The sequence below is a fragment of the Erythrolamprus reginae genome, chromosome 2 (genome assembly GCF_031021105.1).
Source record: "Erythrolamprus reginae isolate rEryReg1 chromosome 2, rEryReg1.hap1, whole genome shotgun sequence".
Taxonomy (NCBI): Eukaryota; Metazoa; Chordata; class Lepidosauria; order Squamata; family Dipsadidae; genus Erythrolamprus; species Erythrolamprus reginae.
Genome location: NC_091951.1, coordinates 217,696,202 through 217,840,380, shown reverse-complemented (window position 1 = coordinate 217,840,380; position 144,179 = coordinate 217,696,202). Strand labels below are relative to the sequence as shown.

The following is a 144,179-nucleotide window of genomic DNA, read 5'->3' as shown; positions in this document are numbered from 1 at the left end:
CTCTCTTCTTGCTTCCGTTCTTGCCCGGGTAACTGGTCCATGCCTAATTGATTCGTCATTCTGGTTTTGGGGTTCTTGGTCCTTGTTTGGTAAGTTGTCGTCAGAAGTGCTTTCTTCGTTTGGAAGAGTATCTCTGGTATCAAATTCTTTCAGGGCAGACTGGTCCATTTTCAAAATGTGGGCATAGAAATCTCTTGCGTCCTCAGGTGAAGAGATTTTGTATTTTTTGTCCAGAAGTGTAATTGTCATACCTTCTGGTATCATCCACCTAAATTGTATGCCTTCTTTATTTAACTTGGTAGCTAATGTTTGGTATGGTTTGCGCTTCTCCCTTACCCGTCTTGGAATTTGACGAAGAATTACAATGTCCCAGCCTTGATGAGTGACTGGATTGTCTTTGGAGGCGTTGTAGATTTCATCTCTCATTTTCCTTTTAAGGAAACGTAAATGCACCTCTCGGGGGAGCCTATTTCGTCTGGCATATGAGGTGGAGAGTCGATACACCTCGTCCATTTGCGCAAGGATTTCATCAGTAGGTTTGCCAGTGATTTTGGCTATTATTGTTGCTACTGTAGCGGGGAGGTCTTGTTGGTCAGTTTCGGTAATGTTTTGGAAGCGTAAAAAGAAGGCTGATTTTTCAAGTTCCAAGTTTATGAGGGACTCTTCCAGGGATTTGTTAATATGTTCTGCTTTAGCTTCTGAGAATTGAAATCTAGTGTCCATCCTGTTAGTTAGATCTTAAAGGGTGGTTATTTTTTCTGTATTTTTCGTGACTGTTTCGTAGATGACTTCCATTTGATCTTCTAGTTTGGTTGTAGGTTCTTCAAGATGACCCGCATGGTCTTGGATTTTCTTAATGTCCTCCTTCATTTCTCCCATCATTCCTTTTAAAGATTCAAAGTTGGTGTCTAATGTGTCTTGCATCTTATTCATCTTCTCAAATAAGGCATTTAATGTTATAATTGGAATCTCCTGTGATGATTGCTGGAGAGATGTTTTGTCTAACAGTTCTGAAGGGCGCTGTTGAGTTGAAATTGGAGTTGCAGGTTAATTGGCATTTTTCTTCCATGATTTCATTAAAGTCGGTTGGTTTGAAGCAGACATTTTTGTGTTAGGCAGAAATCGTTACGACAGTTGTATAAAGTATATGAGTAGTAAAGTATATATATGGTGTAGTAAAGGGATGTATATGGTGTAAAGGGGTGTATGTGGTGTAATCAAAAGTATTTGATTTAGGGTAATTCAGGTAGAATTGAAAATTATAGTATATATATTAAAGTTTTAAGAGTAAAATTAATAGAGTATTATTAAGAAAATATCAAAATTTGTTACACTTAAGGGATAGAAAGAGAGAGAAAATTTATATTGAAGTTTCAAACAATCAAAAGATTGGTAGTTAATTTAGTGTAACCCAAATAGTGATGTCTCAATGTACGAAAAAGGGAAAAGAAAAGAAACAAGAAAAAGTAATAATTCAATAATGCAATTATTCAATATAAGAGACAAACAATCAATCAGTTAATCGATTAGACCTTTTGAATCAATTAAATCAATTAAATCAATTAAACCAATTAAATCCTAGGACATTAAGTTACTATCTGTCACAGTTTATAGAATCAGTTAAATAAGTCTAGGCGCTATTTGAAATTAATTAAAGATAGTTAATAATAAAGTCTAGAGTCTAATGTTAATGTAGAATAAACCTATCAAATCACAATATAGTCTATCTAAGTAATTCAGTAGTTACGGTAAATATTAGAATGTCTTATGTATTACACAATTAGGTAAATAGGTTTTATCAGTATATATAGTTAGTAATATATTAAGGTAAAAAGGAACCAAGAGTCAGAATCAGAATCAGGAGTTCAAAACTCAAAAGTACAATTCAAGGATTCAATTCATTAATCCCAAAAATCAGTAGAGGTTAGGGCAGTAGTTCTATGGAGGATCAGGTACGGTGAATAGTATTGATTCAGTTCAGTTCAGTTCAGTTCTAGTAAGTCTTTAGTGGAGAGATATAAAGTCAAGGAGGTGGGGTCAAACCTTAGTCTTGATGGAATAGAAATTGTAGTTGTTACAAAGTTCCAATATGAAGGAGAAGAAAAAGAGAAAGAGTAAGGAAATTAGCAAATTGTTCAAAGGTTTTAATATAGAAATGTCCAGAAATATCCAAATATCAAAATATCCAATATCCAAATATCCAAGTGTCCAATTTCCAAAGTCCAAAAATGTCCAAAAATAGGTGAAGAAAAAATGGGAGAAAATTAATCCACAAGTATAAAATTGATGAAAAAGAAAAATTAATCCACAGGTAAGAGCAAAAAAGAAAACAGAATATGTATATATATATAAAAGTAAAAAATAAATAAACTTTATTTATTTAGTATGGGGAAAAGGAAATAGGGGGGGGGGAAATTGGCAAAAAAAGAAGAGGAAAAAGGTATGGAAAAGGAGGATAAATGGTAAATGGGGAAATGGGATTGGGGTATTCCGGATGTTCTTTCAGTTCTCAACTGCTTTACTTCTTTCCAAATAGTCAGGGTGTTATTTTAAAGACAAATAAAAGCGGTGTTTATTCTTTTGAGGGGTTTAAACTTTCTCCTACCTTCAAACACGTTACTTTAACCTTCTCCCTTGCAAGTTTCAAAGTGTGTCAATAAAGCTGGGGTGAATCGGAGTCACAAACAAGCTAAGCGGAAAAATCGTTCTAGAAACCCTCAAGTGATTTCCGCAAAGTCATCGCCGCCATCATCGCCAGCTGTTAGTATAATCACAAATCGAAGTCGCCGCCTCTTGATGTATTTCAGACTCGAGACGAGTCGGGATGGCGATCTTCGCAAGGGGAATTCCAACACATAAACCTCAAGATCCAAAAACCGTCCTTAATCCTTCTGCAGCAAGCAACAGTACCCCCAAAGATATTTGTCGTTTCCGCGGCTTCCAAAGTAAAGCAGAGCGTGGCGCTTCCGGATCAGCAAAAAAAAGCTGATCTCTTCGGTTGACGATTTGGAGGATATCCCGCTCCCAGGGGGGGTCCGCCGAACACCCCCGGGTGCACAAGAACTTCCCCTCAAAGACCTTGGGCTCTACGGGTCCACGGTCGCCCGACAGGGCAATCGATCAACACAAAAAGCCAGATGTAACCCGGAGAACCGGGGAACACACAGCAACAGCACCGCACCACAACTTTCTTTCTTTCTTGCTCTTTCATTCTTTTTTTCTTTCTCTTGCTTTCTTTCTTTCTCTTTCTTTCTCTCCTTCCTTCCCCCTTCCATTTCTTTCATTCCCGCTCTCTATTTTTATTTCTCTTTCATTCATTCATTCTTTCTTTTCTCTTTCCTTCTTTCTTTCCTTCTTTCTTTCCTTCCTTCTTTCTTTCGTTTCTTTTTCTTTCTTTCTCTCTTTCTTGCTCTTTCATTCTTTTTTCTTTCTCTTGCTTTCTTTCTTTCTTTCTCTTTCTTTCTCTCCTTCCTTCCCTCCTTCCATTTCTTTCATTCCCCCTGTCTATTTTTATTTCTCTTTCATTCTCTTTCTTTCTTTTCTCTTTCCTTCCTTCTTTCTTTCCTTCTTTCTTTTGTTTCTTTTTCTTTCTTTCTCTCTTTCTTGCTCTTTCATTCTTTCTTTCTTTCTTTCTTTCTCTCCTTCCTTCCCTCCTTCCATTTCTTTCATTCCCCCTCTCTTTTTTATTTCTCTTTCATTCTCTTTCTTTCTTTTCTCTTTCTTTCTTTCTTTCTTTCCTTCTTTCTTTCTTTCCTTCTTTCTTTCATTTCTTTTTCTTTCTTTCTCTCTTTCTCTCTTTCTCTCTTGCTCTTTCATTCTTTTTTCTTTCTCTTGCTTTCTTTCTTTCTCTTGCTTTCTCTCCTTCCTTCCCTCCTTCCATTTCTTTCATTCCCCCCTCTCTTTTTATTTCTCTTTCATTATTTCTTTCTTGCTTTCTTTCTTGCTCTTTTTCTTTCTCTCTTTTACCTCCCCTTCCTCTATTTGCTGGCTGGGGAATTCTGGGAGTTGAAGTCCAGATATCTTCAAGTTGCCAAGGTTGGGAAACACTGGCCTATGGGACCGCCTCACTTGGCGTGAAGCGGGAAATGATCCCCGGGGGATGGAGTGGCTTGGCGACTTAAAATAGTTTTAAAATGGCAGGGGGGGACAGACACTTAGGCTGTATGGGGCCTGAAAATTCCTGATGGCGGCCCTGGCCATTATCACTAACAATGGTATTAGGGAGGCCATGAGTTGCAAATATTATTTGCAACAATCGAATTAAGGACTCTGTTGTGATGGAATTCATTGTATCAATCTTTACCCAGCCTGAGAACACATCTACTAGGACCATGAAGTAGCGCCCATGACAAGGGCCTGTGAAATCTACATGCAATCTAGCCCATGACCCTCTTGGCAGTTCCCAGACTCTAGGGGTAACAGAAGGTGGAGCCGGTCTTGAATCCTGGCACGCTGAACATGTAGCAACTCAGGATTCAATAGCCTGATCCATTCCTGGCCATCAAACATAAGTGCGACCTAGCGCTTTCATTCTAACAATACCCAGGTGGCCATTATGTAATTGGTGAAGAACTGCTGTTCTCAAATCTGGGGGTATAACTACCCTATTACCCCATAACACATAGCCTTTTTGAGTAGACAACTGCTGTGCCTTAAACGCAGCAAATTTTGGATCTATGCCTGCAACCGAACAACCCCTTTTTACCCAGTCTAATATTTGGGATATAACCAGGTATTTAGAAGAACTCTGAGCTATTGTGATAGCAGAAAGTAAAGGTTCCCACTCCTCCACCAATAAAACGTTGGTGGTAGGGGAGGGGTCACTAACAGTAATGGGCAAAGGGCATCGGCTTAATGCATCAGCATCGGGTAAAAATTTATCAGGGCGATAATTTAAGGTATAAGAATAACCAGAGAGAAATTCAGCCCATCTAGCCATACATGAGGAAATAAGGTGTGGGGTTTGTTTGTTGCCTGACAGAATTCCTAGAAGTAGCCTATGCTCAGTAAAAATGGTAAATGGACGACCATAAACATAGTCATGGAATTTCTTCACAGCAGCAACCATAGCCAAAGCCTCCTTATCAGTTTGGCTATAGTTGCACTCTGCAAGTGGCAACATACAAGAAAAGAAGGTGATAGGTGCCTCGGACCCATTGGCTAAAAAGTGGATTAAAACCACACCAATTCCATACTGTGATGCATCGGTAGCTAAGGTCAGAGGAATCCTCTGATCGTACTGCCTAGAAAAGCCTGCAACTCTCCCCTTGTATTAGGTGGTGGCGACTCTTAATAGTGGACACCTTTGAAGGAGAGGGATGGATGCCCGAGGAATCCACCACATAACCCAAAAACTCTATCCTGGGTACCCCTATCCAGCATTTGCTTCTTTTCAATTTTAGACCTGCCTGGCGGAATTTCAATAGAACAACTTTGAGACGCGATAATAATTAAGAATTAGAAGAGGCTGAAATTAGAATGTCATCAAAATATTGGATGACTTCAGGCAATCCTGTGAGCAATTGCTCCATGATGTTCTGAAATAGGCCTGGGGCCATGCTTACGCCAAACTGCAGGCGACGGCAATGGAATGCCTCATGGTGGGTGAACAAGGTTGGAGCTTCAGCAGTAGTGTCATCCACTGGCAACTGCTGATAAGCCTGTGCCATATCCAGCTTGGCGAAGACCTGGCCCCGACCTAAAGAATGAAGCAGTTGTTGCACAAAGGGCACTGGATAGAGGTGTGATTGCAAGGCCCTGTTCACCGTACATTTAAAATCCCCACAGATTCTAATAGAACCATCAGGCCATATCACTATGGGGGTCTCCCAGAGAGAATGCTCAGTAGCTTCCAATATACCTTGCAAAATGAACTTATCCAACTCTTCCTTAACCAAGGGCCTTAAGCCAAAAGGAACCCTTCTAGGTTTAAGATGAATTGGGGCAACCCCTGGGTCCAGATTCAATGAAATATGTCTATTCTTATAATGCCCCAACCCTTCTGAAAACACATCTGCAAATTCTGTGAATATACATTCAAAGTCGCTAGTGATCATATAAATACCCATTACACTTAGGCCTAGCACCCCAAACTAATCAAGGCCTAGTACTGTAATGAAGGGAGGGGCTTAGCAACTACTACCAAGGGCAACAACCCAGCAAATGATCCCCTAGTCACAAAAAGTTCAACTTGTCCCAGTATAGCTATGGAATTGCCCTGATAGTCACATAAAAGTACATTAGAGGGTCTGAGTCTAGATTTTTGAAAAGAGGGCAATAATGTCGACCAAGACACAAGGCTCTTAGATGAGCCAGTGTCAACCTGGCTGATGCTGATTTTCTTGTGCCCACCGTTAGCAGCAGCTAAAAACATCTCCTCCTCATCCAAAGGCTCCCCTTGCGATTGAATCTGATAGCTATCCTTGCAAAATCCAGATTGTCCAGAAGCAGCCCTCCAGGAGGAAGGCATTGAAATAGACATACGTGGGAGAGATGGCCCAATTTCCCACAATGATGACAAGTGGAGTTCTGAAAGCAACAGGAGCTGCGAGGATGAAAATCTCCACAACTGAGACAGGGGTTGAACTGGGTATGGCATTGCCTGGCAGATCTATTTCGATTGTGCTGAGGTGCAGGTAGCAGAGGAAACTGTGATCTGGTAGACAGCCCTGGGTGTGAAGACACCTGTAGCTGAGCAATGCTAGCATCAAGAGGCTCTAGAACATCTTGTTCTGCATCCTCATGATGTATGGAAACAGTGCGTTGGCCAGCAGATCCCGGAAGAAAATGATTGATTTCAGCAGCTGACTGAGATAACATCTCAGATGCCAAGGCCTCATCCATAGCGACGGCCAACAAATGCTGGGAGCCTCCCTAAGTGAGGTGATGTACATATTAATATTTTGCCCTTCACCCTGCAGCTGCTGGCAAAATGCAAATCGACGGGCATAATGGAAGGTGCTAGCACATAATAGGCATGAAGTTAAGCCTGCAATTCTGTCCATGGAATTTCATAGACTACTGAAGGGGCCACAAGCACACGAACTGTTAAAAACATGGCATGGCCACAGCATTCAAAAAACAAGCACTCTTTCTGTCTGGTGGTAATCCAGTCAAATCATTTACTTGAAGATAAACCTCAAAGCACTGTAGATAAGCGTCCCAGCTCTCCTCACCTGAAGCGAATGGTTCAAAAATAAAAGGGCCAGCGTTATAACGAGACATGTTGTTGGCTACCAGGTGGCAGAGTAGAACAGAATTAAGTCCAAGTCCAATTAGGAAGAAGCAGAGAAAGCTAGCTACTTACAGGAAGGCAAACAGCAACTTAAACAGCCAGCTGTAAACTAACTAGGTTATGGCTCAATTGAGCGAAACATCCTCTAAAGCTGACAGTCAATGTTCCCTCTAGTGTGCACAGGCGCACGGGTGCTCAGGAAAAACCAAACGCCGCATGGGGTTTTTCCACCCCTGTGCAGTGGAGCCGGTGGCATTTCTTCCCACCCAACAGCTGATCTGCCCCTCCCAAGCTGTCGGCCGGGGAGAAACCCCCATGGGCTCTACTTCTGCGCCCCGCCATGTGTGTGGGGGGGAGGATGCTGAGCACTCTGTCGTGAGCTTTAAAGAGAAAGGCAGAGGGAATGCGAGGCAAGAGCTCCAGTTTGGGCAGCGCCACAGGAGTGTGTGTCTGTGTGTACCCTGTGGGGGAAAAGGAGCAGTTACTCTCGTTGCTCGGGTGATGGAGCTGCCCAAACCAAAGCTCTTGCCTTGCCCTCTCTCTGCCTTTCTTTTTAAAGCTCACCCTCAGCATCCCCCCTAGAGGCACATGGCCCCTCCCCTGAAGAAAACAGCTCTTTGCCTGCCAGGGAGGTGAGCTCTGCTGCTGCCATCGCAAAGAGCCTGCCTACAAGAAGAGAGCCTGTCTCTTTCCGCGCCTCCCCCCATGTCCTCAAGGGGATGAGGGCATGAGTGACTGTGAGCAATGACTCCCGGTCCAAATAGGGCCGCAACTGGTGCACCAGGCAAACCTGAGCAAACGCCCCCCTCGCCACAGCTGAAAGATGGTTCTCTAATGTTAGCTGTGGATCGAGCAGGATGCCCAAGTTGTGGACCCTCTCTGAGGGTGTCAACATGGGGTGGAGATGTACAGCTGGGTATCATCAGCATACTCACCCCATGCCCTTGGATGATCTCACCAAGCGGTTTCATGTAGATATTAAATAGAAGAGGGGAGAGGACCGACCCCTGAGGCACCCCACAAGGGAGAGACCTAGAGGTTGCAGAGTAGTGCCAAGGGCTTTAACATGTTTTTCGCTGATAAAATCACTCGGATGCGAGCAGACCTCGACTCCAATTGGATAACAGAGTCGACTGACAATGAGTCAGTTGAGGTGACTGGGGCCCGTACTTGTCCATCTGTCTGGGAAGAGGTTGATCTGGTGACACCTGATGAAGTGGACAAGGCCATTGGAGCTGTGAGTTCTGCCACCTGTTTGCTGGATCCGTGTCCCTCCTGGTTGGTCTCGGCCAGCAAGGAGGTGACATGGAGCTGGGTCCAGGAGATTGTCAACGCTTCTTTGGGAAGGGGGTCCTTTCCGGATCCCTACAAGGAGGCACTTGTGCACCCCCTCCTCAAGAAGCCTTCCCTTGACCCAGCCATTCTCAACAACTATTCTCCAGTCTCCAACCCTCCCTTTATGGGGAAGGTTGTTGAGAAAGTGGTGGCGCTCCAGCTCCAGCAGTCCTTGGAAGAAGCCGATTATCTAGGCCCTCAGCAGTCAGGATTCAGGTCCGGCTACAGCATGGAAACTGCTTTGGTCGCGTTGATGGATGATTTCTGGCGGGCCCGGGACAGGGGTTTATCCTCTGTCCTGGTGCTTCTTGACCTCTCAGCGGCTTTTGATACCATTGACCATGGTATCCTTCTGCGCCGGCTGGAGGGGTTGGGAGTGGGAGGCACTGTTCTTCAGTGGTTCTCCTCCTACCTCTCCGGTCGGTCGCAGTCAGTGTTAGTGGGGGGTCAGAGGCCAACCTCTAGGTTGCTCCCTTGTGGGGTGCCTCAGGGGTCGGTCCTTTCACCCCTGATATTTAATGTCTACATGAAACCGCTGGGTGAGATCATCCAAGAGCATGGGGTGAGGTATCATCAGTACACAGATGATACCCAGCTTTATGTATCCACCCTATGTCCAGTCAGCGAAGCAGTGGAAGTGAGGTGCTGGTGCCTGGAGGCTGTTGGGGTCTGGATTGGTGTCAACAGACTCAAACTCAACCCTGATAAGATGGAGTGGCTGTGGGTTTTGCCTCCCAAGGACAATTCCATCTGTCCGGCCATTACCCTGGGGGGGATCACTAACCCCCTCAGAGAGGGTCCACAACTTCTTACTTTAATAAAAGTAAGAATCTTTTAAGCAATCTAATTACTACCAATCCAATAAAAATGATAGGGAAAATATATAAATTTCTCATCGCTCATAAAAATATAGAGTTGACTTTAAAAGATACTATGATAAGATGGTGTAGAAATATTGGCAAGGAAATAGACATAGATCCATGGGAGAAAGTTTGGATTAATAACTGGAAAATGACCAAATCAGTTTCATTAAAAGAAAATCAAATCAAAATGTTCTATAGATGGCATCTCCCACCAAATAGGATAGCAAAAATGTTTCCCAAAACATCCCCATTATGCTGGAAATGTAAGAAGGATATAGGAACCTATTACCATCAATGGTGGACATGTGGTAAAGCTAAAATATATTGGAAGATGATCGAGAAAATATTAAAAGAAATAATAAAGCAAGATATAGATAATACCCCGGAATTTTACTTATTAGGAGTTACCAATCAGACTTACAAGAAAGAAATTCTTTACTTAATTATACACATATTAACTGCGGCTAGAATAATATATGCACAAAATTGGAAAGGGGAGGAAATCCCCAAGGAAGAAGTTATAGCTAAAATACTAGACTGCGCTGAAATGGACATGATGACAAGAAGATTAAATGACCAAGAAGATACTAAACTTTATGAAACATGGAACAATGTTTATAAATGGATAGATAAGAAAAAATAAGATATACACATTTATTTCTAGTTAATTTTTTGTATTTGTTTTTACCTAGGTGATAACAATATTAATACTAGTTTAAATGCATTTTTTGATGATTATGACATAGTAGTTTAGGTATAAGTATAAGTATAAGTAACATATTAAGAATTTTGGTCTATATATGTATAATAGTTGAAATTAGTTTAAATGTTTTGTTTGATGAATATGGCATTTTACTATAGTAATTAAGATTACATTAAAGGTATTTTTTGATGACTATGTAATACTAATTTTACCTAATATTTATATTGTATTCAAGATTTGTAAAACCTTAACTCAAATTTACTAAACCTTTTAACATTTAATATATATTCAATTATGTATTCTTTTTCTGTACTTGAATGTATACTTTCAAAAGAAGCGGGGGAAATACACCCCCACTTTATGTTTAGTGTTTGTATGTGTGTCTGTTTATTTTATGAAAATTAATTAAAAAATTGAAGAAAAAAAAAGAGAGGGTCCACAACTTGGGCGTTCTCCTCAATCTTTTAGCTGTGGCGAGGGGGGTGTTTGCCCATGTTTGCCTGGTGCACCAGTTGTGGCTCTATTTGGACCGGGAGTCACTGCTCACAGTTACTCATGCCCTCATCACCTTGAGGCGCGACTACTGTAATGCTCTCTACATGGGGCTACCTCTGAAAAGTGTTTGGAAACTCCAGATGGTGCCGAATGCAGCTGCAAGAGCAATCATGGGCTTCCCTAAGTATGCCCATGTTACACCAACTCTCCGCAGTCTGCATTGGTTGCCGATCAGTTTCTGGTCCCAATTCAAAGTGTTGGTAATGACCTATAAAGCCCTTCATGGCATCGGACCAGAATATCTCCGGGACCGCCTTCTGCTGCACGAATCCCAACGACCAGTTAGGTCCCACAGAGTTGGCCTTCTCTGGGTCCCGTCGACTAAACAATGTCGTTTGGCGGGACCCAGGGGAAGAGCCTTCTCTGTGGCGGCCCTGACCCTCTGGAATCAACTCCCCCCCAGAGATCAGAATTGCCCCCCCCCTCCTCGCCTTTCATAAGCTTCTTAAAACCCACCTCTGTCGTCAGGCATGGAGGAATTGAGATATTCCCTTCCCCCTAGGCCTATACAATTTATGCATGGTATGTTTGTGTTTATGTTCGGTTTTTTAAATAAGTGTCTTTTAATTATTTTAAATATTAGATTTGTTATATGTTGTTTCATTATTGTTGTTAGCCGCCCCGAGTCTATGGAGAGGGGCGGCATACAAATCTAATAAATAAATAAAATAAAATAACTAAGAAATGACTAAAATGACTCTTGAATTGCAAGAAAAAACGAATCCAATTTTTACAGCACCTGGGAAAATTGGTATAAATGGTTGGATCAGAAAAAATATCTACAAAACCTAAAAGATGCAAAATAAATAGCACCCCAGTGCAGAAAATATATGAAACAAAAAGACCATGCTTCTAACCAATAGAATTAAAACTTACCCCAAATACAACCTCCACAGAAACTAAGAAATACTAAATTAATAATCAGTAGATCACACATCAACATACATCACCTCTACATATACTTATATGTACATATCATTTCAAACAAATCCTTAATCCATAACTATGCACCTGGAAGTTAAGAATTCACTAATTACATGAATATATTCATAAACAGTTTGTTTAAATACATGAGCCAACGGAAATAGTTGACCACTAGTATTTCTTTTTCTTTTTTTCTCTTTTCTTACTTTTCTTTTTTCTTTTTCTTTCTTTTTTCTTTTTTTCTTTCTTCTCTATTGACTACTAAATTGATTTAAAATGTAAATAGAAAGCAAGAGAACGATAACTGCTGAAATGTAAATCAAAGACACTCAACCAATGTTAAGCATGTTTGTCAATTTTGTTTATTTTAATTGTTTAGATAAAGTCTTTTTTTTAAATTAAAAGGAAAATAAAAGTCTTTAATTTCTCAATATATGGACAGATTTAACCATAATTTGGAAAAACAGTGATCACCTTAGAACAGTCAAATCCAAAAATGCTAGAGAATTTCTTTCTCATTTATATTCTATTTCTCTATGTGTGTGTATGTGTGTGCACACACGCATGCATGTGTTCATGTGTACATGCATATATATGCAAATGAACAGCATTGGCAATCTGCTGCTTCCTCCAGATTTACCCACAATCATTTCAGGGAATGTCAATCAAATTCCTCCACTAAAATAAGGTAGGAGATGACCAGGCTGTGCCCAAGGGAGAGCATGTTTTGTTGTTGTGAGCTGCTCCAAGTCTCCAGAGAGGGGCGGCATACAAATATTATTATTATTGTTGTTGTTGTTGTTGATGATGATGATGATGATGATGTCATCAGTTAGAGTCCTTTGCATCCACAAAATATCTAAATCAAGCTCTTCTTGAATTCTGTCGACACTTATCTGCCACCATTTTGTCTTGATCATTAGTAGTTCAGATTCTTGTTTAGAGTTAGATGCCATGGAATAAAATTGTACTTGTTTGAACACTCCTGGATTTTGATTTCTTATGCCTAATAAATAAAATACTAACAGCTAGGCATTTGTGTGGATTTTGAATTTAGCTTTTCTTTTAAAGCAGCAACTTACTTATTCATTCAGGATTGTTTTAAGCTCTAGGAAATTGAGGAATATTGAGAAATTCCATGGTATCAAACAGCAACTGTCCTTTCTTCTTTGAACCACAAATATTCTCCAGCAATAATAATAATCTGAAAAATAAATATCTGGTTAACTATACAAATTTCAGTTCAGATTTATGTGCTTGATTTCTGCTCTAAAGCTATGAAAAGTATTTATTTTAATAGGGATGTTTAGATTAGAGCTTCAGCGTGTTTATTAGCAAACCTTCCCACATTCATGCTACATATATTCACCTAAGCATATAAAGGAGGTAGGCTGTTACAACAAAGATTTGTATGATTTTAGGTATGTTGTTTTATTGCTTTAAATGGGCAATAGTTTTTAGGAAATCCGTCAGCGATGACACAAAGGAAGAGATATACACTAATTGAACTTACTAGTTCAAGTAGTTAATTGTAACAAGTCATTAAAACACACTAATCTACAACATGAAAATATCTATACAAGCTTCTTTCTGTTGTCCATAGGCATCTATTATTTGCAATTGACATGGTTGTCCTGCAAATGACGTAAGTGGTGTACTTTCATAATCCACATGTTATTTTATGATGCACAATCAAAAAGCTTTCCAAGTTTTTGAAAATCATTTCATTAATAAGATTATTAATATTTAGCAAGGCAGGGGTCCCCAACCCCTGGGCAGGGTGCATGTGAATGCCGAGTGTGTGGCCCATTACCCATGTGGCTTGGTTTGCCTCTGAAGAGTCCAGAGGCAGCAGGGTTAACTGACGGTTCCTTTATTTCAGCTCTTTAGTGAAAGTGACTTCAGCTGGAACGCGTCTGAGTTTACAGCGAAAAGACGCTCCTTATATACATTTCAGGCTCCCGCCAAAACCGAGCTGTCAGCGCCTTAGCCAATCAGGCGCAGCTTCTATTTTTACACATTTTCCCTTAGAGACAACTATTTACATAGGGATTCAACAGCCTCTTATTCCTCAGCTGGGCCGTCAGGCCACAAAGGTTGGGAACCACTATTGCAGTGTTTTTCAACCTTTTTTCTTCAGGGGAAACTGTGTTGTCAGATTTCTGGCGGAACCTGTACTGTGTACCAGTATTGTTTATGTCCCTTCAAGGCGAGCCTTGAACATTAAGGGGGGAATTTAATTAAAAGAAAATGTATGTAACTGGATGACAAAATTAGAAAAAAAAATTGCAACTTTTTTGATGATTGATATTAGTTTAAAGTGACCAGACCTCCTGTCTTCAAGCGGGACAGTCCTGCTTTGAAATAATTTTCCCCGCGTCCCACGGTGGTTCAAAAATGTACCGATTTTGGAGCTGGTTCTCCCCCCCCCCCCAGTCCCGAAGCCTGGCAAAGTTTGCAAAATGTTTGGAGCAAATGTGCGCACAGCCCTTCCTGGGAGGTGCTGAGCTTCCGCCCTTTGGCTATGGAGGCGGCCTCTCCTGCAGCTGCAACACCCCGCCTGGCTGGAGGTTCCTTGGTGGTGGCGGCAGGTGAGCTTTGGGACCCGGCAGTGGCAGGTGAGCTTTGTAGCTCTTGGGCAGCAGGAAGGCTTGGGCAGCTCTGGCGGATGCGGGGCAGCGGGACAAGCAGCGAAGGCAGCGCCGCCAAGCAGGGGTCAAAGTAGGAGCAGGAGGGCACCGGTAGCAGCGTCACCACGCAGTAGCCACAAGGTGACAACGGGGCGATCCGCTGCGAGCGGGAGCTCCAGGGCAGAGGCACCAACGGCCGCAGCTGGACGTGTTGCTGGACTCCATACATGCTGGCGCTGCGCTAGCCATGGGGCTGGCACCTCTGTTCCAGCCCAGTCAGTGGGCCAGTGCCAGCCCCACGCCCATGCCCAGCGCAGCACCAGCATGTATGCCATCACCGTCGGTGCCTCTGCCCTGGAGCTCCCGCTCGCAGCTGACTGCCCCACTGCCACCCCACGGCTACTGCCCGGTGCCGCTGCTGTCGGTGCCCTCCCACTCGTACTTTGACCCCTGTACGTGGTATACGAGAGAGAAAGAGAGAGAATATAAATAACATAACACATTGAAGCACACTAAAGTAATAAAATAGCAAACAGAATTGAAAACTTCTACAACTCACCCATTGGGGACTCAGCTTATCCCAGGGAAATGGTGTGGGGTTGTAGCATAAACTTAGAGTCTTTATGTAAATAAATTTGGAGTAATAACATTAACTTACCATAATGACTCATAATGAATATCTGGACTCCAAAATTGACTAGGTTCCTGAGGCCTTTCCTGTTACGTTCATGATCAGGCCTGAACAACTGTGCTACTTTTATCTCCAAAGTTACATTAGGATGCCTCTCCAAGAATTCAATGATAGAGTGACTACATAGACCACAAGGGCTCCAACTTAGAAACCAAATGATGTGGCATCTTGTTTTTGTTCTCTGCTTCAGGCTTTCTTCATGTATTTCCAAAGCTTTGATTTCTGCATGTTGGGAAAGGTCATTGGTACACCAGTTCCTCCATCTTTTGTGACTTCTTCCCCACCGAATTTCATACAGAATATAGGTTGTTTCTGGACGTACTTCAGGTGCATAATTCTTGAAAAATTTCTCTGATTCTATTTGCCACCCTAAGAGCAAATGTGAGATTGAAATTATTACATATTTTTGTTGCAAGTTGTACAAATAAAAATAAACTATATCCAAAGTGTTTTCTTCCTTCATTTAGATCCAGACTACAAAACTAGGAAAAGTCTCATCCTATTCCTGTCCTTCCTTGCAGAGGGAAGATTTAGGGGATCTCTTATTGTTTGTCCCTCTAAGGCTCATTCAAATCCAAAGCTTTTGATCATAAAACACTACAATAAAAATACATACTCCTATAATGATTAGTAAAAATGAAAAGTAGACATATAATTGAATTACTTAAAATAAATTAACACAGTAACAATATTCCAGGTAACAGTTTCAATCACCAAAATTTGTACTAAACTTCAGTTGCAGGTAGGGCAGATTTCCTGTAGGGTTCGGTGCTTCTTTCAAAGAGTATACATGGTCAGCTGCAGCAAAGTCCCGTCCAGTCCTCAGCTGGCAGAAAAGTATGTCAGCCAGTAGTGATCCCTTTTTTTACACAATAGAAATAAGGCTGGAAGCAATGCTGTGCTTACATAGAAATTGTGGTATTTTAAGGAACGGGATGGATTGATTCCACTGACTTTGTTTTCCTTCCAGCAAACAGCACTAGCCAGTGAAAAGCAGCCTCTAATCTTCCTTCTTAACATGGGTGATCAGATGAGTGCTGGTAGTTGCCTAGATTGATTGACAGAGCCCCTATTAAGATATTAAACTAACAGACTGAAGATGTGGAAAGGTTCCACTTGTCATCTGCCAACCAAGCTGCTTCACATCATAGAGCCCTTAAAGGACCTACAGAGGACTTTCTTTTACCTTTTCTTGCTGGCCTCTCTGGCTCCATCTGTAGCAACAATTCACAATGGTGATATATATGTAAAAAGAAGCTGTTTCGGTTTCTATTCCTTGGAATTAGAAACTGTTTCGCCAGCTTTGTAACTTAATTTCACATCACACCCATATATGACAAGACCTTTGTCTGCAGAAAAGGGCGACATAGAAATCCAAATAAATAAGTGAGTGAGTGAGTAAGTAAGTAAGTAAGTAAGTAAGTAAGTAAGTAAGTAAGTAAGTAAGTAAGTAAGTAAGTAAGTGAATAAATAAATAAGTCAGAATTCTTTGCTGATAAGTAACTTAGTACAATGGCTATTATTACTACTATTTTGTTCACATGTACAATATATTAATGTATTAAGAAATCTTAAGCTGGAGTTACTTATCAGAAAAGAATTCTGACTTGTCATATATGGGTATGATGTAAAATTAAGTTGCAATGCTGGAAAATTAATTATTGATATTTTGTTCACATGTACAATATATTTATATATTTAAAAACTCCATCTTAAGATTTTTTTAATGTATACGTATATTTTACATGTGAACAAAATAATAGCAATAACAACTATTGTACTAAGTTACTTACTTTTCTGCTCAGGACCTACTTGAATCGGAATAAAGGAGAATCCACTCGCAGAGATTTCAAATCAAATATATCTATTGTATTTTTCTGAGTATAAGACACACCTTAGTTTTGGGGGAGGAAAATAGGGAAAAGAATCTGCTTACCAGTCAGTTTCAGCACATTATTTTATCTCCTGGTTAGAGCTTTTAAAAAACCTTATTCGGAGAAAGTAACAATGAAAGAGCTTGCAAGCCAGTAAGATTTGGGAACATCATTAGCACCTGGAAAGAAACATTCAGAGCAAGTAGAACAATGAAAAAAACCCCCTGCAAAGACTTATAACAGAGCAATCAAAGTGAGAGAGCACCAAGAACTACTCAGAGTTGCTCTTATCTTAAATCAGTCATTGTTTTCCTAATATGCCATGCAGGAAAAGGAGTCAATGATTAATACACTTGAAAAAGTTCCCTGTTCCTAACTTCTGTCTTTTCCTAGGACAGTGATGTAAACCTATGGCAATCTGCTGCTTCTTCCAAATTTATCCACAAGCATTTTAGGGAATATCACCCAAATTTCTCCACTAAAATAAGGTATGGGATGACCAGGTTGTGCGCAAGGAAGGAGTTAAGCATGTTAGGTTTAAAGTCCTTTGCATCCACAACAGATCTAAATCAAACCCTTCTTGAATTCTGTTGACTCTTATTTATCACCATTTTGCCTTGATCATTAGTAGTTCATATTCTTGTTTAGAGATACCATGGAATAAAGTTGGATTCTGATTTCTTATGCCTAATAAATAAAGTACTAACAGCTAGGCACTCATGTGGATTTTGAATTTAGTTTTTCTTTCAAAGTAGAAATTTACCCATTCATTTAGGATTGTGTTAAGATCTAGGAAATTGTGCAATATTGAGAAATTCCATCATATCAAGTAGCAATTGCCCATTCTTCTTTGAGCCACAACAACAATAATAATCTGAAAAATACAAATACAATAATACAAATTTCAGTTCAGATTTATGTGCTTAATTTCTGCTTCTAAAGCTATGAAAAGTATTAATTTTAATACAGTACTTACAACAAGTCAGAATTCCTTGCTGGTTGTTATTGCTATTATTTTGTTCACATGTAAAATATATTTATATATTTATATATTAAAAAGTATTAAGCGGAAATTTTTAAATATATAAATATATTTTGTACATGAACAAAATAGTAGCAATAACAACCATTGTACTAAGTAACGTATCAGCAAGGAATTATGACTTGTTATATGTTCTGCCGGGCTCTCTGGTATGAGCCTCCCAAAAATTCAAGGGTACAAATTTCAGACACATACACGTTTGAAAATTCAAAACAATGTTCTTTATCACAAAATTCAAAATAAACTAAGCACTCTTTTTGTATTGCAAAAAGCACTCGTCCCAAAACCACCTGGTAGTCTGTACAATTCCCTTAATCAGTCCTTAAGTACTTAGCTTGCAGCTGTGAAGAAACGTCACAGCCCTTCTTCTTCCACGAAGTGAAACACATACATACACTTTGCTCTGCTTTGGTTTCAAAGTAGTGAAAAATTAACAAAGTCCGGAAACAGCAAGGCAGTCCTGAAGAACAACGATCAGATAATCTTCCACAACGGCCAAACCCACACGCTGCTATTTATATCAGCAGCACTAATTACTGGAGCCCCACCCAAACACAGGTGGCCTCTCTTATCTCCTGTAATATATCCTCAATTGGTCTCTTCTATGCATAACTCTGCACCTATGTGGGTCCAAGACTTCTGCATCCGAATCGACCGAAGATAATGGAGATTGATTTCCTGGGCTGTGTGCCAAGCCCCCCTCTTCCAAGTCACTCCCATCTTCTTCTTCGTCCAAGGAAACTGAACTACCTGACTCTGTCGGCAATAAAACAGGCCTATGACATGTTGAAGTTTCCCCTGCACCCACCTCCACATTCCATGGGGCAGGAGCTGGGCCAGAGCCAACCACAACAATTATATATGGGTGTAATGTGAAATTAAGTTGAAATGCTGGTGAAACAGTTTCTAATTCTGAGGAATAGAAACTGAAACTCCTATGAGGTTCCAGATAGCCATGAAGAAAGAAAAGCTCAACAATGCTTGAAAGCTGTTAGAGTACTTTAATTCTCCACCTCCCAGCACTACTCACTATTGCCCAGTGTATGTACAAAGTTAAATCTTGTCAGTGTCAAATCTTCAATGCACTCACCACCATTTTAAAGCTACCGCAGTCCCCACTCCACAACTTCACCCCTCCACCCACCTGACCAGTGAAGGGCTACCAAAATTTTTATTACCATACTGTCATTGCAAATTGGGTACTCTGGGGTGGAGCTCCATTTTTGCTACCCCACTGCATCCCCCCCCCAATCCGGGCAGCAGCCCACCCCTGCACCTGACTGATAAACAAACCCCGTTCCAGCCAGCATAGTTTGGTTCTGCACATGCTCAATAGCTCCATGCATATCCCAATGCTCTGAACTGCATCTCCAGCAGACTACCTGGCTGCCTATCGGCTGGGCAGCAGCTACATTATCAGGAGACTCCCACAGCATTGGAGAGCTCCCTGGACATGACAGCAGAATCAGAACTCTTCAGATGAGCTCTCTGGACATGGCAGCATGTTTCCCTGACAGCAGGCTCCAGATGAGCTCTCTGTGCATGGTGGCATGTTTCCAAGCTGCAGGCATTCTCAACCCTCTATCAGAATGGCAGCCCTGACAGGACTGACTTGTGTCTCCCCCTACCATAAAGCCATCTGGAAGAGAAAGGAATAGGTAATAAAGGAACCGATCACTGGAACTGCATGTGCCCTTTGCCCAATTTTCCCAGGTGTTTTCAATAGAACTTGGTAATTAGATGTTTGGTGAATATATCCTGAGAGGGAACCCAAATTGCCTCCGATAATGGGGACCTTTCTGCAAGAGTAGATATTGTAGAAACCTCTATGCTTTCAGGTGTCTAAAATCTCTTCAACCTCATACTGCTGTTCCCCACCCATATCTATGGGCCCAGGTGGATGGATTGGAGGGCCCAGTAAAGATGACATTTGAACAGGACATAAAAGGCTACTATGAAAAATGTGGTGTGTTTTTCCCAGTAGAGGGGGGAGCTGTAACTGCACGGTAACTGGATTTATAACCCTAACAATTGGAAAAGGTCCAATGTACTTCGGGGCAAGTTTCCTACACCATACTTTTAAAGTTAGATATTTGGTAGACAGGTAAACCCATTGTCCTATGTAGAAGGGGGCTTGTGGCCTCCTCCTTTTATCAGCTTAGGTCTTATACCTTTCCCTAGCTGTTTCTAGAGCCTTCCTAACTGTTCCAAACTTTTTTCATTTTTGTGATCCATTCCTGTACTCTAATATTATCAAATGTCACCAGTGGGCATTCTGGTATAGGGTTGATCTTGACCCCAGTAGCAATGAGGAATGAAGCATGTCCAGTACTACTATGGACTGTGTTATTATAAGCTATCACTGTGAAAGGTATCTGGTCCACCCAATCATATTGTTGATGTTTGACGTATTACTGGATACATTGTTCCACCATCACATTGGTCCCCTAAACTGTGCCATTGATGGAAGGATAGAATACTGAACTCAATTTTTGGGAAAACTCTATCATGGTTAAGAATTTCTGCCAGAACATCCATCCATCATGGCACTCTGTAGAGGTGATATACATATTCTATAAACATTTTGGCCAACTTCCTTACAGATGATAGTCCTGGGAAAGCCGTGAAATGGTTTTGCTTTGAAAACAAGTTTATAACTGTCTATATTACCTTGCTCTGAGATAGGTCTATGATAAAGTCTATGGCAATCTCTTCCCTAGGTCTTACTGAAGATGCCTGGACTGTAGGAGACCAGGCTGCTTTTTCATCATTGTACATGATGGAAATATCATTCCTGTTGAGTGAAAGTCTACATGGGGTCAGAAAGGCTTCCACATTTTTATGGTTGGTCCAGACCTTGAATGATAACCTTTCCCTTTCTAGCAGATGTCTTCGTGATAGCAAAGCCCACTGAACCGCAAAGGCCTCCTCCCAGATAGCCCATTTGTGTTCAGTGTAATTTAGCATTGTGTACATGTAGGCACATGGTTGTAACCTCCCCTGCACATGTTGGGTTCCCTGTCAGGATATAATGGCCAACCATTTAATTATCAAGTTCCACCAAAAATACCCTGAAAAACTGGGAGGAGGGAACAGGCAGATCTGGTGATCAGTTCCTTTATTATCTATTCCTTCCAGATGGCTTCATAGTAGGAAGGCTGCATGTCAGTCCCGACCTGTCAGGGCTACCATTCCAGCAGGAAGTGTAGAATGCCTGCCACTTGGGAAACATGCCACCATGCTCAGAGGACTTGACTGCTTGGGAAACATACTGCTATGTCCAGAGAGCTCATCTGCCGCCATGCCCAGGGAGCTCCGTGACACTGTTGGGAGCCTGCCTATAATACTGCCACTGCCCAGCTGATAGGCAGCCCTGGACTCCATTGCAGATGCAATTTGGAGCATTGGGACATGCATGAAGCTATTGAGAATGTTCAGAACGAAACTATGGTGGCTGGAAAAGGCTTTGTTTGTTAGTCACATGGGTGGAGTGTGGAGTTGTGGAATGTGGGTGCAGTAGCTTTAAATGGTAGTGGGTGCACCGAAGGTTTGACATTGACAAGATTTCATTTTGTACATACGTTGAATGATAGTGAGTAGTGTCGGAGGCTGAAAAATTTTATTTATTTATTATTAGAGTTGAAAGGGACTTTGCAGATCATCTAGTCCAACCAGTGTTCCCTCTAATTTTTTTGGGGTGTGGGCAGAAAAGTATAGTGTCTGAGCAGTAGTCCCTTCGGGACTGGGCGGCAAATAAATAAATAAATAAATAAATAAATAAATAAATAAATAAATAAATAAATAAATAAATAAATAAATAAATAAATAAATGGATGGATGGATGGATGGATGGACGGACGGACGGACGGACGGACGGACGGACGGACTAACAAACAAACAAACAACCAAACAAATAAAAAACTCACCCTGTTTTGCCTCAGAGAATTTCAAAATAAAATACTGTACTGTGTGTCTATAACAGTGAGCTCATAATAGGGCAACTCTATCAATATCAAAATGCCACTTAAATAGTTGAGCTAGTTTCAAACTACCGTAGATTTTGATTTTCTTTCTCTCTTCCTTACTCCCATTCTTTTTCTTTCTCTTTTCCTTCCTCTCTTTTTTCTATCTGTTTCTCTCTCTTCCTCTCTCTCTCCTTCCCTCTCACTCTTTCCCTCTCAGCTTCTGGGCAGGTTTGGAAAACTCTGAGTTGATGATGATTTTTAAGTGAGCGATTGCTCACTGCTCAGCTTAGAGGGAACTATGAGTCCAACCCCCTGCTCAAGCAGGAGACCCTAGATCACCCCAGTCAGACAGCACTCCAGTCTTTTTTTGAATGTGTCTAATGTCGAATTAAAGTACTCTAACAACTTTCCAGCATTGTTGAGCTTTACTTTCTTTGTGGTTATCGGGAACATGACAGCAGTTTCAGTTTCTATTCCTCAGAATTAGAAACTGTTTCACCAGCATTGCAAATTAATTTGACATCACACCCATATATGACAAGTCAGAATTCCTTGCTGATAAGTAGCTTAGTATAATTGTTATTATTGCTATTATTTTGTTCAGATGTAAAATATATTTATATATTTAAAAACTCCAGCTTAAGATTTGTTAAAATATATAAATATATTTTACATGTGAATAAAATAATAACAACCAATGTACTAAATTACTTACCAGCAAGGAATTCTGACTTGTAACTAATAAAATAAATACCATTTATTCACCAGAACAGAACAGAATAGGCTGGAAGGGACCTTGGAAGTCTTCTAGTCCAGCCCCTGGCTTAAGCAGGAGAACTTATGCCATTTCAGATAAGTCACTATCTAGGGGTCTGTAACCTTAAACATTCAAAGAACCATTTGAACCCCTTTCCCACATGAAAAAACCCACTGGGAGCCCCAATCCCTCCTCCTCTCTCTCTTTCTCCCACTGCCTCTTTCTCTTTCTCCCCCTCTCTATATCTATGTCTCTCTCCCTCTCTCCCCTCTGTATTTCCCCCTCTCCCTTTCTCCCTCTCTATCTCCCCCTCTCTGTATCTCTCTCTTCTCCTCTCTCCCCCTCTCTGTATCTTACTGCCTCTCTTCCCCTCTCCCCCTTTCTGTGTCTCTGTGTATCTTTCGGTGTGTCTTTTTATGTTGCTCTCCCCCTCTGTATCTCTGTCTCTCTCTTCCTTTTTCTGTATCACTTCCCCTCCCCCTCTCCCTTTCTCTAAATCTATGGCTCTCCCCCTACTCTCTGAATGTCTGCCCCTCTCTTTCTTCTCCTCCCTTTTTCTTCTGTTCTCTCCCCCTCTCTGTGTATCTTTCTCTCCCCTCCTGTATCTCTCTTTCCCCATCTCCAGCTCTAAGATACCGGTTTGGGACAGTGTCTCTGGGTGGAGAGCAGGTTGCACAACTCCCCAAGTGACCCAGGCACACCTAGCATCAACAAGGGCAGGAAGAAGCTCCAGCAAGAGTTAGGCACTGGAGAATTAGCCCCATCTGCTAATTCTCCACTTGCTCTCCAGTACCTGGGGTGCATGGAGAGAAACTCAGGCCACCATGGCAGAGGGCATATCTCTGAAGAAAGCATGCTCCTGGCAACCCAGACGGAAGCATATCCTACCCTCCTCCACAGAACTTCAGGAGACAGCAGCCCAATTGGAAACCAAGTGCAGCCGTTTCTGACCTGGAAACTCAGACATCCGTGATGCTCCCCTTTTCGACTGAAGCAAAAAGGGATGTATTAGTGGAAAAAAGTCCCTAAAGAGGCCAAATTCCCCTACCCTAACTTTTGTTATTTGGGGCAACCCATAAGCAAGCTAGAAAGAATGAAGAGGTCACAACCCCCAAATCCCTACTTAGAACCTTAATTGAATCTTTGGAGCAATTGAGGGAGTAATTCGACCAAGACACTCTTTGCAATGAGAGGCCATTGTGCTGTCCAAAAGAAAGGAAAAGTGATGGGCAGGTGCAATCAAACTCCAGGAAGTGAGAAGAAGACTAATCCAACCCACCAACCTCCATTTAGCCAGCCCTAAGTTTGAGCTTAACCTAACCTCAGAGAACTTCTGGGATGCCCTCGTGTACCCACCTGCCCCAAAATGGAGAGGCAGATGAAAATGCAGACCCCTTTCTCCACCCACCAGAAGGAGACTGAACCGAAGGCTGCCACCAGCTCCAAAGATTCAATTAAGGTTCCAAGTAGGGATTTGAGGGTTCTGACCTCTTCCCACTCCTTCATCAACTCCAATCTTTCTAGCTTGATTATGGGTTTCTCCAAATGACAGGAGCTAGGGTAGGGGAATTCGACCTCAACTGCTTTAGGGACTTTTTTCCACTAATACTCATCCCTTTTTGCTTCAGTCGCCAAGGTGAGCATCACAGATGTCTTGAACTACATGCAAACCTCCCAGGTGAGGCAGATCTCCCCCCCATGTGAGCTAGAGTTTTAAAGCAGAGAGGGCGACCTATTAGAGAAAACATCCGTAACTTCAGAAAGGTCATGGGAAAGCTACTGCCCTGGTCAGAGGAGTTATTAATCAATTTCTTCAGAGAAAGTCTAGACAAGCAAATTAGTCAAGCCACTATTTATCGGGACATTCTCAACTGACACTGACTGGTTTCAAGTGAACTGGCCATTTTTATATCAACAAATCTATCCAGTGAAGGGCTACCAAAAAGTTTATAACCACACTGTGGGCTTGGCTTATGCAGGATGCCCTGCATTTTCTTTCAACATCTTTCATTGCAAATTGAATGCTCTGGGGTGGAGCTCCATTTTTGCTACCCCACTGTGTTCCCACCCACCCCGTCCGGGCAGCAGCACACCTCTGAATCTATCTAATCGATAAAGCCCAAAATCAAACATTCATTTTTCTCAGCCCAAGCACAAAGTCCAAAAACAGTTTCCAAGTAGAAATGAAAGTACAGTATACATGTTTTGTCCTTTTATCAAATAAAAGTTTCTGGTTTTATCTTTATATTCACTTTGAGATATGAATCCTACTCTAATAGTTCTTCGCTTTATCACATGTCCACAAGAAGTGTTAAAAAGTCCCTTCTTTATATTTGCATTTTCAACATTCATTTAAAGTAACCTTATCTGATGTTAAATGCCAATGATATGTCATGTTGTACAAGTTTTATTTTAAATTATAATTTAGTGTCAATTTTAAACCTTCCATCCACATATTCTCCTATTATTCAAGCTTTGCATTATATCCAAAGTTCCATGCCCACTATGTATATTTTACACATTCATTTTCCAAATCCAATTTCATTAACCTTTTATAAACATTAGCAATAATATACTACCAAAAAGTAGGATTTCCAATTCATTTTAATGAAGTCAAATTAATAATTTTTGTCTAATTTCAATCTTTCTTTCAGTTTCAGTTGTAAATATGTAAATTAATGGCAGGTATGTCCTACTTATTTATATTATTTATAACACAAGCAGTTCTCTTTTTAAACATTTTTATAGTTTTTTAGTTTTATAGTTTTTTATATAATATAGTGGAGATTTTATTAATTGAACTTATATGCCACCCCTCTCAGCTCAACGTATTTTGTTTGGTATGGCTTATGAATTGTATAACTTCAGTAATTATTTGTCCATTTATTGAGATTAACTTTTTTTATAATGCACTTTTGCTTTAAATAAGAATAATTACATCATCATGTTTTAGCGCTCCTTTTAGCGTCTCACTTAAGTCACCGGGAAGGTTGAGGTCTGCTGTCTTCTGGATTCTGGTGACCACCAGTGCAGCCAGTTGCTTGAAGGAGATAACTGGGTGGATTACTTCTGGCCAAACATTATTGTACTGGGGCAATCTAGATAAAGCATCCACATGAAGTTCTTCCACCCAGGAAAGTAGCGCAAGAAAAAAATAAAATTATTAAAGTGTTGTGCCCAATGAATTTGCTTGGTTTAAGGCTTCTAGGTTTTTATGGTCAGTCCATACCTTAAAAGCATGTTTTGCCCCTTCAAGGAAATGCTTCCAAGTTAATAGGGCTCATTAGACAGCAAATGCTTCCTTCTCCCAAATAGCCCATTTTCTTTCAGTTTCAGTTAATTTCCTGGAGGTGTAAGTGCAAGATTGTAAGGTTCCAGTGGCATTTGCTTGTAATAACACGACCCACACAGTCACATCACAGGCATCAACCTGAACTACAAAGGGCACATCCGTATCAGAATGTTTAAGGACATTTGGCTGCAAACAGCCACTTAAGTTTGTCAAATGCTGCTTGGCATTCCATTGTCCACTTGAGGGAATGGCTAGACTTTGGCTTAACTTCTCCATTTGTCTTTAGAAGGCTGGTAAGGGGCAACATAATTTTAACAAAGGATAAAATTGCAGTATTGCAGTTAATAATTGCAGAGATGGCAGCCATGGGACACCCAGTCCCAAGCTTGCTGTGTACTGCACCCCCAAAATAAAAATAAAAAAACCCAATAATAAGGCCAAGGTCAACTTTTGGGTTTCAAAAAATATAAGGCTGTCTTATTTTTGGGGAAACATGTTAGTAGCCCATACCTGGGGACTGGGACCCTTTGTTGTCAGCCCCAAGACTGAGACAAGAATAAAATAGCCATTCTGCTTTCCAGCCCTGAACTCCTGTGGTGAAATCAAAATCCCCATCAGAAGGTTAAATAATGGCAACTGGGCCAAAATTGATTAAACTGAGATGTTTTATTACTCGTCTGTTGTGGTTAGCTCTGGCCCAGCTCCTGCCCCAAGGAATGTGCAGGTGGATGTGGGGGAAACATCCACATGCCGCAGGCCTGTTTTGCTCCCGATGGAATCTGCCGACGAAGCCTCCTCTGACCAAGGAAGTGTGAGTGACAGGGAAGAGGGGAGTTTGGCAGACAGCCCAGGAGGAGATCAATCACCTGTATCATCCTTGGATTCTGAACAAGAATTAATGACACATCCACACATGCGTAGAGTGATGCATAGGAGACAACAACTGAAGGATTACTACAAGAGAAAATGAGGCCACCTGTGGTTGGGTGGGGCTGCTGTAATTAGTGCTACAGATAAAAGTGCAACCTGCTGTTTTAGCCTCATGGCAGTTTATCTGATTCATTGTTTCGTCAAGATCGTGGTTTTTGTGCTGTTCAAGATTTTGTGTGGACTCTCTGGACTTTAGAATTGGACTCAATTTCCCAGTTATTGGGTGAGCAATTGGATTGCATTTAACCTGTGCCTTGTGGTGTACCAGAAAATCCCTTTGACATTTAAAAAGGGAGCTGTTTTTGTTTTTCTGTATATAAAAACTTTTGGGTTTTCCTTTTATCGTGTGGTGTGTGTCTTCCTGGACTATTTACCCTGTAATTACGGGCGGTTGAAACACGCCGGCAGAACACTCGTCCAAGTAATATCTTCAATCAAAATGAAAATTATGGATAGGCAGAGAGTCAGAGTCTCATTGGAACGAACCAATTCTTGCCATACAGACCTACATGGGTTTTCTCCCCAAAATGAAAACATGTGAATGAAGACGTTACCTGGATGACTAATTAAATGTCTCAGTTTTAATAAACTTTAGTCTCGTTGGTGGCTCAGGGGGGAGGACAGGCTGGGGCCTTTACATGTGCATGTGCATCTGTGAACAGAGCTGCGAGCAAGCACACATGATGCAAAGGGGTGGTAACGATAGCACACAGGTGGGACTCCTGGCTGTGGTAGTGCTCAAGTGGGGCTTGTGCAGTTGGGGACCACTGATTTAACCTTTCTAGATACTTTTGGCCTGGATGATTTAGTCTTCATTTACATCCTCATCAAAATGAAACAAGACAAGAACCACCGTTTTCAGAAATTTTAATGTTCACAATTCATATATGAAAATAAAGATTTCAGTTGATGTATTTTTTCTATTTTTCTGTAAAAAGAAACAGAAATGTAAGATTACATACATTTCCATGATTGGGGGGGGGATGGGAAAGACAAGGACTATTTTCAGAAAGATGGTTCCTAGCACTTACAAAATCAACACTTTCATTGAGAGCTTTATTCCTTTTTTCCTTTATTCATTGAGAGCTTTATTCCTTGTCTATCCTCACATTTTAATGTACATTTTGCTTTAGAGAAGAAAAAGTTTGTCTATTCCATTTTATTCCTTCTTTCATTTATGATCAGTATAAAGTTATTATTTTGTTAAAAAGCAAATTGCTTTCCTCCATTTTTTTCTATTCTGTATGTTTTAATATTTTAACTCACTACCATCAAGAGATTCTTGGGATTACCATCTCAACAATAAAATAATCACAGTATTAAGAATGTTACATAGGTTAAATAGTAATTGGCTAAAATAACAAAACAATTAATTAATGGAATAAAAACAACTACCTTTCTTTCTTTGTTTCTTTGTTTCTTTCTTTCTTTCTTTCTTTCTTTCTTTCTTTCTTTCTTTCTTTCTTTCTTTCTACCACAGGAATGGTAATCTCTTAAAATTACCATTGCTGTGATAGTTTCTTTGATGTCTTTTTAAATATTCCAGCATTAATTGCACTAACTACAATTTTCTTTCACTCACTTGCTTTTTCTCTTAAGGCTGATCCACGCAACCAGTATATGCTAGCATATGTATTTATCTATAACCAGTGCACTGGAGAGACAATATTCTTTGTGATTTAGGTCAGCTTGGTTCACTGTTCAGACAGTGCTGCACATTTCTCTTGCTGTACTTCATTTCATTGTAGGCAAAGGCTTCCATTCTAAATGTTTGGTGTACCCCCACCCCTTTGATCCCTTGTTGCGGCCTTCATGGACTTTTCATCTAGGGGTGCTGATCTGGGGATTGGCTGGACTTTCTTATTTTAATAGATTCACTATTTTTTTACTAGTGCATTTTTATTTAATAGAGCACATAAAGTAAAATGTGGCATTTTCTATCTTTTCTTTTGCTGTTTGGTTTCCTAGCATGGATGGTATGAGTAAAGAAGCAGTGGAATATTTCAATCTTTGCACAAAGAATTCCAACCTACCACAATGGCTAGAGTTTAAGTACAAGTAGAAACTCGGCAAGGAATTTGTTTTTTCCCCCACCAGGTTTATGCCCTGGAGACAAACAGCTCAAAACTACTGCACAAAACCACCCTTCCTTTTCCTGAATCAGAATTATGTAACATTATGTAATCAGAATTATGTAACATGTATACAGGTAGTCTTCAACGTATGACCACAATCAAGCTTAACTTTTCTGTTGCTAAGCAAAATGGTTGTTAAATGCATTTTCCTCCATTTTACAAACTTTCTTGCTGCAGTTGTTAAGTAAATCACTGTTGTTGTTAAGTTAGTAACACAGTTGTAATGAATCCGACTTCCCCTTTGACTTTAATTGTCAGAAGGTTGCAAAAGGGGACCATATGACCTGGGACATTGCAACCATCATAAATGTAAGCCAGTTGCCAAGTGTCTGAATTATGATGACATGACCATGGGAATGCTGTAATGGCCATAAGTGTGAAAAGTGGTCTTAAGTGCTTTTTTAATGCTATTGTAAATTTGAATAGTCACTAAATAAACTGTAAGATGAGAACTACCTGTAATTAAAAGTATAAGCTTTAAAAAGAACCAACAATAACCACTACAGAACTGCAGGAAGTGAATTCTGTAATATTTAAAGCAATGCTTTTTTAAAAAAGCAAATATATGTCGATTAACAACTTGCAACTATATTTAGGAAGAAAAAGAGAGGAGGAATTTTACTGGTCCTCCACCTATGATTGTATCCTATCTACAGGTACTGTATAGGCAAAATAGGATGAAGCCACCCCCCAAATTCTGAAAACCTGGTAATGCCTAGAGTCTAATCGTGTCTGCTTGAAAACTGTTATCAGGAGAGCAATTATGTCTGTAAAACAGATTGCAAAATAAACGCTGAGTGTGTAATAGAAGTAGCCTGGAATACTGCAAACCTTTAAGGTCACTGGATGAAGAGTCCAGTGGGCATGCCTTGGTGGGCATGGTGTGGCTTAGTGGCCATGACAGGGGAAGGATACCGTAAAATCTCCATTCCCTACACATTCCAAGGGAAGGTTACTACAAAATTCCCATTTCCTCCTGATCAGCTGGGACTTGGAAGGCAGAGAATAGGTGGAGGCAGGGCTAGTCAGAGGTGGTATTTAACTTCAAATTGTTCAAAATTTTAGCTACCAGTTCTCCAGAATTGGTCAGAACCTGTTGAATACCACCTCTGCTCCTAACCTTTTCTCAAAGGAGTGCAGTCCACAATTACACAATTAAATTTTGTTATCCTAAAAGAACTTTTCCACAACAGATTATGAATTGGATCATAATCTGAGAAAGAAGTCAGTAAGGAAATCAATAATAGATAAAAATTTATAAAAGCATTACTACATCATTTTTACCTTCACTGCAAGGAGCATTATATTCAACAACAGTATTGTCATCTGAATAATAAAAAAAAGAAGAGGGTGAGGTCTTTATGTTTTCTACAACAAAAAAAGCACCCAAGGTTATTTACAGGAGAAGTAAAGCAAGTATACATTTTAAATAAATCATATCATTTACAAGAATATTTTTTTTCCTAAAAGCATAACACACTTTCTCTCATATTACATCGTGCAAAAAATTATTCAACTTGAGAAGGAGCTGCAGTTTTAATCAGCCAGTCTCCAAGACTAGTACTTGTTATAGGTAATCAAGAACCTTCACTCAGATCAGGTGTGTCAAACTCAATTTCGTTGAGGGCCACATCAGGGCTGTGGTTGAGATTGGGGGCTTGGTGGATGTGTCCGACTGGGTGAGTGTAGCCAATTGGGTGGGGGGTGCCCCTATTGACTCCACTCCCCAATCTGCTGGCATATTTCCTCTTTGCATTGAGTAGACTAGGCTGAAGTGACACGGGTAGACTGGGCTGAAGCAACATGGGTAGACTGAGCCAAAGAGACGCAGTCTGGTCCCTTACATTTTCCAGGACAGCCCCATGGGTTGGATCCAACCACATTGCGGGCCACATCTGGCCTATGGGCCTTGAGTTTGACACCCTGGCCCTGATTCAGATTATCCTTGTGGAAACAACTGTTATTTCAAAAGTAATGATCAAGCAGATTTCTGTATACAATCGTAGTAACATGGGCTGATCTAATAGGGAATTTAGGAATATTAGAACAAATATATCATGCAATATCATTATCATCTTTGTGATCTTAATATCCATAGAATATATGAGTATCCACATCACTTCATATATTGGTAGAAAAACAATCACATGTATAATGAAAAATATGGACTTAGATGGGATCTGCTTACCCATGCGAGCACACACATTTTTCAATACTAGTGGTTGACCTATATTTTCAACTGAACAATCTAATTAAGCTCCCTTGCCCATTCTCCAGCTTTATCTCATGTTAAGTAGAGTAACCAAAGGATGTTCTTCCACCAACTAGTGATTTTAGTGAGAGGGGACAGCAAAGAATCCCTGTCTTTTGTATATCAGGTACATAATAAATAAGAACAACATCTGTGGCAGGATAGAAATCACCAGTATGAACAGCAATTTTTCTGCCAACATAATTTTTAACCAATTCAATAGTCATTGAATTGGTTAAAAATTATGTTGGCAGAAAAATGCTATTCACTATTTCAGCCCAGAATTAAAGATGCCAGCTGCTAATTTTGGCCCAGTGTTGAATGGAAACAAGATTGAAATGTTTAGAAAGGATGGTGAAAAACCTTAGCACAGTTCTTTGGACTAAAAAAAGAGGAGAACTGGAAGCAACTTGGGCTAGGCTTACCTGGATGGTAATAATCATAAACTTTAATTATTGCAGGCTTAAGATCTGTTACTTCATGTTCTTGTACCACACTAAAATAGTATTCTTGAACTGTATTATCCAGCTGAAGAAAGACAAAGGTAGAAAAAAGTTTTGTTCTGAAGTCCAGTCTTATGTACACAGAAATTGGTCTTAATATTAATTCCATGTTTTCATTTTTCCAGAATATGAATTGTCGTCAGGAATGAATTTTCACATCACCTTTACCCCCTTTAAACCAGCTTCATATCAAATTGACAAGGCTATTAAGAGGTCTTACCTGATCAAGATACACAGTGATTTTGTCTACATCAAGTTCAACTTTCTTTACATGGTCTTTGTCTTCCAGCTATTAAAATATAGAACAATAAAGGCAATAGTATGACTGATCATATGAGGCATGCACTACATGTAGACCTATGCAAAACACAAAATTATGTGTGACGTGTAGGTTAAGGATCTTTATATTAATGACAGCTTGTGGGTTGCATTTCACTCAATCATAGGTTTTGCCTCTCTTTCTTTGTCACCCGTTGGAGTGCCTTTTTAAAACTGCTAAAATGCCAAGAATAGGTTTTCATAGGCCTGTGAGATGTTACGAGTACCATATTTTTCGGAGTGTAAGACACACCTACTTACCCCCCAAATGAGGGTGAAAACTTGGGTAGCCCCACCCAGCACCCACACCCTTTGGCTTCTGCCTCCCAGCAATTTTCCTCCTTGCAGCACACAGCCTGATTACAAGCAATTGATTTTCAACCTCCTGACCCACAGCTGATTCAGGGAGCTGCAGGCAGGTCATGTGCTAAAACTGAAAGTGAAACTAGCTTCAAGGAGGCAAATTATTGGGTGGGAGATGCAGAGGTTTATTTTTTTCTGCTGAAACTGAATGCAAGAAAGTAAGTCAATAACTATAAATGTCTGTAGAATGTTCAAATTATAACAAATATAACTTAACAAAATGAAGAAGCTTTTTATCTTTTAAATAGCAGAGAATAATGTATGCTTCCAGAAAGCCACATCATTTTTAAAGATCTGTATATAATCAGGGTTGGGCAGCAAGGGGGACGGTGTGGAGCAGTGTTCCACCAGCGGAAAAGAAACTGTATGTGCAGCTTCGTCACTGCCGGCAGTGCATGTTCATGCACACAAGATTCGGCTTCTGTGCATGTGCAGCAGTCAAATCTCACCACCCCACCCAGGAAGGAGAGAAGCTCATCGGGGAGACAACGTCGCTCCTGCTTTGCCCGCTTGCCAGAGTCTCCTCAATGAGCTGCTGTCCCTCCCAGCAAGTGGGTAAAGCGGGACCCACATCATTTCCCCAACAAGCTGCTCTCCTTTCTGCAGGATTTCTTCCCACTGGTGGCTCCTGGGCGGGATTAATTGGGGCATCTCTGCTGCTGCTCCCGATGCAGCCAGTTGACAGCCCTTCCCGAGTGTTCCAGTAGGGCCGTGAATGGCATCTGTACAAGTATAATCTAAAATGTAACAGGTTCCTGTTTTAGTGTTAAGATAAGGAAGCTGAATTAAACCCTGACTTAGTCATGTTTGCAATAGATTGATTTAAATAATTGAGAGGTGTTAGTGAGACTACATTTAAGAAAAATTTCTGGCATCAATATACTGCCATAATATACATTCCCCCAATACTTTGCTATTGCTATGGGTCAGACACACATGCACAGAAATACACAGCAAACAGTGTATGTCATCTGTGCTATTTGCTGGGAGGCAAATTGCTGGGAGGCAGATTTCCCCCCCTTGTTTTCTCCCGCAAAACTAAGGTGCATCTTATACTCTGGTGTACAGCATTCCCTCGATTTTTGCAGGTTCGAACTTCGCAAAAAGCCTATACCATGGTTTTTCAAAAATATTAATTAAAAAATACTTTGCATTTCCCCCCCCCCATACCATGGTTTTTCCTGCCCGATCCTGACAATCTCCTGGACCCAGCTCTGTGTCACCTCCCTGCTGGCCAAAACCAGCCAGGAGGGACACGGATCCAGTAAGAAGGTGGCGGAACTCACAGCTCCAATGTCCTTGTCCACTTCATCAGGTGTCACCAGATCAACCTCTTCCCAGACAGATGGACAAGTACGGGTTTCAGACCATTACTCAGTTGCTCAGAGAGGAATACCATGTCAGGTGCGTGCCCCCCCTCATGAGTCGGACCCTATACTACTTGGATCAGGTCCATGGTTGCCATGGTGGCAACCTGTGCCAGTCCAGAGGTTTCGCCGAGCGACGGCAGGTTAAAGTCCCCCAAGACAATAAGTCTGGGGAATCCCACCGCCAACCCGGCCACCTGCTCGAGTAGCACAGGCAGGGCTTGTGACACACAGCTGGGAGGCAGGTACGTGAGAAACAAGCCCACCTGAACCCCTAAGTCCAACTTCACCAGGAGGGACTCTTATACAGTGGTACCTTATTTTTCACACTATAAAATGCTCTGGACCATAAGATACACCTAGCTGTTTGGGAGGGAAATAAGAAAAAAAATCTGCCTCTGACTCCCAGCATTTTGCCTCCTTGCAAGCAGAAAAAAGTCTGGTCAGATTCAGCCTATTTTAGCACAAGCAGCTGATTGGCAGTTGGATTGGCCTCCTGGAATATACCAATCAGCTGTTCCAGGCTGTGAGGATTGCTGCCAACCAATGCTGCTGTCACCGTCCATTCCTACCGCCGCTATTGCTGCCTCCATACGCTCCATTTTCAGCCTTCACGCCCCCCATTCTTGACCTCCACATGTCTTGTTTTCAGCACTTTGCAGGTGGCAGGGACCATTTGGCAGTGATAGGCAGTGGTGATGGTAGGTGGTAATGGTGATAGGTGGTGGTAGTGATAGGTGATGTGGTGATAGGCAATAGTGGTGATCCCTGTCACTTGAAACGGGCCCAAAATGGAGTGCATGTAGGCCAAAAATGGGGTATGCGGAGGCAGCGATAGATGGCAGCGGTGATGGATGGTGGCAATACGTGCAGCCTGGAACAACTGATCAGCCGTATTCCTGGAGGCCAATCCCACCACCAGTCAGCTGCTTGTGCTAAATGAGTCTGTGCTGAAATTTGATGTTTGATGTTTGCTGCAAGGAGGCAAATTGCTGCAGGGCGGAGCCTGACGGATGAGGGCCAGCGGTGATTGGGATTTGGCAACATTTGCTCTATCCAGGGCCGCCGATAGACGGGTACTACAGGGAGCCCCGTACCGGGCCCGGTGATTACAGGGGCCCCGCATTAACGGCGTCAATCAGAGTTTCCCTTCGGTAAAAGAAAAATAACCCAGATGAATGGATGTGAGGGAAACTCGAGTCGCCTTCCCAAAGCAAAAGAAGGGAGGTTTGTTGTCGTCGTGTGGGGCTGGTCTTCAGAACCCGGTTGTAACATACCAGCATTTCCCAACCGGAAGGAAGGCAGGAAGAAGGAGAGCTTCATTCTTCGCGCCTTTTTCCCGCCTTCCTTCTTTGGGGCCCAGCAGGAGAGCGCCAAAAACCGCAGCATCGAGCTCGAGCAGAAGCCGGGGGACAGCTGCGAGCGGGAGCCCCAGGACAGAAGTACCGGCAGCGCCCCGCCCAGCTGGAACTTTCCTGGCGTCGGCGGCAAGTGTCCTTTGTGGCCCGGTGGGAGGGCATTGGCGGTAGGAGGGGGGGTGGCTGCAGCGGCCGCAGGCAGTCGCGAGGAGATGGCGGCGGCGAGAGAGAGCTCCAGGCGGCCCGCTGCAGATCCGAAGCAAGGCATCCGAAGAGGGCCTCGGCTTAAGGCAACGTACGTATTTTAGGCTGGGGGGGGTTAGCCGACTCGCTTTCCCGCTTGCGTTTTGGACTCTTTCGGGGCAACCCTGGCTTGATTATTGAGCGCTCTCTCTCGCTCTCTCAGCTGACTGCAAGCGGGAGCCCTGACGTGCGGTTGGACGTGCTGTTGGACGTCGTACATGCTGGCGCTGCGGGCCTGGCATATACGGTGTCCAGCAGCACGTCCAGCTGCCGCCGTCAGGGCTCCCGCTTGCAGTCAGCTGAGAGAGAGAGAGAAAGAAAGAGAAACATAGCAAGAGAGGCAGAGAAAGAGAGACAGAACAAGAAAGAAAGACAGCAAGAGAGGCAGAGAAAGAGAGAGAGAAAGAGAGACATAGCAAGAGAGGCAGAGAGAGAGAGAGAAAAAGAGAGACATAGCAAGAGAAAAAGAGAGACTTAGCAAAGAGAGGCAGAGAGAGAGAGACATAGCAAGAGAGGCAGAGAGAGAGAAAAAGAAAGAGAGACTTAGCAAGAGAGGCAGAGAGAGAGAGATAGAGATAGAGAAAGAGAAAGAGAGACATAGCAAGAGAGGCAGAGAGAGAGAAAAAGAAAGAGAGACATAGCAAGAGAAAAAGAGAGACTTAGCAAAGAGAGGCAGAGAGAGAGAGAGAGAGAGAGACATAGCAAGAGAGGCAGAGAGAAAAAGAAAGAGAGACTTAGCAAGAGAGGCAGAGAGAGAGAGATAGAGAAAGAGAGAGAGAAAGAGAGACATAGCAAGAGAGGCAGAGAGAGAGAAAAAGAAAGAGAGACACAGCAAGAGAAAAAGAGAGACATATAAGAGAGGCAGAGAGAGAGAGAAAGAGAGACATAGCAAGAGAGGCAGAGAAAGAGAGACAGAGCAAGAAAGAAAGACAGCAAGAGAGGCAGAGAAAGAGAGAGAGAGAAAGAGAGAGAAAGAGAGACATAGCAAGAGAGGCAGAGAGAGAGAAAAAGAAAGAGAGACATAGCAAGAGAAGCAGAGAGAGACAGCAAGAAAGAAAGACAGCAAGAGAGGCAGAGAAAGAGAGAAAGAGAGACATAGCAAGAGAGGCAGAGAGAGAGAAAAAGAAAGAGAGACATAGCAAGAGAAAAAGAGAGACTTAGCAAGAGAGGCAGAGAGAGAGAAAGAGAGACAGAGAGAAAGAGAAAGAAAGAAAGAGAGATAGCAAGAGAGGCAAAGAGAAAGAAAGAGACATATAGCAAGACAGTGAAAGAGAGAGAGAAAAAAGCAAGAAAGAGATAGCAAGGGAGACAGACAGAGAGAGAGAGAGAGCAAGGGAGAGAGAAAGACAGAGGAAGGGAAGGAGGGAGAGAGAAAGAGAGCAAAAAAGAGAGGAAGAAAGAAAGAGGGATGGAGAGAGAGAAAGAAGGGAAGGAAGGAAAAGAGAGAAAGAGGGAGAAATAGAGCGAAAGGGAGGAAGAGAGAGGGGTTTTTTGTCCAAACTTTTCTTTAGGCCCCCCCCCCCCCTTTCAATGTTCCCCAGGATTTTGAAAATATGAATAATGTGCCGCGGCTCAAAAAAGGTTGGGAAACACTGACTTATACAACGATAGAATCCCTGTATTATCAGAGGGTGTCCAACCTTGGCGACTTTAAGACTTGCGGACTTCAACTCCCAGAGTTCCCCAGGCAGCTTCGCTGGCTGAGGAACTCTAGGAGTTGAAGTCCGTAAGTCTTAAATTCGCCAAGATTGGAGACCTCCTGCTCTATCTACACTGCTCAAAAAAATAAAGGAAACACTTAAACAACACAATATAACTCCAAGTAAATCAAACTTCTGTGAAATCAAACTGTCCACTTAGGAAGCAACACTGATTGACAACTTGGAGTTTATATTGTGTTGTTTAAGTGTTCCTTTCACTTTTTTTTGAGCAGTGTACTTTGAAATTAACTTGGATACCACGGGCTCGTTCAGACCTGCGTTCACCGATGGGCGTAAAAACTAGATCGAAAAGGATATGGAGATGTGAAGCAATATGAAATTGTATTTGGGTTTTTTTTTAACAGCTCCTATTTTAATACCACTGATAACTACACAACCCCCTGGATAATTAGAATAGAATAACAGTGGGAAGGCACCTTGGAGGTCTTCTAGTCTAACCCCCTGGTTAGACAGGAATCCTACACTACTTCAGACAGATGATTTTTTTTTAAGAAAGTAGTTATTATGTAAACATTAAAAAAATAAGATAGTACATAATCTATCATTTTACAATATACTTATTTGTTTGTTTAAATTTTGTATTTGCATTTTATAAGACAAGCAACAAAACAACACAACATAACAAACACACACCCCCGTCCCTTTTGAACTGTTATCCTCACAGTTCCTTCTTTATATAGTTATACGGCCTGTAACATCAGCCGTTATTATATGATTATTCTATAGTTCCAGTAAAACTGAGGTCAAGTTGTTGCTATCATAATCTTATGAATAAAGTTAATTCTGGGAACATTGGGTTTTATTTACAGCTATTTTCAGATGATTATCTAACATCTTCTTAAAAACTTTTAAAAAAGTAGTTTTAAAATGGCGGGGGGGGGGCAGACACTTAGGCTGTATGGGGCCCCAAAATTCCTGATGGCAGCCCTGGCTCTATCAGATGCGCAGACATTCCTACCCACCTTTTTTGGAAGGGAAGTACATCATACAGACCAAAAACACAGTAATTGCCATTAGAAGCTTTTGATACTGTCTTTGGTTTAAACACTATAGCAGTGATGGCGTACCTATTGCATGTGTGCACAAGTGGCTTGTGGAGCCATATCTGAGGTCATGCGAAGCATTGCCCTATGTCAGCTCCAGCTGGCCAGCTGATTTTTGGCCTTCCTTTTGGCCATTTTCATTCTCCCTAGCTTTAGGAAAGCCTCCTGAACCCTAGGAATGGCAAAACAATGGACCAACAGGCCAAATGGAAGTTCATTTCTGAAGTTCTGGTTAGCTCGTTGTGCTGTTTTTTGCAACCCCCAGGCTTCAGGAGGCTTACCTAAATCCTGGGGATGGTGAAAAATGGCCCAACAGGCCAAATGGAAGTTCGTTTTTGAACCTTCAGTTGACCTGTTTGCTCATTTTTTGCCATCCTCAGACTTCAGGAGTCTGGAGGCTTCAGTGAAGCCGGTGCTCATGCACGGGGGGAGGGGCAGTGCAGGGGTTGTGTCCATCTGCGCAGTGGGAAGGCATGGCATTATGGGTGTTGACATGTGCACACACACTAGCACATGTGCACACATTCTTTTGACACCTGAGCCAAAAAAGTTCACCATCACTGCTCTATAGCCACAATACATGCAATTTGTAACTTTGAAAATTGGGTTGGTAGGCATATAAATTTGATTAATAAATAAATAAAATAAATTAACTTCTGATCTGATAAGTATCTCTGCATCCCACAGCATTTTCCCACAGCATCCTCCCCCTAGGCTTATAAAATTTATGTATGGTATGCTAGTATGTATGGTTGGTTTCTAAACTGGGTTTTTTTAAATTAACTTAAATATTAGATTTGTTTACATTGTATTATTATTGCTGTGAGCCGCCCCGAGTCTGCGGAGAGGGGCGGCATACAAATCTGATTAAATAAATAAAAAATAATAGATTAAATAATAAATTTTAAACAATAACTAATATAGGTGGTCCTTGTAATGATCACTCATTCAGCAACTGTTCAAAATTATGATGGCACTCCAAGTGCTAGTTATAACTAGACCTTATATTTACAGTAGTCACAACATGTCTGTAGTAATGTGATCATGTTTGTTTGTTTGTTTATTTGTTTGAGTTGAAAGGGACCGTCAGGTCATCAAGTCCAACCCCCTGTCTGAGCAGGAAATCCTACAGCACCCCAGCCAAAAGGCTGTCCAATCTCCTCTTGAAAATGTCCAGAGTTGGGGAGTTGAAAACCTCCGCAGGCAGGCCGTTCCACTGGTTGATCGCTCTGACCATCAGGAATTTCTTCCTTATTTTGCATTGTATCCCGCTGACTTCCAACAAGCCAAATCAATGGGGAAGCCAGCAGGAAGTCAGAAGTCACAATCAGTGGTGGGATTCATTCAGTTCACACAGATTCAGAACTGGTAGCATTTTTCTGCAGTTCGGCCAACTGGCTGAATAGCCTTCCTCCCCCGCCCCATCTCTCCCCATTTCCCACCCCCAAATTGTATTGAATAAAGGGGGAACAGGTGGCTAAGTGGGGAGCAGGAAGCCTTCCTGTGCCTGGTGAGATTGGGAGAAGGGATGGCCCCAGTGAAAGTCTCTCTCTCTCTCTCCTCTCTCTCGTGCTCTCTATCTCTTTCCCTCCCTCCCTTCCCCCTCTCTCCCCCCCCTACTTCCCCAGCCCCTCCTCTGCTGCGGCGGTGATTTCAGTCGGGTTTAGCTGGAAGGGAAGTGTCGGGGGGAGGGAAGGGAGCAGTGGTGGGATTCAAATAATTAAATAACTGGTTCTCTGACCTTGTCCTCCTTCTTCTCCCTGCTCCTCCTCCTTCCCTCATGCTGGCTCTTCCATTTCTCCATTGCAGTGCAGCCACCATGCCACGGAGCTTGCCCCACCCACCACTGCCCTGTTCCACCTGCTTCCCCCAAACATTTTCTTGCTAACCTGATTTCCAGCTCTGATGCTTTTCTCCACCATGTTTCTTCCCATTGTGTGCAGGAAAAACAAAAGTTTGTGGGACCCAAAAAAAAGTTCAATCAATCAATTCCAACTTCTTGTGGAAAAACAAAAAATCTTGCGAAATTGGAATTGATTCATTATTTTTCAGTCCCACAAATTTTAGTTTGCCTGCACACAGTGGTGAGAAATGCGATGGAGAAACATGATGGTGCTGGAAATCAGGTTAGCAAGGAAATACTTGGTGGAAGCGAGGGCATCTGGGGATTGGTGAGTGGGGCAAGGTCTATGGCACCGTTGCTGCGCTGCAATGGAGAAACAGAAACAGAGTGGCCAGTATGAGGGTAGGAGGAGCAGGGAGAAGAAAGAAGGAAAGGTCAGAGAACCAGTTGTTAAATTATTTGAATCCCACCACTGGGCTTGCCCTAATGCCTCAGGTTTGACATGCCTCTTTCCATGGCACCCTTACTGTGCCCAGACCCCTTACCAGGGTTGGGGGGCGGGGGGCGGGGAGAGAAGCAAGCCAAGGCTGGGGTGATTTGCTCCTTTGCCAATAGCAGTTGGAATTACTGTTGATTAGTAGTGTGGTTACGTTGTTTTTTGACTTATGGTCACATTGCTTAACAATGGAGTTTCTGGTCCCAATTAACATTGTTAAACCCGGAGGGAGTTGGGAACATGCAGCTCTAGAGTGTTCTCCTGCGGCTCCCTGTCAGATGATCCCACCACTGGGTGGCCCCTCCCCCTCCCTCCTCACCCGCCCTGAGGAAAGAAGGGCGACTGTGGCAGATGGAGATTTGCTTTGTATTCCAGAGTGGGAGCGAAACACCCTTCTACTTGCCTCTTTTTCTAGCCCTTGTTGGTGCTGTGTGCACCTTGTCCACTGGGGGAGACACGCGACTTTTGTCCATGCTGAGATACTGGCTGCAAACAATGCTCTGCATCGTAATGGGCTCCAAGAGAAGGAGGAAGACACACCATCTCCCCCATTGTGCTGTGCATTAAGTTTAAGTGCAAGAGCAGCAACCAGCCATGGAGGCAGTGAGAGGAATACAGGGAGGCACGCCCCAGCCGGTGTCTCAGGGCGGAGACAGTCATGCATCTCCCCATGTGTGAGGTGTTCGCTTCCGCTCTAGAATACGGAATAAGTTTCTATGTGCCGCCGTTGTCCTTCTCTTCTCAGGGCAGGTGAGAAGGGAGGGTAGGGGAGGGTGGGAGCAGTGGGGCAGCCAGCTGACAGGGAGCCACAGTAGTGGGACAAAAGTGCTTCATTTATCTGGGAACCTGAAATGACTCTTGATTGAAATTATGGTAAAAAGGACCCAAAGAAGAAAGAACAACATCAGCAAAACAACCCCCCCCAACCCTTAACTATTTTTGGAAATGGTTCACAAGGAAACATGCATGCATGCCTGCACATGTGCACACATACACACACACATGAGAGAGAGAGATGGGGGGGGAGCGTGCTCTGTTTAAAAGAAAATACTGGGAGCCACAAAACCAGGGTAGGCGTGGCTGGGGGGAATCATTTGACTAGGTGGGAGTGAGTGATGTTGAGTTGGCCATCCCACCCAAGTTTTGTGGCCCCTGGTGTTTTCTTGTCTGTGGGAAATGGGTCCAAATGAGTCTTTGAGTGTTTAAGGTTACAGACCCCTGAACTAGGATTAGTTCCTCCTTAGAAATGACGATAATGTCTTGTAATTGTTCTCATAACAGCAGTTTATTGAATTCCATAGTAACATGCATATATAATTCATAGAAGTAATTTTTACTGCAAATGCTAGAAATATTTCTTAACATATCTGAGGAACTGCAGAATATGAAAATTAAGATTTTCTTACCTTCTTCACAGATTTCAGAGGAATGAATCCTGATACCATATTCACTTCTATTAGGGCCATATTACTTGTCTCTCGTTGACCTATGTAGCTACCCAAATAAACAAGGGAATTCTCAATCAAAACACAAATAGGAATTCTGAGAAAGTTTAATCCAGATCAGAAAAGAAGGACAGTGGATTTTCTCCAGGTTCAAGAGACACTCACAGAATCCTTTTTTCCCCAATGATAATTCTCTGAGCTACAATCTGGGACAAGAGTAAGCATGATCAGCAGCCTCACCTTATGAAGTTTGAAGCAATTTCTTTTTTTAAGGAGCTATCCTCTCTGCTTTGCTTCGGCTATTCACTATCTTAGATTACCCCAAATACTAAGTTCTCCCTTACGTAGTCTTTTGGACTAACTGAAAGAAAATGAGCAACTAAGGCAGACCATTTATTGTTACACTGAGCTATATGTCTTGTTGGTCTGACAAACTTGAAGAGAATGAGAATAAATACAGTATTCAGCTCTATGCCATAATTCAAAGGGCTGACCACTTAATTGGTGATTTATCTGAATGAATGAATGAATTATATGGTGGTAAATAAAAGGATTTTTTTTTCTGGAGAAGATAATAATTGACTGGAGGCAGAAATTTGTTCATTCATTCAAGGATTCCCAGTGGTTTGCAATCATAAATAAACATTTTTGCAGGAAAAACAAATGATTCTCATTAGATATGGGATGGACTTGCTAATGAGAGTGTTCTAAGCTAGGAATCCACCATACCAGTGATGGGCTCCTACAGGTACAGTCAGGTACACAGAACCAGTAGAAAAACTTTGGTCAGGTGTGCAGTACTGGTAGAAAAATTATGATTTTTTTTCTTTTTCCCCCTTCTAGGCACTGGATATGTTTTTCCTATCGCAGTAAATGAGATTGAATGTGTATAATTTAGAAGAGCTGTGCATGCGTGTGTGTTTGTGTACATGCACATACAGTTTATATAGTAGATAATGTATATTTTTGTGTGCCTATGTGTAATGTGTATGCACACATATGGCATAGAATTAAATAGCATATTTTGGATGTTCAGTAATAGTAAATAGATAGGGAAATTGTATTTCTTTGTGGCGAGGAGAGGTCAGGCACCCTTACCCTAATCCAAACCCTTGACATGAGTGACGTCAAGTTGGCCATCTCCCAGTCACATGGTCATCAAGCCACTCCCACCTGGTCACATGGCTGGCAAGCCACATCCACAAAATAAGCCACACCCACAGTGATAGTAAAAATATTTTGCAGCCCTTCACTGCACCATACCTCAATTCTACCAGAATGAGAAAATGCTTCTTGGAGTTGCACTCATTTGGGGATATTTCCACATTCAAACTAAAACTATTTGTCTTCTGCGCTGGTTGGTTATATCGAAGGACAGTCTAATTGGAAAATGAATAGTTGTTATGTTCAAATTTGTGTTGTAACATGGGATAATGCTGAATACAACAATACAACAAATAGCATTTAATAATCATGAAATACAATAAAATAGCATTTAATAATCATGCTGCTCTCAAAACAAATTACATAAATCTCAGTATTAAAAGCCAATTGAGATGAAAGGGTTGTCCATTAAATAAAAATTTATAATAATATATATAAATTGGATATGATTTACATAATTTATGTAGTTTATGGAAAAGATATATGGGTTTTACAGAATTCACAGGTATTTTATGGGGATTGCACATATATAGAATAGTGGAATTGGAAGGGATCTCCATCTTCTAGTCCAACCCCCTGCTCAAGCAGGAGACCCTTTACCACTTTGGACAAATGACTATCCAATCTGTTCTTGAAAACTTCTAATGATGGAGCACCCACAACGTCTGCTGGTAAATTCTCACTGACAGGAAATTCCACCAATTACTTCTTGTCCTGTCTTCAGATGCTTTGGAGAAGAGGTTGATTCACTCTTCTCTGTGACAGCCCCTCAACTACTGGAAGACACTTCTAGTCATTCTCATTGTTAGATTAGACATACTTAGTTCCTGCAATCATTCCTCACATTATTTGGCATCCAGACTCCTTTGTTGCTCTTCTCTGTACTCTTTCTAGGGTCTCAACATTTTTATATCATCATGACTAACAATGCAATATTCCAAGTGTGGTTTTACAGGTGCAATGTTAAACGGTACTATCACTCCTTGTAAGGTTGAAACTGCCCCTATGTTGATGTAACTTAGGACTGAAATAGGTTGTTTTGGCAGGTGCAGCACACCCTTGGCTCATACTTAAGTGGTGACCTATTAGGAACCTAGTCCAAGATCCTACTGTTGAGCAACCTATTCTATATATGTGCATTTGCTTTTTCTTGCCTATGTGTACAACTTTACTTTGACCACTAGGATACCTAGATTAATCTCACAGTTACTGCTGTTGAGCCACCTATCACCTATTCTTTGCCTGTGTATGCCTAACTGTAAGACTATTTTTCTCATTGCTGAATTGCATTTTGCAAGATAGGACCCAATTTTCAAATCTGTCAAGATCCTTTTGGATCTTGAGCCTATCTTCTAAAGAGTTGGCTATTTACCCTAGCTGCTTGCCATCTGCAAATGTGATGAGTTCCCCTTCTATCTCCACATCTAAATCAGCTATGAAGATGTTGAAAAGCACTGGGCCTAATTGTACAGGTAAGTCTCTCACTGCATGCTTCCCTACATGTAGAAGTAGTTGGTGGTGATGCTGTCTATTCCACATTTTTAAAAATCTTACCAAGAAGTATGCAGTGGTGCACTTTGTCAAATGCCTGACTGATCTCTCAGCAAGCTACAGTATGTCCACAGCATTTTCCTGATCCACTAATTTTGTAATTTTGTCAAAGAATGTAATAAAGTTTGTCTAGCAATATTTGTTTCTGATATGCCCCTCTTAATAATATTGTACTATATTGTACTATTATTATTGTATATTATTATTATTATTATTATTATTATTATTATTATTATTATTATAATACAATATTTAATAATATTGTAATAATAGTATTGCTTGTTTGTAGATATTTGGAGATCAGTTACTTGACTTTATTTTCCAGGATTTTCCCAAGTACTGTATTGATGTCAGGCTGATTGAACTATAGTTTCTTGGATCCACATTTTTTTTTTTTAAGATTGTAACTAAATAGCTCTTTGCAATTGATTGGCAATTCCCTTGTCTCTAGGAGCTTTGAAAGTGGTTCAGTGGTTCTGAAATCACATCTTCCAGCTCCTTCAGAAACCTGGGATACAATCCATCTGATCCTGGTGATTTGAACTTGTATAAAGTAGATAGTGTTGCCTTGCCTATTTTGACTTCTATTCTTATTATCTTTTAAGGTATCAAGATTTCACTCTGGGCATTCTCTAAAGGTGAAATATATTCATGGGATGAGAAGTGTATGTAATTTAAAATCATTTATACAGTAACTAATTAATTATAATGTCTTTTTCTCACTGCCCCTGATAACAAGTTGACTTGAGTCTGTATCGCCCAGTGTTGAGATACAGCATAATAAACACAGTCAATGCATTACTAGAGATATTAGCCTGAGAAGTTTGTAGTTATAGAGCAAGATTGCACATGTGGTTTTTACTTACTCCTCAAGTTTAAGATATCGAGAAGCCTGTGTAATAACATTCTGTTGCTGGGGGGATCAAAGCAAAAGTCACACAAGCTTTTATTATTTGCTCCTCTAAACTCACCTGCAAATAAACACAGCCATGGCCTGAGAGCTCCACCTTGTACTGACCAGGGATTTCTGGAAGGGAGGCCTGCTGCAGCACCAGCCGATTTTGCTTGCTCACATGGAATTCATGCTGGAAGGTTTTGCTGGATTTTACCACCACCTTTAGATTTTCTATCTCAACAAATGTCAATGCTGCATACTTGGCTAAACCTTGCAGGGAAACCACAGTATCCTGGAAGAAAGTAATAATCTGGTATAGTTTTTATTTTTGATTTTTTTTTAAATTGAGCAGATTATTTCTGATTATTAAAAAAATATTGTTTTATATCATACATTTATTTTCTAGGTTGAACAGTGTGCTCTCTAAGTGTCCGAGGTGTTAATATACGAATGTAAAAACATCGCCATCATTGTCATTATAGTCATACATTTCAGGCAGGCTCCCCAAGTTCAAATCCCAGTAAGGGTATGGCTAGCTGATGAGAGCAAAATAGCTTGAAATAGATCTATACTAGTCTCCCTTCCTTGTCATTATCAGCAAAAATATGCTACACATATAGAATATAGTTTGTCGGCTATAAAACTTTAACTGCCTTGGAGGGGCTGAGAGGAAGCAGTATGCTCCCTCCCATACTTGGGTACACTGGGGTGATTTGACCGAAAAAAAATATAACTCTTCCCTGGTACAAGCTGAGAGGAGGAGAACATGTGGTCTAGAGGTCAAAGCTACTGACTCCCCAGGTTCAAATCCTGGTAAGGGTATGGTTAGCTGATGACAGCAAAACAGCTTGAAATAGATCTATATCAGTCTTCCTTCCTTTTCATTATCAACAAAACGTTTACACACACACACACAAATATTCAGTAGCATATAAACAAATATGCAATAACATCTATCATATTATAACATTATTTATTTGATTTCTATGCTGCCCTATTCCTCAGACTCAGAGCAGCTCACAACAAAAGTGAATACATATCATATAGAAATCTACAATTAAAACATACTAAAACCCCTATTTCTAAAAAAAAATCAAACGCATTCAATCAATTAACCTATATATTCATTCACCGGCTGGGGCAAGATGATGGATTTGATGGCCCCAAGCCTGCCGGCACAGATAGGTCTTTAAACTCCTGTGGAAGGCGGGGAGGATGGGACCAGTGTGAATCTCTGGAGGGAGTTGATTCCAGAGGGCCAGGGTCACCACAGAGAAGGCTCTTCCCCTAGGTCTCACCAGACGACATTGTCTAGCTGACAGGACCTGCAGAAGGCCAACTCTGTGGGACTTGACCAGCCGCAGAAGATGGTCCCATAAGTAACCTGATCTGATGCCATGTAGGGCACTCATTATGGTATTGATTATATAACCATCAAAGAAAAAAATTACCAATCTACAGTGGTACCTCTACCTGTGAACGCCTCTACTTACGAACTTTTCTAGATAAGAATCTCCATCCCTCCTTTCCGCTTCCCTCTCCTTCCCTCTTTTCTTCTCCTCTCCTCCACTTCCCTCTCTCCTTCTCCTTTTCCTTCTCTCCTTCCCTCTCCTTCCTTTTTGTCTCCTCTCCTTCTCCTCTTTCTTCTTCTCCATTTCCCTCTCCTTTTCTTTCTCCTACTCTTATCCTTCACTTTTCTCTCCTTTCCCTTCTCTCCTTCCCTCTTCTTCTGTCTCATTTCTCTTCTTCTCTTAACCTTTCTCCCTTCCCATCCCCTGACCTCCTCTCCTCCTTTCTCTCCTTTCTCTCCCTTCATCTCTCCACTCTCTTTCCTTCCATCTTTTTATTTTTGTTGTTGCATATACGTTTCCAATTCCCTACAGAGTACAGTGTATTTTCCTGGTACCATCTCTTTCAAATATAAGTATACATTTTCTTGAAATTACATTAGAAGTAAAACAGACTTAAATCTACATGATTTAATATGTTAATAGTGTATTGATAGCAGTAATAATCATAATTATAGTAACATAATGATAATAATTGGGGTTTTTTGTTACAAACATATATATTTTTTGAATATATATGTGAATTCATGGCTCTGTTTTAAAAGAAGCATCTTTCTATATGACTTACAGAAATATACAACATTGTTTCTACTTTAAAAAATGAACATAATACATTTACAGTTCTCTTTATAATCTCTTTCCCTTAGGTAACTTCTTATTGTAAAAGTTGCCTGAAGAGTTTGCTACAAATGCTGCCTCTTAGCCACAGCTATTATCACACACACACACACACACACACACACACACACACATTGCTAAACTACAGTGCTATCCACCGATTTGTGAATTAGCAGAAAGCCATATTATCGTGAAATTGTTAATTGCTAATCCCCATTTGCATCTTTTGCCTCTATTCTCAGTGACAGCATTTACCCAACTGCTTTCCAAAGTTGATAATAAAAGCTTAACAGATTTTGCAGACATTGAGAATAAAGGCAGTATACTTTACAATACAATATGGCTGAGTATTACTTAAGGCTGTCTCTGGTGGCTAGGGTTGAGGTGAGGCAAGTTATGCAAATACAGTACAGCAGGATCAATACAGTTCAATACGCATGGGAAAAGTTCTTAAATATATCATTGATTCACTGGCAGAATTTTCATATTTGATTGATCAGCAATACTAACATCAATATATTCTCTCCTCCAATAGTTCCCACCCCAAAATTAGACTTTTTACCTGTGTGGAGTAAAAGCCTCCATATGGATTTTGTAGTTTAACAAGGATTTGCACTATCTTGGAAGCATACTTAATATCATCCGTGGATACCTCCAGTTTAGACAAGTAAGCCAAAAGAAAATAGGCAATGATCTCAGTCTTTGAGGATGATGTCTCTAAAACAAACAAAAACAAAAACACACACACATAAAAGGAAGAAAAATGTTTTCTCAGATATAATGAACAAAAGAATGGCTTTTATTGGAACATCTCATTGAATTATTCCAATAGAATAATCTGAAGCCATTATTTAAAATATATAATGCATTGCTCATAAAAATGAAATGAGCTCACTTAAAATAATCTAGTATAGTGAGTCTTAGAACTCACCTGGTTCACAGAAGATTAGGTGATCACACAGAGAACTCTTAATAAGCAAAACGGTACTTCCTACCTTTTTTGAGAACCACCTCCTCTAAGTCTCTGAGGAGCTGTTGCCGGATCTCTGTGACCCCAGCCAATGTGAAGACATAAGCAAGCAAAGCCTTGGAGTAAGTGCTGTTCATAAAATTCAGGTTCCTCTTTAAGCAGAGTAAGGCATCATTTACCAGGCTGCCCTATAATACCAAAATATCCAGTAAGGCTTCAAGCAGGCGGATAGTCTATAACTCTGGTGGTGAACCTATGGCACATATGGCAGAAGTGGCATGCCCCAGCACAGTATGTCATAGGGTGGATGTTGGCAAACCATAGTCACTCACTAACTTACTTACTTACTTACTTACTTACTTACATACCTACCTACCTACTTACTTATTTATTTAAATCATTCATTCATTTATTGTACTTATATGCCGCTCATTCCAAAGCAGATTCAGAGCAGCTAGCAAGTGGGATAAATAAACAGTACTAAAATACAATGAAAATACACTGCTCAAAAAAATAAAGGGAACACTCAAATAACAAATCCTAGATCTGAATAAATGAAATAATCTCATTGAATATTTCATTTGCACAACAGCATGTGAAATTGACTGTCAATCAGTGTTGCTTCCTAGGTGGAAAGTTTAATTTCACAGAAGTTTGATTTACTTGAAGTTATATTGTTTCCTAAGTGTTCCCTTTAGTTTTTCGAGCAGTATACATAATAAAATCAGCAATATAATAAAACAATAAAATAATATCCAAAAATGAACCATACACACACAGCAGTCAATCTAATTCCAAACCTGCCAGAAAAGCCAGGTCTTAATGGCTTTCTGGAAGACTGGTCGGGAGGAGAGAATCTCTAGAGGCAGTTGATTCCATAGGGTTGGAACCACCACAGAGAAGGCTCTTCCGCGATGTCCCACTAGTTGACATTGCTTGGCAGACAGGACCTGGAGAAGGCCGACTCCGTGGGTCCTTACAGGCCGTAATGAGGTATGTTGTTGGGGGCAGACCGCCATAAATAGTCTGGCCCTGAGCCATTTAGGGCTTTAAAGATGATAACCAACACGGAGACCGACTGGCAATCAATGCAGCTTGCGTAAAGATGGAATAATACGGGCATACCTAGGTATATCTGTTATTGCATGTGCCACTGCATTTTGCACCAGCTGAAGTCTCCGAATACTCTTCAAGGGTAGCACCATATAGAGCGCATTGCAATAGTCAAGACAAGAGGTGATAAGGGTGTGAATGACTGCGCAGAGCACCTCCTGGTCAAGGTAGGGCTGAAACTGTGTGGACAAGTTGATCCTGTGCGAAAGTCCCCCTAGAGGTGTTTTCTAGCGTCAGCTGTGGATGTAGGAGGACACTCAAGTTTTGAGCCCTATCTGAGGGGAAAATTGTTTCTCCCCCAAAGACCAAAGATGGAAGGATGGAATTATCTTTAGGAGGAAGAACCCACAGCCACTCAGTCTTGTCCGGGTTGAGTTTTAATCTGTTAACCCCCATCCAGAATTTATGGCTAGTGTTGGCCAAACACAACGAAGTTCGGGTTCGGCAAACTCACCCAAACTTTGCCATGAAGTTCGGGTGAGTTCGCCGAAACCGAACCGAACAGCAGCAAGCCGCTGCAGCGTCCTTTTCTGTAAAAATAAACAAGGAGGTGGGGAATTTGTTTCCTTTTATTTTTACAGAAAAGGATGCTGCAATGGCGCTGCAAGCAACAAGCCCACCTGAACCCCTAGGTCCAACTTCAGGAGGAGAGACTCACAGCCGACTATCTTGGGTGCAGGGATCCTGCAAGGATTAAGGGTCTTCTGGACTATAATAGCCACTCCTCCACACCTTCCCTGGTGTCGTGGCTGGTGCAGCACCTGAAACCCATCTGGGCACATTTCTGAGAGGGGAACATCCCCCTCCTAGCCCAACCAGGTCTCAGTTATACATGCCAGGTCAGTCTCCTCCTCCAGGAAAATGTCACAGATCAGAGGGTCTTTGTTGGTTACTGACCTGGCATGTAGCAGCAGCAGCCTGAGACCAGGGCCCTGATATTTTGCTTGTAGCGCTGCAAGCAAAAAGAGGTGGGGAATCCTACGATGGGATTCCCCACTCTCTTCCCGGGCGGCGGTGTTTCGCAGTGTTTGAGCGAACGCCGAACCCAAAATTTACCCAAACATTTTAAAAAGTTCGGGTTCGGCATGCCGAACACTGCAAAGTTCAACACGAGCCCGAACTTTGCAAGTTCAGTTCGCCCAACACTACTTATGGCTTCAAGACACTGGCATATCACTTCCACCGCTTCACTGAACTGACATGGGGTGGAGATATACAGTGAGTGTCATCAGCGTATTGCTTGTAATTCATCCCATGTCGTTGGATGATCTCACCCAGTGGTTTCATGTAGATATTGAATAGGAGAAGAGAGAGGACTGACCCCTGAGGAACCCCACAAAGGAAGGCTCTAGGGGTCAACCTCTGTCCTCCCACTAACACTGACTGCGATCGGTCAGAGAGGTAGGAGGAGAACCACAGTAAAATATTGCCTCCCACTCCAACCCCTCCAGCCATCACAGAAGGATACCATGGTTGATGGTCTCAAAAGCCACTGAGAGGTCAAGTAGCACCAGGATAGGGGAGTTCCCCCTATCCCAGGCCCGCCAAAGATCATCCATCAGCGTGACCAAAGTGGTTTCCATGCTGTAACTGGGTCTGAAGCCAGATTTAAATGAGTCTAGATAATCTGCTTCTTCCAAGGTCCACAGGAGTTGGAGTACCACCACTTTCTCAACAACCTTCCCTACAAAGGAAAGGTTGCTTGCTGGTTGCCTCCAAGGAGGGAGCTGAGCTCAGACTGCCAGGCCTCCACTGTGGGATAAGAGAGGAAGAAGGAAGGGGGGTGTCTCCCTGACAGTATCCAGTTTGGAATTGCTTTATTTTGTATGGATCTCCAATGCTTGGCTTTGCCTGCCAGCATCTCTCCCCCTCCTCAGCCCAGGTGGTTGGATTCACAAGAGATATGAAGCTGGGCAGGAGAGCACGGATGGATGGATGGATAGATAAGACAGAGAGAGAAAGAGACAGAAAGAGAGAGTGAGAACAAGAGAGAATGAAAGACAGACAAAGACAGAGAGATAGAGAGAAAAAGAGAGAGAGGGAGAGAGAGGGAAGAAAAGAAAGAGGGGGCGAGAGAGAAACAAAGAAAGTGATAGAGAAGGAGGGAAGGGAAAGAGAGAGAATCAGGCAGAGGGAGAGATAAAGAGAGGAAGATAAAAAGAGAGAAAGAAAGAGGGAGGGAGGGGAAGGGAGAGAAAGAGAGGGGGGAGAGAGAGAGAGAAAGGTGGAGGGAGGGAAAGAGAAACAGAGAGAGAGGAGGGAAAGAGAGAGGGTGAAGGAGGAAGAAAAGAGAAATGATATTAAAACTTTTTATTACTGTTGCTAAACGTAATATTTCAAAAGCAGAAATAAATGAAGGGCCATAAAAGTGCATTTATCACATTTTTCATAGAACAATTACCCGTATATACTCGAGTATAAGTCGACCCGATTATAAGCCGAGGCACCTACTTTTGCCACAAAAAACTGGGAAAACTTATTGACTCGAATATAAGTCCAGGGTGGAAAATACAGTGGCTACTGGTAACTTTTAAAAATGGAATGTTCTTCTATTGTAGCTTCTTAAAATTGTTTTTGTAGGAGAATAAAGAAACATATGAAGAATGGTTGCAAGAACTGGGTATATCTAATTTAATGAAAAAAGGGACCATGGGAGACATGATAGCATTCTTCCAATATCTCAGAGTTTGCCACAAAGAAGAAAGAGTCAACCTATTCTCCAAAGCACCTGAGGGCAGAACAAGAAGCAATGGATGGAAACTAAACAAGGAGAGAAGCAACTTAGAACTAAGGAGAAAATTCCTGACAGTTGGAACAATGAATCTGTGGAACAGCCTGCCACCAAAAGTTGTGAATGCTCCAACACTGGAAGTTTTTAAGAAGATGTTGGATACCCATTTGTCTGAAGTAGTGTAGGGTTTCCTGCCTAGGCAAGGGGTTAGACCAGAAGACCTCCAATGTCCCTTCCAACCCTGTTGTTATTATTATATTATATAACTTTTTTCCTTCCAAAATGTTTTTTATTTATTGCATCTTTCTTCCTCCCCTTCCAAAATCTTTCTTGTTTTTAAATTCCAAAAATCTCTTAAAATATCTTTAGGAATGTTATCTTAATCTTAAAATCTGTTATCTTAATCTTCATTACAATATCATTATAATTTTCTTAATAATTGGGATTTCATATATTCTTTCAAAACAATTGCTTAAATCAAACTTCCATGTGATAAATATTCAGATTTTCCATTTAAAACCTATTTCATAAGTTAAAATCATTATTACTATATCAATAGATCAGTAAATAACAATTGGGGGTTACTCAATCAGTAACTGTAAAATCTTTCTTCTACATTATATTTATCTTGCATAAGGAGAAACCATACTCTTAAAAAAAGGTAAATCTATTCATATTAATTATATAGAACAAATGATTAATGACAAAATTCATACTATTATATTATCCTAACCTTTGTATTGTTTTAAACAAGTCAGCATTAACAATCCTCTTGGGTAGGATAAGTATAGTTGGAAGAAAAAGTTTAATTACACAGAGTTATCCCCACTTTAAGAAACATTTTCTTACAAAATAACCTATCCTGTTAATCAAATTTAAATGGGAAACTTACATTTTACTTGCACATTTTATTTGCTTGTACAATATCGTTGCTGGCTTCATCAGAAGAGAAATCCATGGTTCCTTCCTTCTGAAAGTCTCTTCAACTCTCCCGCCCCTTCCCCCAGTGCTTCCTGTAGAGGAGGAGCTGTGATTGGTACAGCTCGCTGCCAATCAGATAGCTCTCTCAGTGCCTTCTCCAGGTCCTGTCTGCCAAGCAATGTCAACTAGTGGGACATCGCGGAAGAGCCTTCTCTGTGGTGGTTCCAACCCTATGGAATCAACTGCCTCTAGAGATTCTCTCCTCCCGACCAGTCTTCCAGAAAGCCATTAAGACCTGGCTTTTCTGGCAGGTTTGGAATTAGATTGACTGCTGTGTGTGTATGGTTCATTTTTGGATATTATTTTATTGTTTTATTATATTGCTGATTTTATTATGTATACTGCTCGAAAAACTAAAGGGAACACTTAGAAAACAATATAACTTCAAGTAAATCAAACTTCTGTGAAATTAAACTTTCCACCTAGGAAGCAACACTGATTGACAGTCAATTTCACATGCTGTTGTGCAAATGAAATATTCAATTCCTCCCTGCCTTTCACATGGGAACTGTGGAACTTTGGGAAAGTTTTCAGGTCAGTGAAAGTCAGTGACTCTAGTATAAGTCGAGGTTGGATTTTTCAGCACATTTTTGTGCTGAAAATATAGACTTATACTCGAGTATATACGGTAGTTGAATTCTGCCTTGTTTATCATTATTTTAGGTAGTAAATCTTCATTATTCAGGTTAAATTGTCATGTTGGTCAGCGATAGAATTCCATTTTTTTACTACCGGTTCTGTGGGCGTGCCTTGGTCATGTTGCTGGGTGGGCATGGCCAACTTAACATTCATATCGAGGGGTGCCTCAACCAGCCTGTCTCTCCCAGCCAATGCTTGCACGCCTGGCCTTACCATATCCATAGTTCTGTAAAAATGTTGTTCACCTTTTTTGACTTTACTATTTGCCTGTACATACTATAGATGTACTTTCATGGAACCCAGAAAGGAGGAAATGGCTCACATGCTTTGCCCAAGAGTATGATAGCCAGGTCATAAAACAGCCTTTTGGGGGGCTGCCACAAAGAAGGGGGGAGAATATTTTCCTAAGAAGCAAAAAGTAAAACAAAAAGCAATAGATGGAATTTAAAGGGCTCCAGCTGCTCCTGCCAACCTCATGTTTTGGGCAGTGTTCAGCCAGCCAGCCAGCCAGCCAGCCATGCTTGTCCTCCCCCTGTGGCAGCCTACATGGATCCCGGGCAGTGCAGTTTAGGGGCCTTTCTTTGCAGCAGTGGTAGCATTGTTAAAAACCGCCAGGCATCATGGAAGCAAGCAGGCAAGTAGACAAAGTGCGCCTGTCAACCTTCGCTATGCTGCTGCAATCTTTCGCTTGGTTGTCATAGAGACGGGGTGGGTTAGATAAGAATGGGGGGTTGGGAAGAGTGCAGGAGGAGAGTTAAGTTTCGTTTTCCTAGATACCAGGAGGAGACCGTTAGATGGAAAATTCCTGAAGAGTGATGTGAGGGGCAACATTTGCCACCTGATGATTCTGGACAATGAGGATTGGGCAAAAGCCCAACAACGGGTGGAAAAGGGGTTTGATATATGCTTGTATCGCGCCATTTTCTCAGACTTTGCTTTTCTTTCGATGCTTCAAGTTCTGATTTTGATCAATTCAATTTTGAATCTTTATAAAAGGACTCTGAGTTTTATTTATCTGAATTCTGACTGGCAGCTTGACATTAAGCAAAGTCTGAGGAAAGGACCCACATACTTAGCCCCTAATTTCTTTGACTTTTGAGTGGTCCTTAAAAACGTTGTGGAGAGATAAACCCTATCCCCCACCTTATAATCCACCACAGCTCTTATTTTCTTGTCAGCCTGGGCCTTATGGGTATTTTGAGCCTCATCCAACTATGGGCCAGGTTGCTTTCTCGCTGCGTTATATACGGGGGGCAACAATTTCATGGATGATGCGCTGTCTACATTGCCGCAATTACAACAACAAGAGTCTGGAACTAATTCAACCGGTATTTCAGACTTCACAAACAGCGTGCCTGGCACTTACCAGACAACAGAGTTCAGGGAAGACTAAGCTTCCTGACAGTCTGGTTGCGGATCTTCAGAAGGCACTAGAATCTGATGACTGGTTTTTAACTCATCAAGGAGATTGCACCAAGAGAAGCGACCTAACCTGGATAGGATCCCACTTATATGTTCCGGTCTCCATGAGATCATTGATATTGGAAAGGGGACACAATTCTAAAGTGGCTGGTCACTTTGCATTCTTGAAAACATTGCATTTGCTGAGAAGGCAGTTCTGGTGGCCTTCCATGAAAAAGGACATCGAGACTTATGTGGCGAGTTTCCCTGTGTGTGCGGCAGCAAAGCGGCCCCCTGGTCGCCCCCAAGGATTGTTGCAACCAGTGGCGAGACCTGGGGCACCCTGGAAGGAAATTGCAATGGATTTTATTGTGGACCTACCTGAGAGTGGGGGGAATACTGTGGTTTGGGTTGTAACTGACCTTTTCTCCAAACAGGTTCATTTTGGGGCATGCTCTAACATCCCCACTTCCACTAGCGAAAATGTTTATACAACATGTTTATTGCCTTCACAGGGTTCCTGAGAGAATCATATCAGACCGAGGGGTACAATTTACTTCAAACTTCTGGAAGGAGTTTTTAGGGTTGTTGGGTACGAAACAAGGGCTCAGTTCAAGCCACCACCCTCAGACCAATGATGGGTGTGAGAGGGCTAACTCTCTCACACACACACCCATCGTGTTGGAACAGTACCTTAGGTGTTACTTAAATTATCAGCAAGGTAACTGGAGCGATCTTTTGCGGTTCGCAGAGGTTGCCTATAACAATTCACTACATAGTAGCACAGGGTTCACTCCATTTAAATTGGTGAGCGGACAGGATTTTGTGCCAATCCCAGAACTACCCCAGGATGAGCCTCAACACCCGTCATTAAGAGATTGGGTAACATAGCTCAAAGCAACCTGGCCCATAGCACGGAAAGCGTTGGATGAGGCTCAAAATACCCAAAAGGCCCAGGCTGACAAGAAAATAAGAGCTGCAGTGGATTATAAGGTGGGGGATAGGGTTTATCTCTCCACAAAGTTTTTAAGGACCACTCAAAAGTCAAAGAAATTAGGGGCTAAGTATGTGGGTCCTTTCCCAATTGTGCAGGTGGTGAATTCGGTGGCAATGAAGTTATAATTGCTGAAAGAGTTAAAGAAAATTCACCCGGTGTTCCACGTAAGCTTAATTAAACGAACGAACTAGTGAATTGCGGCCGCCTCAAGCAGATCCCCCTGCCCCATTACTCATTGAGGGTGTGCTAACCCTCCAATGGCTATTCAGCAGGCAGCTGCTGGGGAGAAGGAACCCCACCTTGGGAATGCTGGGTTGAACCAAGTCCGGGGAAGGGATTAATTGGGGAGGGGGGGGGAGAAGAAAGTTTGTGTACCCTTTCAGATGGGAGGGGGGAATTTAATTGCAGCCCTTAAAGCTGCAGCTGATAAAAAAACTCCAGGTGGTGCCAGTTCTCTTGTAAGCTTACCTGGACGCAGGTAAAGAAGAAGATGTTGACACTTTTATTCCACACACACCCAAGATAACCTTCGCTTCCCTTCCATGACCCCCTTTCCAAGAGCTTCCAACTTTGCCCTGTTGTTTCTACTTCTCTTTTCTGCCCCATCCAATGGCTGCAACCCCAAAGGGAGAGAAATCCACCCCTGGAGCCCTGCAGTGTCCGATCCACCCCTCCCAAGAACAGCTTCCCTGCACCCACCGGCCCCACCCGCCTCACCTGCCTATCTTGCCGACTTCTGCGGGGAGGGGCTGAAGGCAGATGCCTCCCCCTCAAGACCCCTGATCTTGGCTTTTGAAATCCAGCCATGGGGAGCACTGGGAAGCCTCTGTGGAAGGCAGGGAAGCATGGCGGGGCTTTGGGCTGCATGGAAGGAAGTAGGGAAGGCAGGCAGGGATGTAGGGGTGGGGCAGCTAGGATGCAACTTGCAGGCTTATTTACCCAGGCAGACAGATCAGGGCTACTCAGTTGGGCCACAGCCACTGGGTGGGAAGGCAGGCAAGCCACACAGACTGTGTGGTCAGCACAAGCAAGGAGCCAAACAGTGTGCTATGCTAGGGGGGAAAGATGAAGAGTGACTATGCAGTGCGGAATGAGGGGTGGGTGGGGTGAGCGGGCAGGCAGATGGGGTAAGTGGCGGGTGGCTGGCTATGGGTGGGGTCAGCCAGAGGTTCTCAGAACTACTCAATATTTCCCTCATAGTTTGCCCAAACCAGTCTGAACTGATTGAATACCACCTCTGGTATTGGCACTTTGCGATAAATAAGTGGGTTTTGGGTTGCTGTTTGGGTACTCAGTCTCTAAAAGATCCAACATCACTAGCCTATAAGAATAACCTATGCTCTATGATCTACATAGAGGTACTATGATTGGGCAGAAAAACTGTTGAGTCAGGACTTGGGTTCTTCTTATCTCAGTCCTGAGGTTGCCTGATTTTCTATCTTCCTGCCTCAAAAAGATCATAAATAGTTTCTTGCAATCCCTCTTGCCTGAAAAACCTGAATGACTAATTTCTGGAGGCATACACTGCATTGGGACCACCCAAAAAATCTCAGGAAGACCCAGGATGTCCTAGAAATCTGCATGAAAATTAAAGTCTCCAAAGACTTACATTATTCTCAAGGTGCAGCTCCAACAAAGAAGCAGTGACATAGGCTGTCAGAGAGAGGTCATCAGCCACACCACCCTGCGGACATAGAGAAGAAGGCAGCAAGAGAAGTCACAAGGGCCCTTTTCCTGATATCTTGATTCACATGACTGCCCAGCTTCCTTTATTATATGGGTATCTGTTATGCTATTGTCTCAGATCACATGGTTCCTACCTTCAGGGCATTGTTAAAGAGCCTCCCCACACTTTCAAAGCAGCCACTGGGAAGTTGGTGTTTCCTCAGCCAGTCCACGGCATTCTGAATATGCTTTTCATCCACATAGATGTAGCGCTTTGCCTGGCCAAAAGCCTTGGCCACAAATGCAGTTAGCCTGAGCAGCAGAAAAGAAAGAAAATACTGAAGAAGTAGCAACATGGTCAGCTTCTCCATAGTCACCTGATCATGCTCTCGCAGCTGCCATCTGGTGAGCTGGGAGTTGTGAGAAATAGCCAGAGAAAAATAGATGGATGAAAGGGTTGGCCCAGAAAATGTCTTCCTAATAATATTTGGGGTTGGGGGGGGGGGATATGTTCTGTTTGAGACAGGCATAACAGCTCTGCTGGCAATTCCAATAGTATTTCCTCCTATCATTTGGTGAATATATGAGAGAGAACATTCTGAGAAAAATGGCTGTTCTGCTGAAGTCCCTTACCAAGTGTTTCCCTCTTCGTCACGTTTCCCAAAGGCACTATAGGAACCATCGTCATGTTTATAAAGCAGCTGCCGTTGATATCCTGCAGAACAAGGAGAAAACAACGCTCTCACATTTATCTTGATCCTATGTGACTCTTAGCTGGTGCTCTTCAATTTCACTAAACAAGCATCTTCTTCAGACATAAAAATAACCTCCCAGATATAAAAATGCAGAAAGCATTAACACTCACTAAAAGGGACTGGTATAAGGAAGGATGGTCATAGGATGGCAGCAATAGTGGGTTCTAAAACTCACTGCTACTGACTTGCATGCGTGCTTGCATGATCCTTCTGCGTATGAACAGAAGCATCCCGGGTGGGTGCCAAACTGGGCCGAACTGCGAGCAACCCACTACTGGATGGCAGACTAGGTCCCAACTTAATCTGGTCCCTGGATGCCACCTGGTACTTGCAAAGCCTGACCTCCCCCATAAAACCTTCCAAATAAGAGACACATAGAAAAAGACCCAACTCACCACTCTTCATGTGCTCTATTGCCCTATTCCTTAATTCTGGAGTCACCTGGTTGGTTTCTTCCAAGTAACGGAGTACAACGATGTTGGGAACAAACTTGACCATATTCTGCTCACCACAGCCAAAGGGCATCTGAAGCAGATGGTCTATATTTTCTAGTGCAGCTCCCATAACATCTCCTAAAGGTTAACAAAATAGAGGGATTAAATATGAAAGCCTTCCTTTAACCCTGCTGTCATGTTTCGAGTCTGTGAGACTCGAAATCAAAGTTTGAGACCCTGTAAAAAATTTTCCCTGCATTACTGAAACTTGAAATTGCATGACTTTTCATCATTTCAGGGGTTCTCTCTATGATACTTTTTTGGATGGGTGGGTGGGGGACTTAGTTTTTGCTGGGCAAAAAAAAGTCACACTTGCACTGTTTTCGAATCTCCGTGACTCGAACCAAAAATTCTTTATTTTAAGTGCTTATATTTGGTCATTTTGAAAACTTCTTTCCCTTGGAAACTAGGTTGAAAATTTTTGCACACAATGAAATGAAAATTGAAATAAAAAAATAATGCTTATTGGTTTATTTTGCTCATAAAAACCCGCCCGCCCTTTTTTGTGATTCTTTTTTTAAATTTATAGATAGTTTAGCCTGCAAAATGCGTACAATTTTACTAAATTTGGTGTGGGATTACTAGTTTGAACATTCCTGATCATAAGAAAAATATAAAGGAACTGTTTTCACTGGGAAACTAGTTTGAACATTTCTGAACATAATGATATGAAAATTGAACTGAAAAAAAAATTATGCTTATATTTTTATTTTGATCAAAAAGCCCTCCCCTCTCATTTTTTGAGCATTTTGCGTCAGTTTATATTTTTTTAGGATACAAATCTCTAAGAAATTTCCCCCCAAAAGTTTTGATATACTAAATTGAACATTCCTGATCATAAGAAAAACAGAAATGAACTGAAAAAATTATGCTTATTTGTTTATTTTGCTCACAAATGGGCCACCCCCTTTGGCCTTGCTGTGTGCCATTATTTTCACTTTTTATATAGATTTGGCTAGAAATATTGGGAATATCCTTTTGAAAAGCAAGCACATGATAGACAGACAACTAATTTTATGAAAGAAATTCATTTTACTAAAAACAAGTATGTAATTTTGAAATTAGCGGCATAATTTGTATATAAATTGAAATAATTGAACACAGCGGGGATGCGGCCCTTGTATGAGCAAAATAAACAAATAAGCATCATTTTTTTCAGTTCAATTTTCATATCATTATGTTCAGAAATGTTCAAACTAGTAATTCCACACGAAATTTAGTAAAATTGTATGTTGTTTGCAGGCAAAACTACCTATAAATTGAAAAAAAGTTCACAAAAATGGGGGGGGCAGGCTTTTATGAGCAAAATAAAAATTTAAGCATTACAGTGATCCCTTGAGTTTTGCGATCTCGATCTTCGCGAAACGCTATATCGCGATTTTTAAAAAAATATTAATTAAAAAAAACCCCACTTCCGCGTTTGGCTTCAGGACTCAGCTGGGAAGCGGCGCGGCTGTTTTAAAAGGTCGCAGCCGGCCTGGGGGGCTTCCCAGCACCCCCCCGAACCCCCAACCTGGGTCTTCCCGGCCGCCCACGCAAAGGGGAAACCCTGGCTCCTCGCTGATGCCCGCCGCTCGCCCGCCCGCCAGCAAGAGGGGGAAGACCCAGGGAAGGTTCCTTCGGCCGCCCAGCAGCTGATCTGCTCGGTAGCGCAGCAGCAGCGAGGAGCCGAATCGGGGTTTCCCCTTTGCGTGGGCGGCGGGGAGGCAGACATGGGCCCAATACATGACATCATGGAGCAGCTGCTGAGATGCGGTTCCTCAATAGGGCAGCCTATGGCAGATGCATAACTAGGATGTTTTTAAAACCTGTCTTTATCTGGCAGCTGCCCAGGAGAGTACAGTGCACCATGCAACATTCTGTTTTCAATGCCCCTCCTTTTAAATATTTTATAAAACATAGAGTAGTCAAGCTAAAGAAGACATATTTCTCACCGATGACAGATACAATGGCCCACCCAGAACCCTGCACAACTGCTTCTGGCATTGTTAGCAAAACTTCTTCAGATGCTGGTTCTCCTGGAGGAAATACATGTGTGAATAAAAAAGTTGAATTGGAATAGCTACAAAAATGTAGTTGATAGCTTTCACTGCATACCACATTTCTGCAATCCCCCGGAACATTCTTTTTCTATCAAACAAGTGGCTGTGCAGGATAGAATCATCTCATTTTTCCAATGGGGACCTGAGCATGAGAAGTAGCACCTATAGCTGCCCTGCATAAAAACTGGAGCAGGAAGAACCCACATTTCTGAAGTTCTCCCAGCTAAAGAACACACTGCCTTTTTACCCGTGGTTCCTTCCATCTGTCTCTTAGCAGGCAGACACATTAATGCATTGCCTTCTAGCAGAGCTAGTTCTCAGAGAAGTAACCAGAGAAACAGGCTGATCTTCTCGGTGGACTCACCACAAATACAGTAATGCTAAACAAAAGACGCAACTCAGCCTTACCTGAAGAGCATAGGAAAGTGTTCTGGGCTTTTTCTTCAAGGACACCTTCTGGCTGTGGAAAGAAAAACGAGTTATAGGTTATTTGATGGTATGTTTTTGGAGGATTTTCTTAATGTCAAGCCTTTGACTGGGCAAAGAAGAGCAGCCATCCCCCTCGACGTAGCTTTGAAAAGGCTACCACAATATTCAGAAGCTATTGACCCTGAAGAAAATATTCCCAATATCAAGCCCTTCTACAAAACAATTTCTGGATCCTAGGAGAAAGGGAAGAAGAATCTGGGGGTGGAGTCAAGAGGAATCAGCCTAGAGCAGACCTCAGGCCACATCTGTAAATAAGTCTATCTCAGAGAGTAGGAGAAAAAGTTCAATTTGGTTCAGCTCTGTGGAATCTCTGTGTGCTCCATCAGTCAGCTGGTGGCCATGGGAGGATGAGAAGAGAAAATACTTTTCTGCATCTGCCCAGTGCTCAGCCCTCACCTGGAGCAGCCTGAGGAGGTGGTGGTGATCAACATAGGAGGGGACCTGGGCTTGGCCACCCACCATCTCAGACAAAGCAGAACCTTCTGAGTGAATGGGTAGAGCATAGTAGTCCCAATTAATTGTCCATCCTAGCCAAGAGTCTTTACATAGCCACAAACTGATTTAAGTCCAACCTGTCTTGAATTCCGCTGACTCTTATACAGCACAAAGATAATGTTACACATTAATTAAGTTGATTCCTGTGCATACACATGTTTAGTAACAAATTTGTTTAACTGAAACTTCACTTATGGTTCTCATCTATCATCCTTCACTGACCTTGACAAGTAAAGATTTGATAACTGTGTCTGACCGGCCACGCGTGGGAGTGACAGAGATCTTGTTGCCACACAATGCTTGGGTCTCCTCAGCCTCACTTCTCACTGAGATGTTCACATGCCCTACAAGGCAGCAAAAGCAATAGAGAACAGTGAGTTCCAGACTTTCAGCCATCAGCTGATGTCAGTGTATAAGAAATTATGAGCTGGGATAGCCATAACTACAAGTCAGTCAAGGAGAACTGTTTGATGACTAAGAAACAGGATCTACCTGTTTTTTATCTTGTCCTTGCAATATTGTTTGTTTAAAATATTGATGTTTCAAAGTAACAATATGTTAATTAGAAAGTTAAAAAACTATAATGTTGAACCTTGTGGTCTTTCTTAAAATTCAGAGAAGAATTAGGCGAAAGAGGCATATTCCTAGACTGGTGGACGTAAGTACAAATATATGACAAATTCCAAAAGGGCAACAAAAACCAAAGTTTCCAAAAATGCAAGACTGACCTCAACAGGATACTCATGGGGATGGGAGAAAAATTAATTGGCAAAGTATACAAATTTTTATTCAGATATAAAACAGAGGAGGAGATCGTAAAAGAGAATATGATTAGTTGGGCAGAAAATATTGGACATCCAATTGTCCTAGATAAATAGGAAAAAGTATAGAATTTCAACTGGCGTTTAAATTTCAAATCTATCTCATTTAAAGAAAACCAGTACAAAATGTTCTACCGCTGGCATCTGTCACTGTCAAGATTATCAAAATATACCCCAAAATATCGCCTAAATACTGGAAGTGCAAAACAGAAAATGGAACATTTTACCATCAATGGTGTATGTGCCCTGAAACAAAAAAACTATTGGAACAAGATAGCAAAATGGTTAAAAGAAATTACCCAAAAAATGAGATCGAAAAAAACCAGAATTATTCGTATTAGGTATTTTAACTAAGAACTATAAAAAAGAAATCCAATATTTAATAATCTATATTCTGACAGCAGTGAGAATGGCCTTTAAACAAACGTAGAAAAATGAAGAAACCCCTAAAGAGGGAATGATAATTTTAAAAAATTACAGACTGTGCAGAAATGGATATGTTACAAGGGAAGGAGGAATCTGAGTATTATAAAAGATGGGGAAAATTCTACAATTGGTTAGAAGAGAGAAATGCAAAAGGAAGTTAAATTACAGGTATAATGTATAAACGTTAACAACTGTAATAATCTGTTATGCTATCATAAAGAAAAGTAATTACATTACACAACAAAGAAATGTGAAAGTGTCTAAAGTTCGGATATCAACTGTTGTAAATCAGGTTGTAAATAACCCAAATAATTGTTATGTGTTTGTTTTTGGCTTTTGTGCGTTAAATCAATTTTAAAAAAAAATAAAAGTTAGAAAACCAACCCAACCCACCTGCCCCTCCAAAATTCCATTGAAACTTCTGCTGAGTGCTCTTGATAGATAGGCATCTGAAGAACTTAAAGGATGACAAATCAACACACTGATTCCCCTACACCTTAACTCAGTCTTACCCAGCTGAGTAGCTGTCAGATTCCAGGAGAAAACCTTGGCTTCCTCAGCACATAGGCAAGCAGTGAACAGGCAGTCAAGACAGGGTTTCACCTCCACTTCTTCGGATTCTGCCAGGGTTGTTCTCACCTGAATGAGACCCGAAGGATGAGACACAAGATGAGCTATGCATCTGGGCCTAGCAAAAGGCAACTATTCAGGGAAAGGCACAATGTGAGCACATGAAGGTATACAGGCTGACTGCCAGTGCCTGTGTCTGCTGACCTTGGGATGGGATATCACATGTGCACAGTGGGCTAATACGGAGTTATGTCCAGTAGAATTTCAAGACCATGCATGGGTCAGAAAACTATTTTTTTGCCAACTCAGATTGGCAGGAACTCTCTGGAGAATTTTCCTTTGCAAACCTCTGAAAGTACTTCATCATCAGCCGCTCCGGGTCCTCGGAGAGGGGCGGCATACAAGTCTAATTAATAATAATAATAATAATAATAATAATAATAATAATAATAATAATAATAATAACAACAACAACAACAACAACAAGAACTTTATTTTTCTCTTCCCCATGGTTTGTGGGGAAGAAACTGGGGCAACTTGGAGTGTATCCTCTGTCAGGCACAGAAAGGAATACAATGCCTCTGTTTACAGTCTTGGTTTCCAACTCTAAAACTCATTCTGAATTTCCTCCTTCTAAATTTTGTAAGATTTCTGATTGTCCTAAACGGGCTCTCACCTGGATACAGTCCTTGAGGAAGTTGAAGACCGTGACCTTTATCTGGAAAGTCTCTCCACGAATCACAGAATACGGCAGAGTCAGCTCAACGAAGAAGGGCTGGAAAGCCCTGACGGTGGTTAATTCAGAGAGGCCAAAGCCTATGTCTGCCAAACAGAATGCATTTGCGTTCCACTCGGTGATAGTGTCTGGAATAGTGACTGAGTGAACTGCTTTCCCCTCCTCACTGCAAAACAGGAAGAGAAGTTTAGTGACAGGTCACACCAGAGCAGGAAGCTATATCAGCAAAATCAGCTGTTGTCCAATTTAACAGAATATAACAGCAGCTGGTCAGAGGGACTATGCAGGAAGTATGATTTATACTGTCTGGATCTGGCTTGCAAGGTGGTCAGATCTGACCCGTGGGGCTGTCCTGGAAACAGTGAACGGCTGGCCCATGGAGCCTTGGCCTGGCTCAGCCTGACCAGGCGCTGACTGAAACCTGATGGCGGCCATCTGGGCTGGATCGTGGCTAGCCTTAAACCCACACTGCTGCTGTGGCCCTGGCCTCTTCTCCCACAGATCTGGTGAGTGCATGGTGCCTAGCATCCCTGGGGACTGCGTTCTGAATGGTTCCAGGATGCCAGCCCTCATGTGCTCACTGCCTCTTATGTATAGAGGGTGGGACCAAGGTGGTGGTGCAGATATAAGGCTAGCCCTTAATGGCAGCCATCAGATTGCAAATGAGCGCCCAACCTCCATGTACTAATCTCTCCCCCTGCCCCCATCCCTTCTTGAGTGCAGAGGAAGGAGGAAGGTGGCAAGGAGACATAATGGGACCTTTAGGCTCATGGGATTTCTGCCAGCCAGGTGTGATGGGGGATAGGTGATTGCAGGGGCTTAGCATTTAGCATTTAGACTTATATACCAGTTCAGAGTGCTTTTACAGCCCTCTCTAAGTGGTTTACAGAATCAACATATTGCCCCCAACAATCTGGGTACTCATTTTACCCACCTTGGAAGGATGGAAGGATGAGTCAACCTTGAGCTGGTGGTGAGATTTGAATTGCTGAACTACATCTAGCAGCCAGCTGAAGTAGCTTGCAGTACTCCACTCTAGCCATTGATCCACCCTAGCTGTGGGGGAGATGCGGGTGGCAAGCAGCGGTGGCAGGCTTCTGGCATTGTGTGTGTGTGTGAGAATCAAAACTGCCCTCTTCTCATCAGGCCTGGAGGCAACAGAGGGGAGAGTGGACACAAAGGGAAAGCCACTGCTCAGGTTTTTTAAAACCTGCCAGAGGCTCTGGACAGGGGCTTCCCATTTTGATCCCTCCCCCAGCATGAGTCAGTCGAGGTGACTGGGGCTTGTATTTGTCCACCTGTCTGGGAAGAGTTTGATCTGGTGACACCTGATAAAGTGGACAAGGCCATTGGAGCTGTGAGTTCTGCCACTTGTTTACTGGATCCGTGTCCCTCCTGGCTGATTCAGGCCCGGCTACAGCACGGAAACTGCTTTGGTCGCGCTGATGGATGATTTCTGGCGGGCCTGGGACAGGGGTTTATCCTCTGTCCTGGTGCTTCTTGACCTCTCAGCAGCTTTTGATACCATCGACCATGGTATCCATCTGCGCTGGCTGAAAGGGTTGGGAGTGGGAGGCACTGTTCTTCAGTGGTTTTCCTCCTACCTCTCCGGTCAGTCGCAGTCGGTGTTAGTGGGGGGTCAGAGGTCGACCTCAAGGTCACTCCCTTGTGGGGTGCCTCAGGGGTCGGTCCTCTCCCCCCTGCTATTCAATATCTACATGAAACCGGTGGGTGAGATCATCCATGGGGATGGGGTGAGGTATCATCAATATGCAGATGATACCCAGCTGTACATCTCCACCCCATGTCCAGTCAACGAAGCAATGGAAGTGATGTGCCGGTGCCTGGAGGCTGTTGGAGTCTGGGTGGGTGCCAACAGACTCAAACTGTCCCTCCATAACCCTGGGGGGGGAATTATTGACCCCCTCAGAGAGGATCCGCAACTTGGGCATCCTCCTCGATCCACAGCTCACATTAGAGAACCATCTTTCAGCTGTGGCGAGGGGGACGTTTGCCCAGGTTCGCCTGGTGCACCAGTTGCGGCCCTATCTGGACCGGGACTCACTGCTCACAGTCACTCATGCCCTCATCACCTTGAGATTTGACTATTGTAACACTCTCTACATGGGGCTACCTTTGAAAAGTGTTCGGAAACTTCAGATCGTGCAGAATACAGCTGCGAGAGCAATCATGGGCTTTCCCAGGTATGCCCATGTCACACCAACACTCCGCAGTCTGCATTGGTTGCCGATCAGTTTCCGGTCACAATTCAAAGTGTTGGTTATGACCTATAAAGCCCTTCATGGCATTGGACCAGAATATCTGTGGGACCACCTTCTGCCGCACGAATCCCAGTGACCGATTAGGTCCCAAAGAGTTGGCCTTCTCCAGGTTCCGTTGACTAAACAATGTCGTTTGGTGGGTCCCAGGGGAAGAGCCTTCTCTGTGGTGGCCCCAACTCTCTGGAACCAGCTCCCCCCGGAGATTAGAACTGCCCCCACCCTCCTTGCCTTCCGTAAACTCCTTAAAACCCACCTTTGCCGCCAGGCATGGGGGAATTGAGATATCTCTCCCAGGCCTATACAATTTATGTATGGTATGTTTGTATCTATCTATCTATCTATCTATCTATCTATCTATCTATCTATCTATCTATCTATCTATCTATCTATCTATTTATTGGATTTGTATGCCGCCCCTCTCTGTAGACTCAGGGCCGCTAACAACAATAATAAAAACAGCATGTAAATCCAATACTACAACAACTAAAAAACTCTTATTTTAAAACCAATCGTACCTACAAACAAACACACCATGCATAAATTGTAAAGGCCTAGGGGGAAAGAGTATCTCAGTTCCCCCATGCCTGATGGCAGAGGTGGGTTTTAAGGAGCTTACGAAAGGCGAGGATGGTGGGGGCAATTCTAATCTCTGGAGGGAGTTGGTTCCAGAGGGCCGGGGCCACCACAGAGAAGGCTCTTCCCCTGGGCCCTGCCAAATTACATTGTTTAGTTCAGTGTTTCCCAACCTTTTTTGAGCCGCGGCACATTAATCATATTTTCAAAATCCTGGGGAACACTGAACGGGGGGACGGGGGGGTGCGGGGGGGGGCTAAAGAAAAGTTTGGACAAAAAAAAATCTCTTCCTCCATTTCACTCTATTTCTCCCTCCCTCTTTCTCTCTCTTCCTTCCTTTCTTTCTTTCTCTCTCTCCATCCCTCTCTTTCTTCCTCTCTTTTTTGCTCTCTTTCTCTCTCCCTCCTTCCCTCCCTCTATGTCTTTCTCTCTCCCTTGCTCTCTCTGCCTCTCTTGCTATCTCTCTTTCATTCTCTCTCTTTCTCTGTCTCTCTTGCTATGTCTCTTTCTTTCTCTCTATCTCTCTCTCTATCTCTTTCTCTGTCTCTCTCTCTGTCTTGCTATCTCTTTCTCTCTCTTTTTCTCTGTCTCTCTTGCTATCTCTTTCTTTCTCTGTCTCTCTGTCTCTCTTTCTCTCTCTTGCTATCTCTCTTTCTCTCTCTTTCTGTGTCTCTTGCTATCTCTCTTTCTTTCTCGCTCTCTATCTTTCTCTCTTTCTCTGTCTCTCTCTCTGTCTCTCTTGCTATCTCTTTCTCTCTCTCTCTCTCTTTCTATCTCTTTCTCTCTCTCTCTTGCTATCTCTTTCTTTTTCTCTTTCTCTCTTGCTATGTCTCTCTTTCTCTCTCTCTCGGGCGGGGGGTGGGGGCTAAAGAAAAGTTTGGACAAAAAAAATATCTCTTCCTCCATTTCACTCTATTTCTCCCTCCCTCTTTCCTTTCTATCTCTTTCCTTTCTATCTCTCCCTCCCTCTTTCCTTTCTATCTATTTTCTATCTCTCCCTCCCTCTTTCCTCCCTCCCTCTTTCCTCCCTCCCTCTTTCCTTTCTATCTCTCCCTTCCTCTTTCCTTTCTATCATTCTCTCCGTCCCTCAGCGGTGGCAAAGAACAAGGAAGGCAGGCTGCCGAGGGCACCGAGGACAAGAGCGCTCGCTCGCTCCCTCGCCCTCTGACTTCCCTCCCTCGCTGCTGAAGGGACGAGCGCGGGCACGTTGCAAGATGTTTTTGTTTGTTTTTTCCTTCCCCCGGCTCACGGGAGAGAGAGAGAGAGAAAGAAAGAGCGCAGCCAGGGAAAGCGGCCTCGAGCCGAGTGCGAACTGCAGGGTGCGGCAAAGGACTCCTTGCCAACCAAAAAGGGGGTGGGGGTGGTGAAGGCAAAGGTGGGGAAGGGAAGAGCGGGAGACCCCCAGACAGAACGTCTGAGGGGAAGGAAAGACGGAAGGAGGGAGGGATTGAGAAGCGAAGCCAGGGAGGGCTGAGAGAAAAGGGGAGCGGCGCGCGCGAGAGAGGGGGGGGCGGGCATTCCCGAAACGGACGGAGAAAGCCCTCTCTCGCAGTGAAAGCGCTCCCAGCCAGGGGGCTGCGAGAGAGGGCATTCTCCGTCCGTTTCGGGAAAGCCCGCCCCAGCACCGGCAGCGCCCCGCCCAGCTGGAGCTTCCCTAGGAGCTCCGCGGCACACCTGGCTGTGGCACACCGGTTGGGAAACACTGGTTTAGTTGACGGGACCCGGAGAAGGCCCACTCTGTGGGGCCTAACTGGTCGCTGGGATTCGTGCAGCAGAAGGCGGTCCCTGAGATAATCTGTATGTATGTTTGATTAATAATGGGTTTTTAAAAAAAATGTTTTTTAAATTATTAGATTTGTTATGAATTGTTCTATTGCTGTTGTGAGTCGCCCTGAGTCTACGGAGAGGGGCGGCATACAAATCTAATAAATAAATAAATAAATAAATAAATAAAATCAATCAAGCTGGCCACGCCCCCAGGCCACCCCAACCGTGCCTTTCACTCCAACTCCCCAAGGATATTATTCCCAATTCCAAACTCTTCCTATCAGCCTGTCTTTTCTGTGTTTCTCTTGTGGCATCTATCACCTTACAAACTACTGGCCAGGTAATTATGTAGAGTGCTGATCCATTCAGCCAGTGATGCATTTGAAAGAGTCTGCTGAGGGAATTCTGGCACATTTTAGTATAGGAAATCCAGATTCTGCCCACATTCTTACTCCTATCGCTGTCTTCCAATAAAAATTCCTTTTGAAATGCCTTTTGTTTCAAGAGTTCTGCTTTCTTGAGAAGACTGGCAAGACAGGACCTTACATTAGGCAGAATCTACAAAGTGGTCAACATGGAGTAGCTTCAGCCCTATCATGGGGACAGTGTACACAATGTCCAACCTGGGCAGTAACCCTGAGGAAGTTGAGTGCAACTGATACACATGCTATACAAATGGCTTAGCCAGTGACTGGGCAGAGGGAATCTTGGGACAAAGTTGGTTTGTTTATAGAGAAAAAGTCAGTAATAACCCAGATCATAGTATTACCCAACTTTCTCCAGCAACTCCACAATGAAGTCCATTGATATTTCCTTCCAGGGATTGAGGGGTTGGCCATGGTCTGTAATAGCCCCGGTGGTGTTCGGGTTAGCTTTTTCATTGATGCACACACTGGGCAGCTGGCTACATAGGTCTCTATGTCCTTCTTTATGCACAGCCATCAGAACTGTTTTTTTACTAGATAAACTAGGAGAGTTTTAACAAATCCAAAAGGCCACACCCTTTTCGTGTCATCACTGCATTGTAGCAGTAAAGTCTGCTGGCTTGCCAGAATATACAATTTGCTCCCCATCCATGCTAACCTATCTCTCATTGACAGCTCATCCCTATGTTGCTGGAATGATTTATCATCCACTAAAGACCTGAGCTTCAGCTACAGATGTTGTCAAGGCTCTCTGTTACCTTGTGAGAGTTCACGCAACTACTATTTGGTTGGAGGAGATGATGAAATTGATGACTTTTCCCTGGCACTGTTGTACTGTGGCACACTGGAGAGGGTATCTACAAGGAGGTTTTTCCCTCCAGATAGAGAGCAAAGCATGAAATTGAAGCAACTGAAATATTGGGTCCATCCAAAACCTTCTTGGGTTATAGCTTTCAAGGAGTGCTTCCAAATTTTTGTGGTCAGTCCACATTTTGAAAGGAATTCTACTATTTTCCAGAAATCGCCTCCATATGAGGAGACCTCACCAGACTGCTTAGGCTACTTTTTCCCAGATTGTCTTTCTGTCTCAGAGAGTTAGGGGAAATATAGGCACAAGGCTGTATCTTCCTTTTCATGTTCTTCTGGAATAGCACTGGTCCCACATCCAAATCCCTAGCACCCACTTGAATTATGAATGTCATATCTGGGTTGAAATACTTCAAACTGGCTCAGCAGCAAAGAGGCATTTTAATTTCTTGAATGTTGCTTAGCATTCCAGTGACCATTTTAAGGTGTGGCTGAGTCTGGTTTGATTACTCCTTTTGTATTTAGCAAGTTTGTGAAGAAACTTTGCAATTGCTTCCTCATCTGTTAGTCCTCATCTTCTCACTCTAAGATTACCCACACCTTCACATGGTCCATTTCCATACTGTTTTACAAAATGTGGTACTTTGCATAAAGTTGAACCTCTAAGAGCTTCTCAAGCACCACTCTGACCAACTTATATATAATAATAATAATAATAATAATAATAATAATAATAATAATAATAATAATAATTTATTGGATTTGTATGCCGCCCCTCTCCGTAGACTCGGGGTGGCTAACAACAATGATAAAAACAACATTTAACAATCCAATAATAAAAACAACTAAAAACCCTTATTATAAAACCAAACACACACACAAACATACCATGCATAACTTGTAATGGCCTAGGGGGAAGGAATATCTCAACTCCCCCATGCCTGGCGGTATGAGTAGTTGAGTATGCTCCTCTATCATCTGGATATAGATCAAGATGTCATCTAAATATTCTAGGACTCTCAGTACAGATGTTCACACAGGACCTCATATATCAGTTGCATCCAAACAGCAGAATGCAGCTGCGAGAGCAATCATGAGCTTTCCCAAAAATGCCCATGTTACACCAACACTCCGCAGTCTGCATTGGTTGCCGATCAGTTTCCGGTCACAATTCTAAGTGTTGGTTATGACCTATAAAGCCCTTCATGGCACTGGACCAGATTATCTCAGGGACCGCCTTCTGCCGCATGAATCCCAGCGACCGATTAGGTCCCACAGAGTGGGCCTTCTCTGGGTCCTGTCAACTAAACAATGTCGTTTGGCGGGATCCAGGGGAAGAGCCTTCTCTGTGGTGGCCCCGGCCCTCTGGAACCAACTCCCTCCAGAGATCAGAATTGCCCCCACCCTCCCGCCTTTCGTAAGTTCCTTAAAACCCACCTCTGCCATCAGGCATGGGGGAACTGAGATATTCTTTCCCCCTAGGCCTCTACAGTTTATGCATGGTATGTCAGCATGTATGTCTGGTTTTTATAATAAGGGTTTTTTAGTTGTTTTATTATTGGATTGCTACATATTGTTTTTATCACTGTTGTTAGCCGCCCTGAGTCCATGGAGAAGGGCAGCATACAAATCCAATAAATAAATCAGCTATCACCCAGTGGGCAATTGAATGTTGTCTTTCATTCATCACCTTTCTAATCCTCACACAATAATATGCTTCTCTCAAATCCAATTTTGTAAATATCCTTCCCTTTGTGAGGTGGCCTAGCATGCCTTTTATAATTGGAAAGGGGTACTTGATCTCCAAGTAAATGCCATTTAACCAATGATAGTCTATGTACAACCTAAGGGATCAATCTTTCTTTTCCTCAAAGAATTCTTGTCCAAATTCCACTGGGAGTTTCTCCAATTCCCTGGGAGTCATCAAATACAATTTTGATTTTGGTAGTCTGGTTCTGGGCAAAATTTCAATACCACAGTCTGTGTAGCGATAAGGTAGGAGTACATCAGATTCCCCCTGATTGAATACCTCAGCTAAGTATTGACAAAGCCAATTCTAATGGTTTCACATGCAAATAGGATAGTTCACATTTTCCCTGGCTCTCCCATTGTCACTTTATTCCATCCAATCGGTTTAGTTCAATTTGTTTGGTTGCTGACTTTCTCAGCAAGTGACCTTGGGTCTCAGACTCTGCGTCAGTGCTCTTTGCATTATTTCCCCCCTCCTTATACCTCCCCTGCATTCCAATCTATTCTCTCCCCCATTGCTCCTTGTTCAGCTGTGAGCGGGATTTGCAAAGCAAGCCAAGCCTCTGTCTTGACACTATGCATTAATGGAGGTTGTCAATAAATTTTAAGAAAGACACTGGATGATTGTTTGAACAATGGATATTGTCTTCAATTGATTGATTATTTATTGGACAATCTGATTGTCCATTATTTAAAAATGCCATGTATATAAAAAATGAAGTCTCTAAAGAGAAATTAGAGATTTGTTACAAAATACAGTATCTGTGCATTGCAATGTATACATTGAATAAATCTAAGCATCCAGATACAAATGTCCAGATAGCAATATGTTTGAAAGCATTTGTTCTTCAAAGAATGGGTGAGTTCTTTCACTACGCTAGTAAAAGCAAATTTCATCCTCTGAAATGATATTTTAATTCCTCCCCCAATGAATTTTCACTTACTTGATAGGGATCAGATTCCAAATCCAGGTGGCTGGAAAGAATGTTCTAGGTTTGGCTTCCTCTTCCTTCTTGGAGACTGAATCAAGATCTTCTGGAATTGCATTCTTTACTGAATAAGCCACAGGGATACCTGTGAGTAAATGCAAAAGTAGATCCCTGGGAATGAGGAGTGGAGGCCATGACAAGAGGGTGGTTAATGACAATCTGTCAAATACAAATTTTATGCTTTCCCAGAGGTAAAATAGGTAAGCATTTAACTTCCTGAAGTTGTTTCTTTTTTCAGGTAATGGTCTAAAACTATTCCAAGCTTTTTAGGGTGTCCACATCAAAGAGGAAGAGGGCCTCTTCACATACCTGCTCAGCTATTTAAACCAGCGCTGTCTTTTTTTCTCAGGGCACAAGTCTTTGCTTTTCTTACAAAATGATAAAAAGAGTAACTTTGAAAGTGGCCTGGAGGAACCTCACATTTGCTTTATGATAAATTGAGGCCTTATAATAAAGTCATTGTGACAGCCACTTCTGGAATAGGCAATGTGTCCTTAACCATCCATGTCAGCCATTTTGTGAGTGTTCAGCACAAAATCCAGGTTCTGGCCCCATTTCCCCAATGCTACTTACTGTCAATCTAAGGAACTGATGTTTCAGTCAGATCACCTAAAGTTCTTTATCAACATTGACTATTTTAGCTATTGATGGAGATGTGGCTGGGATCTATTGCCTCTCTTTCTACAGTGCATTTTAGAAAGAAACTTGCCGAGTGATGGACCACGAATCTCACCGTACAGAGGGTAATCTGCATGGTAAACCTTTCTCTGAATATGGGGCAGCTCACAGGATACTGGTTTCTTAACTCTGGTGTTGGTGAAAAGTTTCAAACCCAGCTCCTTTAAACATTACAAAACAAACAACAAACAAAAACAAAACAAATAAAAACAAAATGAAGGTCAGTTTGAAAATGAGATACAATAGAAGACAATCTCTTGGAAGCAAAAATATTCCCTGCATGTCTCGCAGGGAATGTTCACAAAGTGCTCTCAGTAATATATTGTATACAGGGTTTTTTTCATTTAGTGACTATTCAAACTTACATCACTGAAAAAAATCACTGACATTTGGCCATATTTCACCTGTATGACTGTTGCAGCATCATGTGATCAAAATTCAGACACTTGACAGCTGATTGATATTTATGACCTTAGCGGTGTCCTGCGATCATGTGATCACCTTCTGACAAGCAAAGTCAATGGGGAAGCTAGATTTACTTAACAACTATGCTACGAATTTAATAACTGCAATGATTCACTTAACCATTGTGACAAGACAAGTCATAAAATGGGGCAAAACTCACTTAACAAATGTCTCATTTAGCAACATATATTTTGGGTTCACTTGTGGTCATAAATTAAGGACTATGTGTATAATTTAAAATCTTCCACAAGATACTTAGGCTATTATACAAATACATCAAACTGTGTTGTATATAACCAGCATTGTGTACTTTTTTGCCTATCTCATCTCATGCTTTACACCTGTTTCAACTTTTGTATATAGTTAACAGGGCCGCCATCAGGAATTTTGGGGCCCCATACAGTCTAAGTGTCTGCCCCCCCGCCATTTTAAAACTACTGCCCCCCAAATCCCGTGCCATGCCCACCATGGCCACACACCCTAGGCAAGTCCTCCCCCGGCCCTCTGAGGTCAAACACAGCCCTGATGTGGCCCTCAATGAAATTGAGTTTGACACCCCTGGCCTAGAGGCTAAATCCTACGAACAAGGGCTAAGAGAGTTGTTTAGCTCAACAAATAGAAAACTGAGGGGCAATATAATAGTAGTTTCCCAATCTTTAAAGGGCTGCCACAGAGCAGATGGCATCTATTTATTCTCCATGCCACCTGAAGGTAGTACAAGAAGCAATGGGCTGGAGGCTGGCAAAAGTGATTTTCAATGTCGGGCGCGTAGGCCGGTGCGCGCTGTCCCCATCTCGCTGCCAGCCCTTTGAGGTTTTTCTTACTTTGAATGTTCCGGGTGGGCTGGCAGGGGGATGGGGAGAGCGCGCCCCGGCCCGCTCGCCCGACATTGAAAATCACCTTAGCTGGCCCCCGCTGTGAGAACACCTGCCCCGCCTCTCCTGCAGCCCCCTTGCTGAGAGCCCGGGACAAAAGCGCTCTCAGCGAAGGTGGGAAGCAGAGGAGAAAGAGAGGCGGATCAGGCGGGCGGGCAGCGGCGACTAGCCAGGGGCATGAGGGGGCTAGAGGTGTGGGGTGGGTGGGAGCGGCCGTGGCTCCATGCACGCTCTTGGAAAAGGGTGCTCAGGGGGCGTTTTGGGGTGCGCTGGCGCAGGCGTGCGCATCCTACAGCAGGGAACGATGCTGGGCACAATGACTGCTGCGGGCGCCAGGAGGCCGGCACATGGTGGCAGGCCAAAACCGCCCCCCCCATTTTTCAATTTGGCCGGGCCCCTGACGCCAGTACCAGTAATACTGGCCTATCGGTGGCCCTGATAGTAAATACCATAAGTAAATGGGAAAAATAAGGATCTTTGTTCAGCTAGCACGTTTTTCTAAATTTTTGAGGCTGTTGCAGGCAAGGTTGGCTCTGGGAAAGAGTCCTAGTGGAGAGTAGAAGTCTTGGGAGAAAGGCGAGCTCCCAAGGTGCCCTTAGTTCAAGTGCTAGAGGTGCCCTTAGAGCTAGAGGTGCCCTTAGTTCAAGTGCAGAAGAAATCAACCTGTCTTGGCCGATCTGCAGGTATGATTGCCATTCTGTACAGAAGGAAGCCAAGAAGTGAAGCATATCAAAGAGAAAAAAGGGGGGAAAGAAAAATGAAACGTATAGAAGAATCTTGAAGTGAGAGTTGGAACTGATAAGAAAGCAGCAACTTTAAATCAAAAAAGAGAAAGTAAAATAATTGTTGTAATCGGAAAGAGGAAGTGTTGGAGAGGATAGAAAAAGTGATTTTCAGATGGTGAAAGAGGAAGAGGTGATTAGAAGGAGAGACTATTTTTTTAATTTTTAATTTTTTTAATACAAAATTTTTATTTCTAAACACTTATAACAAACAAATTTTTTAAAAAAACAGTGGACATTACATGACAGATCAGTTTACATTTCTCATGATACTCGTTAATACTTATTCATTCTTATATAGTTTATATTAACAATTCATTTAGTTTCTATACATCCTTTCAAATATATATTTTATTCCCTCCTCCCCCCGATATTTAAACATCTGTTTCTTTCTCTTTAATCATTTCATCTTTTTTAAATCTTTAAATATTTTAAATTTGTCAGATTATTTATGATTTGTTTCCACGTGTTGTGAGCCGCCCCGAGTCTTCGGAGAGGGGCGGCATACAAATCTAAGTAATAGATAATAAATAAATAAATCTTTTGTTTTAACTATCTATTTTAAACTTTTCAATTTTTCCATCCAACAATAAAATCTATCCCAACATTTATAATAGTCTGAATTGTCTTTTTAAAAATTTATTATTATTTATTCATTTCAGCACACACATTATTTTTTCAATTACCTCTTCTTCTTTTGGTATGTCATTATTTTTCCATACTTGTGTGAAAGTTATCCTTGCGGCTGTGGTTATGTGCAATATCAGATATAATTGACTTTTTTCCACCATGCTATTCCCAACCATGCTATTCCCAACAGAAAAATTTCCAAGGTTTTTTTCTATTTTCTTATGTAGCATCTCTTCTAACCACACATTAATTCTTTCCCAGTATAATTTAACTTTTTCACAGCCCCATCAGACATGATAATACGAGCTCCGTTCTTTCTTGCATTTCCAACATTTTGCTGTGTACTTTTTGCCAATTTTTGCCAATTGGACAGGTGTTACGTGATATCTAAAAACATCGGTACCAGTTCTCCTGGTAGGATGTCACTAGTGTCCATTTTTTATTTCTGTCCCAGATTTACTGCCATTCATTCAGATTAATACTATAGCCAAAATCCTGAGCCCACTTGACCATGTTATCCTTTACTTGTTCTATTTCCATTTTATAATTTAGGAAATATTGATACAATTTTTAAAATCATTTTGTCGTCCTGCCCCAGCAGAATTTTGTCCAGTGCTATATTGGTTTCTATTTTCCATTCTCTCTTGTCTTTTTCATACCTCGATCTTATTTGTAGGTATTCCCACCACTCTAAAACTATCCCCTCTTCTCTTAATTCCATTCTTGTTTTGATAAATTCTTCTTCCTTCATTAGTTCTTTATATGTTATTGCTTTCCTTGTTTTGTTAAGATTCGGGAGAGTGTATGCTTCTAAAGGTGAATACCAATATGAGGTGCCTCTATATGTTTGTTTCTTGATTTTTAGCCAAACTTTTAGCAGATATTTTCTTATGTAATGATTTATAAAATAATGGTGCGCATTATGTTTTCTATCCCACAAAAACTAGTGCCACCCAGCCTGTAGGTCATGGTCTTCTAATTCTAAAATTCTTTTATCTTCTAATTTGATCCAAATTTTAACCCACATTAATACAGCTGCTTGATAAAAACCTTTCCAGTCAGGTAACCATGGTTTTACCTCTGTTTTTTGCTTCCTGTAATAGTTTTAATATTATTCTGGGTTTTTTGGTGCTGCCATATGACTTTACTAGTTATTCTATTTAAATTTATAAAATAATCCTGCTTCAATTCAATTGGTATTGTCTGAAAAAGGAATAAAATATTTGGGAGGATATTCATTTTCATAACTGCGGTTCTTCCCATAAAGGAAAGCTGCAATTTACTTCAATTCCCCAAATCTTTAAGAAAATTTTCATTTAGTGTATCATAATTATATACGGTAAGTTGTTTGTCTGTTAGCCAGAAATCCATTTTGGCCTGAATGTATGAAACAATTCAAATAACCTTTCAGTCTTTGGGCTAAAATTGAACTGAAAATTTTATAATCTACATTTAAGAGTGATTCTATAATTCTGAATTAAAGTAGAATCTGTATCTTTTTTAGGTATAAGGATTATACAGGTTTCTTTCCAAGAGTGAGGTATCTTTCCTTCTTTGAGAACTGCATTATATAGTTCTAATAGTATCATTTCTAGTTGTTCTTGCATTACTTTATAGAGTTCTGATGGAATCTCATTGGGGCCTGCAGACTTGTTATCTTTTTGTTTTTGTATTGCTTCTTTCAGTTCTAATGGTGTAATTTCTTTATTAAGCATCTGTTTGGTATCTTCCATTATTTTAGGAATGCTGCCAGTGTGAATATCTTTTGTATCTTATCTAATCTATTAGCCTGTTCATTTTGGTATAGAGTTCCATAAAACTCTCTAATAACTCTCTACAATAGGCCCTTGGCTTCCTGCTACGTTCTGTGCCTGAAGTCTCTTCAAAATGTCCCTTGCCTGCTGCTACGTTCTCTGCCCAATCTCCCTTCCAAAGTAACCTTCTCGCCCACCGCTTCCTCCGCTCACCGCTTTCTTTTTTTAAAGCCTTAAAGTTTTGGATTTTCCTAATTGGTTTTCACACATTATTCGCTTTTACATTGATTCCTATAGGAAACATTGTTTCATCTTACAAACTTTTCTACTTACGAACCTGGTCATGGAACGAATTAAGTTCATAAGACGAGGTACCACTGTATGTTAAAGGGTTAAATAAGGTTCAGGAGATAAATGTTTTTAATAGGAAAGTGAATACAAGAACAAGGGGGCACAATCTGAGGTTGGTTGGGGAAAAGATTAGAAATAACGTTGGAAAATATTATTTTACTGAAAGAGTAGTAGATACTTGGGACAAACGTCCAGCAGACATGGTTGGTAAATCTACAGTAACTGAATTTAAACATGCCTGGGATAAACATATGTCCATCCTAAGATAAAATACAAGAAATAGTAGAAGGGCAGATTAGATGGACCAAGAGGTCTTTTTCTGCCGTCAGACTTCTATGTTTCTATGTTTCTACTAATTAATCTTTTTCTTTGTTTTTTGAGTTTATTCGCTAACCACGTGCCAGGTTTGTTAGCATTCTCAAAAAAAATTGTTTACTATTTTTTATTAGTTGTGCTAATTCTTTATTTTCCAATAAGTTCAATTTGTGTTTTACTAATATAATCTGCTGTTTCTTTTCTTTCCTGTCAGGTTCTTCTTGTTGCTCCTTTTCTCATATTTTATATTCTTCTAAATTCTCCCTATTTAGTCTTTTTTCTTTGTGTTCTTTAGACATGTAAGCAATCACAGTTCCTCTTAATATTGCTTTAGTTGTATCCCATAAGTTTTGTAAATTAGTTTGCTCTTTTTTTGTTTGAAAAAGTAATTGTAAATCTTCTTTCATTTTTGTTTAAATTTATGGTGTTTAATTATTGACATTTTTAATGTCCATCTTGTTTTCTTTGGATTGCCTTTCCAGTTCACTACTAATTCTATAGAAACTACCTTAATCACAAGAAGAAGAGACTATTGAAGTGGAGATTTGGAGAAGATCGGGAGGCAGAAGACAGAAAACGTTAGAGTGACTGATAGCAGGAACTGTAAGTAGTAATGACATTGCAAAATGGAAGCTGGTCATTTTGAGAGCTTAGGGAGAAGTAAGGGAAAGTAAGATTCCTGAAAAGAATACAAAATATTGAAGAGCAAGGTTGGTTGTTGATCCTTAAAAACGTTTTTGTTTTTTTCTCTTATCCTGTCAAGGGGTTTCATTTTTGTGCACCTTTTTTATGATTTTATTTTTTATTTTTTTATTTTATTAATAGAGTTGAAAGGGACCGTTAGGTCATCGAGTCCAACCCCCTGCCTGAGCAGGAAACCCTACAGCACCCCAGCCAAATGGAAGTCCAATCTCCTCTTGAAGGTGTCCAGAGTTGGGGAGTTCACCACCTCCCCTGGCAGGCAGTTCCATTGGTTGATCGCTCTGACCATCAGGAAGTTCTTCCTTATTTTCAGGTTGAATCTCTCCTTGGTCAGTTTCCAACCATTGTTCCTCGTCCGGCCCTCTGGTGCCCTGGGGAATAAAGAGACCCCGTCCTCACTGTGGCAACCCCTCAAGTATCTGTAAACTGCTATCATGTCCCCTCTAGACCTTCTTTTTTCTAGGCTGTCCATGCCCAGTTCTCTCAATCTCTCTTCGTAAGTCTTGGTTTCGAGTCCCCTAATCATTTTGGTTGCTCTTTTTTGCACCTTCTCCAGAGTTTCGATGTCTTTTTTGTAGTGAGGTGACCAAAATTGGACGCAGTACTCCAGGTGAGGTCTGACCAGGGCATAGTAGAGTGGTATTAGTACTTCCCTGGTCTTGGAGCGTATTCCTCTGTTGATGCAGCTTAGGATTGAGTTGGCTTTTTTGGCTGCTGCTGCACATTGCTGACTCATGTTTAGTTGATTGTCCACCAAGACTCCAAGATCTCTTTCGCAGTCACTACTGCTGAGTGGGGTATCTCCCAGACTGTATGTATGTCTAGGGTTCTTTTTGCCGAGGTGGAGGACTCTGCATTTGTCGGTGTTGAACCTCATTTTGTTGGTATGGGCCCACTGTGATAGTCTGTCTAGGTCTTCTTGTACTCTGAGCCTGTCCTCAAGGGTGTTGGCTACCCCCGCCAGCTTGGTGTCATCTGCAAATTTTATTAGTTCCCCTTTTATTCCCTCGTCCAGGTCGTTGATGAAGATGTTAAAGAGTACAGGACCCAGGACAGAGCCCTGTGGTACTCCACTGTCTACTTTTTTCCATGTGGATTTGGTGTCATTGAGGACAACTCGTTGGGTGCGGTTGATCAGCCAACTGTTTATCCATCTACATGTGTAGTAATCTACTCAATTTTTTTCTAGTTTGTGGATTAGGAGATTGTGGTCGACTTTATCGAAAGCCTTACTGAAATCCAAGTATATGAGGTCCACTGAGTTGCGTTGGTCAACTGAATTGGTTATGGTGTTGAAAAATGATATGAGATTGGTTTGGCATGATTTGTTTCTGATGAATCCGTGCTGGCTATTGGATATGATCTTGTTTGTTTCTAGGAAGTGGGTAAGTTGTTTTTTGATTATTTTCTCCAGTATTTTTCCAGGTATAGAGGTCAGACTGATTGGTCTGTAGTTACCTGGGTCGGTCTTTTTGCCTTTTTTGTGGATGGGGACTACGTCAGCTCGCTTCCAGTCTTCCGGTAGGTCTCCAGTGATCCAGGATATTTGGTAGATGAGGAGGAGTGGTTCCGCTATGGTGTCTGCCAATTCTTTTAGGACTTTGGGGTGAAGTCCGTCTGGCCCTGGTGATTTGTATTCGTTGAGTTCCCTCAGGTAGTCCCTCACTGTGCTTTTGTCTATGTTGAGTTCGGTTCTGGGGCAGTTTGTTGCAGTTAAATTGCAGATTGGTTGGAGGGAGGTTCCCTTTTGTGTGAAGACTGATGCAAAGTAGGCATTGAGTAGCTGTGCTTGGTCATTGCTGTCTGTGATTTCTCTACCCTCTTCGTTTTTTAGTGTGACGATTGTTTCTTTGATTTTCTTCTTATTGTTGATGTGTTGGAAGAATCTTTTTTTGTTGTCTTTGACTTCCGCTGCAAGGTGTTGTTCATATTGTGCCTTTGCTGTTTTTATTTTTTGTTTGCAGGAACTGGCTGTTTGCTGATATTCCGCTTTGGTTATGAGTCCTTCTTTCCATTGTTTGTACTTAGCTTTTTTTCCTTTTATGTCATCTGCGAGGGCTTTGTTTAGTCATGCAGGTTTAGTTTTGGTTTTCCTGTTTTTCCTTTTCATGGGGATTGCGTTGTTTTGGGCGTCTATGATGCTGTTTTTTAGGATCACCCAGGCTTCCTGAGTGGTTTTTCCTTCTAAGAGTTCGTTCCAGGGGCATTGTTCAAGGTTCGCTCTGAGCTTGTTAAAGTCCGCTTTTCTGAAGTCTGGGACTGTAGTGGTGTTGGGTATAGTAGCTAGTGATTGCACTATGTTGAATTTGAGGATGACGTGGTCGCTTTCTCCCAGTTTCCCTTCTTCTTCTGTTCCCTCTATTGTTTCTTCCCTGTTTGTTAGTATTAGGTCTAATATAGCATTCCCTCTGGTTCCTGTTTCAACTTTTTGGGTTAGAAAGTTGTCAGCTAGACTGGAAAGAAATTTGGCAGACTTTCCGCTTGGTGCGGAGTTAGTTTTCCAGTTGATGTCTGGGTAGTTGAAGTCCCCCATTATTGTCGTGCTGTGTTTGTTGCATATGTCTGTTAGTTGGCATGTGAAGAGGTCGTCCATTGTGTCTGTTTGATTGGGTGGTCTGTAGTATACAGTGATCGCTCGGGTTTCGCGAGGGTTCCGTTCCAAGACCCCTCGCGAAACTCGATTTTTCGCGATATAGCGGTGCGGAAGTAAAACACCATCTGCGCATGCGCGCCCTTTTTTTTCATGGCCGCACATGCGCAGATGGTGGAGTTTGCGTGTGGGCGGCGGGGAAGACCCAGGGAAGGTTCCTTTGGCCGCCCAACAGCTGATCTGCTCTGCAGCGCGGCAGCAGCGAGGAGCCGAAGATGGGGTTTCCCCATTGCCCAGGCAACGGGGAAACCCCATCTTCGGCTCCTCGCTGCTGCCGCGCTGCGGAGCAGATAAGCTACTGGGCGGCCGAAGGAACCTTCCCTGGGTCTTCCCGCCGCCCAGGCAAAGGGGAAACCCCAAGATCGCTTGCCGCTTGCCCGTTCACCCGCCCGCCCGGCTGCTCGCTTGCCCGTTTACCCCGCCCGCCCGGCCGCTCCGCTTGCCCGTTCACCCGCCCGCCCGGCTGCTCGCTTGCCCGTTCACCCGCCCGCCTGGCCGCTCCGCTTGCCCGTTCGCCCACCCGGCCGCTCGCTTGCCCGTTCGCCCGCCCACCCGGCCGCTCCGCTTGCCCGTTCACCCACCCGCCTGGCCGCTCGCTTGCCCGTTCGCCCGGCCGGCCGGCCGCTCCGCTTGCCCGTTCACCCGCCCGCCCGGCCGCTCTGCTTGCCCGTTCGCCTGCCCGCCCGGCTGCTCACTTGCCCGTTCCCCCGCCCGCCCGGCCGCTCCGCTTGCCCGTTCACCCGCCCACCCGGCTGCTCGCTTGTCGCTCGAGAGCAAGAGGGGGACAGATAGAGAAAGAGAGAGAAGGAAAGAAAGAGATGAGAGAGGGAGGAAGAGAGTGTGAGAGAAGAAGAAGCAAGATAGAGAAAGAGAGAGAGAAAGAAAGATGAGAAAGGAAGGGAGTGACGTCATCGGGTGGAAAAATCGCGATATAGCGTTTCGCAAAGATCGAGATCGCGAAACTCGGGGGATCGCTGTACTCCAATTGTGGTGTTGCTCTTTTTTTCTTTTATGTTGACCCATATGATTTCTAGGGGGTTATCATCTTTGGTTGGATGTAGTTCTGTGGCAGTGTAGTGGTCTTTGATGTATAGTGCAACACCTCCTCCTTTCTTGTTTGACCTGTTCTTCTTGAAGAGGTTGTAACCCATTATCTGTGTGTTCCAGGCGTGTGTTTCGTCCCACCAGGTTTCTGTGATTCCAATTAGATCATATTGGCCCCCGTGTATTAATAATTCCAGTTCATCCTCTTTGTTTCCCAAGCTTTGTGCGTTCGTGTACAGGCATTTTAGATGTTTGTGTTTGTTTGCAGGTAGAAATTTTTTATTCTCAGGTTTGTTTGTAGGCTTGTCCCGTTCCCCTTCCTTGTTTTGTTCAGTGTTTTGTCGTATAGTTTGGTCACCCTCCCCTCTCAGAGCTAGTTTAAAGCCCTCCTGATGAGTTGGGCTAGTCGGTTGCCTAGGAGGTTCTTCCCCGCTCTAGTGAGGTGTAGCCCGTCGCTTGCTAGAAGCCCTTCTTGGAGATAGTGCAGGCCATGGTCGAGGAAGCCAAAGTTCTTATGGCGACACCATCCTTTAAGCCAGTGATTTATCTGCGGGATTTTGCGTTCTCTGGCGGGGTGTCGTCCTCTAGTGGGGAGGATGGAAGAAAAAACAACCTGAGCACCTGTTTTTCTGATTGTGTTGCCCAAGTGGTCATAGTCTTTCATAATTTGGTTCATGTCATTCCCTGTGTCGTTGGTTCCCGCATGAATCACCAATAGTGGGTAGTAGTCCGTGGGTTTGAGTATTTTGGTGAGGTTTTCAGTTATGTCAGAGATTTTAGCTCCAGGGAGGCAGCACACCTCTCTAGATTGGTTGTCTGGTCTGCATATGGGAAGCTCAGTTCCCCTGAGGATTGAGTCTCCAATTACCAGTACTCTCCTTTTCTTTTTGGCTGGCTTGGGGTGAGGGAGGTTAGCTTCTGTTGTTGAGGCTTTTGGTGGAGTTGTGCTGTGCTTGGTTCTTGGTAGTTCTTTGTCAGATGTTTGCAGGTTTTCTTGTTCCGAGAGTACTGAATATTTGTTGCTTGTAGGCAGTGGGGTTGGGAGGAGGAGGGTTGGAGTTGGTGGAGGCTTGTTTTTTCGTCTTAGGGTGATGTGTGTCCAGCTATTTACTGCTTCTGGGGCGTGGATTCGGCTTAGCTCCTCTGGGGTGTTGGTTTTGTTGGGAGTCTGATGGATTTTCTCATTGTGATGTTGGTGCTTCAGGGTTGTTAGGTTTTTCTCTAGGTTTTCGATTTTTTCCTCAAGCAGCTGGATGAGTTTGCATTTGTTGCAGGTAAAGTTTTGGAGGTTTGAGGGGAGGAGTGAGTACATGGAGCACAAACTGCAGCACACCATGGATTCAGTTCCGTCTTCATCTATGCTTGTTCGGGGAGTGACTTCTGTGTGCATGGTTGGTGTATCTTCTCTCTCTCTCTCTCTGTTGTTCTTTATGTGTGTGGTAGGTTGCAGGGTGGGTGCGGGAGAGTGTAGAGGTGACGTGTCTGCTCTTGTTGCTGGGTTGGTGATTTCCTCTGCTTCCCTGGTCAGCAAACCCGGTGTTCTTTTGCCTCGCGATGAGCTTTTAGCTTCTTCCCAGCATGCACCAGGAGTATGCAAATTACCCCCTGAAGCTCAGATTCCTGGGTGGTGAGTTCCTCTGCTTCCCTGGTCAGCAAACCCGGTGTTCTTTTGCCTCGCGGTGAGCTTTTAGCTTCTTCCCAGCATGCACCAGGAGTATGCAAATTACCCCCTGAAGCTCAGATTCCTGGGTGGTGAGTTCCTCTGCTTCCCTGGTCAGCAAACCCGGTGTTCTTTTGCCTCGCGGTGAGCTTTTAGCTTCTTCCCAGCATGCACCAGGAGTATGCAAATTACCCCCTGAAGCTCAGATTCCTGGGTGGTGAGTTCCTCTGCTTCCCTGGTCAGCAAACCCGGTGTTCTTTTGCCTCGCGGTGAGCTTTTAGCTTCTTCCCAGCATGCACCAGGAGTATGCAAATTACCCCCTGAAGCTCAGATTACCCCCTGAAGCTCAGATCATGATGTGTAACATGATCTCAAGCTATACGTTGTTTACCTCCCAGAATGATGAGAGCTATTTATTTATTTGTTTGTTTATTTATTTGATTTATATGCCAAGTTATAAATTTATTGGATTTATATATAATGAGAACTGTTGCCCAAGAATGAGATGAGGAAATCCTTCCATTTCTTTCTCTTTTTCTTTTGGTGCATGATTTTATGGAAGATGTTATAACTGATTTCCCACATTGCAGGTAACAAATTATTTGAAGACATACGGATTCAAAGTTTTCACAAACTCCATACAGTATTGAATAAATCTTTGTGTTAATAAGTCAAAACTTTTGTAATTGTGTAATACGTTCTGCTAAAATAAGCCATATTATGATTTTAAGGGGCCAGGTGGATGTCTCCTGAATTAAAAATATAGAAATACAGAAAATTGATGGCAGAAAAAGAAAACTTGTATATTTAAAGGTTTCAGTCATGTCCCCTCTTTTCCCTTCTGTCTTCCAGGCTGCACATATTCAATTCATCCAAACTCTCCTGATATGTTTTGTCCCTCCATTTTTGTTCCCTGTCTCTAACTTGCTTATCAGTTTCTTTTTTTAAGTGAGATATCCAGAAGTGGACACAGTATTCCTAATAGGGTCTGACTAAAGCTATTTGAGTGGAATGTGGAATCTGTGGTCCTGAGATATTACTGAATTAAAACTAGCTAGGGGAGGAGGGAGTTGAAGTTCAGCAATTTCTGTTGGGCCAGTGACTTTCCAGCCCATGTATACCTGCTCGGTAGGCTGCAGCATAGGCTCAAATTTACTTGTAGGACATTCTCTAAAATTGGCAATGAAAAGGGTTTAGTTCAACTGGCAGCTTTTTTATCAGTTTGCATCAGAAAATGATATGGGAAGCAAATCCCTTTCAGCAACTGTTCTCTGTTAAGCTCATCCTCTAGCCCTCTGATGGCAAACTTCTGGCACTCAGTTTTCACAAAAACTGGGGTGTTTGTTCCTTCCCAGAGCACCCAGAAACACTCTGCAGACTTCCCAAACCCTCTGTGTGCCCAATGTTTTGCAAAAATGGGCCTGTTTTTCACCCCTTGTTGCAAAAAGCAGGGTGTTCAGAGGGTTTGAGAGGCCTGCAAAGTGCTCCTGGGAGGGACCAGGGAGGACAAAAACTTTACCTCTTCACAATCTTGGCGTGTCTTATAGTCTGAAAAATATGGTATATTGCCTTATTGGCACTCAGAGATAAATACATGGGTTTGGGTTGCGGTTTGAGCACTTGGTCTCATAAAGGTTCGTCATCACTGTCCTAGGGCGAAAGAGTTTGTTTTAAATGGATAAAAAGATCTGTGCTGCTCGTTAGCAAAATCCAAGTGGAAGTGAGGATGCTGCTGATCCTGATACTGGTAAACAGAAGCAGAATTGTTTTTTCTTGTTTTGCTCTCCCAAAATTAAGGTGCATCTTATACTCCAGGTGTCTTATACTCCAAAAAAATACAATATTGTATATTATTCCAATTTCATTTTAAATTATATTTTATCCAATTCCATTTTAAAATGTTTTTAACAGATTTCAGTAATAATTTATGTTTGGAATGCTGCACTTTGAAGTGGCCCAAGGAGGACCAATCAATAAACTAACTAAAAGGAAACCAGCATGGCTGCACAAAGACCTCACCAACAAACTGAATGGGAAAAAAAAGATAAATACAAAAAATGGAAAAAAGGGCACATAACCAAGGCAGAGTACCAACAGATAGCCATAGAAACATAGAAGATTGACGGCAGAAAAAGACTTCATGGTCCATCTAGTCTGCCCTTATATTATTTCCTGTATTTTACTTTAGGATGGATATAAATATAAATAGAGGGATATAATCAGGGCCAGAGAGGTACTAGTACCACTCTATATAGCCTTGGTCAGACCACACCTAGGGTACTGCGTCCAGTTTCGGTCACCACACTACAAAAAAGACATTGAAACTTTAGAGAAAGTGCAGAAGAGACCAACCAGAATGATTGTGGGACTGGAAAATAAAGCATACAAGCAGCGGTTGCTGGAACTGAATTTTGCTAGTCTGGCGGAGGACCAGGGGTGACATGATAGCAATGTTCCAATATTTGAGAGGATGCCACAGAGAGGAGGGGGTCAGGGAAGCCAAATAAAGAATAATGGATAGAAGCTGACCAAGGAGAGATTCCGCCTGGAAGTGAGGAGAAACTTTCTGACGGTGACAGCAATCAACCAGTGGAACAGCTTGCCTGCATAAGTTGTGAGACCCCATCACTTGCAACCTTCAAGGGGGATTGGATTGCCATCTGTTTCAAATGTTTATTTATTTATTTATTTTATTTATTTGTCCAATACGCAATACGTATTGCAGAGAATAGGCATGTAGTAATATATATAAAGAAAGGGATAGAAGAAAATATATAAAAATAGAGGAGAAGATATATGAAAGGAAGAAAAGATATATGAGATAAAGGAGAGACAATTGGACAGGGAATGAAAGGCACACTAGTGCACTTATGTATGCCCCTTACTGACCTCTTAGGAACCTGGAGAGGTAAACTGTAGGAACTCCTGCTTGAGTGGGGAGTTGGACTAGATCAGCGTTTCCCAACCGGTGTGCCGCGGCACACTAGTGTGCCGCGAGACATGGCCAGGTGTGCCGCCAAGCTCCAGCTGGGCGGGGCGCTGCCGGTACTTCCGTCCTGGGGCTCCTGCTCGCAGCTGTCCCCCGGCTCCTGCTCGATGCCGTGGTTTTCGGCGCTCTCCTGCTGGGCCCCAAAGAAGGAAGGCAGGAAGAAGGAGAGCTCCATTCTTCGCGCCTTTTTCCCGCCTTCCTTCTTTGGGGCCCAGCAGGAGAGCGCCGAAAACCGCGGCATCGAGCAGGAGCCGGTTGACAGCTGCGAGCGGGAGCCCCAGGACGGAAGTACCGACAGTTCCCCGCCCAGCTGGAGCTTCTCTGGCGTCGACGGCAAGTGTCCTTTGTGGCCCGGCAGGAGGGCACTGGCGATGGGAGCGGGAGGGGGGGTGGCCGCAGCGGCCGCAGGCAGTCGCGGGGAGATGGCGGCGGCGAGAGGGAGCGCTCGCTCTCGCTCTCTCAGCTGACTGCAAGCGGGAGCCCTGACGGTGGCGGTTGGACGTGCTGCTAGACGTCGTACATGCTGGCGCTGCGGGCCTGGCATATACGGTGTCCAGCAGCACGTCCAGCTGCCGCCGTCAGGGCTCCCGCTTGCAGTCAGCTGAGAGAGAGAGAAAGAAAGAGAGACATATAAGAGAGGCAGAGAGAGAGAGAAAGAGAGACATAGCAAGAGAGGCAGAGAAAGAGAGACAGAGCAAGAAAGAGAGGCAGAGAAAGAGAGATAGAGAAAGAGAGAGAGAAAGAGAGACATAGCAAGAGAGGCAGAGAGAGAGAAAAAGAAAGAGAGACATAGTAAGAGAAAAAGAGAGACTTAGCAAGAGAGGCACAGAGAGAGAGAGAGAAAGAGAAAGAAAGAGAGACATAGCAAGAGAGACAGAGAGAGAGAAAGAGAGAGAAAGAAAGAGAAATAGCAAGAGAGGCATAGAGAAAGAAAGAGACATATAGCAAGACAGTGAAAGAGAGAGCAAGAGAGAGAGAAAAAAGCAAGAAAGAGATAGCAAGAGAGACAGAGAGAGAGAGAGAGCAAGGGAGAGAGAAAGATATAGAGGAAGGGAAGGAGGGAGAGAGAAAGAGAGCAAAAAAGAGTGGAAGAAAGAAAGAAAGAGGGATGGAGAGAGAGAAAGAATGGAAGGAAGGAAAAGAGAGAAAGAGGGAGAAATAGAGCGAAAGGGAGGAAGAGAGAGGTTTTTTTTGTCCAAACTTTTCTTTAGCCCGCCCCCCCGCCCCGCCCCCTTTCAGTGTTCCCCAGGATTTTGAATATATGAATAATGTGCCGCGGCTCAAAAAAGGTTGGGAAACAATGGACTAGATGACCTACAAGGTACCTTCCAACTCTAATAATAAATCTAAATCTAAACAAATTTAAGAAGTTTCAATTAATATCTTCCTGTCTTACAACGGAAATGAGCAGGCTCCATTACTATCATATGTCGAGGATTACCTGTAGAGAAATATTTTCCCCTAAATATTCCCCTGCAAGCTAATTTTCCTACAACTTCTTTTTAAAAATGATATTGTGATTTATTTCACTATTTAAAAACATTAATTTCTCCTACTAATGGAACTCCAACCAATGCCAAAACAGCATTGGTTTGGGAGGAAGATGTTTTCATTGCAAATGTCACTTACCTTGAACAGACTGTAAACATCAGCCTGACTTTGAAACCATTGAGCTATCAAATGGTTTTTTTGTCTTTTACTATTTGAAGGAAGACAAGGATAGGGCTCAAAGTCTTCCAAATAAAAGTGAAATCCTCTTGCATTAATGGCTTCAACGTAAGGGTAAGGAGACCAATACACCTGAAAGCAGAGTAAATTGACATAAACAAAAGCAAACCAGAACAAATTAGTGTTTTTAGAATTATAATCATAATATCATAGAAGACTGATTCCTGGTAGCATTTGCACATGATTCAGAATTAAGTAGCCATTTCATCAAAATTTCAAAGCAGGACCACCGAACCCTACATATGTTTCTACATTGAAACATCCTTAGATATTTGATCAAATTTTTAATCAAATTTTAGAAAACATAGTATACTGTTCCAGTCACACAATTTAGCCAATTTGGAATGTATGTTTTTATTTTAGAATTTAACAATCTAACCTTTACATCAGTAAAGATATTAAAATATATGAAAAATATTTGAAAAAGACATTTTGAAAAATGCAACTGTAACATCACTTTCCTTGATCAGGAGAGCTGTCTCTATTGTTTTTTTTAACTCACGTCAGAGACATGGAGATGCTTCTAGATTGAAAGTGCCTGATTAATATTAAAATCGGATAATTATCTCAAGCTGCTTATAATTTCATTTACTTTAGTTTGCACACATAGCCTGCTTTTCTTTAACTACTCATGCATTTATGAACAGATGAAGAATTCATTAATCACAGAGAAGGGTTGTATTTCCTTACTGATTCTGGTGTCAGTGTTTGGTTTCTCTGCAAAAGAACACTCTTGTCCACAGCACGGACGGAGCACAGGGCACCAGGGGCAGCTTCTATGTGCAGATTGACCGTTGCCCCTGGAAGCTCTTCCTGCTTAGAGAAGTCCAATGTCACCTATGGATGGGGATACAAGAGATAAATAATACAAGGACATTTCCAAGAATTTTGCATGAATAACTTAGGATACTAGAAAAAGAGAATTAGTTTTTTTTTCTTTGAGACTACATAAAGTGTCCAAAGATAATTTGAGCATTTTAGTCTCAAGATAGGACTTTGCTTGATTTGTTCTAAATTAGTTTTCTTGGCTATCCACAATAATATTTATGCAATAATATGTATGCAACACAAGAACAGAACCTTACAAAATACACCAAGATTTTGATTCCCAACATCATGGAACTGTTAAACTTTTAGCTTTTTTACCTACTTCCAATCTATACCAACAAAAATTCCTGTGGGCTCCCCATCTCAGCATGCATACCAGAAACAGTCATGTTATGCCTAGAAAGCAAACCTCAAAAATAGGGCATCTATGTCCAACAACACATAACTGGTATTAGTGTCACCAACAGCACTTAACACTGAGTTAAAAGTGATATGTCTTAGAAGACATACAAATTGAGGCAGACATGTTTGAAAGGCTAACATGTTTATTCATCTCAAGGTAAATGCTGATAGTGAATAGCCCTAGCCTTTCTGCTTAATGCAGAACACTCAAACTAACAGAGAGCAGCTAAGTCAGTACCCTTAACAGCTCCTTATATATTTATTTATTTTATTGATTGATTGATTTTGTCCATTACACAATGAGGGCTATATTGAGTATACATATAGTAAATACATAATGGAGGTTATAGAGGATATACTCATAGAAAAAATATATCTAAGAAAGAATAGAAGAGAAGAAATAGGAATAAAATATATCAAGGAAAGAATAGAAGAAATATAGGAAAAGAAAAATGGTATAGGAGATATAGGAGAACAATAGGACAGGGGATGGAAGGCACTCGAGTGCACTTATGCACGCCCCTAAGGGTAAAGTTTTGGGGGTTTGGAGATGACACTATGGAGTCCGGTAATGAGTTCCACGCTTCGACAACTCGGTTAATGAAGTCGTGTTTTTTACAGTCAAGTTTGGAGCGGTTAATATTAAGTTTAAATCTGCTGTGTGCTCTTGTGTTGTTGTGGTTGAAGCTGAAGTAGTCACCAACAGGCAGGACGTTGCAGCATATAATCTTGTGGGCAATACTTAGATCATGTTTAATCATGATTGTCGGGGGCAATAGGCTGATTCTGTAAACCAGTTAGAGAGGACGGTAAAAGCACTACGAAGCAGTAGATAAGTCTAAATGCTATTGCTATCGCTACTCCTATCTCTTTTCCCTTCTTGCTTCTGAGGAAATGATAGTGTTGGCCCACACCCAACGGAGCTTGAGTAGCAACGCTCCCAGTTTCCCTGCTTGGTCCCTCCACTGGGCATAGACATTTATTTATTTATTTATTTTGTCCAATACACAATGAGGGGTTTAGTGGGTAAAATACTAGTAAAATACATGATGAAGGTTATAGAGGAGATACTCATAGTACAATATATCTAAGAAAGAATAGAAAAGAAGATATGGTAATAGAACATATCAATGAAAGAAGAAGAGATATAGGAATAGAAGAAAGGTATAGGAGATATAGGAGAGCAATAGGACAGGGGACAGAAGGCACTCTAGTGCACTTGTACTCGCCCCTTATTGACCTCTTAGGAATCTGGATAGGTCAACCATAGATACAGTGATCCCCCGAGTTTCGCGATCCCGATCATTGCGAATCGCTATATCGCGATTTTTCCACCCGATGACGTCACTCCCTTCCTTTCTCATCTTTCTTTCTCTCTCTCTTTCTCTATCTTGCTTCTTCCTCTCTCACACTCTCTTCCTCCCTCTCTCATCTCTTTCTTTCCTTCTCTCTCTTTCTCTATCTCTCCCCCTCTTGCTCTCGAGCGGCAAGCGAGCGGCCGGGCGAGTGGGTGACGGGCAAGCGGCAAGCGAGCAGCCAGGCGGGCGGGCGAACGGGCAAGCGGCAAGCGAGCAGCTAGGCGGGCGGGCGAACGGGCAAGCGGCAAGCGAGCAGCCAGGCGGGCGAACGGGCAAGCGGCAAGCGAGCAGCCAGGCGGGCGGGCGAACGGGCAAGCGGCAAGCGAGCGGCCGGGCGAGCGGGTGACGGGCAAGCGGCAAGCGGCAAGCGATCTTGGGGTTTCCCCTTTGCCTGGGCGGCGGGAAGACCCAGGGAAGGTTCCTTTGGCCGCCCAACAGCTGATCTGGTCCGCAGCGCGGCAGCAGCGAGGAGCCGAAGATGGGGTTTCCACGTTGCCTTGTTGTGGTTGAAGCTGAAGTAGTCGCCGACAGGCAGGACGTTGCAGCATATGATCTTGTGGGCAATACTTAGATCTTGTTTAAGGCGTCTTAGTTCTAAACTTTCTAGGCCCAGGATTGAAAGTCTAGTGTCGTAGGGTATTCTGTTTCAAGTGGAGGAGTGAAGGGCTCTTCTGGTGAAGTATAGTCATGATTCAGCTTGCAGCAGCAGCCCAGCAGTAGCAGAGGACCTGAGGGAAGTCTAGATACAGCAGAAAGCAATCCTTTCCTTTCGTTTTTCCCCTATCTTGAATAGTAGATAACAATCTTCTGACTGAAAATACCTACTCCAATTTATTAATCATGCCTGTCAATCTGTAGCAATTCATTTAATCATTCACTGTGCCGAGCTTTCCTATTGTTCAGGCTTTTTACATTCCATATACCCGCTGTAATTCTATCTTTAAAATTTCAGATTTTCTTCTACCTGCATGGCAATATTACTAACCAGACAGATTTTGCTTTCACTGCATTATATCTACCATTAGTATTCGAAAAGATCCTCAGCTATTTCCCAATATTACACTGAGGACTTTCCAACATGCCATTGTCAGGCATGTTATACTATCATCCAAATTGCTTTTTGCTAATGTATATGAGTGGTTTACCATTTCTTTCTCCCCCACTGTATGAAATGACATGTTTCCCATTGTCACTGAAGTGACCACATTTCTCCAGCATCTTCCTGTATGTCTGCTGTCAAGGAAGTTCCTACTTGCTTTAGTGGGGAGGGATTGTAGCTGGGAAGATTTACATACTTTGGGTGACCTTGTTGGGATTATATACTGTTAGGTAGTTTGATGTTCTACACACACACACACACACACACACCCCTTGCTATGATGAGGTAGCATTCCTTTTATGGATCTCTATTATTACACAGGGATCTTGGGTTTTTTTAAAATTGAAAATCAATTCAACTAGGGACAAGAAGGAATCTGAAAGGTAGCTATATACAGTGATCCCTCGATTTTCGCTGGTTCAAACTTCGCGAAACGGCTTTACCACGGTTTTTCAAAAAATAATAATTTAAAAATAGTCCGCGGTTTTTTTCCCTATACCACGGTTTTTCCCGCCCGATGACGTCATACGTCATCACCAAACTTACGTCTGCCATTGCTGATTGGCCGAAATCTCGGCCAATCAGCTTTGCCATCGCAAAAAGTTTGCCCGACAACGCTGATGCACTGAAATCTCAGCCAATCAGCGTTGTCATTGCAAAAATTTCGCCCGACAATGCTGATGGACAGAAATCTCGGCCAATCAGTGGTGTTATCCCAGCGTGCTTTGGAACTTTTACAACTTGTTAAAACTTCTTGGAAGATGGCTCCTAAACATTGCACGCGGAGCGGAGGCGGCGACGCTAAAAAGAGCAGGAAGATGCTGACAATTAAGGAGAAAATTGAACTTTTGGACATGCTAAAAGAGGGACGCTCTTATGCAGATGTTGGTCGGCATTATGGGATCAATGAATCGAGTGTGCGATACATTCGGAAAGACGAAAAGAAGATAAGGCAAACTTCTCTGATAACATTCAACAAGGCAGCAAAAAGGATGGTGACGCCTAGAAACAAACGCCTTATGAAAATGGAAGCTGCTTTGTCCGTGTGGGTACAAGACTGCCGTAAAAAGAGCATTGCTTTGGATACCAACACCATACGGACAAAGGCACAGCAACTCTACACCCGTCTTGCAAACACAGAAGGAGGCGATGCAGATGAGGGAAAAGAACCATTTTCAAACGCAGGTGAGGGCTGGGTTTTTTTATTCCGTCATTATTTAAATGCTTTTACCATACTGTATGCTTTCAATCAAGAGTCACTTCTCTCTCTCTTTCCTGTCATTCTCTGCTTCTTGCAAACACAGAAGGAGGCAATGCAAATGAGGGAAAAGAAGGTGCTGGTGAAGGTGCTGATGACTCTGAAGACCCCCAGCCATCAACATCTACTGCTTCTTCGGCCCCATCCACATTCACAGCAAGTAAAGGGTGGTTCGATAAATTTCAATGGCGCTATGGCCTGAGGAGTGTGTCATTGCACGGAGAAGCTGCCTCAGCAGATACAGGTGCAGCCGAGCAGTACGTCCATGGCACGTTTAAAGACCTAATTGAAGAAGGGGCCTACCTTCCAGAACAGGTGTTCAACATGAACGAAACAGGCCTGTTCTGGAAGAGGATGCCTTCACGGACTTTCTTGATGCAAGATGAAGCCAGAGCCCCTGGTTTTAAGGCCCAGAAAGATCGGGTAACTTTGATCACGTGTGGAAATGCAGCAGGCTTTTTGATGAAGCCAGGGCTAATTTATAAGTCACGAAATCCAAGAGCCCTCAAGAACAGAAATAAGAATGCATTGCCAGTGTACTAGATGCATAATCCTAAAGCATGGGTTACAAAAGCCCTCACGCGGGACTGGTTTCATCAGTGCTTCATCCCACAAGTGAAGGATTATTTGGCTGGCAAAGGACTCAATTTCAAAGTGCTTCTCCTAATGGACAATGCTGGAGGCCATGATGACCTGGCACATGAACATGCTGGGGTACAAGTCGAATTATTGCCACCAAACACCACATCGCTTATCCAGCCGATGGATCAAGGTGTTATCCGCGCATTTAAGGCACTGTACACGCGCAATTCCCTTGGAAGCCTCGTGGAAGCAATGGACGCTGATGAAAACTTCACATTGAAGGGCTACTGGCATCAGTACACGATCACATCGTGTCTGAAGAACATTTAGAATGCCTTAATGGATATGAATTCACAGACAATGAATGCCTGCTGGAAGAAATTGTGGCCAGAAGTGGTGCATGATTACAAGGGATTTGCTCCCGAAGAAATTCAACATGCTGCAGTCCAGAAATCTGTGAAGCTGGCACAGGCACTGGGTGGAGAAGGCTTCATTGACATGACACCAGATGAAGTCAATGGTTTGCTTGATGAGTATGGCCTAACGCTGACAGACAAAGATCTGGAGGAGCTGACCAGGTCAGCGAGTGAAGAAGAGGAGGAAGAGGAAGTTGAACAAGCTGAGGAAGAAGAAGATGTTGGCCTAACACTTGAGCGGCTTGCAGAAGTGCACAGAGCTGCTGCACATCTCCAACACATGGTGGAACTTTGGGATCCCAACATGACTCGCTCTATACACTTTAAGGCCTCCCTTGACAACACCATTGCACCATACAGAGCCATGTTAGCCCAGAAAAAGAAACTACGCCAACAACTGCCCATAACTATGTTTGTCACAAAAACCAAGAGGTCTGTCACACCATCACCTTCAGCGTCCATTGTAGAAGTGCCCGATGAAATTGTGATAGAAGAAGATCCCTAGTTATCCTAGTTATGCTAATATTTTTTGCAAATAACCCCCCCCCCCAAAATGTAAATAAATAATTATCATTTATAACTATCAGGATAACTAAGTGTCTTATTCAATGTACTGTACTGTACAGGTACAGGTAGAGGTACAGTACAGTACTGTACAGTAATGGGAAGGGGAAATGGTAAGGGGATGGGAGATGGTAATTTATGGGTTAAAAGTGTTGGGACTGAGTGACATAGAAGAATGAATGAATGAGTGAGTGAATGAATGAATATTGTACCTGTATGTAAATTCCCCCCCCCCCCACCTGTTTGTGTTTGTGTGTGAACTCTTGAACCATTTTCAAACACAGGTGAGGGCTGGGGTTTTTTATTCTGTCATTATTTAAGTGCTTTTACCATACTGTGTGCTTTCAATCAAGAGTCACTTCTCTCTCTCTTTCCTGTCATTCTCTGCTTCAATCATTTTCTCATTTCTCTTTTTTCCTCCCCTTTTTTCTATCATTTCTCTCTCTCTCTCTCTACCTTCCACTCTCCCCCCTCTTGCTCTTTCTCTCTTTCTCCCTCTCTCCTTTCCATCTCGCTCTGTCTGTTGCTCTCTGTGAGAATGCCTGTCCCGCCTCCTGCAGCCCCCCTCGCTGACAGCTGGGACGAAAGCGCTCTCAGCCAAGGGACTACAAGAGGGGTGGGGCGGGCATTCTCAAAGCACTCAGAGCGGCTAGCGGCTAAATGAGGAGGCCGAGAAGCCGTAGCCGCCAGCGCTGCTGCAGGAGGACTCGTGCCCCAAGAAAGCCGGTGAGAGGGGCGAATCGGGCGGGTGGGGGGTAGCGGCGAGGAGGCCGGAGGCGCTGGGTGGGTGGCCGACATTAAAAACAATCTTTGCCAGCCTCCGCACTTTCGTCGCTCCCCGCCTCCAACTTCAAGCCCTTGCGCGGCCATGGAAAAAGGGTGCGCATGCACAGATGGTGTTTTTACTTCCGCACCGCTACTTCGCGGAAAATCGACTTTCGCGGGAGGTCTTGGAACATAACCCCCGCGAAAATTGAGGGAACACTGTATATGAATTAGCAATGCCCATATCATAACTCTTTCAGTTAATCTATTTTCAGATGCTGATTTGTAAAGAATATGGTTGGTTTCTCTCACCCATGTATTGTTTGCTGTCCCAAGAAACCTACACACTAACCTTATGCTTGAAGCACTTGTTTATTGTGAACCCAGCAGAGTCAGCTGCTACCTCACCATCAGCAAAGACTGCAAAGACCAGAAGACTGGCTCTGGGTGCTAGGTCAGAGCTTGGGGTTAGAATGAGGGAGAAGGTGCCTTTGAGTGCTGGGTCAGGGGGAAAGAAATAATGAGACAAGATTTAAGTTCATACAATGCGTAAATAATTTCTGCCAAATAGAAATAAAGCTGATATAGTATAACAAGGATAGGGAACTTCCGTGTCTCAAAACTAAGGTGGAAACAGTCTCCCTTTCTTACACCACAACGAAATAATCAATTTTTTTTGCCTGTACTCTTCTTCATCATTTGTTTGTTTGTTCTAGGTTCCTCCTGTTCCCTACAAAAGAATGAAGTGAAGAAGCCGAGGCTCTTCTAAATGGCCAGATTAAAGTACTGTCCACAAATTCTTGAACTGGCAAATATATATATTGACATAAAATGTGCCTGCCTATTTTGTCTTTGTTATGTGTTCTCTTCCCTTACTGAGGCTGAATAAATGGGTATGATAGGGTGGTTTTTCACAGCTTTTCCTCCCTTCCCATCAAATATCACCTGCTAATGGAAAAAAAGGACTCACCCTATTTAGTGGGAGGGCAGGATTGAGTAAATGGAGACTGATGCTTTGAATGCTGAGTTTAGGTGCCTGTCCAGCTACCTAATTACTAAATGGCAAATGCTATGAGGCTGCATTTGCCATTCCATAAAATGGAAGGGAAATCTCTTAATGCTCCACCCCAACCATTTTCCACATCCATTATTTATTATGGCTATTTCTGAACATGAAATTAGTGCTTTTCTGAAAGAACAGAATATGTGAGTCTTGTGTAATTATGTCACTCCAGGTTTACTGTCACTTACTTTCTTCCAAGTCAATTGGAATCTGCTGCTGTCCACTAGAGACAATATTTCCTTCTGATATAACCTGCAGGAAAAAAGTGGTCCAGGTTCATGGATCACAATTCTATAAATTTATATAAATACCACAGGGGCTTATTTAGCACATATTAAGTCATAAATAAAATATTCATTACAACTTGCTGTGTCCTAAACAGGTTTTTAATGTGAACCAGGACAATATGACAATATGTCTCCTGCTGTATAGCTCCCAGTGACCCATTAGAGCCCACAGAGTCAGCCTTCTCCAGGTCCCGTCGACTAAGCAATGTTGGCTGGTGGAGCTGCAGGGGAGGGCTTTCTCTGTGGCGGCACCAGCTCCCTAGAACCAACTATTCCCTGAGATCTGTACTGCCCCCACCCTACTGGCTTTCCGGAAAGCCTTTGGGGGGGGGGTGAAGCTTTGTCAACAGGCCTGGGAGCCATAAGCAATCAACACTCTTCAGTTCCAGCACGCAGTATGATTGCATGACATGATATGATTGTATTAATTAAACTGTTTTTTTACAGTTTTTTATTATTGTAGGCCACCCAGAGTCCTTCGGGAGTGGGCGGCATACAAATTTAATGAATGAATGAATGAATGAATGAATGAATGAATGAATGAATGAATAACTGTCAGACTTCTCTGGCATCCTTGCAGCATCCTTTGTCAAAGTGATGCTGCAAGCTCTACATTTTGTACATGCACATAGTGTCATATTGCTTGTACCAAAGATATGGGGCTTACAGAAATAATATAATCCTGTGTGCATTCCTCTGCCCCTTCCTTGTCCTCCCCCTGTAGATGCTGCTGACTGACTTGTTACCAGAAGAACGGAATTCTGAATTACTGTAATTCTACAGCTTAAGAGGGATGCAAACCTTCAGGGATTTTGGACTGGAAGATTATAAATAAAGCAATCGTTCTTCTGGTAAACGTATAGTTAACTGGAGTCAAAAAGATTATTTGCCTTTAGTTGACAATTTATACTTTTTACTATCACACTCTGTTGCCCTTTTCACAAATGTTTATGCTCACCAAGTAATAGAAATTTATATAGTCAGCCACGGGGCTCAGCTTCTTCCGGTCAAGGATGTAATTCACCAATATTTCCTGATCTTTTCCACAGGGCAGCTCTTCCTCCAGATGTTGAATCTCAAGGAAACTATTACTTTCAGAGTAGAAAGGCTTCAGCCAAACAAAAGCATTATTATATAACGTGCTGACATCACCATGAGTCACATTTGAAAGGGAATTCCTACCCTGTAAAAAAAGGGATAGAATAAGTCAGCAACAGCTAAAGAGTCAAAATAATCTATAGCTTTGTGTAGTATCCTGCATAAACTAGTATCCTGGTTCCAAACTAGAGATTTTCTGTATGTAATATGAAAATTTATTTATTTTTCCCACCATGTATAATTTTTATTCCTCCCCTGGTTCTTCTGGAATCTAAGAATGGTTCCAGAGGGTGTAGTTTTGTGTGTGTTTGTGTACAGTATATGTGTATACAGTATGTATGTGTGTGTGTGTCAGAGGTGGGTTCTAACTTGCCGCCGGTTAGCTTCCTCCCACACCAAATGACTGCACATGCTTTGCGGCACACATGCACATGTGCAGTGCAAAACCCCCAGCTTCTGTGCATGCCCATAATAAAAAATCAGTTTCTGCGCATGCACAGTGGCCAGTGGCCATTACTCCCAGTTCGACAAGCGAGGGGAAATTCCCACTACCACTTCTATAGAACCAGTCTGAGCAGCAGCAACCTACCTCTGATGTGTGTGTGTGTCTGTGTAAAAAGGGAGGAAAGAAAGAAAGATCTAGGGAGAGAACTATTGCTTACCTGTAAAGCAACTGAAGTGTTTTTCCATGTTGTTGTGTCCAAGATGAAATGAACTTCCCCATTCCCATCAGTGATGTATGAGCTATGAGTTTCCAGATCATCAATATCAACAGTAAGGTACACAGTCTGGTTTTTTAAGGGTATATCGTTGACAGTACATTTCATCTACAGGAATACAATGCCTTATTATTGTTGCAATGATAGTTAAGACATTGTATGGAATTAATAGAGCATTGTTCTATGATGTTTACAGGTTGCAAACATAATACTAGATCATTAAAAGTGTCATATTCACGTTATAGGTCAGATTTAAAACTGTTTTTAATAGTTTAAAATAAATCTCTAGCTAAAATAATATTTTACTACTTAAAGTCCATACCATTAAACCAGCCTGTATCCTAGGTAGGAAATAACATGCCAAAAGCACCAATCACTTTCATTTGGAAAAAAGGTAGTTTAATACATCCTGATTGAAGTGGCTAAAAGAAAAATAATAAATATAAACAAATACTTATAAAACAGAAATTTGTTGTGACCCAATCCTCAATATACCTAAAAGCTAGCACGGAAACATTATTGGAAATGCCTTTTCTTCCCCAGCCTAGCAACTGAAATTGCAGCCTGCAAGTGGGAAAAGTGCTGAACATATTGTTTTTCTATTGCCCACAGAACAAGTTTACAAGGAGCGTCACCCAAAGAAAATTGCATTGACTGACCTTTCCAGTATATGGAATTCCATGTTTAAAGAATGTGTCATGGTTTAAAAATTCTATTTGAACTTCTTTTTTGACCACTGAGATTTGGTTATTTCCTGAGATGCTCACTCCTGCAGAAACAGAATACAGAAAAAAAGAAAAACCAATAATATATCTAAGTGTATTTTGACATTTAATTTCCCATTGACCTTGTATCACTGCTTATTTATTTCACCAGTTTCAGTCAGAGTCTTTCTCACAGCTGAATTTATATGCTGACCAGAAGTGGGCTGCTAAGGTGGAATGGTGATTTATGCTCACCCCTGTGGCTCTGAGTGCTAGCGGTGTCCAGCGCAATTCTGCTACCTGCCCAGGTGCAGTAGCAGAATTGCGCTGGACTCCGCTAGCACACAGAGCCACTTCCCACCTTAGCAGTCCACCTCTGATGCTGACTCTCTCTTCAACCAGCAAAAAAAATAAGTTGCAGGAAAGTTTCTGCCTCTCTTTCTTTCTCCAATGGGCAGCTGGTCCTTGACCTGATTCATCTTTGGGTTAGTCATCTAGGCAAGGCATGTCAAATATACTGATTGGAGGACTGCTCCAGTTCTGCTGTCTTCATGACTGGTTAGTGGGAAATGGGGCACCAAATATAGTGGTATTGTAGGTGGCAAGCTTAGTTACCTCACCTCTTTTTGTCTCGGCATCTACGGTATAGTGTTATCTGCTGCGTGACAGTTGGCTTGTGCAGAATAGAAAATCAAAGACATGCCTTTCCTTCAAATTGCCACATGCTGCTCATGTCAACTCTGTTTGTAACACTGCCTTGGATAAATCGGAAAAAGACTCAATTTTTTTTGGTTCCATTGAAAAGAGGTCGATGGAGTCACATTCAACTGCAAACATGATTCCATTACCATTTTTGCAAAGATGATGAAGCTCCGTGCAGGCTGCATGCCTTCTAATCAATTGCAGGCAGTGAAAGAGGCTGGCTAGAGCTCCCGAGACATTTGTTAAGTGAGTTTTGCCCCATTTTACATTTCTTGCCAAAGTTGTTAAGTGAATCACTGGGGCTGTTAAATTAGTACCATAGTGGTTAAGTGAGTCTGACTTCTCCATTGATTTTGCTGGTCAGGTAACAAAAGGGGATTACATGACCCTGAGACACTGCAATCATTATAAATATGAACCAGTTGCCAAGCATCTGAATTTTGATCATGTGACCATGGGGATGCTGCAACAGCCATAAGTTTAAATTTGGAATTTGGAAGATATGCGAAGCAGCCCAGTCACATGCATGTTTAGGGTCTCCCTCCAGTCCTGAGTCTACAGCTCCAATTGTCCTGCCAGCTCCACATTTCTGAAAGGGCAGCTTGACTGATAGGTCACAGAGGTGAAAGGAAGGTTGTAGGTGCAACTTCCCGTTAGGTGCAACCTCTACTCTATGTTTAGGATCAGGTGATTGGGCTGCTTTTAATTATAGTCCAACACTGACAGGTAGGACCAACGAATGATCTTAGCCAGTAGATTGTGGAAATACTCAATAGAATGGGCAAAATTGTAAATCTCTTCCGGAGTAACAACAGCAGTTAAAAAGTATGAGGATTTTTTATCCCAAATGAGTTTGGCTCCACCTTACATCAATTTACTTTTCTTGTCTGTTGATCCTATATATTCAAATGACTATCACCCGGAGACTCCAGTCAAGAAAAGCAAAAGAATTTTGAGATACAAAGTACAAACCAATCTTTATGAGATTATAATATTTGCCATAAGGCTTCCTTTGTTCCTCTATGGGAACACAAGATTTAGTCATAAAAAGTCTGTTTCTCCAATAAACTTATTTTCCCAGAGTGCAATTTTCTTTAGAATAGCACTGTAGTATAAAAGACAAAATCAAGTGGGAATATTGAATCGAATTTACATGTTCAGATATAATATTGAATTTCACATTTCCTTGTACCTGTTCCTTCCTCTTCCATTTCTGCAGAAAGCTCAATAGTATTACTGTATTCTGTTTGAGAGAGTTTAATATCTGCTGTTTTAACAATAAAGGAAGAATATCCAGCTTTGTCTGTCTGGGGATAAAAATAATAAAATTAAGAATAATTATTTAGCTATTACATCAAAACAAGAGAGCTTTGTGTCTCATGGTATCATTGTGACGTATTGTGGATGCTGCTACTAAATGAATGGGATAGCTATTGAAAATATTTGATCTGTACTTTGATTAGTGGTTTTTGGGACCTCCTTCTCTGCTTGGAAATTTATATTGCTGTGTTTTTTTCAGGGTTCAGTGCCTTCTCTTTTCTCATTTATTTATTATATAGATCAAAGTGGACATATGTAAAATACAGTGATGATACTTCTGCTCAAATCCAAAACAAACAGTTCTAACAGCAAATGGGAAGAACATTGGTGAAGTCAGCATCAGATGAGGAATCTTCCAGGGGGACTCACTTTCACCACTACTGTTCAATATCACATTAATTCCACTGACAATAATCCTATGAAACACAAAATTGAGATACTAAATCTCAAGCCAACATGGTAAGATAAACACAGTTCAACTGTGAACTTTGTACTGTACTTGAAAATTGTGCTATTTTATCCATCAGTGAGAAAAAATGAAAAAAAGAAGAAACAGAACTAGGAAATGGAAGCATAATGAAAGCAATAGCAAAAGATGAAGGTTGCAAATACTTAGACATATTAGAAGCAGATAACATCTTCAATGGAAAAGTCAAAGAGTCAACACAAAAACTTCCTTTTGAAATTCTACTATTTCAAGAGTTGGTACTTTCTTGAATAGGGATGAGAAGCAGAACCTTACATAAAGCAGGCTCTGCAAAAGTGGTCAACCTGCAAACATTTGCTAGAGGGGAACAAAATCCCTTTCAAAGTGTGAACTGATTGTAAATATCTGGAGGCTCTTAAGATCCTGTGGAAACTCTCTCCAAAGCAAGTGCGCTGGGCTTAATATTTTAAACATTTAAATTTCAGCCTCAAATATTTTCCTTCTGAGGTGTGTAAATAAGAACTCAGATTGTTGGGGGCAATATGCTGATTCTGTAAACCGCTTAGAGAGGGCTGTAAAAGCACTATGAAGTGGTATATAAGTCTAAGTGCTATTGCTATAAATCAGTGCCACAGTAATTCCAAATGGTCACTAAATGAACAATGGTAAGTTAAAAACTATCCGTAATGAAATACTTCAATCAGAATTTCAATTATCTCTTGTATTTTTTAACCATGGAACTACATCTAATAATATACATTTGACCAAACATTGTGGAGTACAGGTGGCTCTCAACAATTAGGACTGGAATTTCCATAGCTAAGGAGGCGGTTATTAAGTGACTTACACATTGCAAAAAAGTTTTATGACTTTTTTGTTGTGATGATTAAGTGAGTCCAGCATTTCCCATGATCTTTACTTGTTGGAAGCCCCAGGGAAGGTCAGAAATGGCAATCATATGAATAAAAGTATGTTGATTGCCAGACAGTTGAATTTTGACCACATGACCACATGAACCAATGATAAGTCAATTATTTTCAATATCAGAACTTTGAACAGTTGATAAATGAATGATTGTAAGTTTGAAGACTACATGTATCTCCTGTGTGGGATTGAAGTAAGGAATAAATGTATAGATCTTCTGGACTGTACACTCTCTGGAAAACTGTATGAGAGTCTTTCTTATTCATTATTACAGTATTTATAAGATGTATCCATACCTGGAAAAGAGATCTATCTTCAGTGAATCAATTAAGTTGTAAGTCGAGGATTAATATTACTGTATTAATAATTCTTTTATATTTTCACTGAACTATTAGACAAATAACCTGCATTTAGTTTTAAACCATAAATAGAAAATCACACGGTGTGTGAAAAATCTCTCAAAGAAGCCGCAATCTTTCCGCAATTTTTTTCCGTTATTTTCATTGCAGCCTTGAGGACTGCAAGGAATTATAAGCTGCATTTGCTTCCTTCTTTCCTTACCTAAGTCTTAAATTTGAAATCCTAATTGGAGGGAGGCACCAGTAGGTTCACAGACACAATTTTTGGTCCCTGCTGTCCTTCGTCATCCAGTTGGCTTCTTTACATAAATCAATGAATATAAGATATATTTCAACATTTTGCCTAAATTATTGATTCTGTGGTTACTTTCAGTTTTTGCAGATGAGATAAGAAAATGTCAATCCACACAATAGAATGCAGTTCAGCTGGCTGAAGCACTGTTTCTCAAACAAGGTCTCTATGCCACTTTCACTTTCAGTTGTATCCTGGAGGGAAGGACATGTCATTCTTACCTGGCCTGTGTATCTAAGTATAATGTCAGACACATTTCTCATCCCACTGTAAAAAAAATATGATGGCATTCGAGTCACATTAAGATGGACAGTCCCTTGAACAGATTTGCCATATGTGTATCTGTGAAATAATTGAGTAGATCAATATTAATTTTAACAAACATAAAGGCAAGAAATTTCTGTTGCTAAGCGATGCAGTCATAGTGTGACATTATGTGACTATGTTACTTAGCAACAGCAGGTCAGTGTTTGTGGTTGCTAAGAGCAGAGTACAGCGGCTGTTAACCAATCCTAGCAAGATGGAGTTACTGGTACTCTGATTCTTTTCTGGAGAATTGTCATCTTTGATTTTTGACAGTATGTTACTCCCCCAAATAGAACTGGTGTATAATTTTGGGGTCTTTCTGGGTTCATGACTCTGCCGAAGGAGTGGGTGGCAGTTATTTGCTAGGATTTTAAAAATATAAATCCAATAAATTTATTTACCGTATTTTTCAGAATATAAGAGGCACCTTTTTACCCCCCAAAAGAGGGTGATAACTTGGGTGCCTCTTATACATCAAATGTAGCTCCAGCCACCCTCGTCCTTTGACCTTTGCCTCCCAGTTGTTTACCTTCTTGCAGCAAACAGGGCAGAACCTGATTAGCACAAGCAACTCATTATCAGCTTCCCAATTCTCAGCTGACTGAAGCTGCAAGGCAAGCAACATTCTAAAATGAAAGTGAAACTAAAGTGCAGCTTTAGCTGCAAAGAGGCAGAGACAGAATTTTATTTTCTTGCGCCAATCAGTTGCTGAATCTGGATGCAAGGAGGTAAGTAATAACTATAAATGTCAATAGAATGTTCAAATTATTAAACTTATTTTTTAAAACTGCTTAATTATCGTTCTAGACAACTAAACAAAATGAAGAACTTTTTTAAAAATAAATGCTTGATCTGAAGAGGCCCAGTGCTATTGTATCTTCTTTTAAATAATAGAGAGTAATGTATACAGTACTTCAAAAAAGCCACATCAGTTTTAAAGATCTGTAAAAGTATACAGTGATACCTCATCTTACGAACCCCTCTTCATACGAACTTTTCATGATACAAACCCAGTGTTTAAGATTTTTTTGCCTCTTATTCCAAACTATTTTCACCTTACGAACCCGAGCAGCCGCGGGGATTTCCCTGAGGCTCCTCAATTCCCTTCATTTTTGCCAGCACTGATTTTCCCAGCGACAAACTCCCCCCTTCCAAACTGCATGGGGAAAAGACTCATGGAGCTCAAGAGAGGAGAAAGGTGTGGGGAAAATGAGCAGGACAGGGTGAGCAAAAACGGGAGGGACCCATGGATCTCAAGAGGAGAAAGGAGTGGGGAAAATGAGCAGGACAGGGTAAGCAAAAACAGGAGGGAAAGACCCATGGAGCTCAAGAGAGTCTCTTTTTGCCTTGCTTCATTGGGACTGCCACCTCTTGCCACCTCTCCATGTCCCTCCCCCTACTCCGTTTGCCTCAGCTTAGTCTGCCCCCCCGCTTTTAAAAAAAAAAGCCTTAATGTTTTGGATTTTCCTAATGGGCTTGCACGCATTATTGGCTTTTCCATTGATTCCTATGGGAAACATTGTTTCATCTTACGAACTTTTCACCTTACGAACCTCATCACTGGAACCAATTAAGTTCGTAAGATGAGGTATTACTGTAATCTGAAATATAACAGTGTTCTGTTTTAGTATTAAGATAAGGCAGCTGAGTTAAACCCTGACTTAGTCATGTTTGGAGTAGATCTATTTAAACAATTGGAAGGTATGTAATAATTTCTTACAGTTAAGAAAACTTTCTGGCATTAATATACAGTGATCCCTCGAGTTTCGCGTTCTCCATCTTCGCGAAACGCTATATCGCAATTTTTTAAAAAAATATTAATTTAAAAAAACACCACTTCCGCGTTTGGCTTCGGGAGTCAGCTGGGAAGCGGCGCGGCTGTTTTAAAAGGTCGCAGCCGGCCTGGGGGGCTTCCCAGCACACCCCCCCCCCGAACCCCCAAACCGGGTTTGGGGGGGTGCTGGGAAGCCCCCCAGGCCGGCTGCGACCTTTTAAAACAGCCGCGCCGCTTCCCAGCTGAGTCCTGAAGCCAAACGCCAAAGGCGAACTTCCGCGTTTGGCTTCAGGACTCAGCTGGGAAGCGGCGCGGCTGTTTTAAAAGGTCGCAGCCGGCCTCGAACCCCCAACCCGGGTTTGGGGGGGTGCTGGGAAGCCCCCCAGGCCGGCTGCGACCTTTTAAAACAGCCGCGCCGCTTCCCAGCTGAGTCCTGAAGCCAAACGCCAAAGGCGAACTTCCACGTTTGGCTTCAGGACTCAGCTGGGAAGCGGCGCGGCTGTTTTAAAAGGTCACAGCCGGCCTGGGGGGCTTCCCAGCACCCCCCTGAACCCCCAACCTGGGTCTTCCCGGCCGCCCACGCAAAGGGGAAACCCCGGCTCCTCGCTGATGCCCGCCGCTCGCCCGCCCGCCAGCAAGAGGGGGAAGACCCAGGGAAGGTTCCTTCGGCCGCCCAGCAGCTGATCTGCTCGGTAGCGCAGCAGCAGCGAGGAGCCGAATCGGGGTTTCCCCTTTGCGTGGGCGGCGGGGAACGCAAACTCCACCATCTACGCATGTGCGGCCATAGAAAAAAAGGGCGCGCATGCGCAGATGGTGTTTTTACTTCCGCAACCCTACATCGCGAAAAATCGATTATCGCAAGGGGTCTTGGAACGGAACTCTCGCGATAATAGAGGGATCACTGTACTGCCATAATGAACATTTCTCCAATTGTTTATTATTTTTATGGGTCAGGCACACATGTACAGAAAATATACAGCAAACTGTATATCATCTGTGTTGTTTGATGTTTGGCAAATTGCTGGGAGGCAGAGATCTTTTTTCCTTTTCCTTCCTTTTCCTCCCCGAAAACTAAAATGTGTCTTATACTCAGGTGCATCTTATACTTCAAATAATATGGTATTTTATTTATTTATTTATTTTATATGCCACTCCTCTCATGGTGCTTATGTATCAGTTGTACCCATTCCTGGGCTGGTAGACCTTGCTCATGGTCACTCGTCTCTTCCAATCACATTGCTGAGCCCAGGAAAAATAAGTTCTTGGTGGGAATTCCTATAACAATACAGTAAGAATTTTGCAATAATAGAATAATTCATAATATGCTGTCTCTATAGTGAGATTCTTATTATACAACAAACTGCTATTGCAGTTGAATTCCCCCTTATTTTATCAGAGGACTCAGACCATATTTTTGGAGTCAGCTTTTAATGCTATACTTTTTGTGTGTTATGTTTTTAATTTCTTTAAACAATGTTATTGTAAAGTGTCTAGACCCATTCAGAGGGCAGAGGGCATGAGTATTCCTAAACAAGTGATCAATTAGGAGAAAGGTCTTGAAGATACTATAAAAATTTACTAACCTGCCAAATATTCTGATACTAATTTCTTCATCTGAAATAGTAACAAGTTCTGGATGTTCAAATAACACTTCAAATTTAGGTAGCACTATCATTAAAAAAAAGTAAAAATAATGTGAGATAGAGCACATTTTAACCACATTATCTGAGAAATTGAAAAGGCTTAAAAACAGTAGACTATATAGAAGTATTATTAGGTAAACCATATTAAAGTCCGACTACTGCAACGCTCTCTAGATGGGGCTACTTTTGAAAAGTGTTCGGAAACTTCAGATCATGCAGAATGCGGCCGCGAGAGCTATCGTGGGGTTACCTAGGTTCGCCAACGTCTCTCCAACACTCTGTGGCTTGCATTGGCTGCTGATCAGTTTCCGGTCGCAATTCAAAGTGTTGGTAATGACCTTTAAAGCCCTACATGGCATCGGACCAGCATACCTCCGGAACCGTCTTCTGCCGCACGAATTCCAGCGGCCGATGAGGTCCCACAGAGTTGGCCTTCTCCGGGTCCCATCAACTAAACATTGTCATCTGGCGGGCGGTGGAGCCTGTTTTTGGTTAGGTAGGGATAGGCTACTCTGGTTTCTCTTTTTACATGGGGCCAGGCTAGCTTAATCAAGCCAATGTTAAGTGCCGCCTCTTCCAGGCAATCACAGCGAATGGTGTGGAAGGAGGCTTCAGGTGTCATTCGAAGCTTTCGCCCAGCTGCAGAAGATGCTCCTCCTTGTCCAGCATCAGATTTGCCACACCATTCACGGCTACCACAGCGCCCACCGAGAACAACAAGAATCCATGCAGCCACCATGCCCCGCCTGGCTGCCTTCTCTTCCAGGCTCGGAATAGCATGCAACTGAGAAAACACACAGGCAAATCGATCGAGAGGGACCACACATGTTCCACACCACACACAGGATAACACACGCCCCTCAGCATCACTGGAGGTGGAGGACGAAGCTGCTGTGTGTGGAAGCATGGAGGAGAAAGTTTGCAGGAAACAGTTTCCTCCACATTCAACTTATGCCTTGACAGATCTCTTGAGAACAAGAGAAGGAGGCAGGGGTTAGTCCCAGTCCTGCACAAGGGAGGCTGGCCCTTCTTAAAAGGGAATCCCCATTTCCAATAATGTGTGCTAAGGATGCTGGTGTCAACCCTGAAGCGAACCTGGCTGAGGTCATCTTTGAGGCTTCAGAGCTGCCACAAGGCAGAAGATGGGACAGGGATGGGAGAAAATATATAACTGGGGTTTGTAGTCAAAGCAAAATCTTTTTCTGTGGGAATCAAGGGCATTCCAACAGATGCTAGGGAGAGGAGGAGTGAAGTAATCAATCAGCTGGCTAGCACTTCTATTGGCCAATGTGACTGATGACTTTCAGAGTCCGTTTTCACAAATCGTGCCAATATGATGTTTCCCATAAATTGTTCTTTGAGGAATTTACCTGCCTCAGAGTTCTGCTTTCTATGGGTGCATTACTTTTTTGTTTATTTTCAAACAAAGGTTGTATATTGTATAAAGGTTTTATGAGGATTCCTATACTGGGAGGGTGTTGGATTAGAAAACTTCAGGTTCCTTTCAATACTCTGATTCTTTGATTCTATTAAACTTTGGGAACACAATCAAAGAAATTGGTTTGGAAACTACTGGAGAAGTTCCATTCCTTGACATACTAGATATATGTGGCAGATATTCCAGAGAATACATTTAACCTTGAAAACATACATCCCCACTGTACATTCAACACTGAGGAGTATTTTATGGGTAGGCTACATTCACTTAATTGAGATTTTCTTAAATTTCCTCTCTCTATCTTACCATATTCCTCCACCATGAATTGTTTTTCGTTTCCAAACTCCTCCTCTCCAATTTTAATGATGTAGCTGCCCAGGGGTGCTTCAGAGGCCAGAGGAAAATGCAGATCCAGAATGCCATGAAAAGGCTTCACATCCACCCACTGGGCAATTCGGTTCTTGTCAGGATCCTGCACACAGAAGTTAAGAGGGGAGAATAGTCACTTGCCCTTGCTTGATTTCAGTCACCAAAACAGTCATGATCATATATATAACCTTTGTAGGGTGATTTATGAGACAATGCAATGAAGACAGCTTGGATGAGAATATCAGAAAAGTTAGAAAAGAACCATAGGTTCTTCCATTTTATAATGCTAATTTTTGATATCACAACACAGGCCTATACAGTATAGGTGACAGGTGACAGGATTTTTATAATTCACTACTGCAGACTTCTAGAATCTTTCTGGATGTTAAGGAGGTCTGAGGATCAAATCAGAGATGCCTTAGGGCTTAGGACAACAAAATTAAGTACACATAAATGCTAGCCTTTTTCTCAAAAAAAAAATAATTCTCAAAGCCCATTAAGTCTTCTCTTAAAAAAGAAAATGTGAGTCTTGTGGAGAAAATGGAATGGAATGGAACGGAACAGAGCTGGAAAGGACTTTGGAGGTCTTCTAGTCCAGCTCCTTGCTCAAGCAGGAGAATCTATACCTTTTTGGACAAGTGACTAACTACTAGTCACTTCTTAAAAACCTCCAGTGATGGCGCGCCTACAAGCATTTGATGATAGATGGGGGAAGGAAGTGACGTTCTGGCATTACCAGCTGGAAAAGAATGGAGCTCTCCGTTCCCTGTGCTGGCTTCATCTTTTTTCGTGGGCTTTGAAAAAAAAAACCAAAAGCCCCTCGGAGGGGGTGAAGCTAAAGAGGAACATCCTGTGAGGTTTCAGAAGAGATCGCAACTCTCCTGCAGAGCCCAGGGCCTTTCCCCCCCCCCCTCTATGCCAGCCTAAGATGGCTGTCACAAAGCCGGAGATAGCTTAACAAACAAGAGTGCTGGAGGTGATTTTGTGAACAGTTTATTATTTGTTTGTTTGTTTGTCTGTCATACAAATATAGTATTGTATTGTAGTATGTTTAACATAACATAAGTATAAAGTAGAGATAGAAAAGATAAAGAAGACATTAGGACAGGAATGGTAGGCACAAAGGTGCACTTATGCACGCCCCTTACAGACCTCTTAGAAAAGGGGAGAGGTCTATTGTAGATAATGTAAGGTTGAACAATGTTTAAAATTGGGTGAGGAGCAGTGATGGGCTCCTACGGGAACGGTCAGGAACACAGTTCTGGTAGCAAAATTTTGAGCTCTACCCCAGAGCACCCAATTTGCACTGAAAGATGTTGAAATAAAATACATAAGCCACGGCCACGGTGTGGTAGTAAAAATTTTGGTAGCTCATCACTGGTGAGAAGAATCCTTTTTAATTCAAAGTGTAACCCCAAAAGAATATTTAGGAAAGAGTGACATGATTATTTTTAAAGTGGCAGTGAGCTAGCTATTTTAAGTAAACTTTGGAACTTTGAAAGGAAAGAGAAACCAATTAAAGGAAGAAAATGTAAAAGGAATTGTTAAAATAGAGAAGATTGAATTTTTAAATTGGACAGAAGTAGGTGTTGGATAGGCATTTTAAAATGCTGGAATTATTTATATAAAAAGCTAATACTGTATATTTAAATTTTGGAGTATTATAATAAAATTGTTTAAGAATAAGATTGAAATTTGACTTATGAGTGCCACCTGCTGATGAAGGAAGGTACAATATACCCCCCAAATCCTGGAAATATTTGGTTTGTGGAAATTCAAGTGCAAGATTTAAGAAAACTTAATTATTAAAAAAAGATCCCTAAAAATTCAAAATAAGAATGAATTGGTAGGGTGGGTGGGTATGAATGTTCCATTTTTACTTAGAGAAATAGATTGATTAATTTTGGGTAATAAAGGCTCTTGGACACTGGATATTGAATCATTTGAGAAGTGGCTTTAGGGTTGAAAATAAGATTATAGGTCTGTTGGACAAAAAGAAAAAAGATAAATAAAAATAAAAATGAGTGAAACTTGGGAAGAAATTGCACTGCTAATTCAGGGTGTCAAAGATACCTTGACAAGAGAATGTGAGGAAGCTGGAAATGACACAAAAGTCAAGGAGAAACTAGGAAGTCCAGGAAGAGGAGGAGTTAAATGAAAGAGCAGCTGGAAAAACAGAATAGACAAAAAGGAGATAAAAATAACAAAAATAATGATTGATGAAAGCTGAGAGTATTTTAAGGGAAGTTAAACAGGAATTGTAATTGTAGAAAGATTGAGAGAGAAGCAGGGGTAAGAGTAGATAATTTGGAATTTAGACAATGGAATAGGGTAGAGAAGAGAGAAATACGTATTTAAAAGGATTGGCCAAGTAGTGTAAGCAGATGTGGGAGACAAGCTAAGAAACAGAAAATGAAAGTTTTAAAGCAAGTGAGAGATGATGGTTAATACGTTTCTTAAAAATAATACTGACACAAACTAAAAGAGGGTTGAAGTTATTGAAGGAAGTTAGCACTATCCCTCTCCTAGAAAAATGAAATATTCTAAGAAATATTGAAAAGGAGAAATATGTTTTAAAGACAAAGCAGCTTCCTGCAGCTCCCTGCTCCCCCCCCCCCATTCAGCTGCAGAGTGATGAGATTAAGATCTTCACCTTTAGGATATGGTAGGATAAACCTTCTACCCATTTCATCACATGGCACCTGGGAAGATTGCATCAGGCAGCAAGTGTCAAACAAACCTGGACTCAAGACATCCTACAGTGTTGCCCTCCACCCCCTAGGAGTCTGGCTGCCAGAGGAATATAAACTAGGGGATTATCAGCATATCTCCTCTTTTTTCTCTTCACCCAACATCAGGAAGTACATGTGGAAGTGTATGTGAGCCACATTTTCTGTTCAGGAGTTCAAGCCATGTGCTCCTGTCCATCATTAAACTTTATTTCCAAGCAACTACCATGAATCTAGTTGTTATACCTCTAGTTATGCAGCCAAGCATTCTACTTGCTTTCTCTACTGCCTGACTGCACTGTTCACCCATTTTGAGACTGTCAGAAATCACTATCCATAAATCCTTCGCTTCTGAAGTTTTTGCTAGCACAGAACTGCCAATACAATACTCAGATTGAGGAGTCCTTTTGCCCATGTGCATTATTTTACATTTGGAAACATTAAACTGCAGTTTCCATTGCTTTGACCATTTATCTAGTAAAGCTAAAACATTTGCGATATTACAAATGCTTCCAGGAATATCAACCCTATTGCACACTTTAGAGTCATCGGCAAATAGGCAAAACCTTCCCTACCAAACCTACCCCTATGTCACTCACAAAGATATTAAAAAGAATAGGACCCAGAACAGACCCTTGTGGCACACCGCTTGTAACCAGGCTCTGCTCAGAATATTCACCATTAACAACCCTCTGATATCTACGCTTCAGCCAACTGCAAATTCACTGAACTATCCAGGGATTAAGTCCAATCTTCACTAACTTATCTATCAGCTTTTTATGTGGAACCATATCAAAGGCTTTGCTGAAGTCCAGATAGGCAATATCCATGGCACCACCTTCATCCAACACCTTTGTGACATAGTCAAAGAAATCAATGAGATTAGTCTGACATGATTTGCCCTCAGTAAAGCCATGCTGGTTTGGGTCCAATAAGTTATTGGTTTTAGGTGCTGATTTATCCTCTTTTTGAGTAGAGTCGCCATCATTTTAACTATAACTGATGTCAAGCTAACTGGCCTGTAGTTACTAGCTTCTTCTCTACTGCCCTTCTTGTGGATAGGCATAACACTGGCCATTCTCCAATCATCAGGAACATCTCCTGTTAAAAGGGATTGGTTAGGGGGGGTAGCAATTACATATCTGAGTTCTTTAAGAACTCTGGGGTGGATGCCATCTGGACCCATTGCCTTATTTGTCTTTAATCATTCAAGTTCTTCAAAGACATCGGCCTTTGAGATCACTGGAGCTGAATCCCTACAGCTGGAAGCAATGTAGTATTATATTGTAAGCTGCCTTCTGAGAAAACTGAACAGAAGTAGCTATTCAAATGGTCAGCGACCTCCTTATTCCCATCAATGTATGTATTATCTCCAGTACTAAGCATTGTGATGCTGCAGTTTTTCTTCTTCCTATCACTAATATATCTGAAAAAGGTTTTATCCCCCTTCTTCACAAATTTGGCAATTTCTTCATCTTTTGAGGCTTTAGCAGCATATATTATCTGTTTCGCCTCCTTCTGTCTCATTTTATACACCTCTCTGTCAGCTATACTTCCAGATTCTTTATATCTCCTATAGGCAGACTTTTTTTCATTGATTATATTGACTATAGCCCTTGCATAATTACTAAACCATAGTGGCTTCTTCTTTGTTGTACCTTTAGTTATTTGCCTTACATACAGTCCAGTGGTTTTAAGATGGCCTTTTTTAATACAGTCCACTGGGCACTTGCTCCTGACGTTTTATCCCTGCCCTTTAATTCATTATTTAAATATTTCCCCATTTTATTGAAATTTGTTTTTCTGAAATCCAGTACTTTGGTTGTCATATAGGATTGCTCACAATCAGTTTTTACATCAAACCACAAACATAGGTGGTCACTGCAACCTAATTTTTCTCCCAGCTTAACCTCTGAAACCTGGTTCCCATTCGTAAAAACTAAATCTAGAATATTCTCCCCTCTAGTTGGTGTCTTAACCAGCTGTGCTAGAGCTGCTCCTGTAAGGGCCTCTACTATATTCTTACTTTTGCAAGTCAACGTCAGGTGTGTTGGAATCACCCATAACCACAATATCTCCCTTTACTGCCATTTGGGTAATTTCATCCACCATCTTGTTGTCATGATCCTCAGATTGCCCTGGAAGTCTATAGATCACCCCAGATCTAATAACAGAACCCTCTTTAGTTTGCATGCAAACCCAGAGAGTCTCCAGCTCTTTACATGTATTTTGAATTAGTGTTGCTTTTAGACTTTCCTTAACATAAATGGCTACTCCACCTCCCCTTCTCTCTACTCTACCCTTCCTATACAATGTATATCCTGGTATGGATATTTCCCATGCATTGAAGTTCTTAAACTATGTCTCAGTTTGTTAAACATAACTAAAATTAGATACTGTTTTATTTGTTTTAAAATGTAATTAGAAAGGGGATATTTTTAAAATATAACAGTGGCATAGCTAAAAATTAGAAAGGGGAACAATGGAAGATAATAATTCAATTAAAATCTGTGTATTACTATTAGAATTATATAGGTTTGTTAACCACAATAAATACGATTATTGGTATTCTATTTATAGTAAAAGTAATAATGTCAAGAATATGGAGAGTGGCAAAATATATTGAAATATTGAATAATTAAGGAAAGATTATAATTTATCAAAATGTGTGTATTACAAAAGACTATACAGTGATCCCTCGAATTTCGCAATCTCGATCTTCGCGAAACGCTATATCGCAATTTTTCCACCCGATGACGTCACTCTCTTCCTTTCTCATCTTTCTTTCTCTCTCTCTTTCTCTATCTTGCTTCTTCCTCTCTCACACTCTCTTCCTCCCTCTCTCATCTCTTTCTTTCCTTCTCTCTCTTTCTCTATCTCTCCCCCTCTTGCTGGCGGGCGGCGGGCGGGCGAGCGGGGGCATCAGCGAGGAGCCGGGGTTTCCCCTTTGCGTGGGCGGCTGGGAAACCCCGATCTTCGTCTGCTCTCTGCTGCTGCACCGAGCAGATCAGCTGCTGGGAGGCCGAAGGAACCTTCCCTGGGTCTTCCCCCTCTTGCTGGCGGGCGGGCGAGCGGCGGGCATCAGCGAGGAGCTGGGGTTTCCCCTTTGCGTGGGCAGCCGGGAAGACCCAGGGAAGGTTCCTTCGGCCGCCCAGCAGCTGACCTGCTCGGTAGCGCAGCAGCAGCGAGGAGCCGAATCGGGGTTTCCCCGCACGCAAAGGGGAAACCCCGATTCGGCTCCTCGCTGCTGCTGCGCTACCGAGCAGATCAGCTGCTGGGCGGCAGAAGGAACCTTCCCTGGGTCTTCCCGGCTGCCCACGCAAAGGGGAAACCCCGGCTCCTCGCTGATGCCCGCAACGCAAACTCCACCATCTATGCATGCGCGGCCATAGAAAAAAGAGTGCGCATGCGCAGATGGTGTTTTTACTTCCGCAACCCTACATCGTGAAAAATCGATTATCGCGAGGGGTCTTGGAACGGAACCCTCGCGATAATAGAGGGATCACTGTAGTATAAAATTGTTAATTGTATTAAATATGAAGAATATTGTTTTATTTGTATTAAAATGTAACACTGGTTCCACACTGTTCACACAATATGTTTGTAGAAAAATAAAAAATAAAAAACTTATTTAAAAAAGCATTTGGTGATGGAACATTTAGGTGATTGTGATAGTAAGTATTCCTGCCCCACACATCATAATTCCAAAATTGCTCAAACATCATTCCTGCTATTTTGATAAATTAAGCACACCACTTAAATGGTATTTGTCCACTTCACTTCATGTCTACTTTGACTAAATACAGGTTGGATCCAAATGATAACTGAATTGTTTTTAGTTCAGAATAACAGATAATTGGGAGAAATTTATGTATTTCATTTGTTTAATGCATATATTTATGAAGGGAAATACTGTTATGGCTCATTTATTGAATGCAATTATATTCAATGAAAATAAATGAAAATATTCATACATATAAATATTACGATATATAAATACTGTACTGTACATCTTTTTTAATTCACAGAAATGGCTCATAGAAAGAACTTGGAATTAAAATATCCTTCTTGATTTTTCTAGGATATCCAGGTACTAATTTCCAGAATTATAATTAGTACCACATTTTATTTATATATATCAATAGCAATAGCACTTAGACTTATATTGTTGTTGTTGAAAAGTACTTCACAGTGTTTTACAACCCTCTCTAAACTGTTTACAGAGCCAGCATGTTGCCCCCAATAATTTACTGACCTCAGAAGGATGGAAGGTTGAGTCAACCTTGAGCCTGTGAGGATCGAACCCCTGGCAATCAGCAGAATTAGTATGCAATACTGCATGCTAACCATTGCATCACAGAAGCTCTTATATAGAGTGATGGATGGCCTGTGAGATATCTCAGAGACATTCCTTATTGTAGTTGAGTTGTACTCAGGGGTGGGCAGCAGGCAGGACGGGGTGGAACTCAGTTCCACCGGCAGAAATGAAGCTGCATGCACAGCTCCAGCTGACTGGCGGCAGTAACTTCCTGGATTACCGGTCTCAGCTCGGCTCTCCATACACGGCAGAGACCTTGCTGCAGGTCTTCAGGTCTCTGCCATGTATGCAGAGTGGGGGAGTTGCATGTAGGGGGCCGCATGCACATATGCAGGGGTGGGGCACATGTGGGGTGGGCGCATGCAGGAGACCTTGCACATGCGAGGGGCCATGCATGCATTGCATTTTGGGGGCTCAGGTGTGCGCATTTGCACATGCATGCATGTGGTTTGGGTACTCAGTCCGGAAAAAGTTAGCCATCACTGCTCTAGATACCTCCACTATGAGAATACAATACACTGGATCCAGAAGATGATTATTCCAAATTACAAGACTTCTTTCTGGAAAAGCTTATTCCCCAGACCAAATTGCCCTTACCCTTTGTCTTTAAGAACTGGTGAAGACTGTCCCTTGCATATTGGAAAGGAAGTAGGTGGCTTACAAATGTTTGAAACAAGCAATGTAGCAAACAATAAATTAAAGGTATTGAATAATGGATGTAAATATCATCATGACTAGGCACTCACCTCCAACTTTATCATTGGGATCTGCAAATAACCAAAAAGAGACAAATCAAGAGTCATAACAAGCAGGGCTACCTCCATCCCTTACTACCTCACACAATGTGCAAATACATTGCTCTATCCTGAAGGTATTGCCACCTAACTGAGCAGAGGCAGGGGAAGACAATTGTAGAATAATAGTGGGGTGGGAGGATTATAAGATTAAGGAAATGAAGAAGAGTTCCCTGATGCCAGTTGACTATTGCCCACTTATTCTCTTTCACGTTTTGGGTCATACCTGGGATAACTCAATAAAGAGCCTATGATTCTTGGCTAAAAAATAATAAGTGATAACCAAAAGAGAATAGTCTTTGGTGAAGGGCAGCATAGAAATCCAATAAATAAATAAATAAATAAATAAAATAACAGAAAGAGATGGGAACACAGGTGATGTTTTCCGCCATAGTTCCAACAGGTCATCATCCAATAAAGCAATGAAGAATTATAAAAATAAAGCCTCAAAGAATGGTGACAGTCAAAGAACTTTGGATTCCTAGACCATTGTCTAAATTACCTACATTTTTATTTTATATTTTATTATTATAGTTGGAAGAGACCTTGCAGGTTATCTAGTCCAAACCCCTGCTGGGGGTACAGGAGACCCTACATCACAATACTCCAGTCTTTTCTTGAAGGTCACTAGTGTTGGAGCATTCACCAACTCTGTGGGCAAGCCATTCCACTGTTTTTTCACTCTCACCATCAGAAAATTCTTCCTTATTTCCAGGTTGAATCTCTCATTGGACAGCTTCCAACTGTTGCTCCTTGTCTGGCTCTCTGGTGTTTTGGAAAATAATGTAATCTCCTCTTCCCTGTGGCAGCCTCTGAAGTATTTGCAGACTGCTATCATGTCTCCCCCGGACCTCCTATTTGCTAGGATATCCAGGTCCAGTTCCTGCAACCTTTCCTTGTACAATTTAGTTTCTAGTCTGGTTGCTCTCTTCTGCACTTTTTCTAGAGTATCAATGTCTCTTTTGTAGTGTGGTGACTGAAACTAAATGCAGTACTCTCAGTGTGGCTTAACTAGGGTATTATAAAGTGGTATTAGCACCTCCCTTGTCTTGGAGTGTATTCCTCTGTTTATGCAGCTCACGATTGCGTTGGCTTTTTTAGCCGCCACTGCACATTGTTGGCTCATGTTTAATTCATTGTCCTCTAAGACTCCAAGAACTCTCTCACATTCACTGCTGTTGAGAGTGCTTTCATCCAGTTTGTATGTATGTTTTGGGGTTTTCTTGCCTAGATGCAGGATCCTACTTTTCTCTGCATTTAACTTCATTTTGTTTGTTTGGGCCCATGAAGGGCTTCCAGCAGGGGATGGACTATACCTCACAACAACTGGGAAAAACTTGGAAAATTTGGAAAGCAACTAATACAACCTGGGAGAAATCCCTCTTAGCAGTAGCGACTGCGAAAGAGACCTCGGAGTCTTGGTGGACAATCAACTAAACATGAGCCAACAATGTGCAGCAGCAGCTTAAAAAGCCAACATAATCCTAAGCTGCATCAACAGGGGAATACACTCCAAGACCAGGGAAGTCTTAATATCACTCTACTACGCCCTGGTCCGACCACACCTGGAGTACTGTATTCAGTTCTGGTCACCACACTTCAAAAGAGACATTGAAACTCTGGAGAAGGTGCAAAAAAGAGCAATCAAGATGATTAAGGGATTGGAAACCAAGACTTACTGAGGGAACTGGGCAGGGATAGCCTAGAGAAAAGGAGGGCCAGAGCAGACATGATAGCAGTCTACAAGTATATGAGGGGATGTCACAGAGAGGAGGGGATCACTTTATTCTCCGGGGCACCAGAGGGCTGGACGAGGAACAACGGATGGAAGCTGACCAAGGAGAGATTCAACATGGAGATAAGGAGGAACTTCCTGACGGTCAGAGTGATCAATGGAACAACCTACCAGCGGACGTTGTGAACTCCAACACACTGGACATTTTAAAGAGAAGATTGAACTGCCTCTTGACTGGTGTACTATAGGGTTGCTGCTTGGGCAGGGGCTTGAACTCGATGGCCTTCATGGTCCCTTTCAACTCTAACAATGAATGAATGAATAAATAAATAAATAAATAGGCTTATCCAAAGTACTTTACACTAAAGCTGGTAGGGGAAAGAGACCAATCTTTAGGACCTAATCTCAAGTATAAGCAGTGACCAGGTGTCCCGAATTTCGCGGGACAGTCCCAATTTTTTCCAATTTGTCCCACGTCCCGCTGCGTTTTTTTTAAAGTCCCGCTTTTACATAGCAGCCAGCGGCTTGAACGCCGGCTGGAGATGCATTGGAGCTGCTTGCCGTGCGATCGGGTGCCTTAAACGGTTGGCAAGCAGCTCAGCTTCCACCCTGGGTATACATTTTACTTTTTAGAGGATTTCTGGCTACAAGAAAGAGAACCCCGTCCCTTCAAAGACTGCAAGGCTGGCGTCAAATTAGAAAAAAAGGGGGAGTGGGGACAAAGCAAGTAGCCTTGGGAAAGCCACCCGCCCCGCTCTTCTCTTCCCCATTAGAGGGTGGCCGACTCGAGGGCGCTTGCGCAAGTCAGGCTTTTTGGGCGGAAAGCGCACCGTGGTTCCTCTTCCTCAGTCGCGAAGCTCGCTTCTCTTTTTCCCCGGCAGGTTGCTGCCACCGCTGCCCCCCCGCCCTCCCCGCCGGCATGTCGGAGAGGCTCAGCCAGCCGACGTGCCTCATTGTGGCCAGCGCTGCTGCAGCAGGTGAGGCCTGCGGCTCTGGCTCTCCTCCCCACCCGCCCACCTGCTTTTTTTGGCTTTTCTGGGCGAAGGCGGTGGGTCCGACCGGTGAACAGAAAGGCGGGGTGGGGTGTTTAGAACGGGGATGGTCTCTTTAAGACTTATGGACTTCAACTCCCAGAATTTTCCAGTCAGCTATTCTATGGCTATTCCTCAGCTGTGCTGGCTGAGGAATTCTTGGAGTTGAAGTCCACAAGTCTTAAAGTGACCAAGATTGGAGACCTCTTCTATTTGACTTCATTTATGTATAATATTTATACCTACAATAATCTTTCTTTCTTTCTTTCTTTCTTTCTTTCTTTCTTTCTTTCTTTCTTCCTTCCTTCCTTCTCCCTCCCTCCCTCCCTCCCTCCATTCCTTCCTTTCTCTCTCTCTTTCCTTCCTTCCCTCCTTCCTTCCTTTCTTTCTCCTCCTCCCTCCCTCATTCCTTCCTTCCTTCATCCCTTCCTCTCTCTCCCCCCTCCCTTCCTCCCTCCTTTTCTTCCTTCCTTTCTCCCTCCCTCGCTTCATTCCTTCCTTCTCTCTCTCTCCTCTTCCTTCCTTCCTCCCTTCCTTCTTTCCCTTCCTTCCCTTCCTTCTTTCCTTTCTTCCCTCCCTCTTTCTTTCCTTCCTTCCTTCTTTCTTTCTTTCATAGTAATAACATTTAGACTTATGCCGCTTCATAGGGAAAAAAAAAGAGAGAAAGAAAGAGGGACAGAGAGAGAGAGAGAAGGAAGGAAGAGAGAAAGAAAGAGGGAGGGAGCGAGAGAGAAATTGAGAGAAAGGGAGGGAGTAAGAGAGATAAAGAGAAAAAGAATAAGAACTTTTTTTTGCTCCATATAGAGCAGATTTTTAATCAAGACAACCCCTCACCCCTCCACCCCGGTCAATGGTGTCCCTGTTTAACAATGTAAAAATCTGGTCACTTTACAATACAACCAATCAAGTAATGCGAAAGAAGGGGAACTCAGATATAAAACAGGAGACAGCAAATGCAGGAGCAGCCAAAAAGGACTTGGATAGCTAAATACTAAAGCTCAAAGTAAGAAGAATAAACAGGGTGAATTTGAAGTCCTAGTATGTAAGAGAGATAATATTGTTTCCATTACCAAAATTTGGTGAAATGAAAGCCTTGACTGGTTTGTATTGCTGGAAGAATTTAAATTATTCAAAAGAAGCGCACTTAACAAAAGAGATTATATGTAAGAAATAAGTACAAATCTACACATTATGCAAAACCAAAGATGAAAACCTCAAATGCGTTTGGGTTAATATACAAGGGTCGCCCAGAAAGTAATGCACCACATTTTTTTTCTCAGGCTACAGTAATGGTACGAATACGAAACTTTAGATATACATTTTTTGAATTGTCGGGAGTGCGTGTGTAATTTTTGCATTTCTTCAGACAGCGTAGCTGCAGCAGTGTTTTGAAATGGTGTCTTTTATTGTTACAAGCAGTGTGTCATCATTGAATTTCTCACTGAGAAGATAGAAACTGTTGGAACATTCACAAACATTTGTGTACAGTTTATGGAGAATCTCCAGTCAACAGAAGTACGGTTAGTCACTGGGCACAGAGGGTGAGAGCATTAGAAGATGGTGCACAGTGCAGAAATGGCTTTGTGACCAGAACAAGTAGTGGTACCGGCAGGGCATACACACCCTTGTGTCTCGCTGGAGCAAGGGCATAGAACAGGATGGAGATTACGTGGAAAAATAGGGAGTGTAGAAGAAACATCATTCTTTCTTGTGTGTAAGTTTCATTGTGTTCAATAAATAATTGTTGAAGAAAAAAGATGTGGTGCGTTACTTTTTGGGCGGCCCTTGTAAAAAGAAATGACAGTGCCATAGGTGTATACTACAACCAAGGAAAATAAATAAGAATTTACATTTTCCCCGACACAATTTCTAAAATCTTTTAGAAAATGTTTAATTAAAGGTTTAATAACCTTTAAAACTTAATAGCATTAACTCACCACCCTTAGAATAATAAAAGACATCAGGCTTGCTACATTGCACAATGCACAATCCTCTATAAAAATCTTTGCATTCATCAAATCAATATGTCAGCTCTCCCAGAACTGCACTCTGTGGTTCTGCATATCAAAAAAAATGGAATCCTTCTTTCCAATCAACCTACATTTTATTTCCAGCACCTCTCTCCCAGCTTGTAACTACACCAGATTTTTTCCCCAGGTCCAGATGTGACTTTTGATATTTGATGTGGAGAAATTTATATTTTTCTTTAAAAAGAGAGTAATACTTACAGATTCTTCAATGGTTTGAAATTTTTCATCAAGCGTCAGAATGCGAAACTTTACTGAAAAACATAGATGTTGAAACTTATTATTGCTCAGGAAGATTGCTTAAGAATTAGTTTACCCCAAAGTTGAATGAAGAGGAAGTGAAAATATTTCATAATAAATAAATATTCAAATAAATATTTCAATATGCAATTAAATACAAATAGAGATCTGAATTAAAAATACAAAAGCATACACAATGCATTTGGAGTAAAACTTTTAAGTGTTTAGGTTAGTTAAAGACACTGAAAGAGAATACATTATACAAAGTAAAAGTAAAAATGAAAACAAGATTTGTAGAAAATATAATTGTGTAAATTGTTATTATTATTATTATTATTATTATTATTATTATTATTATTATTAATAATATTAATTAGATTTGTATGCTGCCCTTCTCTGAAGACTCAGGGCGGCTCACAAGAATGTAAATGTGGTGTGTGTGTGTGTGTGTGTGTGTGAAGAAATCAAGTCACTTTACATGTAGAATGAATATGTGAGTTTGAGGTTTAGTGGAAATATAGAATTTAAAGCAACATTTATTTTAATATGTTAATGAAGAGGATGTTTTAGGGTACTCAGTTTGTGAAATTGTTTATGAGTGTTAAAGAAAGTGTGGAAGCTTATATTGCGGATATACAGTGGTCCCTCGATTTACGCGTTCTCGATTAGCGCGAAACGCTGCAACGCGGTTTTTCAAAAAATATTAATTAAAAAATAAGTCCACGTTTTTTTCCCTACACCGCGGTTTTTCCCGCCCGATGACGGGGAGGACTATTATATACAAAGTTATTATATAATTCTTGTTCCCACAATTGTTTTCCATCCTTGATATCATATATTCTGATAAAATAGGATCTTTGTGGATTGTCTTTTACAAGGCAAGCTACACCACAGCATTTCTTTGACCACATACCGTAGCATTGCGCTCCGCTGCATATATCTGGACCACCACAGAGCACATTGTCACGCATTTCTTGCCGAGGAAGCCGAAGAGGCTCTCGTTCTCCTGCGGGGTGAGCAGCAGGGAGCCCACGTTGGAGACCCTCCGCGGCGGCGGGGGCTGCTGCTGTTGCTGCTGGCTGTTGTTCATGGTGGCCGCCGCCGGCGCCCGGCCAGGATTGCCAACCTTTCCGCCGCTGCCTCTCTTAAGCTCGCCTGGGGGCGGTTGGGGGGTCGGGCCCCGCGTCTCCTGGAGGGTGGCGGCGCAGCAGCCTGCCTCCCCCGCGCTTTACTGCGGCTGCATCGGGGCGGCGACCTGAGGGGGCGCCGCGAGCGGGTTGCGGAGCGGCGGCAGCAACTCCTGAAGGGGGCTCCCGCGCGAGCCAGCCGGGAAATCCTCGCGCCTTCCGCCCGCTCTCCCGACAGGCACTAAACTTCCAACTTCTCCCCGGCGCCGGCCGTGCAATCCAACATGGCAGGGAGCGGAGGCGCGGGCGAGACCAAACGCCGCGGAAAGCAGAGGGGAGGACGCGGGGTCGAGGCGCCTCGGGCCGGCCAGCCCGCGTCGCCGCTTCTCGGCCCGGCGCCCCTCGGGTTGGACTCTCTTTCAGCCGCCGCCGGTCCGGAGAGCGTAGGCGAGGCGGCCCGCGGTTCACCATCCACATCCTCCAGTTTGTTGTTCTCATGGCGCTCTGGCAATTCTCCATTCCTTTCGTCCTTCAGAGCTTTTAAGAATGATGGTGAGCGGGGCGAATCGAGCGGGCGGGGGTAGCGGCAAGGAGCCCGGAAAAATCACCATTGCATTGCCAGCCTCCGAATTTGCGTCGCTCCACCTTCTGCGCATGTGCGGCCAGGGCGCGCATGCGCAGAAGGTTTTTTACTTCCGCATCCAGTATAACGCGGAAATCGGTTAGCGCGGGAGGTCTTGGAACGTAATCCCCGCGCTAACCGAGGGATCACTGTATTACTATATTTTGTAAAGCAGAAAAGGTGTTATTTCTGGTTATTGATACTTTGGTATGACATCCTTGCATCTTTTGGAAACTCATCAGTTTTTATATTCCCAAGTTCTAGCATTACAAAACTTTGCTTAAAATTGAACTGTTTACTTAAAATTGAACTCTTTTTGTTTCTTGGGGGGAGGGCTAAATAGTGAGTGGTACAAAAGGCATCATTTTAGACCTTAATATTTTTTCCCATCTCCCATTTTATTCCACAAAAACTGATTGCAGACATTTTCATGCCACTCACTCGGTTGATGTAAAACATCATCACAAGCCATTCCCACTATGACTCTAAAATAGGATAGAAAGCCAAGAACGGTCTAAATCTGATCTAATATTGGTTTTCTTCAACAGTTTACCTCTTATAATAATAATAGAGTTGGAAGGGACCATGGAGGTCTTCTAATCCAACCCTCTGCTCAGGCAGGAAGCCCTATACCATTTTCTGACAAATGTTTGTCCAATCTTTTCTTAAAAACTTCCAGTGTTGGAGCATTCACAACTTCTGGAGGCAAGCCATTCCACTGATCAATTGTTCTGTCAGGAATTTTCTCCTTAGTTCTAAGTTGCTTCTCTCCTTGTTTAGTTTCCACCCATTGCTTCTTGTTTTACCCTCAGGTGCTTTGGAGAATAGCGTGATTCCCTCTTCTTTGTAGCAACCTTAGAGATATTGAAATACTATTATCATATCTCCCCTAGTCCTTTTCATTATTTGAAAGAGCAAATTTGCAATTAAATTTAAAAGGGCGTTCAGGGCAACATTTCTCCACTTGATGGAATTATTTTACTACCCTGCACGTTTATAAGATGCAAACAAGCAGTTCCTTTAAATTAATCTGGTGCTGCAATAAACTTTCTAAAAATAACTGGGTTATGAAGTATTTATAGCAACCTGCCTACCTCTATTGCTATTCCTGCTTATTTGTTCGGTTAACGGTGACACCAAGAACCTCCCCCCTGTTTTTAAAAGTCAAAACGATACTCCTTTCTAAAGGAATGTTGCATGTCTTTTGGGTACATTAAAAATCAACATGACTTTTTGTAAATGGAAATGGGTGGCAATATGTTTTGTTCAAATGGTCAGTATTTGTTGTGGTTAGCTCTGGCCCAGCTCCTGCCCCAAGGAATGTGCAGGTGGATGTGGGGAAAACATCCACATGCCGCAGGCCTATTTTGCTCCCAATGTAATCTGCCGACGAAGCCTCCTCTGACCAAGGAAGCGTGAGTGACAGGGAAGAGGGGAGTTTGGCAGACAGCCCAGGAGGAGAGCAATCACCTGTATCATCCTTGGATTCTGAACAAGAATTAATGACACATCCATGCATGCGTAGAGTGATGCATAGGAGACAACAACTGAGGGATCATTACAAGAGAAAATGAGGCCACCTGTGGTTGGGTGGGGCTGCTATAATTAGTGCTACAGATAAAAGTGCAACCTGGTATTTTAGCCTCATGGCAGTTTATCTGATTCATTGTTTCGTCAATATCGTAGTTTTTGTGCTGTTCAAGATTGTGTGTGTGGACTCTCTGGACTTTAGAATTGGACTCAATTTCCCAGTTATTGGGTGAGCAATTGGATTGCATTTAACCTGTGCCTTGTGTGTACCAGAAAATCCCTTTGACATTTAAAAAGGGAGCTGTTTCTGTTTTTCTGTTTATAAAAACTTTTGTGTTTTCCTTTTATCGTGTGGTGTGTGTCTTCCTGGACTAATTACTCTGTAATTACGGGCGGTTGAAACACGCCATCAGAACAGTACTGAAGACACCCCATCATAAATGTTACATATTGAGATATTAAATGTATGTTTTATCTGTAGAGATGTTCCAAACGTTATTGTTAGGGTAAAAATTATATATAATTAAATATTTTAATTTTAAAAATTGAGGAAATTTTGTCAGGCAAGAGGGTAAGTGCATTTATTCTTGAAATGCTTGAGTTGTTTTTCCAGTAATTCTGTGAATCATTCACTTAGTTAATTGTGTATGTTTGTAATTGATGGGAGCAGATATGTTATATTTAGCTAGTTAAGTGTGTGTTAATCCATTTGTACACCAGGTCAGTCCTACTACATTAAATAAGCCTCTTCTCTTAAGCCAAAAAGGACTTCAAAATCAAAGCCCCTCTCCACATAGCATCTCTAAATATTGTGTACATAGTAACAAATTCCAAATATGGGATAGTAAGTAAGGACCACTCTCCCTGTATATGCTTATGCTTACCTTCTTCTCCAGGTTTGTAAAAGGGTTTATCTAGTTCTATGAGGGTCCTTTTATAAGCATTCTTGACTAGAACTTTCTTTCGGTTTTCGAATGTTGTGCTTTTGTCATGCTGGATAAGGACATGAACATGGGCCACTTCTTCTTCCTTTATAGAATAAAAATTGAGCAAGTTTTGGTGAAGATCTAAGCAATATTTGCAGATGGGCATTATTCTGCTAAACTATTCTCTCTTCTCCAGGAATTGGGTCATTCTGACAACACTCTCTACTAATTATCTCTTCTTACATATTTATATATCTACACACCATCATCTTCTCAAATCTGTATTGGTGCTTCCATTTATCCTTTTTCTTTAATATACTTTATTTCTTGATGGTGCCTTCTTTCTTATTCCAAAGACTTGAAAAAAAAATCCACCCTTTTTCACTTCTTATACTTCTCCATAATTTTTCCAGTGTTCAGGTCTCTCAATCAGAGAATAGTTATTAGAAGACAGACTTACATAGTGAAAGTCAAAATCCTTTTTCGTGGGAACAAACTTTGGAACCTAGAGAAAGATTGTACAAAGAATGAAAAGTGGTGAGATGGGCAAAAATGTTAAATTGGCACAAAGTTTCTTAAAATTATTATTTACATGGTACATGGCACATGGTTTATAAGTTGGGAGCTGCCTCCCCTAGCTATCATTTCTTTAAAGCTTGCTCTTCAAATGAATAGAAAGCAGGATCCTTCCCACAAGCTAGATTTCCCCCAAATTGTCCCTGTCAATCTTTTTTCCATCAAAAACCATCACACTTGTCACTTTTGAAGATTATCCTATTGGATTTGACTTCTGTTCAAGTTCCTGAGATCATTTTGAGTTGCAATTTTATCCTTTAATTAGCTTAATATTATCTGCAAATAAGAATCATTTTTATTCTACCTTGTATAAACCAATTACAAACTAAATTAATAGCACAAGGTCATCAATAGAGACTTAAAAAGAACTCCCTAGCTTTTTCATGACAAACTCTATAAGATGATTTTCTGATATCAGAATGTACTATATCTACAACATCCTATTGTCTTCAGTCTCTGTCTTAAAAAGAGACAGATCATTATCACATATGTTGTCCTTGACAACCCCGTGCTTGTTAAAATAATATTTTTTTCACAGATACTATTTGATAATCCTTTGTGGTTATTAAGTTAACTAGTTTCTAGTTTCCTACATCTCTTCCTTTTCTCTTTTTTATACTGGAATTGACTTTATCAGCTCTCCAATATATTTTTTTTAATGAATAAGGTTAGTTCTTCTTACTGTGTTGTATGCAACTAAAAACAGACCTGGAAACTGGTGCATTCAAAGGTCCCTGGTGTATTTACATCTTTCTCCAACAGAGTATGGTTCTGTAGCTTCATCTCTAATGTTACTGAGACATGGACAGACTTTGAGAAGGAATCTAGAAATATACAAAACTTTTCTGTACTGGGATGATGAATGAATGCTGGGAAGATGATCAAATAGTGTCTGGAATAGAAAGAGAAGTGTAAAATAATCAATCCTGATCATACTCGATAAGCTACAAAGACAAAAAAAGAATTGCTTTCTAAGGCAAGAATATTGAGCCAGAGGTTTACAGACCACATCAATACTGGGCCCTTTGAGCTTTCTTCCACCCCCCAGGGTATTCACTAAAGTATTGGCCATGGTTGTGGCCCACCTCCGGGCCCTGCCCATAAGATTGCAATGTTACCTGGACAATATACCGGCCCAAACCCAGTCTAGGTCCCAGGCTGAGCAGGACGTCCAGGTCACGATCACCATGCTGCAGCGCCATGGGTTTTCTGTCAACTTTGAAAAAAGTCACCTTTGCCCCCTCCATCTGTATCACCCTCCTGTGCACAGTCATAGATTCGCTGGAATGCAGGGTGCACCTCTCCAGGAGCGATGGGCTGATCTGATTCAATAAGTCCAACAGATCCTGTAACACCATAGGTCCCTGTTGGATCAGCTGTCCTCGCTCCTGGCCAAAATGATTCTGGCCATTCATATTGCTGTGTTTGCTTAGAAACAGCCGGCCGGTTAGAGCCGTGCGATTGGCGTCCCTATCCAAGGTTCTGATAGGGCGCGTTCCATAGTTACTTTGTAAGCGGGAAAGCTACTGTGTATATGATTGGTTCCTGCCTCAGCCAGGGCTTACTATATAACTCTGTATGTGTTGTTGGAATTCTTTAAGCCTGTACCTGCCTGTCTGGCATGTTTCTGTATTAAAGCGTTCTCTTTCACAAGGCCTCCTCTGTTTTACTGGCGACGAGGATTCTCGCCATTTCTTCAGGATTTCTATGCTTGGACTTTGGACGTAAGTGACAATGTCGGTGCAACTTACTTTTGCCCCCTTCAATCCCCAAGGGGAGACATGGGATTCCTATGTTGCCCGTTTCGATTGCTTCTTAATCTCCAACGGGTACACGGAGATTTCCGGCGACAGGAAAAGATCTTATTTCCTGGGGTTTTGTGGCCCCGAGATGTTCGAAACGGCTCGAGCATTGTTTGCCCCTACTTCGATCCATGATGTGTCTTGGGAAGACTTTCTAAAAACCTTGCAGGATCATTATGCCCCGGCCCCGTCCCGGTGTGCGAGGCGCTACAAATTTTACCAGCGAAATCAAGCTGAGGGGGAATCTATAAATGACTATGTAGCCGCCCTCCGTCGAGCGGCACTTTATTGCGAGTTTGCAGACCTAAATGATTATCTCCTAGACAGGCTTGTAATAGGGGTGAGAGACGGTCGGCTTAAACGGCGTCTCCTGGCCATTAGGGATTTGACATTTCAAGCAGCGCTAGCGGAGGCTCGTGCGTTTGAACTGTCAACGCAGTCGCTAGCAGCCATGGACAGCACCGTCAATGTAACCCGAAAGGCCACGGTAGCCACTGATAAGGCTGCAGTTCTCCCAGAAGAAGAGGGGAGTCACGAAGCAGAGGAGGAGGAGGTGTGTAAGTTGGCAGTGAATAGGAACCGAGACGTTCCTGTTACCCGTCCCAGGCCACCCCAGGCACCTTGTCAGGGCTGCGGGGGCAACCATCTGAGGTCCTCCTGCCCTTCCCGTGATGCCGTGTGTTGGCATTGTGGTGCCAAAGGGCACTTGTCCAGGGTCTGCCGTTCTCGCAGGGTTTCTACAGCCGCTAGCCGAGAGCAACGGGAGCCACAGAGTTTTATTCCCAGATGGCAGAAAAAATTTCCTTCCAACCGGCGTGAGGATTGCAACGCTATCTATAGTCGGCCACGTTTGGCTACCACTTTCGTGAAGGAGATGTCCAGTTCAGCGGAGAAGATCTCGTTGGAGGTCCAGTTGGGCTCGTCGAGGTGCCCTATGCAGGTGGACACTGGATCTACCCATTCCTTGGTTTCCTGGGCAACATTGAAGCGCTGTTTTCCAGCTGCCAGCAGAGGTCGCCTGTCTCCATGCTCGGTGCAACTCAAGGACTATCAAGGGACACCAATACCTATTGTGGGGGAGGGCCGTTTTCCAGTCCGTTACAAAACTTTTGTGGGCAATTTGCCTCTTATTATTATTAATGGGCCTTTCTCTAATCTTTTAGGTTTGGACTGGTTCAAGGCTTTGGGACTCTCAGTGACTGGGGTAAATGCTGTAACTGACATGGGGAGGTTTGAGATTTTGGCACGGGAATTTCCTACCGTATTTGATGGTCAGTTGGGCTGTTATAAGGGAACCCCGATTTCATTTGGTTTAAACCCACAAGAACCAGCGGTTCGTTTGAAAGCCCGCAGGGTACCCATTCCCCTCCGGCCAAAAGTTGATGAGGAACTGGACAGACTGATCGCCCAGGGGGTGCTGGAGCCGGTGGATCAGGCTAAATGGGAAACCCCGGTAGTCATTGCATTCAAGGGGGATGGAGGAATTAGGCTGTGTGGGGACTACAAATGTTCCATTAACAAGGCATTGGCACACCATTCATATCCGTTGCCAGTGGTGCAACAGCTGCTGCACACTTTGGGAAAGGGTCGGGTGTTCGCGAAGCTGGATTTATCTCAGGCTTATCAGCAGCTTCCCGTTGACCCCCTGGCTGCAGAGGCGCAGTCGATCATCACCCATCGGGGGGTTTTTAAGTGTCACCGTTTACAATTTGGGGTCTCTATTGCCCCAGGACTATTCCAGGGCCTGATGGAGAGGTTACTGTATGGACTCGATGGCACGGTGCCATACTTCGATGACGTCCTGGTGTCGGGGAGTTCCACTGACGAGTTGATGGAACGAGTAAGGAGGGTTTTGTCCAAGTTCAGGGACGCGGGGCTTAAGTTAAAGGAAAAGAAATGTGTTTTCGGTGTCCCAAGGGTGGAATTCCTGGGCTTTATTGTAGATGGGGAGGGAATTCACCCCACCCCTGAAAAGACACGGGCGATTAGGGAAGCCCCCAGGCCACGATCCAAGGCTGAGCTACAAGCCTTCTTAGGACTTTTAAATTTTTACGCGATATTCATTCCGCATAAAGCGTCGGTGGCCGAACCTTTGCACCGGCTTTTGGACAAACAAGCGAAATGGCACTGGGGAGGAAGGGAGGAATCGGCTTTTAATGGGGTCAAGGACTTACTGCTGTCCAATAACGTGCTGGCCCAGTACTCTCCAGGATTACCCTTAATTTTGACCTGTGATGCTTCACAGCATGGGGTGGGCGCTGTACTTAGTCACAGGTTGCCCAATGGAGCCGAAGACCCCTGGCATTTTTCTCTCGCACATTGGCGCCAGCTGAAAGAAACTATGGTCATATAGACAAAGAGGCGCTGGCACTTATTGCAGGGGTCAAGCGGTTTCACGATTATTTATATGGGAGACAGTTCGAATTGATCACTGACCACCAACCATTGCTGGGGCTGTTATCAGGAAGCCGTCAGAGTCCAGTAGTCCTATCACCAAGGATGTCACGCTGGATCATCTTCCTAGCGAACTATAGTTATACGTTGACCTACAAGCCTGGACGCCATATAGCACACGCTGATGCCCTGAGCAGATGTCCGCTGCCTGATGTTCTCGTCGACCCAGCCCCGACGTGCTCCGTGTTTGCTCTATCTGAAAACAGACTTCCCATCTCTGCGACCGAAGTGGCTGGAGTGACCGGCCGGGATGCTATTCTATCCCAAATAAGGCAATGGGTTTTAAGAGGATGGCCAGCCACAGCGCCAGCCGATGTGTTTGTCCCATTTTTTAGATGTCAGTCTGAGCTCTCTGTGGAAAAAGGGGTGGTGCTGCGAGGAAGCAGGGTGGTAATTCCGGAAACCTTGCGGGGCCAGGTGCTGGCAATGTTGCACAGAAGTCACCCAGGCATTGTGCGCATGAAAAGTTTAGCTCGGGACTATGTGTGGTGGCCTGGGTTGGACAAGGAGGTGGAGCTAAGGGTCGCTGGTTGTGCAATTTGCCAGGAAAGTCGCCCTTTCCCTCCTCGAGCCGAGCCGCTGGCATGGGAGCCGCCTGCTGGCCCCTGGGCTCGCATACACATTGACCTAGCCGGTCCCTTTATGGGACAGACCTTCTTGATCGTCGTGGATGCCCATTCAAAGTGGGTGGAAGTTGTCCTGCTCAGATCTACCTGCGCTCAAGCTGTCATAGACGCCCTATTGACTTTATTTGCCACTCATGGGTTCCCCGACCTTCTCGTTTCGGACAACGGTCCCCAGTTCACGGCTGTGCACTTTGAGTCCTTCCTGGCATCTGCTGGCATCAGACATGCGTTAAGCTCGCCTTGGCATCCGGCCAGTAATGGCCAGGCGGAACGGGCAGTTAGGTCTGTAAAAGACGCCCTTAAGAGGATGCCACAAGGTTCATGGCAGGAAAAGTTAGCAGATTTGTTGCTAGCGCAACATTCCACCCCGTGTGTGGCTACAGGTAAAACCCCAGCCGAACTGTTGATGGGTCGCAAGCTCCGCATCATTCTTGACAGGCTGCACCCTTGGTACTCTCAAACGGTGCAGTGGCCAGTAACCCCAACCAGGCAGGTGAAAATAGGTAACACTGTGTTTGTCAGGGCTTACTCAGGTGGACTGAATTGGGAAAGGGGAACCGTAAGGAGGGAGCTGGGACCTCGATCTTTTGAAATTGAACTGGAAGATGGAAGGGTTTGGAAGAGGCATTTAGACCAGATCCGGGTGGACAGGGCGAGTGATGGTCAAAGGGAAGGAGAGGAGGTGAATCCGGAATCAATTTTAAATCCGTTGCAGCTGCCCGTCAGACTGGCAGGGGAAAACGCATCGTCGGAACCTTTAAGGGGTGAGGAAGTTCGGATTTCTGATGAGGGAATGCAAGAATCAAATTCGGAAAGGATTTCCGAGCAGGCGGGTATGCCCCGGCGCTCAGAGAGAGTGCGCTACAAACTGGCATATTTAAAAGACTATGTATGTGTCAATCAAGGGGTTAGGAGTGCTGTGTTTGCTTAGAAACAGCCGGCCGGTTAGAGCCGTGCGATTGGCGTCCCTATCCAAGGTTCTGATAGGGCGCGTTCCATAGTTACTTTGTAAGCGGGAAAGCTACTGTGTATATGATTGGTTCCTGCCTCAGCCAGGGCTTACTATATAACTCTGTATGTGTTGTTGGAATTCTTTAAGCCTGTACCTGCCTGTCTGGCATGTTTCTGTATTAAAGCGTTCTCTTTCACAAGGCCTCCTCTGTTTTACATATCATCCCTTGGGCACACCTGCACTTCAGGGACCTACAGTGATTTTTGTTACCCTTCCAGAGGATAGCTTCCAGCAGAGGTGCAACCGTCATTTGGGTGGTGGAGCTCTCCTGCCACCAATTGGGGCTTGTTCTTCCAAGAGTCTGTGACAACCAGCACCAGTCTGCAAGGCTGGGGGGCTCATTGTCAGTCAGCAGTTGCACAAGGTAGGTGGTCGGCGAAGGATGCCAGTCTCAACATCAACGTGCTGGAATTACATGCAGTGTCCCTCATGCTCAAGCACTTCTCGACCCTTGTTGCTGGCCATCACGTTGGTCTTAACCAACAATGTAGCGATGAAGACTCATATCAATCGACAGGGGTACTATGTCTCAATGCCTCATGACAGAAGCCATGTCCCTAGGCTTCTGAGAAGAGGCCAACCTGCTCTCAATCACAGTGGAGCATATATCTGGGGTGGCCAACATAACAGCGGATTAGCTGAGCCGTGAGTCACTAAACCAGAGGGAATGAAGCATCCACCCATCTTCCAGATATTTATGGTCATGTTCATCCTGCCCATCACAGATCTATTTGCCACCCCATGGAACGCACAGCTCTTCCACTTTTTGACCTACTATCAATCGTACGGGGTGGAGGAGATGGATGCCCTGTATTGTCAGTGGTAACAGGGGCCTCCCCCCCCCGCCCCGTGCTGCTTCTCTTCAACAGGATAATCCGGAAGATCCTGCAGGAGAGGGTCGAGGTACTACTCCTAGTCCTGCATTGGCCCAGAAGGGCTTGATTCGTGAACCTCCTTTCACTCTCAATGTGCCTGCCCTGGTGGATCCTGATGACTGGATCTTCCTTAAGCCAGGAGTCATTGGTTCATCCCAATCTGGTTTGATACCAACTGACCACCTGGTGACTGAGTGGGCTGCATTGAAATGTCAGGCCACATCAGAGGAAGTCTACAGAGAGGGGCTGCATACAAATAAATAAATAAATAAATAAATAAATAAATAAATAAATAAATAAATAAATAAATAAATAAATAAGTCATCACAACATTCTTGGCCTCCAGGTGACCCTCCATGGTAAGAATTTGTGCTGCCATCTGGAAGGCTTTCTGCATCTGGTGATCCTGGGAGGGTCTCTTCCTGGTTGAGCTGTCCATGGCGCAGGTGCTCAATTGGGTCTCAGTAAGGAGTTGTTGCCCAATATGCTCAGATGACAGGTGGCCGCCATGTCATCAGTTCTTGCAGTGATCCTCAGACCCTTTGTCTCATCATCTGACAATCCACATGTTCCTCAGAGGGGCAACAAATCTTTCCCAATCTGCCTTGCATAAGTATCCCACCTAGGATCTGTCCAAGGTGCTGGCATCCTTAACGGGAGCTTCCTATGAACCTCTGCAGGCTTTGTCCTTATATAATTTTTCCCTGAAGGTTGCTTTCCTGTCAGGAAGATTTTGGAGCTCGCCACCCTGTCAGTCAGGGAAGACCTGTGCATCTTTCACCCTGACTGCATCATCCTGCGACTGGATCCCACATTTGTACTCAAGGTGAACTCAATATTTCATAGGGTCACAATGCTTCCAGTTCTTCTGACAGACTTTTGCACACCCTAGATTTATGTCATGCTCTTAAGAACTATCTCAAACACGGCCTCGCTCAAAAGGATGGAGACACTGTTTATATTGTTCCAAACTAATTCCTTGGCCCGTCTACAATCGGCAGATGGCTATGCAGTACCATCAGTCAGGCCTATGACCTCCAGCAGCTGCCAAGACCTCATAGGACCATGGCACATTCCACCCACAGTGTGGCATGGCAGCAGTGTGGTCCATGCAGGCATCGATTGAGGAGGTCTACAGGGCCACCACTTGGTCATTTCCCACATCAGGCATTACAAAACTGACATTTACACTTTAGAGGAAGCAGCCTTTGGACGACGCATAGTACAGACCAGACTTAGCCCTCCCCATGGACAGACAGCTTTGGTATGTCCCATACTTGGATGTTGGCTCCACCTATGATGGAGAAGGGGTGTTGGTCCTCACTTAATACACTTCTTCTCGTAGGGTGGAGGCAACATCCAATCCCACCCAAAATTGTTCTGGTCATCCTCGGCGGGGATACATGGTGGCCATGTTTTTCTCTCTGTGGCACTTGACCAGCATTGCGGGGGCCCACACACTGAGTCTGTTCTCAGTCTTTGCCAAAGAGGAGTAATGGAGGCACAAGCAGAGATAAAAACCCTAACAGACTCAGTACTTATTGGCAGGCAGGATGGTGTCATCCCCATACTTGGATGTTGGTTCCACCCTACCAGAAGAGGCATATCAGGTGAGAACCAATTCCCCCTTCTCCATGGGGATGCTAGTCCAGAAGGAGAGATTCATTTCCTTGTTATTCAGTGAGCCATCCTCTCCTCCTCTCGTGGCCGGAGCAAAGCACTTGGGTCCTTGTGCAATGCATCAGATCGGACACATGCACACCTGCATGCACACACACAAACACAGTGTGTGTGTGGGGGGGGGGATGGAAAGGAAGGAATGAAAGGTAGCAAAATGGAATGAAATTCGAGGGCTTCTGAGGGACAGGAGGATTGGGAACAGCCCACAATGCCCCCTGGCCCCTCCAGGTTCCCCCATGTTTATCCTTGTAGCCTTGAAGGAGCCTGAGCAGGAACCTGGGTGGGGGAGGTGGCATTGTAGGAGAGACTCCTGAATAGTGAGACTCCTGAACAGCCAAAGGCAGCTCCACAAATACCATCCTGGCCTAAGGGAGCTATGCTTTCTTTTCATTTGTTGGACCAGCTGGTCCAGCTTGTCAGTCACTTCACCCCCCCCCCCTCTCTTTCTCCCTTCCTTTCCTGACTGGTTGGCATCAAACTATCCTGTGTTCCCAAAAACCCACTGTGAACAATATTTCAGCGAATGGGCCGTGATTAAGGGCCCGGGACTGAGCGGCTGGGGCAAACAGCTAGGGGTGTGTCAGCTGCTGAGAAACGTTAGGAGCGAATGGCTGGAGATTGATCCTGGTGATGAAACAGGTGTGGGCAAGGTACAGGGAGAAAAATCCTAGACTCTGTTTAGATGGTTAGCAATATCACCCTGTAGAGATGTACCATAGTTTTTGCACTTTTTCCTCCCCAAAAGGTTGGTAGGAAAGTGAGTATCTGTGTGTCTTATGGAGCAAATATTGCATCACAGACCAGGCCATGACAGTGGGCAGGAGAGGGGGTTGCTACAGTGGCAGTGACAGGCAGCAGCAGTGAATGACCTGTCATCACTTCCTATCGCCACCTGTTGCTGCGGCTGCTAGCACCACCACCATTTACTGCCACCATTCACTGCTGCTGCCTATCAACATCTGGATCAACCTCCTGTAATACTGTCAATCAGCTGTTCCAAGCAGTGGGGATCGCCACCCTCTATCGCAACTGCCTGTTGCCGCTGCCACCATTCGCTATGCCCAACGGCACCTAAGGCAATAGGTGCCAGCAGGACCGCCATCAGGAATTTTGGGGCCCCATACAGCCTAAGTGTCTGGGCCCCCCCCGTGCCATTTTAAAACTACTTTTTAAAAGTTTTTAAGAAGATGTTAGATAATCATCTGAAAATAGCTGTAAATAAAACCCGATGTTCCCAGAATTAACTTTATTCATAAGATTATGATAGCAACAACTTGACCTTAGTTTTACTGGAACTATAGAATAATCATATAATAACCGCTGATGTTACAGGCCGTATAACTATATAAAGAAGGAACTGTGAGGATAACAGTTCAAAAGGGACGGGGGTGGTGTTTGTTATGTTGTGTTGTTTTGTTGCTTGTCTTATAAAATGCAAATACAAAATTTAAACAAACAAATAAGTATATTGTAAAATGATAGATTATGTACTATCTTATTTTTTTAATGTTTACATAATAACTACTTTTTTTAAAAAAATCATCTGTTTGAAGTAGTGTAGGATTTCTGTCTAAGCAGGGGGTTGGACTAGAAGACCTCCAAGGTGCCTTCCCACTGTTATTCTATTCTAATTATCCAGGGGGTTGTGTAGTTATCAGTGGTATTAAAATAGCTGTTAAAAAAAAAACCAAATACAATTTCATATTGCTTCACATCTCAATATCCTTTTCGATCTAGTTTTTACGCCCATCGGTGAACGCAGGTCTGAACGAGCCCGTGGTATCCAAGTTAATTTCAAAGTACACTGCTCAAAAAAAGGTGAAGGGAACACTTAAACAACACAATATAAACTCCAAGTTGTCAATCAGTGTTGCTTCCTAAGTGGACAGTTTGATTTCACAGAAGTTTGATTTACTTGGGAGTTATATTGTGTTGTTTAAGTGTTTCCTTTATTTTTTTGAACAGTGTAGATCAGGGGTCCCCAAACGTTTTACACAGGGGGCCAGTTCACTGTCCCTCAGACTGTTGGAGGGCTGGACTATTAAAAAAACGTGTGAACAAATCCCTATGCACACTGCACATACCTTATTTAAAGTAAAAAACAAAATGGGAACAAATACAATATTTAATATTTATTCTTCCTCTTTCTCTCTCTCTCCCTTTCTCTCTGTCCTTCTGTCTTTCTAATTCTCTCTCTCTCTTTCTCTGTCCTCTCTTTCTCTTTCTTTCTTTCTCTCTTTCTTTCTCTCTCTTCTCTCTTTCTATCACTCACTCTCTTTGTATCTCCCTCTTTCTCCCTCTCTCTGTCTCCTCCTTTCTCTCTCTCTCTCTCCCTTTCTATCTCTCTTCTTACTTTCTCTCTCCCTCTCTATCTTTCCCTTTCTCTCCCCCCTCTCTTTCTTTCTCTCTCTTCTCTTTCTTTCTCTCTGTCCCTCTTTCTTTCACTCTGTCCCTCTCTTTCTTTCTTTCTCTCTGTCCCTCTCTTTCTTTCTCTCTGTCCCTCTTTCTCTATGTCCCTCTCTTTCTTTCTCTGTCCCTCTTTCTTTCTCTCTGTCCCTCTTTCTTTCACTCTGACCCTCTCTTTCTCTCTGTTCTTCTCTTTCTTTCTCTCTGTCCCTCTCTTTCTTTCTCTCTGTCCCTCTTTCTCTTTGTCCCTCTCTTTCTTTCTCTGTCCCTCTTTCTTTCTTTCTCTCTGTCCCTCTCTTTCTTTCTCTCTGTCCCTCTCTTTCTTTCTCTCTGTCCCTCTTTCTTTCACTCTGACCCTCTCTTTCTCTCTGTTCTTCTCTTTCTTTCTCTCTGTTCTTCTCTTTCTTTCTTTCTTTCTCTCTGTCCCTCTCTTTCTTTCTCTCTGTCCCTCTTTCTTTCTCTCTGTCCCTCTCTTTCTTTCTCTCTATCCCCCTCTTTCTTTCTCTCTGTCCCTCTTTCTTTCTCTCTGTCCCTCTCTTTCTCTCTGTCCCTCTTTCTTTCTCTCTGTCCCTCTCTTTCTTTCTCTCTGTCCCTCTCTTTCTTTCTCTCTGTCCCTCTTTCTTTCACTCTGTCCCTCTTTCTTTCTCTCTGTCCCTCTCTTTCTTTCTTTCTTTCTTTCTCTCTGTCCCTCTCTTTCTCTCTGTCCCTCTTTCTTTCTCTCTGTCCCTCTCTTTCTTTCTCTCTGTCCCTCTCTTTCTTTCTCTCTGTCCCTCTTTCTCTCTGTCCCTCTTTCTTTCTCTGTCCCTCTTTCTTTCTCTCCCCCCTCTCTCTTTCTTTCTCTCTCTCTTCTCTTTTTCTCACTCTCTTTCTATCTCTCCCTCTTTCTCTCTACCTTTCTTTCTTTCTCTCTCTCCCTTTCTCTGACCCTCTCTTTCTTTCTCTCTGTTCTTCTTTTTCTTTCTTTCTCTCTCTCCCTCTTTCTTTCACTCTGTCCCTCTCTTTCTTTCTCTCTGTCCCTCTCTTTCTTTCTCTCTGTCCCTCTTTCTTTCTCTCTGTCCCTCTCTTTCTTTCTCTCTGTCCCTCTTTCTTTCTCTCTGTCCCTCTCTTTCTTTCTCTCTGCCCCTCTCTTTCTTTCTGTCTTTCTGTGGGTGGGTGTATGTGTGAGTGTGCGCGCACGCGCTCCCCGCTGGGCGGTCGCGGGGGTTGTTCCCGTTACTTTGTTGTTGTTATTGCCTTTTTTTTTAAAGCCAGAAAGAGTCGTGGAGACCTCAGGTGGAAGGAAAGCTGTCTCACCGCCTTTAAATGGCAATTGCGTGTCATCTGAGCATGCTCCTGAGTGGGCCGGCGAGGGATATAGAAAAGGCTGGGACGCAGCGCGGAGCTCTCAAGCGAAAGAGCCGCCGTGGTAGGAGAGTCAGTGGGAGCGTTCAAGGTGCCGGGTTCCCCTTTCTCCCTCGCCCGCATCCTTGCCACGGTGACTCACCAGAAGACCCACGCGGCTCCTCTGGGGGCCTTGCGGAAGGCGGCGGCGGAAGCCCCCATGGCCGGCGCTGGGTGTGAGGGAGGATGCTTTCTGCGCGGGCGGAGGCCCACCCTTGCCGGAAGAGCTGCCCATCTAGCAGTCCCGCTGCCCCATTGGCCGGCAGGGGATGATGGGCAAGGGACGCCTCAGGGAAGGAGGGCAGAGCGGGAAGGGAAGGAGGGGGCTGGCGGGGGTTTAGGGAAGGGGAGCCGAGGCCAGCCTTGCAGCTCCTCGGCAGGAGGAGTCGAAAGCCACCGGGAGAAGACTGGGCTCAGCAGCAGAAGCGCCGGGTCCGCCCCCCCCCCATTATTCAGGCTCTCTTCGGGGTTGGGGAGTTTTTGGCGGGCGCCGGGGCCCGGGCCCCCCCAATTTTCCAATTTGCCCGGGGCCCGGGACAGCAGTCCCAGTAATACCCGTCTATCGGCGGCCCTGGGTGCCAGCGATAGACAGTAGTGATAGGTGGCTGCAATTCTTGCTCCCTGGAACAGCTGATTGGTAATATTCCAGGAAGCTGATCCAACCAATCAATCATGGCTGAAACAAAATACGTTTTTCTTTTCTTTTTCTTTCTTTTTTTAAAATATTTTTTTAAAAAAACAAACATATGCCGTACATATTTTACAGACGAAGTGTTGTCCGGATCCCTTCTCTTATATCATTTCTTATACATAGTCAACAATACATCTTATTTCCAATTTCTGCCATATTATTTCTTTTCCATGTCTTTACCCATATTTGTTTTTTTCTTATACATGCTTATTGTCACATATCACTATAAACCCTTAATTTCTAATCTGGTCTATTAAACTCAATTATTTACCATAATTTCCATTTTTCCAAACACCTTTTAAATTCCTCCTCTAATTCTTTAACCATCCAAGTTTACATTTTAAATTAATTTTACAATCAAAAACCAATCTAAATTTCAATTCAAATTTCAACTACTGAAGTATTTTACCATCTATAACATAATTTATCTTATTTCAATTTTACATACATGAAGAACCATTTTTCAAACAATTTTTAGTACTAGTACAATTTATTTTCTTCTCATACTAAAAATCACTATACCATTATACACCCTTAATTCCTTATCTCATTTAATAACCAATTATTTACCATATTTTTCTTTACTCAGTGATAGCTTACTTTACTTTAGTCAATATTGATGCAATTTCCTGTTCAGATCTTATCTTTCAAAAAATATTTTGCGGTATAAATCATCTTATATCTGTTTTCAATTTAACATACATAAAAAACATTTTTCCAATAATTAATAATTAAAATTGTATAGTACTAGTACAATTCTATTAAATCATACCATATCTGCCAATATAAAACCTATTTTTCTTCCTTCTTAATCTTCCCTTTTTTAATCTCTTGGGCTCTCTAACATTCCTTTTGTATTAATTTTCTGGTTGTCTTTTTATCCCACACTTTTTTAGTTTTATATGTATTGTATCTTTTCTTCTGAATCTTTCCTATCACCTTTCAGCAGGGGTACGTTCTAATTTACCTCACGGCCAGTTTGCTTCCTCCCATTCCACATGGCCATGCCTCACGGGCATATTTGAGGTTCATGTGCGCGTGCATGCACAGTGGCAGAAATTCCATTTTTTTAAAGCCAAAAACAATATAATGGCCACATGCACAGTGCAAGAAACTCAGCTTCTGCACATGTGCAGAAGAAAAAAACCCTGGAAAAAAATTCTCCCCAAAAAACTGACTCCCCCCCCCTTGAAAAAAGCTGAAACAAGATGATGGCCACATGCACAGTGCCAGAAGCTTGGCTTCTAAACATGTGCAGAAATAAAAAAAACAGGAAAAAAATTCCCCAAATCCAAGAAAATAAAATATCCCCCCCCCCAAAAAAGCCAAAAACAAGACAGTGACCACATGCACAGTGCCAGAAATTTGGCTTCTGTGCATGTGCAGAAGAAAAATAACCCGGGGAAAAATCCCCCCCAAACACTGAAAACAAGATGGTGACCGCATGCACAGTACCAGAAACAGCTTCTGTGCATGTGCAGAAGAAGAAACATCTGGAAAAAATCCCATTTATGTTTTTTTTAATCAAAAAAATGCAGAGAGAAAGAGAGACTGGCACCAACTGAACTAGCTCTGTGATGTCATCATGATGTCATTAGTGGGTTGCTTCCAGTTTCGGCAAGGAGGAATCCACCTCTGCCTTTTAGTAAATTACTTGTATAGCCTTCATTAGAATTTTACTTTTTCGCTTCTTGTTGTTTCCCTCTTTGCCTTTTAACTGTTCCTTTTTTGGGAAGCATTTCCTCTTTTTCTTCTCTACTCTTGCTGTAACACTGTAAATCTCAATGAAATTGTCTAAATGATTTTCATTTCTATCTTCTTTTTGCTCATTATTCACTTCTTGATTTTCATTTGGGTTCTCTTTTATCAATTCCTCTTTTATTTCCTGTTCTATGTGCTTCATTTGTTTTTCTGGCTCTATAATATCTTTTAATTTTATATGAGCATTTTTTAAACATCCCAATCAGTTTTTCATACAAGGGTTATCTGGAAAGTAAGGTTACAAGGCACATAGCCTTCAGGTAGCATATTATAGCGTGGGCTTTGCACTTAGAGGGAAACAGAATGAGGACACCCATCTCTAACCTTCACCACAACGCCAGTCGATGAACTACTGACCCCTGGCACTGCTTGTTCACTTCCGCTGGCTTCTCGCTACATGATAGTAATACCAACTTCCCCCACGAACATTTCCCTTGAGAGCTACATGCTTTGTAACCTTACTTTCTGGATAACCCTCGTACATCCAACACTCCAGTTTCAATTTATCATTTTTGAAATCATCCAAACAAAGGAATAAAGTCTTACTCATCTGAAAAGGCAGAAGCTGTGAGTATCAGTAGAGTCAGAGCCCTGAGAAAAGTGGCTGCCTCCATAGCTTGAATGAGGTTAGATCCACACTCCAAAAACCCAGATTGCTGCAGAGCTTTAAATGTTCTCTATGGGCCTCAGAACAGATCAGCTATGATAAACGTGGGTCAATGCTTGGGTCAATGACATTTGTATTTACTTTCCTTCATCTCTGAGTCAACACCAGGTATCCCTGAGGTCATTCTCCTGAATAACAGTGTTCAGGAAAATAAACCCCACACTATGGATTATTGGAAAAAACTGAGCAAGAATCATCTGCAATATAGCTAAAGAGACACTATCTCAATAGGCTGAAGACTTTTCTGTGACAAAAT

General features: G+C 42.6%; 1 protein-coding gene across 2 annotated transcripts; it reads right to left on the bottom strand.

The window, feature by feature from the left end:
• Nucleotides 1-27,645: 27,645 nt before the first annotated feature.
• Nucleotides 27,646-143,932, bottom strand: LOC139161971 (alpha-2-macroglobulin-like protein 1). Of its 2 annotated transcripts, none has more exons than XM_070741847.1 (37): nucleotides 143,803-143,932; nucleotides 129,278-129,461; nucleotides 128,454-128,498; nucleotides 127,952-128,096; nucleotides 123,750-123,802; nucleotides 118,708-118,728; nucleotides 110,852-111,017; nucleotides 109,048-109,132; nucleotides 105,606-105,726; nucleotides 103,255-103,369; nucleotides 101,316-101,425; nucleotides 100,600-100,764; nucleotides 99,798-100,022; nucleotides 98,741-98,804; nucleotides 97,842-97,987; nucleotides 90,908-91,054; nucleotides 90,119-90,289; nucleotides 74,328-74,433; nucleotides 73,550-73,679; nucleotides 64,943-65,168; nucleotides 64,209-64,335; nucleotides 62,672-62,793; nucleotides 61,874-61,925; nucleotides 61,358-61,441; nucleotides 59,325-59,501; nucleotides 58,808-58,889; nucleotides 58,330-58,486; nucleotides 58,119-58,193; nucleotides 48,673-48,835; nucleotides 48,240-48,394; nucleotides 45,568-45,783; nucleotides 43,145-43,260; nucleotides 41,843-41,930; nucleotides 31,905-31,973; nucleotides 31,607-31,709; nucleotides 30,215-30,256; nucleotides 27,646-27,723 (listed from the first exon to the last, which is right to left on the bottom strand). In XM_070741847.1, the coding sequence occupies exons 1-37, from the start codon at nucleotides 143,868-143,870 to the stop codon at nucleotides 27,716-27,718; spliced, it is 4,329 nt and encodes a 1,442-aa protein (XP_070597948.1). In that variant the 5' UTR covers nucleotides 143,871-143,932; the 3' UTR covers nucleotides 27,646-27,715. The 2 variants fall into 2 exon arrangements, with proteins under 2 accessions (XP_070597948.1, XP_070597947.1); XM_070741846.1 differs by having other exon boundaries at nucleotides 74,304-74,433; nucleotides 143,803-143,928.
• Between the last annotated feature and the right edge of the window lie 247 nt (nucleotides 143,933-144,179).

Bases quoted from the DNA above. Each gene is read 5' to 3' on its own strand.
- LOC139161971 (XM_070741846.1), bottom strand. From the start codon at position 143,870: ATGGAGGCAGCCACTTTTCTCAGGGCTCTGACTCTACTGATACTCACA. The intron at 105,727-109,047 runs GTTAGTAAATTT...ATTATTTCACAG, and splicing joins AGTATCAGAATATTTGGCAG to ATACACATATGGCAAATCTG. The intron at 91,055-97,841 runs GTTAGTGTGTAG...CCCCATCCATAG, and splicing joins ACAAGTGCTTCAAGCATAAG to GTGACATTGGACTTCTCTAA.